The 144179-nt window shown below is 35.5% G+C and overlaps 1 pseudogene; it reads left to right on the top strand.

Annotated features, from left to right (window-relative positions):
• The first annotated feature begins 91236 nt into the window (after nucleotides 1-91236).
• On the top strand, nucleotides 91237-143660 carry LOC110196437 (transcription initiation factor TFIID subunit 7-like; annotated as a pseudogene).
• The last annotated feature ends 519 nt before the right edge of the window (nucleotides 143661-144179 follow it).

The raw sequence follows: 144179 nt of genomic DNA, 5'->3' as shown, positions 1-144179 counted from the left end.
TCCATTCGCCATGTCCATCCTGTCCTTGAATTTCAAGGAACACTCTTAGCATGAGGGGAGGGTAATATCACAGTCAGAAATATGATATCACACCTCTTAGAAAGTGATAAATGACAGTTTGTAATTGTTATATAGGCATATAGAGACTGACATTTGTATCCTGCTAAAACAGAAAACAGGTACACATCAGGAATCTAGTTTTAGCAGAGAAAATGGGTACTATTATGGAATTTCTCTGGATAGGACTATGATTATAACTCATTCAAAAACAAGAGATTGACTTATATGGAACATTTACTTTAAAAATGCAGGAGGAGAGAGTAGGAATCAAATGTCACCTTATCTTTGAGGAAATACATATATGGGGAAAAGTTGAGCAATAAAGGTAAAGCCTTGTCAAAATGAAATATTACTAATGAGGACCACAGAGAATCTGGGAATTTATATGGATTTTCTTTCCTGTTTCAATATAACTCATTATGGGATAGGGAACTCTCTGATGAGGAAAACTTTTCTAGTAATATAGGTGGGCTGCTAGGTGGCACATTGGATAGAGAGTGTCAGGCCTGGAGTCAGAAAGACCTGAGTTCAAATCCAGCCTCAGACACTTACAAGCTGTGTGACCCTGAGCATGTCATGTAATCCTGTTTGCCCCAGTTTCCTCATCTGTAAAATGAGTTGGAGATGGATGTGGCAAACCACTCCAGTATCTTTGTCAAGAAAACCCCAAAATGGGGTCACAGAGAGCTGGACGCAACTGAAAAATGATAATTTCTTTGAAATGAAAGATAATAGATTTAGAGGTATACGGGACTGAAGAGGCTATTTATTTCAATCTCTCTCCCCCTCACTTTCCTCATATGAGGAAACAGAAGCCCAGGGAAGTTAAGTGGCCTGCCTGAAGTCACACAAAAGGTAAGTAGCAGAGGTCCTTAAAGTGAGGTTAAGTGACTTGCCTAGGGTAATACAACCAGTCTACGTAACTATCACATGTGATCTATAATGGCTCATGAGGAAGGAAGGTTGAGAAGATTAGAGTTCTTTGACGTAAAAAGGAATTAAAAGGCTATGAAGAGTTTTTGAGATGTGGAAAAAATAATGCATGCGCAGAACAATATTTGTCATTGAGGTAGTTTAATATCACTGGCAAGATATAAATGTCAAGTAACAGAGCTAAAAATTTGAAAGAAGAAGCTCACTGTAAATGGATGTTGGCTTGTTCTCCCTTTCTTCCACCCCTCAGTTATAAATGACTTGTTTCTGGCCTGCGTTACACATTTATTTCAGCATCAGAATGCATCTTGTTCCAACATTTGTATGTGAGGTGGTATGAATAAAATATTAAATAAAAGACTTGTAAAAATTGTCCCGAGGGAATGATGGGATTAAATGATAAAAGGATAAAGAAATAATGTAGCCAGTTCTCTCCCTTCCTATTCTCCAAGGGATAGGAGAATCAGCTTCCATAAATTATGCTGGAAGAAGAGAGTAAGATTTATTCAGCAACATTGTGAGTATAAGGGAAAAGGTTCATTCTTTCATACCATGAAATTTTAGAATGCATGTATTCCCCAGGGTAAAGAGGAGAATTAAGTTAATTCATTCATTTTTTTTGTGTGTTCTAAAAGAAAGTTGAATTGTGGGATTTTGCAATTATGTTTAAACACACATTGGGGAATATTTTATAGGTGAGGCAGATCTGAACTTGTGAATTCATTCAGACTGGGAACTCCTATTATGGAAACTTTCTATGTAATTAAGGCATGTTATCTGTGATGTGTTTGTGTTCATCAAAAGTGTAGTAGTAATATTAAGAAAAATAATGAGTCTTCATTTGAATCAGAAATTAAAACCATCAAATTGTAAACCTGGGAGGGACTAGCACACTCATTTCCTAGAGCATAATAGATGTAAACCTGAATGAACTCTTTAAGGCCATTAATCTTGGCTATCTGTGTTTCAGGACAATCTCCTGATAGTTCAAGTTCAATATTGTAACAACATGAGACACTAGCAGAAGGATATTCAACAAAGATAAGCACTGAGTACACCTTGGGTTTATTCAGCAAAACAAAACTCCCTGATCTGAGTTACATGTCATAAACCAGCAAGCATCAGATTCCAACAGAAATTCCTTGTGGCTGTTTTGTACTCAGATGTCAAGGAAGTGATGGCAACAGCTTCAATCCCCTGAGACTATCAAGTCTCGAGAATGATCTCAATAACTTTGAAAGAAAAAAAAAATTCCTAGCTTACATGGATTGCAAGACTTATCCTACCATACTACATGACTTGGTGATAAAGTACTTAAAGTGTCAGTGTAGCAATGTCAAACTTTTCACCAGCAGGCTACATACATGTGGCCCCCAATAGTCCTGAATGGGCCCAAACCAGATTAAAATATAATTGGGAAACATTTAATAAAATAAATAAAAATAAAATATGAAAAATTTTAATTTGTGGATTTCTGAAACAATATGAGATAAGAAGCACTATCTTTCTATTTGAATTTGACACAGCTGTTTTAGAGGATTTTCCAGAACTTAAATTTCTTTAGTGCTGTTGTTATTAAATTTTGAGTTCATATTCAAGAATCACTAAAATAGGAAACTGAAAATTAAAACAGATATAGGCAAACAAAGAAATGAACAGTATAAAAGATTCCTGAAACAGGGACAGAATCTAAGAGTCCCAGAAAGGTCAAGTCTCAGGTCTAAATGATCAGATCTTCGCAGTGGGTGATGCCAAATGTTTTCAATGCACACTAGTCCTCCAAATGTGAAATGGTGACCATAAGCGAGAGTAGAACTAGGAACATAAGGGCTATAGCAAACATAATGATACTTGCTGCAAATTAATGATTCTTATTATAGGTAAGAACTAAACACACTTATTTTTTTCTGACTGACCTTTTAGGACTTTCCCTCTCTGGATGCTTCATAGGGATACACAAAATATTCATCTCAAGAGTCAATTCTAAGGGCCAATCCTTTTTCATTCATGGGCTGTGATTAAACTCTCTTTTTTTTCCTTTTTTTTTTGAGGCATTTGGGGTTAAGTGACTTGCCCAGGGTCACACAGCTAGTAAGTGTCAAGTGTTTGGTCTGAGACCACATTTGAACTCAGGTACTCCTGACTTCAGGGCAGCCACCTAGCTGCCCCTAAACTCTCTCTAAATAAGTTGTGATATATTATTGTGATGGAATACTACTGGGCTATATGAAATGTTGAACTGGTTAATTTTAGAAAAAAAACACAGAAAGATGTGAGCATAGTAAGGGAAGTGCTATTCACCTCCAGAAAAAGAACTCATAATTAGATGTACACTATGGTGTTATATACACAAGCACACACACATATTTCTCTCTCTGTGTGTGTATGTGTGTATACAAATAAAAAGTGCACAGCAGAGAGAAAAAGAAAACTTAGAAGAAAGCATAGAAAAGCTGGGCATCTTTGAAAGCAATATATAGTATTTATTACATATGCTTTTTTAAAAATGTCTCAAATGGAAATTTATGGTTTTATAATTGAATCTTCTCTATATTCTGCTGTGTACTTGGAAATGTTCTTTTTGTTTTGTTTTTAAAATGAATAAAACTAATACAAATATGAAGGAACTAGAGCCATTTCCTGGGAGATTAATAATCCCTGAAAATAAGCAATTTTTTAAAAGAAGAAATTTGATCTATCAATAACCATCTGAAAAAAATAAAAGCTCCAAATCACTAAGATATACAGATGAAAATAGCTTTGAGTTTCTGTCTCATACCAATCAGATTGATACAGAGAACAAAAAAGGAAAATGGCAGTTGCTGAAGGCACTCTGGCAAAACAGGGACCTAAACATGTTATCGGTAGAGATGTGAATAGCTACAGCCATTCTAAAAATCAATTTGGAGCCATGGCTAAAAAATCAATAAACTGTGAAGCACTGATTCCACTTCTGGTCTGTAACTCAAAGAAATCAAAGAAAGAGGAAAGGGAACCATAATGCACAAAAATATTTTACCACCTTTTTCATTTTAGATAAATAAAAAGAAATTAATAGAGTCCTTATCAATTGGCTGAACAAATTATAGTAGAATATCATTGCTTTATTAGAAATGATGAGACAGTTTCAGGGAAAGCAGAGAAGACATGTATGAAATAAAAGTGAAGTGAGCAGAACCAGGATATGAATTTTGTAACAATAATCACTTCATGATGAAGAAAACTCTGAGTGTTAAAGATTCCTGAGCAATACATGGACTAACCCTAGTTTCAGAGGACTAATGATGAAGCATGTTATCCAGCTTTTGACAACCAATTGATTTGCTAAGTTGCAGACTGAGATGTACACGTTTGGAGATGGTGAACATGGGAATTTGTTTTGCTTGATTATACATTGATATTATATATTCTGTTTTCCTTTTTTTTCCTGATGAGGAGGGAAGGGGTTGTAAAATTGGGCAAGATGAGCATAGAGCTATAAAAAAGAGAAAGAAAAAGACATGGAGAAAAGACAGAGAGAAAAAGGAGAAAGAAAATGGGAGAGGAGAACAAAGGAAGGAAGGAAGGAAGGAAGGAAGGAAGGAAGGAAGGAAGGAAGGAAGGAAGGAAGGAAAGAAGGAAGGAAGAAGGGAGGGAGGGAGAAAGGAAGCAAAGAAAGGGAGAAAAAAAGAAAGAAAGAAAAAGGGAAGGAAGGAAGAAATAAGGGAGGAAGGAAGGAAGGAAACAAATATTTTAAATGCACAAAAGTAAACAGGAGGAAAGTCAAAAGAAAAACAGCTTTAATGTTATGTGTTCAATCTATTATATGCTTATAAGGAAAAGAAAGCTGTGTGTAATAGATGGTGTTTAATGAATAATTCTTTTTCTTCTGTCCTACTTGTTATGTGGAAGTGCTTATATGGTTGTGTACTTATTAAATTCAGGATGAAATTATGAAAAAATAACAAATGTAGATATAACTTCTTTTGTTTTCCTAGTTTTTGAGAACAATTGTTTCCCTTTAGTTCAATGGTTAAACATGGAATTTAATTGATCAATTACGTGGTTATGTCCTAGTTAAACATATCTCCTTGACGGTCCCCATTAAAAAAAAAAAGAAGGAAGAAGAAGAAGAAGCTCTTTCTTGCCCCTGTGCTTTTGTCCCTGTTGCCTGGAATGTTCTGCATTCTTATTCCAGGCTTTTGCAGTTCTCATGTCTATTCAAGAATTCCCTCCATGGCCAACTTCTATATGATCCCTGTCCCGATGTCCCCCAGGTGTTAGTTCCCTAGGGCCACCAAAGTTAGTTGGTATGTATTTGTATTGTACATTTTGCATCCTCTCCCCCTCTCCCCACTCCTCCCAAAAAAACAATAAAAAATATATTTTTTCAGAAGGCATAAACAGTTTCATTTTTACTTTTTCTCCTTAAAGGCAAGGGCTGTTTCATTCCCCTCTCCTCAGTACTTGGCAAAATGCCTCATACATGGAAGACACTTAATAAATGATTATTAAATTGAATGGAATCAAAATTTCTTAAATTCACTTCTAGTGAAAGGTCATTTTACATTCTATTTGGCAATATCCATCCTTTATTCAGGATGAATAAAGATAACAACAAAAGATTTATTGGATATGTTCTGCTCAATAGCAGGAAATTACATTATAAGCATTAAGGTCACTAACATGTTTACCTAATTATTCTACCTAATAAAGTAATTTTACCTCCTTTAAAGATTCTTCTATTGCTTATGAACATTCCATCATAACACATTCAAATAGGATTGCTTATGCCCTTGAGTAGATAAACACTATTTCGATGGAATGTTTCAGGCTAGTATTCCTTTAACTCTAAAATGCTTATCTCAGGAAATAGTTGATCAAAGGCTCAGTAGATTTACTGTTTCAAAGTAACACTTCAATGAGAGCAAACTGATATAGCTATTGATCGGATTTTCAAAAGCAAAACAAAAAACAAATCCCCTATTATTGCATTAATCATGAATATTAAAAATCCTCTAATAGGGTTAAAAATATAGACCCACAGAATAGCTAGAAATACTTGTGAAATTTAAAAGCAAAGTTCAAGATGAATGATGGACAAGAATTCAAATACATTGACCACTTTTTTTTCTTTCCAAAGGTTTTACATTTATCTGCCTCTAGAATAAGTACCTAAGTTGACATTATCTATTCTATGAATTGATTTTCAATTCATCTCTTTTTCCAGTCATCACCTTGCCCAGTTTGCCTCCAGGAAACTGTGTTCACAGAGAACATTAATTTATGAAATTTAATTATGTAACATTTAAAGGGATTGAACTGACTCACGTTTCACATATTTAGAACATGTTGATTACACCTTTTGTAGCTCTAAGTAAATATAATTAAATATGATTTTTTCAGACTGGATCATATAATAAAAATCAAGTAAAGGCTACTGATGATACAATACATAAAGCTGACATACTAGCACACTTGCAAGACACATGATCTGAATGAGAGCAGGACTTCTTTTAGTATAGTACTTAAAGTGAAAATACTTCATTGTCTTTCTGCATCCATGTTCTCAACTTTCACAGGTCCTCAGTCTCATCAAGTGTTGGGTCATTTTCCTTTGTTTTGCAATATTTATGGAGATGTCTGAACCCGTTTACTAGATCTGGAAGTCATATTTCACTCTTCTGTTATGCTTCTTCCTATAGATTTATCTTTTTTGTTGTTATTCTAGGTCTTTGCATTTTCTTTTTCCTGAAACATTTGGTAATTTTAGTATTATTTTCTCTTATTTTATCACTTTTTTTCTTACCCTGTCCCCTCCTGTTGTAGTTTCCTTGAGGGCTGGCTCTCAAAGACCCTCACTCTCTTCCCCACTGGTCAATTCCCAGTTCAGCAGTCTAGATCTCTGCCCAAAATGACTTGTCTGTGGTCAGAATTGACCCCAGCTGGATACTGTGCTGTTTTTATCAGACTTTCTAGAGTTCTGTGTAGACCTTCACCACACTGCACATATAGGAAGACTTGTCCCACTTCTCTGCTCCTCAGTTCTCTGCTCTTAGTTTTCAGAGGCTTTCAGAACTATTGGCTTTGCCACATGAAGTTCAGAGCTTCACAACACTTATGGTTCTGCTTGCAGCCCTAACAGGCTTTTGCTCCTGAAGGGCTGTGACTACACTGAATAGAGATGCCTAAGCAAAATTCTGCAGCCTGGGGTCCCTTCAGCCTGGAACTGGGGTCTCCATAGCACTGGAAAGGGGAAGAGGGGACTGAGGTGTAGAAATGAGTTTTAGTGTAAGCCTTTTTCACATCCTTGTGTCTAGTGCAGTCTTGCTACTGGTAGCAGGAAGGTGGAAGATGGGTGCTGAGTGAGCTTGGGGTCAATGAATAGGGTTCATGACCTCTATTTTTTACTTTAAAAAAAATCTGGTAGTCCTAGACCATGGAGAGAGCTGAAGTTAATTTATGTTTTGTCCATAATTTTTGTTTTAGAGAAGTTTGAGATGTTATGATGAGAGAAAATATCTAGTCCTCTAGCCTTAAAATTTGCTCACATGATCCTGAGAGTTACTCTAATGTTTTTGAATAATTTTGAAATTCAGTTTTGCTGGTAAGGTTCATCCAAATGGAACTGCATACAAAGGACAATTCCTCGGGGCCAATGGATACCATACTTGTGTCCTTGTTGGTATGTGTCTATTTTCACACATACAAAAAGAAGTCTGTGACATTTGTCTTTTTTCTTGTTAAGAACTGATGGACTGACCTAAGTTATGCCAAATTCTCTGTCTCCATATTCTCTGTGGTACAGAAAATTGTTAATTTCATAGAGATAGATAGATATAGATATATAGATATAGATATAGATACACATATATGTACATACATATATACATACATAAATGATTATATCTGTATTCATTTACTCAAAAAGAGGAAGTGATTATATGAAGGTTATTAAACAAGAGTCAACAACTACCACATATGAATTATCCAGCATAATCACAAGCGCCTGAGAAGCTGATGGAGAAGTCATAAATAAATCTTCATCTACTCATCACACCAGATGTTAATGAAACCTCATATATTAAACCTCTTATTTAATTCAATACAACAAGCATCTATTAAGTGTTTTCTACATGCTAGTCAATGTGTTGTTGAGTCTACAAAGAAAAAAAAGGAAAGTACCATACTTTAAGAAGCTTGTATTTTAAGGGAGGGAAAAAAAAGATGTAAGTAGACAATAAGTAAGTAGACCATATATAAGGGGCAGCTAGGTAGCACAGTGGATAGAATGGTGGGTCTGATCTCCAACACTTACATCTGTTTGACCCTAGGCAAGTCACTTAGCCCTGTTTGCTTCAGTTTCCTCATCAATATAATGAGCTGGAGAAGAAAATGGCAAACCAATCTAGTCTCTTTTCCAAGAAAACCCAATATGGGGTCATGAAGAGTCAGACATGATTGAAAGAAGCCTGAAAGGGCATTATAAGCATTGATATTCAAAGGCAGAACCTTATGGTGTAGTTGAAAGACAGCTGACCTGAGAGTCACCACAATTTGAGTTCAAATTCCACCTTTGTCACAAATGGGCTGTGTAATCCTGAAAATGTCATGTGAGAATCAAATCAGATAACATATATAATATATTTTGTTAAACTTCAAAAATGATGTCAGTATTAATGATTATTATTACCTAACCTCTAAATACTCAAATGAATTTTTCTAAGACTGTCAGTTGCTGAGAAATAACCAATACGAATTGGTAGAGGGAATCTCCTCTTTAGGAGATTCTACCCAGGTGCAAAGGTCTGTCAAGATATGACAGGAAGATTTTACTTCTGGGAGCCAAGATGGTGGAGTGCAAGCAGTGACTAGCTTGAGCTCTCCCTCAAACCCCTCCAAATACCTATAAAAAATGGCTGTAAACAAATTCTGAAGCAGCAGAACCCACAAAAAGACAGAGTGAAACAAATTTCCAGCCCAAAACAACCTGGATGGTTGAACAGAAAGGTATATCTCACCATGCTGGAAGAAGAGTACAGTTTGGAATGGGCACACAGGCCACAGCAAACCTGGAACGGGTCTCAGAGGAGTGAACAGCAGGCAGCTGTGGTGCTTTCCAGACTTCTCAACTCGCAAACACCAAAGACAATGTAGAAGGTCGGTGGGAACAGTCTGATTTTGGGGTGAGAGGGAAGCTAGATCCCAGCCCCAGTTCCCGAGGACAGCCCCAAGGTGGCACCTGTCTCCTGAGCTTTCAGCCCACAGATTGATGGGGAATCGAGTGGCTGATCAGAGGGGTATTGCAGGGATCTCTTTGCCAGTGCTAAACCAGGAATCTCTTGTTTAACCCATGCTTGGATCTGGGTCACGGTTCTGGGTGGAGATCCTGGGGCAAGGAGGAGCGCTATAATGGTGGAGCTTGTAATGGCGGTGAACAAGAAATCCTCCACATAGTTCCAAGACTCAGAAAAGTACTTGTGGGTGGCTCATAGACCAGAGCACAGGCCAGTAAAGGAGTAAACACCTCAACTCTTATCATACCACCTTGGAAGAACTAAAAATTTGCAGGTCCCTAGAAGTATCTCTGAAAACAGCTGTACAAACTCCTGAAGCTTGGGACAGTACATTCCCCACATTGGAAGCAGATTTCTACCTTAATAAAGAGTTTAAAACTCAAGTAACTGGCTGGGATTATGAGCAAACCTCTCAAGAAGTGTCCGGCCATATAATCTTTTTTTGGTAACAAAGAAGATCAAAACATACAACCAGAAGAAGACAACAAAGTCAAAGTTCCTACATCCAAAGCCTCCAAGAAAAATATGAATCAGTCCCAGGTCTTGGAAGAGCTCAAAAAGGATTTTCAGAAGCAAGTAAGAGAAGTAGAAGAAAAACTGGGAAGAGAAATGAGAGTGATGCAAGAAAATCATGAAAAACAAGTCAACAGCTTGCTAAAGGAGACCAAAAAAATACTGAAGAAAATAACACCTTAAAAAATAGCCTAACCCAAATGGCAAAAGAGGTTCAAAAAGCCAATGAGGAGAAGAATGCTCTAAAAAGCAAAATTGGCCAAATGGAAAAGGAAGTCCAAAAGCTTACTGAAGAAAATACTTCCTTAAAAATTAGAATAGAGCAATTGGAAGCTAGTGACTTTATGAGAAATCAAGACACTGTAAAACAAATCCAAAAGAATGAAAAATTAGAAAACAATGTGAAATATCTCATTGGAAAGACAACTGACCTAGAAAATTGATCCTGGAGAGATAATTTAAAAATTATTGGACTATCTGAAAGCCATGATCAAAAAAAGAGCCTAGACATCATCTTTCAAGAAATTATCAAGGAAAACTGCCCTGATATATTTAGAACTAGAGGGCAAAATAGAAATTGAAAGAATCCACAGATCTCCTCCTGAAAGAGATCCCCAAAGGAAAACTCCTAGGAATATTGTAGCCAAATTCCAGAGTTCCCAGGTCAAGGAGAAAATATTACAAGCAGCCAGAAAGAAACAATTCAAGTATTGTGGAAACACAATCAGGATAACACAAGATTTAGCAGCTTCTACATTAAGTGACCACAGGGCATGGAATATAATATTCCAGGGGCAAAGGAGATAGGATTACAACCAAGAATCACCTACCCAGCAAAACTAAGTATAATCCTTCAGGGGAAAAAAATGGTCATTCAGTGAAATAGAGGACTTTCAAGCATTCTTGATGAAAAGACCAGAACTGAATAGAAAATTTGACTTTCAAATACAAGACTCAAGTGGAACATGAAGAGGTAAACAGGGAAGAGAAATAATAAGAGACTAAGGTTGAACTGTTTACATTCCTTCATAGAAAGATGATATTTATCCATGAGACCTTTTCAGTATTAGGGTAGTTGGAGGGAAAAATTATATGTATGTAGAGATAGATAGATAGATAGATAGATGAAGATAGATAGATGATAGATAGATAGATAGATAGATAGATAGATAGATAGATAGATAGATGGCACAGGGTGAGTTGAAGATGAAGGGGTCATATCTGCAGAATAAAATTAAGGGATAAGAGAGGATTATACTGGTAGAAGGAGAAAGAGAGACATAGAATGAGGTAAATTATCTCACCAAAAATAGAAAAGAAAAGCCTCTTACAGCAGAGGGGAAGCAGGGGAAGGTGAAAGGGAGTAAGTGAATGCTATTCTCATATAATTTGGCTTAAGGAGGAAATAACATACACCCTCAGTTGGGTATGGAAAGCTGTCTTACCCTACAGGAAAATAGAGGGATAAGGGGACAAGAGAGCAGGGGAATGATAGAGAGTAGGGCAGATTGAGAAAGGGGGTAATCAGAAGGAAACATTTCTGAGGAAGGACAGGGTCAAAAGAAAGAATAGAATAAATGGGGGAGCAGAATAGGATTAATGGAAATATAGTTCGTTTTTCTCAACATGACTATTACAGAAGTGTTTTGCATAACTGCACATGTATAAGCTATATTGAGTTGCTTGTCTTTTCAGAGAGGGTGAGTGGGGATCCAGGAAAACCCAAGGGAATAGGGGTCATGAAAAGCAGTATTTTATGGTCATCCCAAGAGATCAGGGACTCTTCTTTGATAAGAACCAGAGTATAAACCAGGAGAGGAGTGATCACAAGCAGGGCAGGGAGCAATCTCAGTCAATCCAGAGTGAAAACACATAGGGGCAGTATGATTTCCATCCCCAAGGAAACAGGGAACTTGAGGAACTGTTTAGTCCAACCACCCAGAGAAATTCAGTGATTTGTCAAAGAACACAGAGGTACTAAGTGAGAAACACAGAATTTAAGCGCAAGTACTTTGATTCCTGTTCCTGTATTCTTTCCATTAGGTCGTCCTGCATGTATTGTTCTTCCTGTCAGTGTTCTATAGAGTGTAAATACTCTATTTCCCTAGTAATACTATATAGAGTGTAAATACTCTATTCCCCTAGTAAAATACAATTTCTTTAGAGTCAAGTGTTGGGTTTTCAGAAGTATTTTGTATCCCTAGAACCTATTAAAATGTTTTGCATGAGATTTGGCAACTGCTTGGATATATGGGGTAAGACAGAGTGAAGCGTAAAGAAACTTGAATGATTGGGAAGATTAGTAGCACTGTCTCATTTTCTTGCTGTGTTTGAGGGTCTATTATTTAATATTGTTATAGGGGCTTAAAGATATGCCTAAATGTGCATATTAATGATGAAATGGTTAAGAAATGAACATGCTAGAGTTCTGCTTCTGGGAGCCAAGATGGCGGAGTGAAAAGGTAGTCGCTCTCACTCTCCCCTATCAACCTCTGAAAACCCAGAAAATATCAGCCCAGAAAAAAAAAAAAAACCTGCAACAACTGAACTAGAAGAAAGACAAGGAGCAGCAGTGCAGTAGATCAGCAAATGGGTCTCCCACTGCCTCAGCAAAAACAAGGGGCCCCAGGTAGAGAAGTACCCTGTGGCATTCATCTGAAAGGAGGTGAAGAAAACAACCTAAAGGCTTCCTAAAGCCCGGACCTTGCTGATTCCAACCCAACACCAGGTGAGCTGTAGGAGCCCTGAAGCCCCCAATTGTGAAGAGATCCTGAAGCCCAGGTTGTACAGCAGGCAAGCATCAACACCTGGACCTCCCAGTGCCTCAGTGAAGGTGGGAGGGGGGTGGGGGGGAACCGGTGGAAACCAGCTCAGAAAACCACCAGGAGTCTCGGCAATCCACCACAAAGAAATCTCCCCATGCATTAGCAGAAATGAGGGAGACAACACTGTAGGGGGCCCCAGGCAGATAAATATCTTGCAGCAGCCATCCAAAAGGAGCTGAAGAAAGTTAAAGGAAAGGAAAAGCAGGCAACCTAGAATTGCCTGAAAGTTCCAGCCTTGCTGATTCCAGCCCAACACAAGGTAAGCTGCCAGAAACCTACAGCCTCCAATTCCCAGCATAAGAGGAACCAGAAAGCAAAGCCAGTGACCAAGACCTAGGCTCCCAACACAAGAAACTTGGGTCACTACCCTCTGTGCCCCAGCAGGAGAGCTCAATTTCTTTAAAGGCCAGGGAATAAAGAAACACCATGAGTAAATAGAAACTTACCATAGATTCATATTATGAGAAGAGTGAAGATCAAGACAGAAATTCTGAAGAGGACAACATTGTCAACAAACCCACATCTGCAACAACAAAAGGGAATATGAACTGGTCTGAAGCCCAAAAAGCCTTCTTAGAAGAGCTCAAGAAGGATTTTAATAGTCAAATGAGAGAGGTAGAAGAGTCCTTCAAAAATACAATTGGCCAATTGGAAAAAAAAATACACTGAAGAAAACAAGTCCCTAAAAAACACAATTGGCCAATTGAAGAAGGAAGTACAAAAACTAACAGAAGAGTACACTGAAGAAAACAAGTCCCTAAAAAACACAATTGGCCAGTTGAAGAAGGAAGTACAAAAACTAACAGAAGAAAACAATCTGTTAAAAACTAGAATTGGACAAATGGAAACTAATGTCTCTATGAGAGAAAGAATCAGTCAAACAGAAACAAAAAAATGAAAAAATACATGAAAATGTAAAATACCTCATCAGTAAAACAACCGACCTGGAAAATCGACTCAGGAGAGACAATTTAAAAATTATTGGACTACCTGAAAATCATGATGAAAAAAAGAGCCTGGACAGTATCTTTCAGGAAATCATAAAGGAAAACTGCCCAGAAGTCCTAGAACCAGAAGGGAAAATAACCATAGAAAGAATCCACCGATCACCACCTGAAAGAGATCCCAAATTGACAATGCCAAGAATATAATAGCAAAATTCCAAAATTACCAGATGAAAGAGAAGGTGCTGCAAGCAGCCAGAAAGAAAGAATTTAAATATCATGGAACCACAGTCAGGATTACACAGGACCTTGCAGCTTCTACATTAAAAGACCGCAGGGCATGGAACATGATATTCCATAAGGCAAAGGAGCTTGGAATGCAGCCAAGGATCAATTACCCAGCAAAAATGAGCATCATTTTTCAAGGGAGGAGGTGGATATTCAACAAATAGGAGACTTCCAAACTTTCCTGATAAAAAGACCAGAGCTCAACAAAAAATTTGATCTTCAAGTACAGGACTCAGGAAGGACTTAAAAAGGTAAATGGGACAGAAGGATACAATATGTTGTTAATAAGGGGGGGCTGTTTAAACCCCTACAAGGGAATATGAGACTTGCAACCCTTGAGAACTGTATTGTTATTACACCTTGTTAAAGGAGTATACATAAAGAGGGTGGATATTAGTTGACTTTGATGTAATGATAAAAAAAAAATCTAATCAAGTGGGTTAAATGGATCCAAATAAGTGGATCAATCTGATCTTAGAAAAGTACTGAGAAAGGAGGAGGCAGACAAGGGTAAATTACATTACAGGAAAAGACACAAAATCCTATTACAGCAGAGGGAAAGAAGGGGGGCATTGTTTGAACCTTACTCTCATCAGATTTGGCTCAAGAAGGGCATAATATAATCAGTTAGGTATAGAAATCTAACTTGCCCTATAGGCAGTAGGAGGGAAAAGGGGAAAGAAAAGGGAGGGGGGAAAGAAAGGGGGGGAAGAAGGAAAGGAAGAAGCAGTAAGAGTAAAGGGGGAAGAGAAGGGAAAGGGATAATAAAAGGGGAAGGGACTGAAGGAGGCGGTGGTCAAAAGCAAAACACTAGTGAAGGGGAGAAAGGAAAAAGGAGAAAGAAAAGCATAAATGGGGGAAAAGGATGGAGAAAAAGACACAGATAGTAATCATAACTGTGAATGTGAATGGGATGAACTCTCCCATAAAACGGAAATGGATTGCAGAATGGATTAAAAACCATAATCCTACAATATGTTGTTTACAGGAAACACATTTGAAAAAGAGTGACACATACAGGGTAAAGGTAAAAGGCTGGAGCAGAATATATTATGCGTCAGCTGAAGTAAAAAAGCAGGGGTAGCAATCCTGATCTCAGACAAAGCAAAAGCAAAAATAGATCTAATCAAAAGAGATAAGGAAGGAAACTACATCCTGCTAAAAGGCACCATAGACAATGAAGTAATATCATTACTAAAATATATGCACCAAATGGTATAGCATCCAAATTCTTACAGGAGAAGTTCAGGGAGTTACAGGAAGAAATAGACAGCAAAACTATACTAGTGGGGGACCTGAACCTCCCCCTCTTGGCACTAGATAAGTCTAACCACAAAATAAACAAGAAAGAAGTTAAGGAGGTGAATAGAACATTAGAAAAGTTAGGTATGATAGACCTCTGGAGAAAACTGAATGGGGATAGAAAGGAATATACTTTTTTCTCGGCAGTACATGGCACATACACAAAAATTGACCATGTACTAGGGCATAAAAACCTCACAATCCAATGCAGAAAGGCAGAAATATTAAATGCATCCTTTTCAGATCATGATGCAATAAAAATTATATGTAATAAAGGGCCATGGAAAGATAGACTAAAAAATAATTGGAAACTAAATAATCTAATCCTAAAAAATGATTGGGTCAAACAACAAATCATAGAAACAATCAATAATTTCATTCAAGAGAATGACAATAATGAGACAACATACCAAAACCTATGGGATGCAGCGAAAGCAGTTCTTAGGGGAAGTTTTATATCTCTAAATGCTTACATAAATAAAATAGAAAAAGAGGAGATTAATGAATTGGGCATACAACTAAAAAAATAGAAAAAGAACAAATTAAAAATCCTCAACTAAACACCAAATTAGAAATATTGAAAACCAAAGGAAAAATTAATAAAATTGAAATTAAGAAAAATTGAACTAATAAATAAAACTAAGAGCTGGTTTTATGAAAAAAACAATAAAATAGATAAGCCTTTGGTTAATTTAATTAAAAAAAAGAAAGAAGAAAACCAAATTACTAGTATCAAGAATGAAAAGGGCGAAGCTACCACCAAGGAAGAGGAAATTAAAACAATAATTAGGAATTATTTTGCCCAACTATATGCCAACAAATTTGACAATCTTAGTGAAATGGATACATATTTACAAAAATATAAATTGCCCAGATTAACCGAAGAGGAAGTAAAATACTTAAATAACCCCATCTCAGAAAAAGAAATTGAACAAGCCATTGATGAACTCCCTAGGAAAAAATCTCCAGGGCCAGATGGATTTACATGTGAATTCTATCAAACATTTAAAGAACAATTAATTCCAATACTATATAGACTATTTGGGAAAATAGGTGAAGAAGGAGTCTTACCAAATTCTTTTTATGATACAAATATGGTGTTGATACCTAAACCAGGAAGAGTCAAAATAGAGAAAGAAAATTATAGACCAATTTCTCTAATGAATATAGATGCAAAAATTTTAAACAAAATATAGCAAGTAGATTGCAGCAACTTATCACAAGAATAATACACTATGACCAGGTAGGATTTATACCAGGAATGCAGGGTTGGTTCAATATTAGGAAAACTATCAGCATCATTGAGCATATCAACAACAAAACCAACAGAAACCACATGATCATCTCAATAGATGCAGAAAAAGCTTTTGATAAAATACAACACCCATTCCTATTAAAAAACTAGAAAGCATAGGTATAAATGGAGTTTTCCTTAAAATAATAAATAGCATATGTCTAAAACCTTCAGCAAGCATTAATGTAATGGGGACAGGCTAGAAGCATTTCCAATAAGATCGGGGTGAAACAAGGATGTCCATTATCACCACTGTTATTCAATATTGTACTGGAAACCTTAGCTTTAGCAATAAGAGAAGAAAAAGAAATTGAAGGCATTAGAATAGGCAAAGAAGAAAAAAGCTATCACTCTTTGCAGATGACATGATGATATACTTAGAGAATCCTAGAGAATCAAGTAAAAAACTACTTGAAATAATAAACAACTTTAGCAAAGTTGCAGGCTATAAAATAAACCCACATAAATCATCAGCATTTCTATATATTACCAACAAAGCCCAACAGCAAGAGATAGAAAGAGAAATCCCATTTAAACTTACTGTAGACATTATAAAATATTTAGGAGTCTACCTCCTGAAACAAACCCAGGAACTCTATGAACACAATTACAAAACACTTTTCACACAAATAAAATCAGATCTAAATAATTGGAAAAACATCAGTTGCTCATGGGTAGGCCAGCTAATATAATAAAAATGACAATCCTACCTAAGCTAATTTACTTATTCAGTGCCATACCAATCAAACTACCAAAAAATTATTTTATAGAGTTAGAAAAAATAATAACAAGATTCATTTGGAAAAACAAAAGGTCCAGAATATCAAAGGAACTAATGAAAAGAAATGCAGGGGAAGGTGGCCTAGCAATTCCAGATCTTAAATTGTATTATAAAGCAGCAATCATCAAAACTGCTTGGTACTGGCTAAGAAATAGGGAGGTGGATCAGTGGAATAGGTTAAATATGCAAGACACAGTAGTCAATGACTATAGTAATCTATTATTTGATAAACCCAAAGACCCCAGCTTCTGGGATAAGAACCCACTCTTTGAAAAAAACTGCTGGGAAAACTGGAAAAGAGTATGGCAGAAACTAGGCATAGACCCAAATCTCACACCATATACCAAAATAAAGTCAAAATGGGTTCAGACTTAGATATAAAGGCTGATACCATAAGTAAACTGGGAGAACAAGGAATAGTTTACCTATCAGATCTATGGAGAACAGAAGAATTCATGACCAAACAGGAGATAGAGAACATTATGAAAAGCAAAATGGATAATTTTGATTACATTAAATTGAAAAGTTTTTGCACAAACAAAGCCAATGCAACTAAGATTAGAAGGAAGGTAGAAAATTGGGAAAGAATTTTTACAACCAGTCTCTCTGATAAAGGCCTCATTTCTAAAATATATAGAGAATTAAGACAAATTTATAAGAACACAAGCCATTCCCCAATTGATAAATGGTCAAAGGATATGAACAGACAGTTCTCAGATGAAGAAATTAAAGCCATCTATAGTCATATGAAAAAATGCTCTAAATCGTTATTGATTAGAGAAATGCAAATCAAAACAACTCTGAGGTACCACATCACACCTATCAGATTGGCCAACATGACAAAACAGGAAAATGATAAATGTTGGAGAAGATGTGGGAAAATTGGAACACTAATACATTGTTGGTGGAGTTGTGAAATGATCCAACCATTTTGGAGAACAATTTGGAACTATGCCCAAAGGGCTACAAAAATGTGCATACCCTTTGATCCAGCAATAGCACTTCTAGGGCTATATCCCAAAGAGATCAAACAAATGGGAAAAGGACCCACATGTACAAAAATATTCATAGCAGCTCTTTTTGTGGTGGCAAAGAATTGGAAATTGAGAGGATGCCCATCAATTGGGGAATGGCTGAGCAAGTTGTGGTATATGAATGTAATGGAATTCTATTATGCTATAAGAAATGATGAACAGGCTGACTTCAGAAAAGCCTGTGAAGACTTATATGATCTGATGCTGAGTGAAGTGAGCAGAACCAAGAGGACTTTGTACACAATAGCAGCCACATTATGCAGTGACTAAGAATGTTAAACTGAACCCTTCTCAGCATTATGAGGATCTAAGACATTTCCAGAGGCCTCGGGATGGAAAATCCTGTCCACATCCACAGAAAGAACTATGGAAATCTAATCGCTATCACTTATTTTTACCTCCTGTTGAATTTTGTTTCACCTTTCTGATGGTTCCTCCTATTGGTTTTAATTTTTACTTACAACTTCACTAATGTGAAAATATGTTTAATGGGTATGTAAATGTAAAGCCTATGTCAGATTGTGCGCCATCTTGGGGAAGGTGGGGGGGAGAAAAAGGGAGAAAACTTTTCAACTCAAAAGCATATGGAAAAAAAAAATTTTTAAATTAAATGTGAGCTGCTAATGCTAAAAAAAAAAAAAGAAATCAACATATTAAGCAGGTTCTATACCTTCTCTTGTCTTTCTGAGCTTGGGATTACAACACTATTTTTGTGGCTTTATTTCTGAGGGGTGAAGAATGAGAGTGCCATAAGGGTTTGGATACTGTGTTGAAGAAATGAGAGCATGCCATTGCAGAGCTCTCTAGAGAGAACAGAAGTATGCATCATTTGCTGAGTTTTCTGAGGCCACTCTGAGAGGATAACTTCTTTAAACAGCAGGAAGGTGGTCCTTTAGGTCAAGCTTCATAGTGTCATGATTTGGAAATTACCTTAGTATTCTACGACAGGATTATTTTTGCATCATCCATCTTTGACTTCTGGGATATGCAAATTACAGATTAAACAAAGGAATTAACAATATTCTGCTTGTTTGGAGGAGATGCATTATTTATTTTCTGTTTTAATGTTATTTCTTTAGACCTGGATTTTTTTTTTCAAGACTCCTGACATAGGAACTTCTTTTCTCTCCTTATCCCTCCTACTTCAGTCTGGCCAGAGTTTGTTTCATTAGACTGGATTCATTCTCAGGATGAATATGTCACATTATATTTTGTATCACAAAATAAAACATCAAATTGTGGTATGCTAATGAATCTCATATGGTTCTTGAGTATATTAGCATGCTAGCCAGCTATAATGAATGAATGTAAGATCACAGAGGACACAAAACATTTTCCAAGCTCTTTCAGTTCTCTCTGAAAGAATGTAAACCACATAAGTAAGAAAGTGGATGGAATGATGTAAGCCATTACTACCAACCCCCAACAAATCTGAGACCAAGTGCTAAGGGGAACTCAGTAACAACAATGTCATTATAAGGATTCTGATTTAATAGTATACTGGATAGTTATATATTAATATGCAACTCATCAATCTCTGTTTGTCAGCAGTTAGACTCTTTACTCTAAGTTTTACTGAGTTTATTGACAAGAAAACAGTAAGTAATTAACAATAAAGATGTAACACTTAGCCCCATCACAAATCATAGTTTTATTGTTATTCATGCTTTTTTACATAAGCATTTGAAGGGTATACATCATAAATTTTTATGATGTACAAGAAGAAAAGTGGGTAATATTCCAAATAGATAATAACTTTACAAATTGTATGGAAATGAATGGCAAATGTGCTACTGCAGCTTTCTTTTAGATACACACAGCAATAGCATTCATCATTTAGAGGCATTCTTATTCAAATACTTATATATTCTGAAATCTTCCTCAGTGTACAGTTTTCATGGCCTTTTTTAGTAATTTTATACATATTTATGTACATGGGAACACAAATGAATCATCTCTCTAGAGACTGCTTAAATCTCCCCACTGTATTTTCCTGGAAAAGAAAGAAAGAAAGAAAAAGAAGGAAGGAAGGAAGGAAAGAAAGAAGGAAGGAAGGAAGGAAGGAAGGAAGGAAGAGAGAGAGAGAGAGAGAGAGGAGAGAGAGAGAGAGAGAGAGAGAAGGAAAGAAAGAGAGAAAGAAAGAGAGAAAGAGAGAAAGAAAGAAAGAAAGAAAGAAAGAAAGAAAGAAAGAAAGAAAGAAAGAAAGAAAGAAAGAAAGAAAGAAAGAAAATTACATGGGGGAGAGGATTAACTTAGGTCACTGGATGAGCTTAATGGAATCCAAGAAGTGTCTTCCTTCACTGTTAGTTGTTGGGCTCAACGTTATGGATTTCTTTCCTAAAAGCTCAAAAGAGAGGGTGACAAAAAGTATCATAGCAATGTCAGGGTGATTTTCTCACCAGCAACCTTAGGAGTCATTGACCTCTTTAAAGATTTATTCAGGGGCAGCTAGGTGGCACAGTGGATAGAGCACCAGCCCTGGAGTCAGAAGGACCTGAGTTCAAATCCAGCCTCAGACACATAATGCTTCCTAGCTGTGTGACTCTGGGCAAGTCACTTAATCCCAATTGACTCACTAAAAAAATAATGATAAAGATGTATCCATTTCTCTCTAATGTCACAGAAAACTTTCAGGGTATAAGAGGATGTTTTGGCTGTTTCTATTGAAAACCAAATCTCTTTAGGACAAAAACACATCACCAATGGCAAAGTCAAACACCATGCCCAGATGTCCACTGAAATATTTATACTGCCCAGATAGATACCATCAGAATACTGTATTCACTTTCAAAGCTCCTGGATTTCTGAACATGGCACAACACTAACCCTATCACTCTCTGCATTTCTGTGCTAATCTGTTTTGCATATTATCATCATCCATAACTCTCAATGTCCACCATGTCCACCACTGTTGGTATAACCTCTGGAATAGGTTAATTTAGATGAAACTCCCAACAGCTTCTTGTTACATTTGATATAGTATAGGAACCAACAGTGTGATGCAACCAACTACTATCCTAGACTTTATTCTTGCTCACACAGAGCAAGTTGTTAATGAAACAGAAATTATAGGAACCTTATTGGATGTGGCAGCAAGTGGGGAAGATGAGAAAAGTGAACATTGCAATTTGCAATGTGTGATACAAAAGAAAAGGAGAGCCAAGCATGGCCTGACATATTGACTAGATTTGTGGAGGGCATCTACCAAAAGATCAGAGTAAGAATAGCTAGAATACTGGGAAGCTTTCAAAAATGAAGTCCTGAAGTCACACAAATGAAACAATATGATGAAGAAAATGAGGTGTGCAAAGAAAATGATGCAGATACATAAGAAATGCATTAAACCCTTTAAATGTTTTGTTGTTTGTTTTTAATATAATATGCAAAGAGCATAGGAGAATAATAGAAACAAATGGATACAAAACCATCCATTCTATAGCATGGTATTAGTAGTGCTAATTGAAATGGGGTCGAAAAAGCAAAACAAGTTCAATTTTTAAAGTCTGCCCTTAAGATATATTGAAGCATAAATGGATCCAAGAGAGGATAAGACCACTACATGGAGTGGAAGAAGGCCATAGAGAATGGAAAAAAGTCAGAATCTTTTAACTCTACTTTTCTATTTTCAATGCTAAGTAGAATACCTGGAAACATAAAACATAATGATAAAACAATAACAATTAAAAGCTAATGGAAAGTTGAGAGATAAATAAGGTACATAAGAAAATACTTACTTCTCCTTGAACTCCAGTCATCAGACCCAAATCAACTATTTCTCAGGGAAATTAAACAAATAGCCGATGTGATTGGTAAACTACTGTTAATTATCACTGAAAAAAACAAGGAGAATGAAAGAGATAACTCAGGACTAGAAAAAAGTAAGCATTGACTATATATATACACATGCACACATACACACACACATATATGTATGTATATATATGCATGTTTATGTAATACATTTATATGTGTATGCACACATACATAAGAGTCGAGTTTATAAAATATTGGCCAGTGAATTGAATTAGATTCTTGGATAGGTTATAAAATATATTGTCAAAAATAAGTGAGTAGATACATAGAAAAGAAAATGATGATCATAAAAAGCAAAAATAATTTCTTTATAAATAGATCATTCGTTAAGAATAGACCTGTTACCCCCTTTTTTGATGGGGACACTACACTAGTTTATTAGAGCAATGTTATGTGTAGAGTTTACACAAATACATTTCATATATATGTATGTACACACACAAACACACACATATATAATATATAAAATTGTAAGGGTTTTTTTTATTGTACTTTATACCTTGGTCTCTTTCCAATATAACCCTCTCTCACTCCCCATGAAACTTTCCCTTTAATTAAGGAAAAAACCAAACAGGTGGTTGTGCCTGATAGCATATGCAACATTCCATAACCAGAGTTCTACATTTTTCTATGTAGATAAGTGACTGTTTGATCTGTTTATTGGAGAGAAAATTGAACATTATATTTAAGTGGAATTCAGATGATATTCAACAGTGTTTTCAATTATTACAATTACTATGCACTGTATTCACCGAGTTTAGATTTTAGTAAGACATTTGACAAAGTCTTTGTTGTGGTATCCTAACAGAAAATATGGAAAGATGATTACCAGAATATAGTACAAGTAGGTGACTGTGTAACTTGTTGAATGGCTGGACACAAAGAGTAGTACATACATAATTTCAACTTGGAAAAATATTATAGGAAATTTATATGTGTGTATTTATAGATATGTGTCCATGTACACATGCATATAAATAGATACATATACAAATATGTCTATATACTTATATGTATACAATCACTTGAAGTAGTTTAGTTTCAAAAAGCAGAACCAAGAAAATATGTGCATACATATTTCTTTCTTCCAAGTTTATATAATGTGTGTGTGTATGTGTGTACCCCATTTTTTGTCAATGACCTGAAAAAAAGAACAGCTGCAATGCTCATCAGATTTGCAGATGACAGCCACCTAAGAAGAACAGCCCACACAATGCATGTCAGAGGCTGGATTTTAAAAGTTTGTGGCAGATTGAAACACTAGATCAAATTCAATAAACTGAAATTGAATGAGGATAAATGCAGTCACAGATAATTTTATGTCTGGAAAAATCCAGTCCAATGTCTACTCAAATAAAATCTTCTCTAAAAGTTACCCAAATCATCCTGAAAAAGCAAATTTCACATTTTGGACAGGTCCAGCTTTAGTAAGTTTTTCCTTACCTTAAGCTTAAATATGTTTCTTTATAATGTCCACACATTCCCTGTCTTCTCCCCCTCATCCATCACTTTCTTCACTACCACAGTCAAGAACCTTCTACAGGGCTTCCAATCAAGACTTATTACTCTTCTCCAAATTAGCCTCTGACTGATCCTAAAGAACGAAACATACTTCAAATACCACTTGCACTATTAAAAATGCTTGCCTACTCAGGACATCTGAGATGCTCTTTCCTTCAACACAATTTGTAGACAATTATAAAATCAATTATTCCACATAAAATCCTTTTATTTTTGGTAAATTTGATTTTCATCCCTGATAACAATAATATACAGGAAATAAGCTGCTCACCACCATGGTATCCTTCAACCTTGGTTGTGAGCTCCATATATACATGTATAGATACAGATATAGATGTAGATATTATATATACAATTACATATATATATATATATATATATGTGTGTGTGTGTGTGTGTGTATATACACATATATATGTGTGTGTATGTATATATATATATATATATATATATATATATATACATATACATATAAATGCTGAATAGGCTATAAGGCACAACTCAATAAGTATCAGTTTCTACTGGATGGATATTGGTTCTGACTAATACGAGGAAGTAGGAGAACTAATGAAGAAGTACCTAAAATATAAAATAAATAGCTTATATTACATAAAATATGAAAGTGGGACATCTAGGGCACAGTCAACTTGGTGAAGTTGGAGAAAGCACTCAGGTAAGGACTGTTCCAGCAATTCTTGTGAACCTACCTAAAATAATGCATAAAACTGATTTCTACAGTGGCAGAGCCAACAAAAGGTCAGAGTGAGACATTACCCCCAACTGAAGACAACTCAGGAGGTCAGAAAGAGAGATCTGTGATATGGAGTGGAAGCTGGCCCAAAGTCAATGTAGATAAAACATCCGTGGTGGGACTAAGTACTGGTGATGGAAGTAGCAGCAACTTTGGAAGCTCTCAAGCCAGGCATAATAAGGGGACTTGTCAACTGTCAGAAAGAGATTATTGGGGCCCACTGTATACAGAAACATAGTTGTTTGGCAAATGCATTGCCTATAGCCACTTGTGGGTCAGAGTTCAAGAGCAAAGAACACTTTCAGACAAGGAGTGGAAGCCCTAAGGGGCAATATTAGTTTTGGTCACAAGGGATCAGAGACCCTGAGGAGCAGTATTCAATGCAAGGCCAAAGGATTAGGGGCCCTTCCTGGGTAGGGACCAGAGTGCAGATCAGGGAAACAGTGACCATACCTCTCCTTAGATCACACCCACTTGAAAGCAACAAAAACTTCCGAACTCCCAGATTTAGCTCTAAAAACAGCAATGCAAAAATGTCTAAAGCTTAAGACAATACTTTCCCACCCCAACATAAGCAACAGAGACCAGTATTATTTTTTATTTAGTTTTGGTTTTTTTTCAATTACAAGTAACAATAATTTTAACATTCTTTTTATTTTAAATTTTGAGTTCCAAATTTTCTCTCTTTATTCCTCACTCTCCTTGAGAGGGCAAGCAATTTGATATTGATTATACATGTGCAGTCATGTAAAGCATATTTCTGTATAAGCCATGTTGAAAAAGAAATGTACACAAAAGAGATAAGATAAAATTTAAAATGTATGCTTTGATCTACAATCGGATTCCATCAGTTCCTATCTGTATGTGGATCGTATTTTACTCATAAATGCTTTGGAATTGTTTTACATCATTCTAGGGCTAAGAATAGCTAAGTGATTCACAGTTGATTATAATACAATATTGCTGTTAATGTATAAAATATTCTCCTAGTCCTACTCATTTCACTTTGTATCAGATCATAAAACCTTCCGAAGTTTTTCTGAGACCATCCGGCTCATCATTTCTCATAGCGCAATAGTGTTCCATCATAATCATATGTCACAATTTGCTCAGGCATTCATCATTTGTTGGGAATCACCTCAATTGCCAATAATTTGCCACCACAAAAAGAGCTACTATAAATACAAGCACTCTTTTCATGCTACAATGCAATGAGAATTACATACAATAAAGGACTTTGCAAGCATAGAAAAAAAATTAATTGGAAACTAAATAAAATAATCCCAAGGAATGAGTGTCAAAGAACAAATCATAGAAATAGTAAATATTTTCATTAAAAATAATGATGCTAATTAGACAACATATCAGATTTTGAGGTATGAAGCCAAAACATCACTCAGGGGGAAAATATCTTTTAAAGTACAGATCAATAAAAAAATTTCTCTTTTATTGCCAATCAAGGAATTTGGCATGAAACTAAAAAAAAAGAAATTGGAAAATTATCAAATAAAAATTCCCAATTAAACACCAAAATGGAAATCTAGAAAACAAGAGATGTTAATAAAAATTGAACACAAGAAAACTATTGAACAAATAAGTAAACAGAGGAGATGATTTTCTGAAAAAAAAACACAATAAAATAGATAAACCATCAGTAAATTTGATTACCAAAGAGAAATTGGAAAACTAGATCACTAGTATCAAAAATAAAAAGGGTTAATGTATCACCAATAAATCTAAAATTAAAGGAATCATTAGGAATTATTTAGCCCAATTATATTTCAGTTAATCTGAAAACCTAAGTGAAATAAATAATTAATTAAAAAATAAACTGTTGGATAGAGCACCAGCCCAGAAGTCAGGAGGACCTGAGTTCAAATCCAGGCTCAGACCAAACATTTGACACTTACTAGCTGTGTGACCCTGGGCAAGTCACTTAATCCTAATTGCCTAAAAATAAATAAATAAATAAACTGAACAAATTAATGAAAGAGAAAATATATATTTAAATAACCCTGTATTAGAAAAAGAAAATAAACAGGCTATCAATGAGTTTTAAAAGAAAAAAATCACTTGGACCAGATTAATTTATGAATGAATTCTACTAAAAATTTACAGAACAATTAATTTCATTACCATATAATATATTGGGGGGGATAGAAAAAGGAGTCCTATAAAATTCTTTTTATAATACAATTATTGTTTTCATACCAAAACCAGGGAGATCAAAAACAGAAAATAATACTATATAAGAATTTCTTTAATAAATATAGATGCAATTCAAAAAAAATTAAAATACTAACAAGGAGATTACAGTAATATATCAGAAATTTCACACGTTATTACCAGGTCATACTCATAACGGGAATGCAGGGCTCCTTCAATATTTGGAAAACTATAAGTGTATTTCATGATATCAATAACAAAAAAAACCAGAAACCATATGATTATATTCTTATCAACATATGATTATGTTATTATCAACAGATGGAGAAAAGGCTTTTTTGACAAAATGCAATATCCATTCCTATTAAAAACACTAGAAAGCACAGGAATCACTGGAGCTTTATTTAAAATGGTAAGTAGTATTTATGTAAAACTATGAGTAAACATTATCTGTAATAGAGGTAAATCTGAATCCTTCCCAGTAAGATCAGAGGTGAAGCAAGGATGTCAATTGTCGCCATTATTATTTAATATTGTATTAGAAATTCTAGCTTTGGTAATAAGAAAAAAAATGAAAGAATAAAAATATGCAATAAGGAAACAAAACTATCATTCTCTACAGATGATGATATGATGGCATACTTAAAGTATTCTAGAGAATCAACTAAAATTGTATTAAATAATGAATAATTTCAGCAAAGTAGAGGTTTTGGACTTGTAACTGGGACTAGACTCTATAAAAAACTGAACTATTGCATGAATCTAATAAGCCACCTTCCTCAGACACTGAAGAGCATATTGGTGTTTAGGGAATTACACCTCCCACATGTTGGTAGAATAAGGTTGCATATTTATGATTATATTTTTGGAAATAAATATCTGTTTATAAAAGGTAATCAGACTGATAGTGGGTAAATGGAATTGGAGGGGGTGATCTAGTGGACCTTTCTATACTCTGAGGAATGCCATCTGTGGGGGCTTAAGTTATTGGCAAAGAGACTAGAGAAAACAAGACAAATCCAGAACTCCCTTAAGAAAATAAGAAAACCCTGAGGTTGTATTAAAATCTAACCTACCTGACCTTCCAGGCAGTGAGAGCCATAGTAGTCAGTTATATTTGTATATGTGCTCCCTTAAAGTATTGCTTCCCTCTAGTACTCTTCACATCTTGAAGAGTTCAACAGAATGCTCAAGGAGGCCATTAGCTATAGACTAGAAATATTTATAATGTTCTGGACTTTGAAGCAATTAGTATAATGTCTTCTGAAAAGAGAAACCAGCTTGGGACCATACTATTTATAGAAAAGTCTTCTCTAACTTATATTCAGTTCTGATCATCCTTCATTACACTATTGATCAATTCTCAGGAGCATGTAGATGCCTTGGTTATCTGCCTTGTTTGTAATGATGCAAAGGGTCAAAAAACCTTATCATTGATATCAAGTTATTTTTGCTTAATTGTATAAAATAAATTGTGAAAATGGACATGAATATTGGTATAAATGTCCCATGATTAATTTATGTGTCTCATTAAAAGTATAAACTGCCTTAATCGTACTTGCTCTATTAAATCAAAATAAGTTAATTCTTTTCAAATCTACTGTATAAGTTTATCCACTTTAGTTAATCTAAAGAATTATTTCAATCTGTGGAAAATAAGAAAAGGGAAATGCTGAAATGTTCTTGGATTTATAGGTTTGTTTAATTATAGAATATAATTTTGTACTTCACCTTCCAAGAAAGGAATCAATATGACCTTACCTTTCATTACCAATGACCATGAATATGAATTGCCTTTGGGATTTTAGGAATCATTGATAGGACTAATTAGATTTCACTTCAAGGACCAGCTTTATGCATCCATTATTTCATCCCATAAACATCTGCTTCATTATTTTTCCATTATGCAATGGATACCTCTTTATACCCTGGTAAAGAAAATAGACCATTTTCTAGTTCATCCTACAAAATCCCAAACAGTGTCAATAATTTTCCTCTGACTTCTTAACTGGAGGCTTTAAATTTCAATAAAGCATTCTCTTCAGTTTAGAAACTCATGGAGAGTTTCCAGCCATTAATTCCCAAGCTATATTTTATTGGATCACTATGATAGTGTCCTCACTATGTAGGTTCATTGGAAAAATTAAGTGAAGAATCAGGTCTGAAAATATTTCTTTTCATTCATCCTTAAGGATGTCAAATTATTGCTATCAATCTATCCATTTTTATTTACCTCTTTGTCATAATATTATGGTATTTTGAGACCATGGTGCAGTTTTGAGGAAATATGTAACATCAATGTTTCAGGCATATGTAATTAAACTAATGAATCTATTATAGCAAAGCATCTAAATCTACCAAAGTAAGCATAAACTATAGTGTAGGAGGCACAATTTTCTATTTTGACAAAAACACAATTTTTACTTCTTCATATGTAACAAATTACAGTCACTGGAGTGTTATCTACATGGGAATAGTGAAATAAAAATTTAGGAAATTATAAGTAATTCAGTTTTTTTTAATGCTTAAAATATCCATATAAGCCAGGCAAAAGTGAGGGTTATGTATATTTGAAACAAGCTGCTTTTATTCCTTACTTTATTTTGGGTTAAATATGTTTGTTGTTGTATATTTGACAAACACAAAATATAAATATTATATATAGAGCAAATAAAAAATAATTATATGATATCATAAATCTACTAAATATAATTTGCATTTTAAAAGCACAATAAGAAAATCAGCATGGTAGTTTCACAGTTTTATGCTTGTCTGTGTCTTCCTTCCGAACCTCTTTCTAGTTTCTTCGTAAGTTTAAAAAATAATGTTATGATGATATTCTTTTTTTAAATTTTCTGTTCTTTTTGTCTCAACTAGTTCCCTTCCCTTTTCCAAATGGTTTTTAGAAGTAAAAGTAAATAGAATAAAATGTGTTCTTTGAAACTAAAGGATAATCAAGTGAAATATATCCACATACGGCTATTATTTTTTTTTAAATGTACAACTCAATGCGTTTTGATACATAACTTGGGTTATATGTCTTCTGGAGTAGGGCATTGAATTAAATAGAGTTCTTAAGTCTTCCAAATCTTTTTTCTTGTCAGGAGTCAAGATGAAGGAGAAAACAGTAAATGGCTATCACTCTTCCACCGTAAATAAAAAACAGAAAATAACACCCGAGGAAAAATCCTGGAACAGCTGAGCTAGCAGAAAGACAGGGTGGAACAGTCTTTGAGCCAAGGAAACTTGTAGGATCCTCAAAAAAGGTCTGTTTCACTAAGGTAAAAGGGGAGCGCACATTATAGCACAGAAAGCGTCCCAGCAACAAGGTCCACCTCAGCACACCAGAGGGAGATCCTGAACCCCAGGATGGTGGAACAGGCAAACACAAACACCAGGACTCCAGCTCAGCTTTAGGTAAGCTGCCAGACCCCTACAGCCTCCAGTTGACAGCAACTGAGTCCCTAATACACAAAGGTACTGACCAGGTCCCTGGCCCCCAAACCAAGGAGCTTGGGACAGTGTCTCTTGTGCCCCAGAAGCAGAGCTCAACTTTAAGAACCAAGAAATATGCAAATAATATGAGTAAAAAGTGAAAAACAGGGGAAGCTAGGTGGTGCAGTGGATAGAGCACTGGCCCTGAAGTCAGGGGCACCTGAGCTCAAATCTGGCCTTAGACCAAACACTTGACACTTACTAGCTGTATGACCCTGGGCAAGTCACTTAACCCCAATTGCCCAAAATAAAATAAAATTTAAAAAAAGTGAAAAACAGCAAATACGAGCAAAAAAGCAAAAAAAACACTGACCATAGACAGTTTCTATGGGGACAAAGAACAAAACACAAACTCAGAAAAGAACATTGTCAATGCACCTACATCTGAAATCCCAAAGGGGGCTATGAAGTGGTCTCAAGCCCAAAAAGCCTCCTTGGAAGAGCTCAAGAAGTATTTTAAAGGTAAAATAAAAGAGGTAGAAGATAAATTGGGAAAATAAATGAGAGGTATGTTCATGGTTTTGAAAAGGAAAGGACAAAAATTGACTGAAGAAAACAATTCCTTCAAAAACATAGTTGGTCTAGCCACATTGTGCGATGACTAATATTGACAAACTTAACCCTTCCCAGCAACACAAGGATCTAAGAAATCTCCAGAGGCCTCATAATGGAAAATGCTATCCACATCCAAAGAAAGAACTATGAAAGTGAAAATGTGTTTAATAGGAATATATATGTTTAGCCTATATCAGATTGTGTGTCATTTTAGGGAGAGTGGTGGGGACCAAGGGGGAGAAAAATGTTAAACTCAAAAGCATATGGAAGTGATTATTGATAAATCAAAATAAATTAATAAAATAAAAAAGAAGAAAAAAATAGTTAGCCAAAGCCAAATGGAAAAGAAGGTATAAAAGTTAACTGAAGAAAACAATTCCTTGAAAAATTAGAATTGGGCAAGTGGAAGCTAATGAGTCATTAAGACATTAAGAATCACTCAAACAAAATGAAAAGAATGAAAAAACAGAAGAAAATGTGAAATACCTTATTGGAAAAACAACTGACCTAGAAAATAGATTCAGGAGAGACATTTTGAGAATTATTGGTCTACCTGAAAGCCATAATCTGAAAAAGAGCCTGGATAGCATCTTTCAAGAAATTATCAAGGAAAACTGCCCTGATATTCTAGAACCAGAGAGCAAAATAGTCATAGAAAGAATCCCACTGATCACCTCCTGAAAGAGATCACAAAATGAAAACTCCAAGGAATATTGTAGCCAAATTCCAGAGTTTCTAGGTTGAGGATAAAATACTGCAAGGAAATAGAGAGAACTAATTTTAAAATTTTAGAACTCAAAATCTTATAAAAGTAAATGTTGAAAACTATAAACAAACAAATAAATAAACAAACATTTTTCTTTGCCATGCTGCAGTTACTATATGAAGTGTTTTCCTGGTTCTACTAATCTTATTCTGCATCAGTTCATATAATTCTTACCAGGATTCCCTGAATCAATCTCTTTGTTTCTTCCTACTTTGTCCAGGGTATAGACAGACAGAGAGGCAGACAGAGAGACAGACAGACAGACAGACAGACAGACAGACAGATAGATAGATAGATAGATAGATAGATAGATAGATAGATAGATAGATGGATAGATAGATAGATATACCACAAAGACTGGCACATAGTGACACTTAATTTATGCTTGGTATCATGTCTTTATTGGCCTAATCTCCAATATTTTGTACATAAAAATGAAAGATTTGGACTATATCAATTTTAAATTATCTTTCCAATTCAAAAACTTTGATGCTAATACTGAAGTCAGGAGAATTGGTGGACAGTATCTCTCACCTAATTCATAAAATGGCAATTATTGAAAGCTAATATTTTCTACAACATTCCAATCCCAAATTTGGATCAATGGTAATGGAGAATTTTAGTTTTGCTATCTACTATAGAGAAATTTGGACAATATTTACACAATACCACCATTCTTAAATTTAAATTTCAGTCAATAATGGGAATACTTCCTTAATGTTGATTTTGGGGTCCATGTTGCCAAAACATTTATGTGGTTGACTTGATTTTTGCAAGGTTATTTGGCATAAAATATGAAATTTAGTTACTGATTTTATCCAGCATCATTTTTAAGGGACAGAAAATAAATCTAGAGAAATTTCCCTTGTTATTGTTGTTCAATCATTCAGTTGTGTCCAACACTTCATGACCCTATGGACCATAGCACTCCAGACCCATCCATCCTCCACTATCTCCTAAAGTCTATAGCTACTTGTAGTTGTCCTGTACCCTTTACCTGTTGGACACCTTCTGACCTAAGGGGTTAATCTTCCAATGTTTTATCTATTACATTTTAATATCTTCCATGGAGTTTTCTTGGCAAAGATACTGGAATACATACATTGCACCAGGTGATACAAAATAATAAACAGAAGAAAATATAATACTTCCTGTCCTGAAGGAGCTTACATTCTAATAGGAGGAAGGGAGAGATTTGCACAGCATGTATAGCCAGGCTTGGCCAAGGATAAATTAGTTAATCTCTCATTGTCCAGTCAACTATCTTCCAAGAGTTATTTAAGTTTTAGATGATTTCTTTTTCTATTTTCCTGGTGGGAGTCTCCACATTCAGAGTGTAGAAAATTGAACTCATTAAACTATAGGTTCCCACAAAAACAAAACTAAACAGAACAAAAATTAAGAGAAACAAAAGAATGTGTAAGGCACATATAAGATACTTAATAAATTATTTGAACAGAATTGAATTGAATATAAGTTGCTTCCAAAGTTGTCAAATGCTGAAAAATCAGGGTTTTTTTTACATTCCACAAAGATATATATATATATATATATATATATATATATATATATATATACATATATATATATATATATATATATATATATATATATATACATATATATATATGTATATATATATGTATATATATATATATGCATATACATATAGATAGATAGATAGATAGATAGATAGATAGACATATATATATATATATGTATATATATATATGCATATACAGATAGATAGATAGATAGATAGATAGATAGATAGATAGATAGATATTATATATATACATACATATATATGTGTATATATGTATGTATATATATAATATCTATCTATCTATCTGTCTATCTATCTATCTATCTATCTGTATATGCATGTATATATATATATATATGCATATACAGATAGATAGATAGATAGATAGATAGACAGATAGATAGATATTATATATATACATACATATATATGTGTATATATGTATGTATATATATAATATATGTGTGTGTGTGTGTGTGTGTGTGTGTGTGTGTGTGTAAATTCTTGATCTGTGAGACCTCAAGAAATCCATTCTCTGTGATCACTTCATGGTTTCACCCAAAAATAATTGGCTTTCATGATATTTTTTGTTCTGTTTTAATAGTAATTTTGAACACTTGGGTTTTTTGCTGATTTTTTGAATTGAAGCTTAACCTACATCAGAGCACTTTAAAATTTTATTGTTCATGCCATGGATAATTTCTTTTGTACTCTTAGAGACTCATAGAGTTTTATACTCTTCACCTGAGGGAGTCACTTCTTATATGAAAACAAAACAAAAACACTACCAAAAATCAACAACTTTTTTTTCAAAGTCACATCTCACCAAATAAATTGCTCTGGTCACCTGCTGAATAGCTATACAATCTAAATGAAAGGCTCAAGCTGACCCTTATATAATTGTCTATTTTCAATGCCATCTGTCTAATTGCTAGGTAATATGCCATTATGTATGTGGGAGCAGGTTTCTTATACATTATTACTCAAAATTGAATACCATGTATTCTGGAGGGATCCTAGATAATTCTTTTCTACTACATTCTAGAAATGTATTAAGAAAATGAAAACTCATGGTTTCATAATATTTTGAGGGGGGATAAGGTTCAATGGTGAGGAGGAGATAGATTTAGTAGGGCTTCTCATGTTAATCAGAGGATTTGTTCCTGAAGGTGATAGGGAGCCAATGGAGTTTATTGAGTGGAGTGTGTTTGTGTGTGTGTGTGTGTGTGTGTGTGTGTGTGTGTGTGTGTGTGTGTGTGTGTGTGTGTGAGGGGGGGGAGAGAGAGAGAGATTTATGCTTTAAGATATGGAAACTAAGTGTAGAATGGACTGGAATGGGGAGACATTGGTGGCAGACAGACCAAATAGCAAGCTAATGTCCTAGTCTAAATGCAAGGTGATAAGGGCCTCTACCAGGGTGTTTGCAATGTAAGTGGAGAGATGGCAACATAGGTGAGAGTTATCATGAAGATAAAATGAACAGAATTTGGTAACAAAATAGCTATGGGAGTGAGAAAGAGTGAGGAGTCAAAGATGACATGTAGCTTGCAAGAAGGTGACTGGGAGGATTGTGGTATCCTCAACAGTAATCAGGTGTGGTGGGTTTGAGGGGAAATGATGAGTTTAGTTTTAAGCATATTAAGTTTAAGATTTCCCAAGTCATTCAGTTTGAGATGTTCACTAACCTGTTGGGTATGAGATTGAAAGTGGGCAGAGTGCTTAGTGCTGGATTCTTACCTAGCTTTTAATTACTGAATGGGTGTTGTCTCAGAAAAACTGAGACATGGGATAGACCTTAGCTTAAAAAGGCCAAGGTCTCCCACTGAATTTGAGGCCATTGTCTGCAGTTCTGACCTATGTCTTGCCACTGAACTCTGATGACTCCAGAGGAGGGAGTGAGGCTGATAACTTTGCACACCTCTGCCTCCCTTAAATCCAATTCATTTGTAAGTCAAGACATCTCCCTCATGATGTCATTGGTACTCTTTGAAAATAAAAAAGCAAACAACAATAAGGGCTGTATAAGTAGATTTGGGAGTCATAAACATAGAGATGATAATTGAATCCATAGTTATGCAACCATGACTGGACTACAGATCCAGAAAAGAAGATTGAAAAGTGGTTAGATACCTAGGAACAGAGTCAAGAAGGAATAGTGTTATGAAAACCTAGAGAGAAGGAAATATCAAGGAAAAGGTGATATGTCAAATGCTGCAGAAAAGTCAAGAAGGTTGAAGATTGAGAAAAAGCCATTGTATTTGTCAGTTAAGAGATTGTTAGTAACTTTGGAGAGAACAGTTTCAGTTCAATGAAGGAGGTCAGAGGACAGACTGTGGAGAATTAAGAGAGAAGAAAGGAAATGGAGGTACCTACTGTAGTATAGACAGTGCCTGCTCACTGTTCAGCCACAAAAGGAAAGAGGAATATTGGATAATAGCTGGTGGGGATGGATGCAACAAGTTGATCACTGTGTTCATCACTCTCTCCTCCTTGATACTTTCTTCTCTCTAGGATTCTGGTACAACACTCTTTCCTGGTTCTCCTATCTGACCATTCCTTCACTGCATCTTTTGCTAGATCTTTTTCTAGATCATGCCCTCTAACTGTACATGTCACTCATGTGTCTATCATGGACCCTCTACTCTCCTCCATCTATACTACCTCACTTGGTGATCTAAATCAGCTTTCACAGAGTTAATTACCATCTGTCTATATGTTGACCATTCTCAAATCTACATATACTGCCTGCATTTCTCTGTTGACTTCCAATCTCACATTTCCAACTACCTTTTAAACATCTAAAACTGAATGTTCTGTGAACTTCTTAAACTCAATATGTTTAATATGGAACACATTATCTTTCCCCCTAATTGCCCCTTCCAACACACACACACACACACACACACACACACACACACACACACACACACAAACCCCACATCTTTCTTATTACTATATTACCATTGAGGGCATCACTATCATCTCAGTCTCTTAGGCTTGAAATCTAGGAGTCATTCTTGACTCCTCACTATCTCTCAACCCCCATAACAATCTGTTGCCAAAATCTGTTAATTTTACTTCCATAATATCTATTAAATACACCCCCTTCGCTTCTCTGACAGCTACCACTCTAGTATAAGCTCTCATAACCTCACACATGGATAACTGCCATAGAATGCTTGTGGATCTGCCTGCCTTAAGTCTCTCCCCAGTATAATCCATCCCCCAATCAGCCACTAAAAAGATTTTCCCAAAATTAAGATCGGATAAGGTGACCTCTGAACCCCAAGAGGCAATAAACTCCAATTTCTCTCTATCATTTATAAGAACACATACCAAATCTTCCATTTGGCAAACCAGAATTCCCTTGCAGAAGGATATTCATCATTCTCCCCCATTCCCCCCACCCCACAAATAGTTGGGCGAGTACAATACTGAAGAAAGAGGCCAGGAACTTCATGGTGATTATGGGTTATTTATAATAGGGACAGAATGATGGATCCCTGCCAAGAATTTAATAATCTTCAGTGTGGGGTGGTAGCCAGATAATTCAGTGGATCCCCACAAAGACCCTCCAAAGCCTGTGGTAATTATAGAAAAATCAAAGGGAAGAGGAATGATAAAGCATCATTACATATGTCATCACAATTTTGCTAATGTTTTGATTTACTGCTTATTACTGGGCTTCAGTCCAGAAACCTTGGCATCCAGGACAATGCTATTGGGTAGATATCCAGACATACAAGGTCTTATACTGGTCAGTGTGGCTTTGTTATGGCTTTCACCCATCAGGACCCCACATTCCTCCCCTGAAAGCTGCCCACACATTCTTTCCAAAAGGTACTTGGGGCAACTCTGTAGTGGGATTTTTAGAGTCTTTTTTGTGTATAGCCAGAAGGGAAGGTCCCATTTCTAAGGATAAACCACAAAAGCAATACAAATACAGAGAGGAAAACAACATGACCAATAAGAAAAATACCTCTATTGTTACCATTTGTGGGAGGTGAAGGAAAAATCAATAACAGCTCAATTTCTGAACTTAACTTACTATAGGCCAGCTGAGTTTCTGAACTAGGTTGAGAGACAAATAAACATGGCTAGAGCAATTTTACAACATACTGGGGTAGTAGAGAATAGAATTAATTACAAAATGGGATTACAATAATTTGATTTCCTCAATTTCCCTTTTCAAGCAGAGACTTGCCATAATTTTCTTGACAAGGACAATGAGTTTGACCAATCACAGCATAAAGCATAGGAAGAATATTCAAATCCATGGACTAATTTTAGAGGAGAAGTTTATATGACCTCAAGATAACTGAGTAAACTCAGTATTCAGATATAGTGAAGCAAACAAAACCAATAACGAAAATAAGTAGTAAAATAATGACCATCAACCCACTCCCAATGTCCATTTAATCAGAAAAATTCATCTTGGAATTCAGATGTCCCATGTAGTTGTCTGGTCTCTGGAACATATTCTTAGGGCAATCTGGAAATGTCTTGAGCTCAGGGGCAATTCTACAGTATAATTGTTTTTTTTTTCCTAGTTCCAAGTAACTTGTAGAGACTCCTCAAATGTTCCTGCTAAAATCTCTTATGAAACAGAACTCAATACAAGTTGGCGACAGTCTCGCAAAATTTTCTTCTCCAATAAGAAGTTCATGTTGTGAAAACCACTTAAAGTTCTAATGTTATTAACAGTAGAGCTATAAGAGAGACAATCAAGCTAGGAACCCATAGTTTACTTGAAACTTCAGAAGATTTAAGTCTTTACATGTCCCATTAGAATCATTTACATTTGACATGTAGGCTTGGTCTGATCTTGTTCATTTCTCAAAGTTTTCTACTCGGATTCTAATTCCTTCAGTTGGATCAGATGCTATTGAGGATTCAATCCTATACATGAAAGCATAAGTAAAAACACTCTTACAAGTAGAGGCTTTCCAGCCTTAGGTTTAATGGTTATAAAAATGAATTTACTTGTAAGAGGCTGACTTTACTCTAATTATAAAAAAATACTTGGGAAGATACTTAAATAATCAATTCCAAAACAGTGAGTATCAAATAAATTGTTGATGAAAAAACATGTTTGTACCACAGGACAAGCAATATAAACAGATTTTATTTCTACATTGGTAGTAAATATAAATAAGATTGACTTTTCCATTAATGTAACACACAATATTTCATAAGTTACATCCCTCTAAGTAACTGACTACACTAAAATTCTCTTCCCCAAACCAAACTGAAGATTTTTCTGATTTAGTTTTAAATAATTGATAGAATAACATCTAGGTCCTACAAACAGTCAAATCAATACCCAATTATTTTTACATAGTTTTGAAACATTTAAGGACCTTATTTCATACAGGAGCATACACATATACATCCATGTGTGTACATATATGTGTGTGTGTGAGTGTGTGTGTGTACACATGCAAATATACATAACTTACATATGTATTTGAATATATACATACTGGTATATATGTAGTGTGTGTATACACATCTATATGTATAGATGTCATATGAATACAGATATAGATGTAAATATAGATGACTAGGCTAGATAGTTGTTTACTAAGTTGTTTAGGATACAGAATTACTACACATTCAGATTGAAAATAGCAAGATCTCACATACTTGTATCATGATCGTGTCTTCTATTGAGCACATGCTCAGATTATAAAAATTTGCTACAAAAGGAAAAAGTATGAAAATGATTATACCAGCTTAAATTGGTCCTTAATGACTCAATACATATACAAGTGGATAATGTATCCTTAACTCTCTTTGATTTCAGGTAAGAGTCAAAGTTGATAACTAACCATGCAGTAACAATTCCACCTCAGCCAAACTCAGAAATAGCCAAGTGGAAAACATTGCTTTCAAAAGGAACACAAAGGGGAAACTGAGCCAGAATGATCCTACTTTAGGCTCGGCCAAAGGTCATCCTCTCAGCTTTCTCCCAGATAGATACCTCCATATGTGACAGATTAGGGTCACATTCCCTCTGAGTATCTTTTGGCATTTCTCTCAAATGGTGGATTACTGACTAAATGATCCATCAGAGAGCTATAACTGAATTCAAACCTCAAAACAAAATCAGTTACAGTCCCAAAGTTTTTTACACCAAATGACAAGTTTTAACAATCACAGCTTAGGGCTAGATAGAGTTATTTTTTTCCTCTCATGGAGTTACAATGAGCAATAAAATTTGTTTACAATGGTGGCAGAATGATGGATCTGTGCCAAGAGTTTAATAATCTTCAGTCTGGAGCAGCAGCCCTGCAAAGAAATCCCAAAAGCTCTGTGGTAATTATAAAATCAAACAAAGGGAGGAGGAGCAATAGAAAGTTATTACATATGTCACTGCAGTTTGCCTAATGTTTTCATTTACTGCTTAGTACTGGGATTGAGTCCAGAAACCCAGGTATCAAGGCCAATGTTATCATATAGATGTCCTAACACAAAAGGTCTTATACTGGTCAGTGTGACCTTGTTATGGCGTTTACCAATTGGGTCCCTACACATATGTACCTTATGTACCTAGTACCCTTCTATGTTTTCAGTCTTCTTACACCTTGTTGTTTTTGTATAGCAATGTCCGAGGTTTTCTTGGCAAATATACTGGAATGGTTTGCCATTTCCTTCTGTAATGGATTAAAGCAAACAGAAGTTCAGTGACTTACTCAGGGTCAAGCTAGTAGGTATCTGAGGTTGGATTTGAATTCAGGTGTTTCTGACTCCAGTCCCATCACTTTGGCTGCCTCTTCTTACACCTCACTGTCCCACAATCACTCTTCTATTTATTGACACTAGCTTCCCGGATGTTTCACAAACAAGACACTCCTCTCAGTTCTGGTCATTTTCTTTTTTTTTTAATTAATTTATTTTAAACTTAAACACTAAATCTTAAACACATAATAAGAAAAAAGAAACACTTTATAAACAAATATTAAAACTTAAATACAAAATAAGGAAAAAAATTGCCATGTGCACAGCAAAATGTAGGAGAGGATTCAAAATATACAGCAATACATTTCCATTTCAAGAAAGCCTATATAATAAATACTACACATTGTGTTCAGAGCTGTCCATCTTTTCTTTGCTTTCATGTAAGATTTCTTTTGGTCTCTGCTTTGAACTTAACTGCCCTTTCCCCTACTTTCTCCCCCTCCACCAAAAAGTCTACAATTTAGCATAGACACACACACACACACACACACGCGTACACACACACACTGACACATACATGTACACATATATAAATACACATGTACACCTACATATGTTTATATATACATATCTACATAAACACATAGAGATCTGTAATCACATTTGTACAATATATGTATATATAAATACACATATATATTCATATACATCTATGTAAGATCATACTATACTTGTTTGTCCTCTGTTTCTCTGAGAGTGGATTACATCTTCCTTGATAAATCCAAGTCTTTCCATATTTTTCTAAGTCCATCAACTTATCATTTCCTACACCACAGCAGTATTCCAACTGTCTAGTTATTTTAAATACTCCATAACAATATTGATTAATATGGCTCACATATCATGTAGTTTTCTTATTTTTTTCTCTTTTGATTAAATCTGTTTCAGCTTTAACTTTGTCTGATATCATGATTAATACCTTCGTTTTTTTTCCTTAGAAATTCTACTCCCCTTCTTTATTCCATATTTGTGTGTATCTCTTATTTACTGACTCCTCTACTTTACTTCTGCCTGCTATTTTGCCCTCCATAACCTATTTAACCTAGTCCCAAAGATCCCTCCCTTATCCTCTCCCCCCTCCCCTTTCCCCTTACCCTCTTGTTTCTAACTGAATTTAGACTTGTATAGCCCTCCAAATACATGTTATTCCCTCTTTATCCATTTTCTGTTAATCTAGACACCTTTCTATACCCTTCCTTATCCTATTTCCTTGCCTTCTTATTTCTTTATAAATTTAGAATATTTTTATTCCCTTCTAAATGTATTATTGTTCTGTCTTTAACCTAGATATGATTTCAGTTCCCTCTAAAAATTCCTCCCTTATACTTCCCCCCTCCTTATCTCTGGGCATTATCCCTGGCATTTCCCCCATACCTGGAATGTTCTCCCTTCTTCAATCCAACTATTGACCTACTGAGCTTCCTTTAAGTCTCAACTGAAATCCTGCCTTCAACAGAAATCCTTCCCTATTCTTTTTAATTCCTACTCTTTTCTCTCTGTTAATTATTTCCTATATCCTGTATGCAGTTTGCCTTATATTCATTTCCATTTTATCTCCCCCTTTTGATTTTAAGCTTTATGAGGACAGGAGCTATCTTTTTGCTTGTATTTGTATCTACCACACACAGCACAGTGATTGTCAAAGTAAGCTTAACTAAGCTCTTTATAATTGACTGTTGATAACTCATTTTTATATCACTTTATTTGTCAACATATACATCCCCTCTTACTCCCTCCTAATACCATCCCTCAAACACCGAAAAACAGACAAAAGAAAGAAAGTGGGGGAAATCCAGTTCAGGAAAACTAACCAACTTATTAATTAAGTTCAATATAGTATTTTCAATATAGTACATGCAGTGTTTGTTTCTCATCCTTATCTCTCATTTTGGTCCAGGATTGGTCATTACAGTTCCGTATCATTTTGTTCTTCTTTCAGTTCATGTTGCTGTAGCCATTTGGGTACTTTATTTTACTGGTTTACTTTGCATTGGTTCCTATAAAAGTTTCCTTGCCTCTCTGTGTTCTTCATGTTCATTTCTTATAATACAGTAAAATTCCATTACATTCTTATAACCACAGTGTATTTTACTTCTAACACAATTTATTTGCCATTTAATTTGTTTCCAGTTATTTGATACTACAAAAAGTGTTTTTATGAATATTTTGATGCGTATTAGACCTTTCTATATCCTTCTTGGTGAATATGCCCAGTAGTAGGATCTCTGGATCAAAGGTTTTAGATATTTCAGTATCTATCTTAGCATAATTACCAGTTACTTTCTTGAACCAATTTATACCTCCATAACAGTTAATTTTTTTCTTATCTTTTCACCACTTTCCAATTTTAATTGTTCTCATTTTTTTTTTAACATTTTGGGGAACCAGTTTACAGAATTGTTTTGATATTCGTCTTGTTCATGGCTGTTAATCATTGAAAATAATCCTTTTGGGAACTACATTTTCATATCCTTTAACTTCTGATTGCAGTAAAGACATTTAAAGTAATTATTTATAATTTGGGTTCTTCTGTAAAGGAACATCTGTATAGGTGCTACAGTGAGTAGAGCTCTTGGTAGGCCTGGAGTTAGGAAGACTTGAGTTCAAATCTAGCCTCAATTGCTTAACTAGTCGTTTGACACTGAGCAATTCATTTAACCTGTGTTTGCCTCAGTTTCTTTATTTATGAAATGGGGATAATAATAGCACCTATCCTTCAAGAGTAGGTTGTGAAGATCAAATCAGATAATTGTAAAACACTCAGCACAATAACTAGTGCACGGTAAGCACTATATGAACTTTAGATATTATTATTACTATTATTATTATTGTGTTGGTGGTGGTGGTGGTGGTGGTGGTGGTGGTGGTGATTTTGTTTCTTTTTGCATCTCCAGGGCTTAGCACAGTGCCTGGCACATAGCAAGCTCATAATAAATATTGGCTAATTGATTGATTGATTGATTAAGTGAGGGATTTTTGAGGATGGGGCAGACACAGACACGCTGATAGACAGTAAGAGGCAGTCAGTATGTGGGCGAGGGATTGAAGACAAGTGAAAGAATGGGAATAGGGCAGGGGTAGGGCGCAATCTGCTGGAGAAGCTAGGATGGAATGGGATCACTTGTCTACATAGAGGGGTTTGCCCTGGCAATAGGAAGAGGTGAAGGAGGAAATTATGGCACAAGGCATCTTGATGTCCTGAGTTGAGCAAGAAGAGATGAGGAAGCTTTTTTCAATTAGCCTCATTATTTTCATTAAAATAAGGAGCAAGGTTCTCACTGTGAGGTTCCTGTTTCCAGCCAAATATAATTCAGTGCTGATAGTACTTCACAACTTTGATATGACAGCAAACTCATGGATAATGGTCCTCCCTCACTCCTATGATAGTGAGGAGAGCAAAGTACTGTGTCATTTAAAGAAGAGATAGTGTTCAGCTTATTCCCTTCCTTTGACTCATTACGGAACATTATTTTAGTTATTTTGCCAATAAGCATTTTATATATTTTGTATTTTTGGCCTTTCTTATTGTATCTAGAAAATAGATTCCATACCTGATTTACATTGTACATTGAATACCTTTCAACTTCCCCTTCCACTCTTTGGAAAGACCATGAGGATGAGCCACAATCTAAGTTGTAAATAATTTTCTCCAGGGCACGAGGTTAATGAGCCAAATGGTGTGAGAAAAAGGAGTCTACTCCTCTAATTAAAGGTGGTGTGCTCCAAAACTGAACCTCATCCAGACCATATGTATTGGACAGAGCAGAGAGGCACTTTAGCAGAAAAGAGAGTGAATACAATACCCTGGGCCTTTAGTCCCAGCTGTGATTTTTAAAACATTTTAAAATGGTATTATTCTTTCTATGTTTAAGTTTTATAGGCTACTTAACAGGTGTATGAAATTATTGATTTTTTAAAATTAAAGTGTTTTAGAGGTAAGTATACCTTAATTGTCTGCAGACATCTCCAAGAGAATGGCAGAAGACAGGGATGATTATTTTGTATCTTGTTAGGGGAAAACAGTTGTTTAAATTCTCATTTTCATAATCTGTGTATATGAACATGTATATGCATACATACATGCACATGTGTATATACATGCACATTCATTTATACACACATGTGTTGAAATACGTATATGTATACATGTGTGCAAACATCTATATACACATGCAAATGAACACTTTTTTTATGTGTAGCCTAGGTTTCTAGCCTGGGGACTTTAGATCTAAATCCTCTTTAGAGAAAAACCTTGGGAAATAGTCACCAGTCTCCCCTAAAAAGAAATTCCCCAAACTCTCTAGAGAGGCAAGCAGGAAACCACTCACATGTTGGGGAGTGGGGTGGCTTTCTCCTACAAATCTGCCTTCCAAAATCTGCTCTTTCTCTCTCTGGATTTCTCAAAAAAAGATATTGAACCATAAAGGAATCAAGAAGCTCTCTCTTCTCTTGTCTTCTTGTGCTAACTGCCCCTCATGTAGGCACACAGTCTTCAGTAACCATTGTCTTCCCCAAAGAGGAGGACCTATGCAACTGAACCAGGCTTGAATCTTTAGCAATATATGTAAGATCAACAGTACTCAATCTAAGCTATGCTACATTTTTACAGGGGTTGAGGTGACAGAGTTTATCTCTGTTTATATATGAAGAAAGGACACCCTTATCCATAAAAGGATACTAGGACATTTGTTATGGTGTTAATCTCTTTCAGCTCTATTAGTGAATAGTAACAAATGAAATGAAATATATTTATATCTATGATTATATTGATATTAATATCTATATCTATATTTACACACTTGCATGTTTAGTAGCAATAATTTAACATGAGTGACAGTAGCAAATTTAAGATGAGTGAATAAACTAAGATTTCACTAATAAATTAATTATACTTCCACTGGTAAAACTCAGGTTTCTTAGATGATTAATTGGTCTAACCCCACTCACACACACAAAGGAGAAACTACGGCTCAGGTAGTATGGTGAAGCAGACAGAGCTTTGTCATACAACGTATATGACCTTAGCCAAGACATTTCACCTCTTTAGGCCTCAGTCCTCTCTCATCTGTATAAGAGGTTGGACTCACTGGCCTCTGAAGGCTCTTCTAGTGGCATATCTATGATTCTATCATCCATGACCCTCAAGGTTACTTCCAACTTGAGATTTATGATCCTACAACTTGACCAAGGACCAGGTCCTCTGGCTCAAAGACAGTTCATATTACATGACACCATAATGACTTTCTATTGAGTATCCTATCCATTAGACAATTGGGGCTTAAATTGATTTTGTAGCCTAATTATGCAAGAGGTTTCTCCAACACTACAGGCTATCCTTCTGACTTTATGGACATTGTACAACATGACACAAAAGCCTTCCCTCCCTGGAAGTTCACTTCACGTCTAAACTTCTCAGACTGGAAGTATACCCTACTCCTATGGCCTCTTCATCCCCAGATCTCCATTTTAAGGAATGTTCTCAAGCCAGCCATGCTTTTGCTTCTCCCTGGTCTCTACTCCTTATTCTCTAGACTTCTTTACCTTTCCTTCACATAAGTACTTTTTCTAAGCAACTTGAATGCACAACCTTCTTTCTGTTTTTATTTCTATTCCTAGTGCTTTGCACAGTACCTGGCACATAAAATTTACTTAATAAATATTTGTTACTCATTGACTTGACCCTATGACTGGGGCCTGGCATCTCAGCTACAAAACTAAAAAAATAAATAAATAAAAGATGAAGGAGGAATTATTAGTCATTTGCCAAAAATAAATAAATAAACTGATGACTAGAGGCAACTTAATCAATATATACTGAGATTACTTTCTCCCTAGTGACACCTAGCTAATCTATCATACCTCCCCCTTTTCTGCTTTTATTTCTGCTTTATTTCTTCCCATTTCATGGGAAAAGGTATAAACATTTTGGAAATGTGACCTACTACCTTCCCTTATACTTTTTTCACTCCTTTCAGATAAGCAAGTCTGAAATTCTTAACAACAAGATCTTGAAGTCTCAGAATCTCCTCATGCCCCAGGAAGTCTATGAAATCCTATTAAGAGAAACACATTTAAGCACAGTTTGTGTATGTGATTTGGGTAGTATAACATTTAAAAATTGGTGAGGGAAATACAAGATTGTGAGTAAACCATTATTTCTTTCAAAATTGTTGCAAATTGTAATATTTAAATTTAGTTTTTGTTGACTAATGCCTATGTTTAGATGTTTTAGTAAATAAATACGATATGAGAAGAAATTCATCTGTCTCTGAAGAACTTAGACAGAGCTTCATGTGAAAGTAAGAGAATGCCTCATTTCTGACCTTGTGAAGAAGGCACTTCCTGACTACCTAACTGGTAACTAGCAGTTTTTCAGAATTTCAAGAAAAATATCTGAGAGGAATTGAAAGTCTCAGGTTTCAAAGAAACAAACAAATTTATGAAATGACAATGCATATTTCCTGCTTGGAGCAGGCTAAAATCTGTTTTGTAGCCATCACTATCATCAATCTTCTTGCAAATGTGAACTGGGTGCTAAAGAGAAAATAAAGTAAAGGAATGGTTCCAGATCATAATATCATCAGACCTAGAAACTCAAGTAATTCAAACTGCATGCTATGAAGATGAAAGATTAAACATGGAAAAAGTACTGAACTGTAAATCAGAAAATAAACTGAGTTATATTTTTCCATTAAACAGCAATATTTCTTTGGCAAAGAAAATACTACAACTACTACTCCATCTCTCTCTCTCTCTCTCTCTCTCTCTCTCTCTCTCTCTCTCTCTCTCTCTCCATATATATGTATGTATGTGTATGTATGTAAAAATATGTGAATATGTGTATTATATATGTATATATACTATATATGTGTATATATACATATATGTATATATACATATATGTATATGTGTGTGTGTGTGTGTGTGTATATACACACACACAGATACAGAGAGAGAGAGAGAGAGAGAGAGAGAGAGAGAGAGAGAGAGAGAGAGAATTAGCTGGATCAATCTTATGGAATAATAGATTCAGAGCTAGAAAGGACCTTAGAAACCATCTAGCCTAACATCTTCACGTGCATATGACACAAATTTCAATACAAGGTCTTTTAGGTCTCTCCTCATTCTCAAATTCTATGAATTGATTATTCCCGAGGTAGTGTGATTAATATCTGACTTTCATATAACCCTTAAGGGGCTGCAAAATTTTTCATATATAATCTCATTTGGACCTCAAAATAACCTCAGGATGTACATACCATAGTCATTATTTTATAGATTTTTTTAAAAATGAGCATCATAGAGTTTAAATGACTTGCCCATGATCTCTTGCCTAGGTTGTATTAGAAGTGGGTTTTGAACCTAAATTTGCTTAATCTCAAATATAGTTCTTGAACCATTATGTAATATTGCCTTTCATGTAAAGTGTAACATATAACTGGGAGATATAGTTCAAACAGAGAATTGTAACTGATTGTCTATACCTTGTGGGACAAGAAGAGATTTTGCAGGCCCAGCATCAAGACTGGCATCAAAATATTGAATACAGGAGATGGGTGAATGGTGCCATCAATAATAGAAATGAAGCCTGAAGGTTTGCCACAAGTGCCCTATTTGTCAGATATTTATTGATGATTTAGATAATCACAGAATCTCAAAGTTAAAAGGTCATGTAGTCAAAATAATAATTAAACTAGAATGCCATTTGTAATATGTGAAACTCATGGTCATTCAGTCTCTGCTTAAAGCTTCTGAGAATAATTTGAAAAGAAAATCATCTTCAACCCACTAGCTTTTTTGGTCACCTTCCAATTTGTTTATATCCTTCTTAAAATGTAACACAAAGAATCAAATACAATACTATAGTTCTGTTCTGACTAGTGTGGAGTACATCATAATCTTCATCTTCTCTGTTTTAAACACTATATGTCACTTAATATAATCTTAGATTATGTTAGCTTTTTTCACAGTCAAGTCTCACTGTTGACGTATACTGTTTGCTGCTCACTAAAAATCCCCTTATTGACGACTTCTGGAAGCCAAGATAGCAGGGTAAGAATTAAGTCACTCTCACCCTCCCTTGTTGACCTCTGAAAGCCCAGAAACTATCACCTCAGGAAAAGCCCTGAAATAGCTGAACCAGCAGAAAGATGAGGTACAATAGTCTTGTAGCCCAAGAAGCTTGGGGGATTAAAGGGAAAAGTCCCTCTTACTCTGGGGGAGGGAGAGCAGTACAAGATGGGAAGTATCCCGGCAAGTCACACCTCAGCAATTCAGGGGAGATCCTGAACCTCAGGGTGGTAGAGCAGGCAAGCACCAATATCAGGAACCCCTGAATGCCTCAGCATAGGCAGGGTAACCAATAAACATCAGCTCAGAAAACGACCATGTGCACCAGTGTTCTCCAGCAGCCAAACCTCCCAGTTCTTCAGCACAACTCCAGGCTGGCAGAGATACTCCAGCAGCTAAACATATGAGTGCTTTAAAGAAGCCCAGGTGAACAAGTGTCCCCCAGGAGCCAGACTCCCAACCCCAACCCTGAGAGCTCCAGTGCTGCTGACCCCAGCTCAGCACCAGGAAAGTTGCCAGACCCCTGCAGCCTCCAGGTGCCAGCACCAACACACAAAGCCAATGAATGGGTCCTGGGCTCATAGCACAAGAAGCTTGGGTCAGTGCCTCTTGCACTCCAGTAGGAGAGCTGAACTTTGAAAGCCAGGCAAACACCATGAGCAGAAAGCAGAAATTTACAGTGAATATAAATTTTTATTATGGGGACAGGAAATATCAAGGCACAAATTCAGAAGAGGAAACATTATCAATATACCCACATGTGAAACCTCAACCCAAAAAGTGCTCTTGGAAGAGCTCAACAATGATTTCAAAAGTCAAATAAGAGATGCAGAAGAAAAATAGGGAAAGGAAATGAGAGGTATGCAAGAGAGAGTCAATAGCTTGGAAAAAGAAGGATAAAAAAATTGACTGTAGAAAAGTCCTTAAAAATACAATTGGCCAAATTGTGGGAAGAGGGTGGAGTACCATGAAGAAATCAACTTCTTAAAAAATAAAACAGGCCAAATGGAGAAGGAGGCATAAAAACTCACTGAAGAGACAAACTCCTCAAAAAGTAAAACGGGCCAAATGGAATAGGAGCACAAAATCTAACAGAAAGAAACAATTTATTAAAAATTAGAATTGGACAAATGGAAGTTAATGACTTCATGAGATATCAAGAATCAGTCAAACAAAAATAAAAGAATGAAAAAAATAGAAGAAAATGTAAAATACATAAATGGTAATACAACAGACTTTGAAAATATATCCAGGAGACACAATTTAAAAATTGTTGGTCTGCCTGAAAACCATGAGGAAGAAAAAGAGCCTGAACATCACCTTTCAGGAAATCATCAAGGAAAATTGCCCTGAGGTCCCAGAACCAGAAGGTAAAATAGTCATTAAAATGACCCATCACCTCCTGAAAAAGATCTGAAACTGAAAATACCAAGGAATATATTAGCCAAATTCCAAAAATTACCAGTTCAAAGAGAAAATACTGGAAGTAGCCAGAAAGAAACAATTTAAATATCATGGAACTAAAGTCAAGATTACATAGGACCTTGCAGCATCTACATTAAAACATCAGAGGGTGTGGAATAGGATATTCCATAAGGCAAAGGAGCTTGTATTACAACCAAAGATCAAGTCTTCAGTAAAACTGAGCATAATCTTTCAGGGGAGGAGATGAATATTCAACAAAATTGAGGACTTCCAAACTTTCCTGATGAAAAGACCAGAGCTCAACAGAAAACCTTATCTTCAAATACAAAACTTGAGAGAGACATAAAAAGGTAAACAGGAAAGATAAAAAGCATGTTAACCCAAAGACCCCAGCTTCTGGGATAAGAACTCACTATTTGACAAAAACTGATGGGAAAACTGGAAAAGAATATGGCAGAAACTAGGCATAGATCAAAATCTCACACCATGTACCAAAATAAAACAAAATGGTTTTATGTTTTAGATATAAAGGCTGATACTATAAGCAAACTGGGAGAGCAAGGAATAGTTTACCTGTCAGATTTTTGGAGAACAGGAGAATTCATGACCAAACAAGAGATAGAGAACATTATGAAAAGCAAAAGAGATAACTTTGATTACATTAAATTGAAAAGTTTTCACACAAACAAAGCCAACTGAGATTAGAAGGAAGGTAAAAAATTGGGAAAGAATTTTTACAACCAGTCTCTCTGATAAGGACCTCATTTCTAAATATATAGAAAATTGAGTCAAATTTATAAGAACACAAGCCATTCCCCAATTGATAAATGGTCAAAGGATATGAACAGACAGTCCTCAGATGAAAAAATTAAAGTCCTCTAAAGTCACATGAAAAAATACTCTAAATCTCTATTGATTAGAGAAATGCAAATCTAAACAACTCTGAGGTACCACATCACACCTATCAGATTGGCCAACATGACAAAACAAGAAAATGATAAATGTTGGAGAAGATGTGGGAAAATTGGAACACCAATGCATTGTTGGTGGAGTTGTGAAATGATCCAACCATTTTGGATAGCACTTTGAGACTATGCCCAAAGGACTATAAAAATGTGCATACCCTTTGATCCAGCAATAGCATTTCTAGGGCTATATCCCAGAAAGATCATACAAATGGGAAAAGGACCTACATGTACAAGAATATTTATAGCAGCTCTTTTTGTGAAGGCAAAGAGTTAGAAATTGAGAGGATGCCCATCAATTGGGAAATGGCTGAACAAGTTGATTGTATGAATGCAATGGAATGTAATGAAGGTGTATGAATGTAATGGAATACTATTGTGCTATAAGAAATCATGAACAGGTAGACATCAGAAACACCTGGAAAGACTGGCATGGATGGAAGCTGAGTAAAATGATCAGAACCAGGAGAACACTTTGTGCTATAACTAACATTGATAGACTTAACTCTTCTCAGCAATACAAGGATCTAAGACATCTCCAAAAGCCATATAATGGAAAATGCTATCCATATCCAAAGAAAGAACTATGGCAGACTTCGGCTTCCGGGAGCCAAGATGGCGGAGTAAAAAGGTAGTCACTATCACTCTCCGCTATCAGCCGCAGAAAACCCCAGAAAATATCACCCCAGAAAAACCTTGGAACAACTGAACTAGAAGAAAGACAGGGAGCAGCAGTGTAGCAGCCTCAGCAAAAATAAGGGATGCAGCACTACAAAGGGCCCCAGCTGGATAAGCACCCTGCAGCATTCATCTGAAAGGAGCTGAGGAAAGCAACTTAAAGTCTTCTTAAAGTCCCAGCCTTCCCGATTCCAACCCAACAGTAGGTAAGCTGTCAGAAACCTACGCCTCCAACTGTCAACCAGGAAGAGATCCTAAAGCCCCGGTGGCAGAGCAGGCAAACACCAGACATAGACCTCCCAGTGTCTCAGTGAGCATGGTGGAACTGGTGGAAACCAGCTCAGAAAACCACCAGGTGCCTCAGCACTCTATCACAAAGAAATCTTCCAGTGCATTAGGAGAAACAAGGGAGGCACCACTGTAAGGGGCCCCAGACAGACAAACACTCTGCAGCAGCCATCTAAAAGGAGCAGAAGAAAGCTAAAGGAAAGGAAAAGCAGGCAACCTAGAATTGCCTGAAAGTTTCAGCCTTGCTGATTCCAGCCCAACATGAGGTAAGCTGCCAGAATCCTACAGCCTCCAATTTCCAACATAACAGGCCCCAGCACACAAAGTCAGTGACCAAGACCTAGGCTCCCAACACAAGAAGCTTGGGTCAGTGCCCTCTGTTCCCCAGCAGGAGAGCTCAATCTCTTTAAAGGCCAGGGAATAAAGGAACACCATGAGTAAAAAGAAATGTACCTTAGATTCATATTATGAGAAGAGAGAAGATCAAGACAGAAATTCTGAAGAGGACAACATTGTCAACAAACCCACATCTGCAATGTCAAAAGGGAATATGAAGTGATCTGAAGCCCAAAAAGCCTTCTTAGAAGAGCTCAAGGAGGGTTTTAACAGTCTAATGAGAGGGGTAGAGGAGTCCTTAAAAAAATATAATTGGCCAATTGGAAAGAAAGTGCACTGAAGAAAACAAGTCCCTAAAAAGCACAATTGGCCAGCTGAAGAAGGAAGTACAAAAACTAACAGAAGAAAAAAATTTGTTAAAAACTAGAATTGGACAAATGGAAACTAACTACTCTACGAGAGAGCAAGAATCAGTTAAACAGAAACAAAAAAAGAAAAAAATAGATGAAAATATAAAATACATCATTGGTAAAACAACCAACCTTGAAAATTGATCCAGGACAGACAATTTAAAAATTATTGGACTACCTGAAAATCACGAAGAAAAAAAGAGCCTGAGCAATATCTTTCAGGAAATCATAAAGGAAAACTGCCCTGAAGTCCTAGGACCAGAAGGGAAAATAACCATAGAAAGAATCCACCACTTCCCACCTGAAAGAGATCCCAAATTGAAAATACCAAGGAATATACTAGGAAAATTCCAAAATTACCACATGAGAGAGGAGGTGCTGCAAGCAGCCAGAAAGAAACAATTTAAATATCATGGAACCACAGTAAGGATTACACAGGACCTTGCAGCTTCTACATTAAAAGACTGCAGGGCATGGAACATGATATTCCATAAGGCAAAGGAGCTTGGATTGCAGCCAAGGATCAACTACCCAGCAAAAATGAGCATGATTTTTCAAGGGAGGAGATGGATATTCAATGAAATAGGGGACTTCCAAACTTCCTGATAAAAAGACCAGAGCTCAACAAAAAATTTGATCTTCAAGTACAGATCAAGAAGACATAAAAGGTAAATGGGACAGAAAGATACAATATGTTGTTAATAAGGGCTGTTTACATCCCTACAAGGGAAGATGACACTTGCAACTCTTGAGAACTGTATTGTTATTACACCATGTTAAAGGAGTATACATAAAGAGGGTGGATATTAGTTGACTTTGATGTAATGATAAAAAAAATCTAATCAAGTGGGTTAAATGGATCCAAATAAGTAGATTGATCTGATCTTACAAAATGTACTGAGAAAGGAGGAGCAGACAAGGGTAAATTACATTACAGGAAAAGACACAAAATCCTATTACAGCAGAGGGAAAGAAGGGAGGGGGTGAGCATTGTTTGAACCTTACTCTCATCAGATTTGGCTCAAGAAGGGAATAGCATAATCAGCTAGGTTTAGAAATCTAACTTGCCCTATATTCAGGAGGAGGGAAAAGGGGAAAGAAAAGGGAGGAGCCATAAAAGGGAAGGAAGAAGCAGTAAAGGTAAAGGGGAAGAAAAGGGAAAGAGATAATAGAAGGGAGGAGGGACTGAAGGAGGCAGTGGTCAAAAGCAAAACACTAGTGAGAGGGGAAAGGAGAAAGGAGAAAGAAAAGCATAAATGGGGGAAAAGGATGGAGAAAAAGACACAGATAGTAATCATAACTGTGAATGTGAATGGGATGAACTCTCCCATAAAACAGGAAATGGATAGCAGAATGGTTTAAAAACCATAATCCTACAGTATGTTTCTTACAGGATTAACATTTGAAAGAGAGTGACATATACAGGGTAAAGGTAAAAGGCTGGAGCAGAATATATTGTGCTATAGCCAAAGTAAAAAAATCAAGGGTAGCAATCCTGATCTCAGACAAAGCAAAAGCAAAAATAGATCTAATCAAAAGAGATAAGGAAGGAAACTACATCCTGCTAAAAGGCACCACAGACAATGAAGTAATATCATTACTAAATATATATGCACCAAATGGTATAGCATCCAAATTCTTAGAGGAGAAGTTCAGGGAGTTACAGGAAGACATAGACAGCAAAACTATACTGGTGGGGGACCTCAATATCCCCCACTCTGTACTAGATAAATCGAACCATAAAATAAACAAGAAAGAAGTTAAGGAGGTGAAGAACATTAGAAAAGTTAGGTATGATAGACCTCTGGAGAAAACTGAATGGGGATAGAAAGGAATATACTTTTTTCTCAGCAATTCGTGACACATACATAAAATTTTACCATGTACTAGGGCATAAAAACCTCGTGATCCAATGCAGAAAGGCAGAAATATTAAATGCATGATGCAATAAAAATTATGTGTAATAAAGGGCCGTGGAAAGATAGATGAAAAACTAATTGGAAATTAAATAATTTAATCCTAACAAATGATTGGGTCAAACAAGAAATCATAGAAACAATCAATAATTTCATTCAGGAGAATGACAATAATGAGACAACATACTGAAACTTATGGGATGAAGAGAAAGCAGTTCATAGAGGAAATTTTATGCCTCTAAATGCTTACATCAATAAAATAGAAAAAGAGGAGATCAATGAATTTGGCATGCAACTAAAAAAAACTAGAAAAAGAACAAATTAAAAATCCTCAACTAAACACTGAATTAGAAATATTGAAAACCAAAGGAAAAATTAAAAATTGAAATTAAGAAAACTATTGAACTAATAATAAAACTAAGAGCTGGTTTTATGGGGAAAAAAACAATAAAATAGATAAGCCTTTGGTTAATTTAATTTAAAAAAAAGAAAGAAGAAAACCAAATTACTAGTATCAAGAATGAAAAGGGTGAAGCTACCACCAAGGAAGAGGAAATTAAAACAAAAATTAGGAATTATTTTGTCCAATTATATGCCAACAAATTTGACAATCTTAGTGAAATGGATACATATTTACAAAAATGTTAATTGCCCAGATTAACAGAAGAGGAAGTAAATATTTAAATAACCTCATCTCAGAAAAAGAAATTGAGCAAGGCATTGATGAACTCCCTAGGAAAAAATCTCTAGGGACAGATGGGTTTATATGAGAATTCTGTCAAACATTTAAAGAACAATTAATTCCAATACTATGTAGACTATTTGGGAAAACAGGTGAAGAAGGAGTCTTACCAAATCCTTTTTATGATACAAATATAGTTCTGATACTTAAACCAGGAAAAGTCAAAACAGAGAAAGAAAATTATAGACCAATTTCTCTAAAAAAACATAGGTGCAAAAACATAGGTATAAATGGAGTCTTCCTTAAAATAATAAAAAGCACCTCTCTAAAACCTTCAGCAAGCATTATATGTAATGGAGACAACCTAGAAGCACTTCCAGTAAGATTGCAGGTGAAACAAGAATGTACATCATCGCCACTGTTATTCAATATTGTACTGGAAACATTAGCTTTAGCGATAAGAGAAGAAAAAGAAGTTGAAAGTATTAGAATAGGCAAAGAAGAAACAGAGCTATCGCTTTCTGCAGATGACATGATGATATACTTAGAGAATCTTAGAGAATCTAGTAAAAAGCTACTTGAAATAATAAACAAATTTAGCAAAGTTGCAGGCTATAAAATAAACCCACATAAATCATCAGCATTCTATATATTACCAACAAAGCCCAACAGCAAGAGATAGAAAGAGAAATCCCATTTAAACTTACTGTAGACATTATAAAATATTTTGGAGCCTACCTCCCAAAACAAACCCAGGAACTCTATGAACACAATTACAAAACATTTTTCACACAAATAAAATCAGATCTAAATAATTGGAAACACATCAGTTGCTCATGGGTAGGCCAAGCTAATACAATAGAAATGAAAATTTTACCTAAGCTAATTTACTTTTTCAGTGCCATACCAATGAAACTACCAAAAAATTACTTTATAGAGTGAGAAAAAAATAATAACAAGATTCATTTGGAAGAACAAAAGTCCAAAATATCAAAGAACAAATAAAAAGAAATGCAGGGGAAGGTGGCCTAGCAATTCCAGATCTTAAATTGTACTATAAAGCAGCAATCATCAAAACTGCTTGGCACTGGCTAAGGAATAGGGAGGTGGATCAGTGGAATAGGTTAAATATGCAAGACATAGTAGTCAATGACTACCTATTTTTTGATAAAAACCAAATACCCAGTTTCTGGGATAAGAACCCACTCTTTAAAAAAAAAAAACTGCTGGGAAAACTGGAAAAGAGTATGGCAGAAACTAGGCATAGACCCAAATCTCACACCATATACCAAAACAAATTCAATATGGGTTTATGACTTAGATATAAAGGCTGATGCTATAAGTAACTGGGGAGAACAAGCAATACTTTACCTATCAGATCTATGGAGAACAGAAGAATTTGTGACCCAACAGGAGATAGAGAATATTATGAAAAGCAAAATGGATAATTCTGATTACATTAAATTGAAAAGCTTTTGCACAAACAAAACCAATGCAACTAAGAATAGAAGGAAGGTAGAAAATTGAGAAAGAATATTTATAACCAGTCTCTCTGATAATGGCCTCATTTCTAAAATATGTAGAGAATTAAGACAAAATTTATAAGAATACAAGCCACTCCCCAATTGATAAATGGTCAAAGAACATGAACAGACAGTTCTTAGATAAAGAAATTAAAGCCATCAATAGTTATATGAAAAAATGCTCTAAATCATTATTGATTACAGAAATGCAAATCAAAAAAACTCTGAGGTACCACATCACACCTATCAGATTAGCCAACATGACAAAATAGGAAAACGATAAATGTTGGAGAAGATGTGGGAAAATTGGAACACTAATGCATTGTTGGTGGAGTTGTGAAATGATCCAACCATTTTGGAGAACAATTTGGAACTATGCCCAAAGGGCTACAAAAATGTGCATACCCTTTGATCCAGCAATAGCACTTCTAGGGCTATATCCCAAAGAGATCATACAAATGGGAAAAGGACCCACATGTACAAATATATTCATAGCAGCTCTTTTTGTGGTGGCAAAGAATTGGGAATTGAGAGGATGCCCATCAATTGGGGAATGGCTGAGCAAGTTTTGGCATATGAATGTAATGAAATACTATCATGCTATAAGCAATAATGAACAGGCTGACTTTAGAAAAACCTGGAAAGACTTGTGTGGTCTGATTCTGAGTGAAGTGAGCAGAACCAAGAGTACTTTGTACACATGTTGTGCGAGGACTAATATTGACAAACTTAACCCTTCTCAGCATTACAAGGTTCTAAGACACCTCCAAAGGCCTTGTGATGGAAAATGGTATCCACATCCGAAGAAAGAACTATGGAAGTTGAATTGCTATCATTTTTTTCTCTTCTGTTGAGTTTTGTTTCCTCTTTCTGATGGTTCCTCCTATTGATTTTCATTGTTACTTAGAACTTCAGTAATATGAAAATATGTTTAATAGGAATGTAAATGTACAGCCTACATCACATTGTGAGCCATCTTGGGGACACTGGTGAGGAGGAAGGGGGAGAAAAATTTTAGACTCAAAAGCATATGGAATTGATTGTTGATAAATCAAAACAAATTAATAAAATTTTTTTAAAAATTAAGAAAGAACTATGGAGTTTGAATGCAGACTGAAGGATACTATTTGGTATTTTTTTTCTTCTGTTGTGTTTTGTTTCCTCTTTCTGGTGGTTCCTCCTATTGGTTCTAATTCTTACTTACAACATCACTAATGTGAAAATATGTTTAACAGGAAAATATATGTATAGCCTATATCAGATTGCATGCTGTCTTGGGGAGGGTGAGAAAATTAAAAACTCAAAACTTATGGAAGTGATTGTTGAGAATTTGAAATAAATTAATTAAAAATTAAAGAAAAAAAAAGATTCTCCAAATTAAATTTAAGTCAAGGCAAAACATTGTGAAGGTCAGGTGCAAAGAGCTTTTTTCAATGCTTCCATTTAAGAAGGGGGCCCAGGCCAGCCATCTCTTTATTTCCCATGTGGCCGTAGCACTTTGGGCTTCTCCATAATGCCCTCATGTTGGATACTTTCCTTCCCCACTTTCAGACACCCTTTGTGTGTTTTCTCCTCTCATTAGATTGGAAGTTCCTTAATTGCAGCTAATGTCTTTCCTTTTGGTATCTGTAGCCCCAGAACTCAGCACAGAGCCTTTTACACAGAATGTACTATGTAAAATGTTTATTGACTAATTGGTGTATTCTCTTCACTTCTAAATGGCCCAGGTATCTTTAAGAATATAAGTTGAAGAAAAGTTGGAAATTTGCTTTGGTAAAGGAAGTTCCTCCTTAACCAAATCCATACACCAATAATATTACGTCTGTGTAAAACAAAACAAAACAAAACAAAAAAATATTTTGTCCAGGCAGAGCCAAGGTGGCAGACTAAAAGCAGTGACTTGCTTGAGCTCTCCCCCAAACCCCTCCAAATACCTGTAAAAAATGGCTCTAAACAAATTCTAAAGCAGCAGAACCCAAAAAAAGACAGAGTGAAACAAATTTCCAGCCCAAGACAATGTGGATGGTTTATTAGAAATGTCTATCATGCTGAGTAGGGAGAGGAATGAAGTTCAGTTTGGGTGTGCAGGCAAAACAGACCTCAGCAAATCTGGAGCAGCTCTTAGATGACTGAGTCACAGGCAGCTGTGACAGTTTCCAGACTTTTGAATCTACAAATGCCAAAGACAACTTAAAAGGTCAGTAAGAAAAGTCCATGACCAAGGTTAGAGAGAAACTCTTTCCCAGCCCCAGTCACCTTGTGTGGCTCTGGGGTGGTGGCTGCTTCCTGAGCTTCTGGTCCACAGACTGAGGGGGAATTGAGTGGCTGATTAGAGGGATATTGAAGGGATCTCTTTGTTGATGCAGGATCCTCTTGCTTTGCCCATTCTTGGATCTGGGTCACAGTTCTGAATGGTAGTCCAGAGGCAAGGAGGAGTGCTGGCATAGTAAAGCTTGTGTAGTGGTGATAGCAGTGAAATCCTTCTCATACTTCCAAGGCAGAAAAGAGTGCTTATGCTCACTCATAAACCAGAGCACAGGATAGGAAAGGAGTAAACACCTCGTCCCTTATCATAACACCTTGGAAGAACTGAAAATTTACAGGTCACTAGATGTATCTCTGAAAGCAGCTGCACAAAACCCTCCAAAGCTTGGGACAGTACATTCTTCACATGGGAAGCAGACCCCTATCTTAATAAAGAGTTTAATACTGAAATAATTGGCTGGGATCATGAGCAAATAGCACAAACCAATGTCAGATCAAAGAATCTTTCTTTAGTGACAAAGAAGATCAAAACATACAACCAGAAGAAGACAACAAAGTCAAAGCTCCTACATACAAAGCCTCCAAGAAAAATATGAATCAGTCCCAGGCCATGGAAGAGCTCAAAAAGGATTTTGAGAAGCAAGTAAGAGAAGTAGAGGAAAAACTGGAAAGAGAAATGAGAGTGATGCAAGAAAATCATGAAAAACAAGTCAACAGCTTGCTAAAAGAGACCCAAAAAAATATTGAAGAAAATAACACCTTAAAAATAGCCTAACCCAAATGGCAAAAGAGTTCCAAAAACCCAATGAGAAGAAAAATGACTTAAAAAGCAAAATTGGCCAAATGGAAAAGGAAGCCCAAAAGCTTACTGAAGAAAATACTTCCTTAAAAATTAGAATGGAGCGATTAGAAGCTAGTGATTGTATGAGAAATTAAGACACTATAAAACAAATCCAAAAGAATGAAAACTAGAAAACAATGTGAAATATCTCATTGGAAGAACAACTGACTTGGAAAATAAATCCAGGAGAGAGAATTTTAAAATTATTGGACTATCTGAAAGCCGTGATCACAAAAAGAGCCTAGCCATCATCTTTCAAGAAATTATCAAGGAAAATTGTGCTGATATTTTCAAACCAGAGGGCAAAATAGAAATTGAAAGAATCCACCGATCACCTCCTAAAAGAGATGCCCAAAGGAAAACTCCTAGGAATATTGTAGCCAAATTCCAGAGTTCCCTGGTCAAGGAGCAAATATTGCAAGCAACCAGAAAGAAACAATTCAAGTATTGTGGAAACACAATCAGGATAACACAAGATTCAGCAGCTTCTACATTAAGGGACTGCAGGGCTTGGAACATAATATTCCAGAAGGTAAAGGAGATAGGTTACAACCAAGAATCACCTACCCAGCAAAACTGAGCATAATCTTCAGGGGGAAAAAATGGACATTCAGTGAAATAGAGAACTTTCAAGCATTCTTGATGAAAAGACCAGAACTGCATAGAAAATTTGACTTTCAAATATAAGACTCAAATGAAACTTGAAGAGGTTAACAGGAAAGAGAAATCATAAGAGACTTATTAAGGTTGAACTGTTTACATTCCTGCATGGAAAAATATTTGTAACTCATGAGATCTTTGTCATATTAGGGTAGTTGGAGGGAAAAATTATATGTATGTAGATAGATAGATAGATAGATAGATAGATAGATAGATAGGTAGGTAGATAGATAGAGGGCACAGGATGAGTTGAAGATGAAGAGGTGATATCTAAAAATAAAATTAAGGGGTAAGAGAGGATTACACCGGGAGAAGGAGAAAGGGAGAAGTAGAATAGGGTAAATTATCTTACATGAAACAGACAAGAAAAGGCTTTCACAGCGCAGGGGAAATGGGGGAAGGTGAGAGGGAATGAGTGAATCTTATTCTCATCAGATATGGCTTACATAGAGAATAACATACACACTCAATTGGGTATGGAAATTTATCTTACCCTACAAGAAAGTAGGGGAGAAGGAGTTAAAAAGGGGTGATAGAAGGGAAGGCACATTGGTATAAATTTCTTTATTTTTAGTTTTCAACATTTACTTCCACACGATTTTGAGTTCCAAATTTTCTCCCCATCTCACCCCTCCCCCCACCCCAAGATGGCATGCATTCTGAATACCCCTTCCCCTAGTCTGCCGTCTCTTCTATCTCTACCCCTCTTCTCTTATCCCCCTTTTATTTTCCTATAGGGCAGGATAGACTTCTGAACCCCATTTCCTGTATTTCTTATTTCCCAGTCCCATGTGAAAACATTTTTTTAAACATGTGTTTTTAAAACTTTGAGTTCCAAATTTTCTCCCTTCCTCCCTCCCCACCCACCCTCATTGAAAAGGCAAGAGAAGACATGTTGTAAAAAACTAACTCTATTTCACTTAATCCTATCCTGCCCCTCATTTATTCTATTCTTTCTTTTGACCCTGTCCCTCCTCAGAAGTATTTGCTTCTGATTACCCCCTTTCCCAATCTGCCCTCCTCTCTATCATCCCCCTGCTCTCTTTCCCCTTCTCCCCCTGTTTTCCTGTATGGTAAGACAGATTTCCATACCCAATTGAATGTGTATGTTATTCCATCCTTAAGCCAAATCTGATGAGAATTAGATTCACTCATTCCCTCTCACCTTCCCCTATTTCCCCTCTACTTTAAGAACCTTTTCTTTTTTGTTTTTTTGTGAGATAATTTACCCCATTGTACCTCTCTCTTCTTCTCCTAGTATAATCCTCTCTCATCCCTTAATTTTATTCTCCAGATATGACCCCTTAAACTTCAACTCACCTTGTGCCCTGTATCTATCTATCTATCTATCTATCTATCTATCTATCTATCTATCTATCTATCTATCTGTACATACATATAATTTTTTCCCTCCAACTACCCTAGTACTGACAAAAGGCTCATGAGTTATGAATATCATCTTTCCATGCAGAAATGTAAAGAGTTCAACCTTAATAAGTCTCTTATGATTGGGAAGGCAGATTGGGAGTGTAATCAGAAGCAAACACTTCTCAGGAGGGACAGGGTGAAAGGGGGGAATAGAATGAAGTGCGGTGGGATAGTATTAAGGGAAATGTAGTTCATTTTTCACAACATGACTACCGTGGAAGTGTTTTACATGACTACACATATATAACCAGTATTGAGTTGTTTGGCTTCTCAATGAGGGAGAAAGGGAGAAAATTTTTGGAACCCAAAGTTTTAAAGACAAATGTTAAAAAAAATTGTTTTCGCAGGCAATTGGGAAATAAGATATGCAGGCAATTGGGTATAGAAATCTATCCTGCTCTACAGGGAAATTGAAGGGGAAGGGGATAAGACAAGGTGGGGAGAGATAGAAGGAAGGGTAGATTAGGGGAAGTGGTATTAAGAATGCATGCTATCTTGGAGTGGGGGGAAGGATGAGATAGGGAGAAAATTTGGAACTCAGAATCTTGTGGAAGTGAATGTTGGAAACTAACAATAAATAATTTAATACAAAAAAAGTTATGAATAAAGGCAAACTGTTTACATCCCTACAAGGGGAGATGTCATTTGTAACTCTTGAGAACTATATTGTTATTACACCATTTAAAAGGGGTGTACATAGACAGAGGGGGTGGGTATATTTTGACTTTAATGTGATAATAGAAAATCTAATTAAGTGGTGAAAACGTATTGTACTTGTAGAAGAGGAAAGGAGGAGGCAGACAAGGGTAAATAACAACACATGAAAAGGGACAAAAACCTATTACAATAGAATGAAAGAAGGGAGGGAGATGAGCATTATTTGGATCTTACTCTCATCAGATTTGGCTCAAGGAGGGAATACCATACTCAGGTACAGAATTCTTGCTTACCCTGTAGAAAGTGGGAGGGGAAAGGCAAAAGAAAAGGGAGGGGGTAGATAGAAGGGAAAGAAGAGGTAGTAAGAGGGAAGGGGAGGAAAGAAGGCACTGATAGGAGGAAAGGCAGACTGAGAGAGGTGGTGGTCAAAAACAAAACTCTAGTGAAAAGAAAGAGAGAAAGGAGAGAGAAAAACATAAATGAGGGGGGTAGGATGGAGAGAAAGACACAGATAATAATCATAGCTGTGAATGTGAATGGGATTAATTCTCCCATAAAGCAGAAGCTGATAGCAGATGGGTTAAGAACCATTATCTTACAATACATTGTTTAAATATCTAGAAAAAGTTGTACAAATTGGCTAAGTGAAATGAGCAGAACCGGGAGAACAAGGTGCATGGTAATACCCACATTGTGTGATGACTGACTTTGATATACTTAGCTCTTCTCAGCAATGCAAGGATCTTAGTCAACTCTAAACAACTCATGATGGAAAATGTTATCCACATCCAGAGGAAGAACTTCGGAGTCTGAATGCAGATAGTAACATACTATTTGCTCTCCTTTTCTTTTGTTCTTTTGTTCTTTTTCTTTTTTCTTGTGGTTCTTCCCGTTAGTTCTAATTCTTCCTTACATCATGACTAATGTGAAAATACGTTTAATATTAATGTATAAGTAGAGACTATATCAGATTGCAAGTCATCTTGAGGAGGGGGGAGGAGGAGAGGGAGAAAATTTAAAAATCAAAATCTTATGGAAGTGAATGTTGAAAGCTAAAATAAATAAATTAATTATAATTTAAACATCTTATCTTTTTCCCCACAAAACCTTCTATCAAGCCATCTCTCCTCCATCTTGTAACTGTTGAATTGATTTTCTCAATCTAAATGAAAATAAATTGCAAACTTGATGAAGGCAGTAGTATGGAATTGAAAGGGATAGCTAATGTTTTACTCATGTTGTATGACTTTTTTCTGGATATTAAAACTGGTCTCTGCTTCTGGGGCACAGAGGCCACCGACCCAGGATTCTTGTGCTGGGGGCTAGGGGTCTAGTTACTGGTTTTGTGTACTGGGGCCTCATATATTGGCAGCTGGAGCCTGTACGCATCTGGTAGTTTACCTGGTGCTGAGCTGCAACTGTTGGTGGTGGTGGTTGTAAGCCTGGTGTTGGTGTTTCCCTGCTCCACCACCATAGGCTGAGGATCTCCTGCTGGTTTGCTGAAGTGGGGCTTGCCGCTGGCTTGCAGGTTCACCTGCCATCCTGTACTTGTCCCCTTCAGCCATAGCAAGAGGGACCTTTCATGTTAATCCCCCTAGCCTCCACAGCTAAAAGACTGCAGTATCTCTTCTTTCTACTGCCCCTACTATTCCAGGATTTTTCTCTCAGTTTTTCAAGGTCAATAAGGGAGAGATTTACTACTTACTCTGCCATCTTGGCTCCCAGACACCAAAATAGGTAACTTTCAAATATCCTGATAGCTCCAGGAGCAGCTGCTGCTGCTGATGATGATTCAGTCATTCCCGCTGCCTGCTCCTGATTTGCTGGGGTTGAGGCCAGACCACGCTCCTCTCTCACCCAGATCTGACAGACCTTTCCTACTGAAATTTTAAGTTGTCTTTGACATTTGTGGGTTGAGAAACCTTGAAACCACTGCTGCTACCAGTGATTCAATCCCCCGGGGGTCGCTGGGACTGTGTCTGTGCTAGACTGTTCTCCTCTCTCAGCCAAGTGTAACAAACCTTTCTTATTGACCTTCTAGATTGTCTTGGATTGGAAATCTGTCTCATTCCGTCTCTTTGTGGGTTCTGCCATTCTAGGATTTGTTCACTCATTTTTTTTAAAGTTTGCAGGGGTCTGAGAGAGAGCTCAGGTGTGCCCCTGCTTTCACTTTGCCATCTTGGCTCCACCACCACCACCACCACCCCCTCCATAGCTAATATTTTAAAAGACAGAATTAATATAAAAGACCTAGGTCAGGCTAGAATAAGAAGGTCCGATTCAACAAAATGAAATTTAATAGAGATAAACTAAAAGTCTCACAAATTTAGGATTCACAAGATATAGCTAGACATCAATACATTTGAAAATCTTATGGTTTTAGTGAACTGCATATATGCTTAATAATATTTAAAATTGTGACATGCCTGCCAAAAAAGTTGAATGTTATATTAAATTGCAACCACCACTGCTTAATGAGTAGAATATACAAAGTGTTTCATTTTACTTCTCTGGACAGACATCTCTAATATATTTCTAGATGTTACCAGTTAAGATAGTCATTGACAAGCCGAAGTACATCTAGAATGAGTCCTTGGAATAGGAAGGCTCTCTCTAGCTGCAAGAGCCCACTTCTACCTCAAATTACTCTATATTAGTTTACATGTTTTATTACCCAATATAATGTCATTTTCTCAAGCAGACAGTTTTTGTTTTGTTTTGTTTTTGTTTGTTTTTTAGTCCTTGAATCCTCACTGAGGAGTATCATACCTTGCACAGGACAGATATACAATGAATGTTTGCTGAATTGAGCCATTGAATTGAAATCAAACCACACAAAAACAAAATGAAGTAAAATAAGAATTTGTGAATAAACAGGTTTTTACTCATCATAAGGCAAAACTCCATTAAAAAAAACTATCTGAAAGAGAAATGGGCTACTTCTGGAAAAAAAAATAATTACCCAGTCACTGAAAGTTTCCAAACAATAGCTGGGTGGGCCACTTGGTGGGGGTGTTATAAACTCATTTCACAAGACTGAGTAAAATGACCCCTAAGATGCCTTACAATTCTGATATTCTTCTATAATTGTATTATACTGAAGGTTTTCTTTCAATTTTATGATTCATTCATTGCTAACTGATAGAGTGGAAGAATAAGGATTATGTTTACACTCTCAATGCCAGAACTGATAAAATGCATTCCAATGAAAACATCAGTCAGAATGATCAGCAGTTTTTGTTTTGTTTTGCTTTTGAGAGTATAGGCTGTCATTAAGAAGATGATTTCCCACAAGAAGAAAATTTAAAAGTTTTAAAAGTCAGGTAGAAGATTTTATATATCCCTATGATAGCTCAATGGCCTAGAATATAAAAGGATAGTGAAGATATTGATTCTTTTTTTTTAATATCTTTTGCTTAGGCAATGATTGATGTATTTCTTTTTAAAGAAGTAATGTCTCTACAATTTATGGCAACGTACTGATTCTTGCAGTGATTCTTTACGAGTTCCTATTGTTACTCTTCAAGGATAATTTTACTTTAAAAAAGATTGGAAAGAGAGGCATAATCTCTAAGGGGTTATGCAGTGACAACAACTTATAGGATACCTGTTATCTTCTGAAAGTTTAGCACCTAATATTTTCTAGGGAGTATTACAAAGAAATTACTCCATCTCAAAATTTAAATAATAATGACAAGGTAGGGATTTATCCACAAAATTGCTCAGTATTTATATCATCATCATAAACTGAATGAGGTGCTGCTTAAGTCATTTACATCAAACCATGCCTCTCACTTTCCCAGCACTAACATGTGTAGAATCAGAAATTCACACATTTAGAGCTGGAAGGGACCTCAAAGTTTGTGTAAGACGATCTAGTCTTTGTAGATGTGACCCATATTATTGATTATGACTTGAAATAAACTTTTATTAGGATTATTCTGATTGGCCACTGAAGGAAGAACTACAAAAATGATTGCAAGTTGAATGCAGAAAAAAAAAAAGGCTTCAAAAGTGGAATGGGCTACTTTGGGAACTAATAGGAGCTTTCTCATTAGAGATCTTTAGATGAAAGTAGAAGGGGCATTTTTACAGGTGCCCTAGTGAGGTCTCTTTCAGAGGGTACGGAATGAGAAACATGATCACTGAAGTCCTTTCTAAGTCAGATATTCTTTAATTCTGTGATTCTGCAATATAGCTAATATTACATTTGCTACTATTCTTGGCATCTGAGAGGATATTTAGCAGCCTACTAACCTTCATGATGTTGTTGTTATTCTGTCATTTTCAGTTGTTTCTGACTCTTTCTAACCTTTTGGGGGGGTTGCTTGGCAAGATACTGGAGTGGTTTACTGTTCCCTTCTCCAGCTCACTTTACAGATGAAGAAACTGAGACAAGTAGGGTTAATTAACTTGCTCAGTCACACAGCTAGGATGTGTCTGAGGCCAAATTTGAACTCAAGTCTTCCTGACTCCAGGCCTGGCACCCTACCCAGTATGCTAGATGCCCACAAACCTGTGGAGAGTGGTGCACAAAACTTCCCTTTAAATGCAGTTTAGCAAAAAGTCAGGCGAGCAAGAGATACGAGAGAAGTCCTCAGAGAAGTTCCCTTTTCATTGAAGTAAGCTCCTTAGTTCTGACATGAGAACCATTCTGCCATTCAGTTTATAGAATCACTAATGCCACATGCTAGACAGATCCTCTTCGCTCCATTTCAGGATCTATTCCCCTTTTATTTGAAGTATTTATGATATTTGAGGAATATAAAATAACCCTCTAGCCCCAATCATGACTTCTCTATTCTGTGTCTCCTCAAGACATCCCAAAGAATCAGGCTGGTTAATTTGATGGGGTTTTTTTGGTTTTTTTTCTCTTTTACATATTTTATTAATTATTACATATATACACACAAACTATCAACTTACATAGCTCTAGTCCTTAGAGGTATGAACTACTCTATGTGATTTTTTAAAAAAAATTCAACATTTATTAATTTACTTATTTTTAGTTTTCAACATTCACCTCCACAAGATTTTGAATTCCAAATTTTCTCCTTATCTTGCCCCTCCCCCCACCCCAAGATGGCATGAATGCCCCTTCCTCTAATCTGCCCTCCCTTCTATCACCTCTCCCTTCTCTTATTCTCTTCTGTTTCAATTTTCCTGTAGGGCAGGAGAGATTTCTGTACCCCATTGCCTGTATATCTTATTTCCCCAGTTACATGTGTAAACAATTTTTAACATTCGTTTTTAAAACTTTTGATTCTAAATTTTCTTCCTTCCTCCCTCTCCACCCACCATCATTGAGAAGGCAAGCAACTCAATACAAGTTGTACATGTGTAGTCATGCAAAACACTTCCATAGTTAGTCACGCTGTGGAAAACTAACTATATTTTCTCTTCATCTTATCCCACCCCCCCATTTATTCTAGTCTCTCTTTTGACTCTGTCCCTCCTCAGAAATGTGTGCTTCTGATTACCTCCTACCACAATCTGCCCTCTCCTCTATCATTTCCCTGCTCTCTTAAATCCTTCCCCCCTATTGCCCTGTAGGGTAAGATAGATGTCTATACTCAATTTAGTATGTATGGTATTCTCTCCTTAAGCCAAATCCAATGAGAATAAGATTCATGCATTCCCTCTCACTATTCCCCACTTCCCCTTCATTGTAAAAGCTTTTCCTTGTCTGTTTTATGTGAGATAATTTGCCCCATTCTACCTCTCCCTTTATTCTTCTCCTAGTGTAATACTCTCTCACCACTTAATCTTATTTTTAGATATCACCCCTTCATCTTCAATTCACCCTGTGCTTTCTATCTAGCTAGCTAGCTAGCTAGCTAGGTATCTATTTTTTCCCTCCAACTCCCCTAATACTGATGAAAGTCTCATGAGTTACAAATATCATCTTTCCATGTATGAATGTAAGCAGTTCAACTTTAATAAGTCACTTATGATTTCTTTTTCCTGTTTACTTTTTTATGTTTCTCTTGACTCTTGTATTTGAAAGTCAAATTTTCTATGCCGCTCTTGTCTTTTCATCAAGACAGCGTGAAAGTCCTCTATTTCACTGAAGGTCAATTTTTCCCCTGAAAAATTTTGCTGGATAGATGATTATTGGTTGTAATCCTATCTCCTTTGACCTCCAGAATATTATGTTCCAAGCCCTGCAGTCCCTTAATGTAGAAGCTGCTAAATCTTGTGTTATCCTGATTGTTTCCACAATACTTGAATTGTTTCTTTCTGGCTGCTTTGAATTTGGCTATAATGTTTTGGGGAGTTTTCCATTGGGAATCTCAGAAAGTGACAGGATTAGAAACCAGTTCTTCATCACCTTAGGTAAATTAGTCTTTCCATTTCTATTTTACCCTCTGGTTCTGGAATGTCAGGGCAGTTTTCCTTGATAATTTCTTGAAAGATGTGGTCTCGGGCTCTTTTTTTGTCTTTCTTTTAAAAAAAAAAGTTTTAATTGATGTATTTTTTTCTTTTTTTTAATTAATTTATTTTGACTTATCAACAATCACTTCCATAAGCTTTTGAGTTTTAAGTTTTTCTCTCCCTCCTTCCCCACCTCCCTCCCCAAGATGGCACATAATCTGATATAAGCTATACATGTTCATTCCTATTAGACATATTTTCACATTAGAGGTGTTGTAAGTAAGAATTAGAACCAATAGGAAGAACCACCTAAAAGAGGAAATAAAACACAACAGAAGAAAAAAAATAGCAAATAGTATGCTTCCATCTGCATTCAAACTCTATAGTTCTTTCTTTGGATGTGGAAAGCATTTTCCATCATGAGACCTTTAGAGATGTCTTAGATCTTTGTATTGCTGAGAAGGGTTAAGTCTATCAATATTAGTACCTAACTAATTATGTTATTCCCTTCTAGAGCTAAATCTGATGACAGTAAGAATCAAACAATTATCATCTCCCTCCCTTCTTTCCCTCTGCTGTAATAGGTTTTTGTGCCTTTTCCTGTAATGCAATTTACCTTTGTCTGCCTCCCCCTTTCCTTTTCTCTCAGTACATTTTCTTAGTTAGATCAGATTAATCTACTTACTTGGATCCAGTTAACCCACTTGATTAGATTTTTTAAAAATTATTACATCCAAGTCAACTTATATCCACCCCTTTTATGTGGTGTAAATAATATACTCACCCCCTTTCACATGGTGCAATAACAGAACAGTTATCAAGAGTTACAAGTGTCATCTTCCCTTGTAGGGATGTAAACAGTTTGCCCTTATTAAGAAGATGTTTCTTTCAGTCCTGTTTACCTTTTTATGTCTCTATTGAGTCTTCTATTTGCAGATCAAATTTTCTGTTGAGCTGTTTTCTTTTATCAGGAAGGTTTGAAAGTCCCCTATTTTGTTGAATATCTATCTCCTGCCCTGAAAGATCATGGTCATTTTCATTGGTTAGTTAATCCTTGGTTGTTATCCAAGCTCCCTTGTCTTATGGAATATCATATTCCATGACTTATGTTCTTTTAATATATAAACTGCAATGTCCTGGCTTTGATAATGGCTTTCAGGTGGTCCAATAATTTTTAAATTATCTTTCCTGGACCTATTTTCTGGGTCAGTTGTTTTTTTCAATGAGATATTTTACATTGTCTTCTAGTTTTTCATTCTTTTGGTTTTGTTTTACAAAGTCTTAATTTCTCATGAAGTCATTAGTTTCCATTTGCTCCATTCTAATTTCTAAGGAAGCATTTTCCTCAGTAAGCTTTTGGATTTCCTTTTCCATTTGGCCAGTTTTGCTTTTTAAGACATTCTTATCCTCATTGGCTTTTTGGACCTCTTTTGCCATTTAATTTAAGCTATTTTAAGGTATTATTTTCTTCAGTATTTTTTTTGGCTCCGCTTTAGCAAGTTGTTGACTTGTTTTTCATGATCTTCTTGCATGACTCTCATTTCTCTTCCCACTTTTTCATTCCTTTACTTGCTTCTCAAAATCCTTTTTGAGCTCTTCCATGGCCTGAGACCAATTCATATTTTTCTTGGAGGCTTTGGATGTAAGAGCTTTGACTTTGTTGTCCTCTTCTGGCTGTATGTTTTGATCTTCTTTGTCACTAAAGAAAGATTCTTTGATCTGACATTGTTTGTGCTATTTGCTCATGATCCCAGCCAATTACTTCAGTATTAAACTCTTTATTAAAATAGGGGTCTTCTTCCAGTGTGAAGAATGTAATGTCCCAAGCTGAGGGGGGGAGCATTTTGTGCAGCTGCTTTCAGAGATACTTCTAGGGATTTTCCATTTTTTGAAAGTGCTACAATCAAGGGTGAGGTGTTTATTTCTTTCTTAGCCTGTGCTCTGGTCTATGAGTGACCATAAGCACTATTTTCTGCCTTGGAAGTGTGAGAACAATTCCTTCTCCACTACCAATACAAGCTCCTCTAGGCCAGCATTCCTCCTTGACCCAGAACTGCCACCTAGCGCTGGGACCCAGATCCAAGCATGGATAAAGTCAGAGAATCCTTCCTCAACACCAGCAAAGAGATCCCTGAAATCCCAATTCCCCCTCTGCCTGTGGGCATAGAGCTCTGGAAGCAGCTGCCTCACCAGGGTTCCACCAGTACTGGGTCCAGACTAAGCTGCTCTTTCACTGTGGGCAGACAGACTTTTCCTACTGACATTCTAAGTTGTCTTCAGTGCTTGTAGATTGAGAAGTCTGGAAATTGCCACAGCTCCCTGTGATTCAATACCCTGAGGACTACTTCAGGTTCACTGAGGCTTAATTTTTGCCTCTGCAGCCTGTGTGGCTCACATTGAACTGTGCTCCTCTGCCAGCTGGTGCAAAAGACCTTTCCTGCCAACCTTCTAGGTTAGCAGTTTTCTTTATATAAGTTAGAAATGAGGCCTTTATCAGAGAGACTGGTTGTAAAAATTCTTTTCAAATTTTCTATCTTCCTTCTAATCTTAGTTGCATTGGCTTTGTTTGTGCAAAAACTTTTCAATTTAATGTAATCAAAGTTATCCATTCTGTATTTCACAAATGTTCTCTATCTCCTGTTTGGTCATGAATTCTTCTGTTCCGCATAAATCTGATAGGTAAATTTCCTTACTCTCCAAGTTTGCTTACAGTATCAGCCTTTATATCTAAATAATGAACCCATTTTGACTTTATTTTGGCATATGGTGTGAGATTTTGGTCTATGCCTAGTTCCTGCCATGTTCTTTTCCCAGTTTCCCTGCAGTTTTTGTCAAATAGTGAGTACTTATGCCAGAAGTCTTTGAGTTTATCAAACAGCAGATTACTACAGTCTTGACTGCTGTGTCTTGCATACCTAACTGATTCCACTACTCCACCACGTTATTTCTTAGGCAGTACCAAGTAGGTTTGATTATTGCTGCTATATAATGCAATTCAAGATCTGCAATGGCTAGGCCGCCTTCCCCTGCATTTCTTTTCATTAGTTCCCTTGATGTTCTGGACCTTTTGTTATTCCAAATGAATCTTCTTATTATTTTTCCTGTCTCTATAAAATAATTTTTGTAGTTTGATTGGTACGGCACTGAATAAGTAAATTAGTTTAGGTAGAATTGTCATTTTTATTATATTAACTCGGCCTACCCATGAGCAACTGACACTTTTCCAGTTGTTTAGATCTGACTTTATTTGTGCAAAAAGTGTTTTGTAATGGTGTTCATATAATTCCTGGGTTTATTTTGGTAGGTAGATTCCTAAATATTTTATAATGTCTACAGTAACTTTAAATGGAATTTCTCTATCACTTGCTGTTGGTCTCTGCTGGTAATATATAGAAATGTTGATGGTTTATGTGGGTTTATTTTATAGCTTGCAGCTTTCCCAAAGTTGCTTATTATTTCAAGTAGTTTTTTACTTGTAAATCCAATAGTGTTTTAAACTTTTTCTATTTATTGTGTGATATTGTAAATGTTTTTTTCTCAGATACTCAGTTTCTTCATTGGTAAAGTTAGAAAAAATTTTTGTTTTATCTCTTTCATCATATAATTAATTATATGTATGTATAAGTATTTCAGTAATATTGTGCTTACTAAATTGAAGTCATTATCGATATTATTTAGTCTAATTTCTTCATCTTGGGAAAATATTTTATTTACCTTGAATCTAAAAGTTAGTTCTGTAATATATAAATCAAAAGCTATTGCTCAGCTGAGAAGTGGTCAAAGAATATATTTGAATTCTTATGTTGCATTGATTGTATGTTTGTTGATTCTGTTAAAATTATTATTCTTTCTTTCCTTTTTTTTGTTATAACATATGCCTTTCTATAGGATGCAAGTGAGTAGTAATACAGAACTAAAGTATAAATGAGATAAAAAAATCATTAATAAAATATATTTTAAAAATAAGTTGCCTCTATATAACTAAGCCATTTTAACTGGACCATGTCCATCATTATTGCGTCTCTTCTGAAGTTTTGTTTTTAACACAAGGTGCAATGATTTTTGCTCTTATTAATCATTTGTTCTCTCTTAATCAGGGTCCCCTGAGATTGTTCTTTTTGCCTGAGGACTTGTTTAGGCAGAAAGGCTCACCTTTCTTTCAAGATTCTAAAAGTGAGATTTTGTTTAAAAAAAGAAAAGCAATCATTTCAAATAATAGCACGAGGATGAAGCAGAGACAGGGACTGAAAACATGGATATTGAGCTTTTGGTCAGTGGAAACCAGAAGTATAAAATGAAATTAGGCACATAGACCCATCTAGAAATAAATGTTTGAAATCAGCTATAATTTTCTCAGTGTTCATCCAATACCACAAAGAATCCATTTTCTCTTTTATTTGCTTATTGACTATAACAAAGTTAAATTAGTTATTTTTTTACAAATAGTTATTCATAATGAAGAACTTTGATTATAGAGAATAAAGCAACAAATCATATCAAGGAGCTAGTGTTTCATGACTTATGTGAAAAGAGCCATCAAATAAAGGATTGAGTAAAGAATAGTCAGTAAGGGATATCCAGGTACCAATTCTATAAGTACCCAATGTTAGCAATTTGTAGTACACTTATTTCAATAAGTCTGTGATCTGCTATTTTGTCAATATGATAACTCACCAAGGAAGATCACAATCTGTTTATAACTCAGTAGTCCTGAAGCTCAGAGACATTGTTGCTTTCTTGCAGTTTCTCAGCTATCATCAGTGACAGGATTAGAAACCAGTTCTTCATCACCTTAAGTAAATCAAGCCCTCTATCCATCACAGGACATTGATTTTATTGATAAATAAATATTCAATAGTATACCAAAAAAAGAGAATGAAGAATCCATTCATTGTAGAAAATCAAAGGTTAATGTGATGAAAGGTGGGTGGAAAGTATTAAATACTGACAAAGGGAGAAGAGAGAGAATAAACAAATGGAGGAATAACACAAAGTAAGAAAATTAGCTATCTCATATACCAAGGCATTCAATATGACCTGTTACAAACATTGCTCTCTGTTTCTCAAGAGGAAATTAAAAAGAGCTACTTTAGAGGCATAAAGCGAATCCTTAGAACTAGAGTCAGGAAAAGCTAAGTTGAATCTTGCCTCATAGACTTCCTAACTGTGTGCCACTGGGGAAGTCACTTAATCTTTCTAGGCCTCAGTTTCCTCATTTATAAAATGGAGATAATAATAGATAATGCCTTTCAGGACTACTATGAGGTTCAAAAGAGATAGTATATATGTAAAGCAATTTGCAAAGCTAAAATTAATGCAAACTAAATGTTAACTTTTATTTTAAGGAATGTAACCACACACACACACACACACACACACACACACACACAGAGATTTTATATATATATATTCTCTCCCCTAGACCTGCATAGTTGAGGCTTTATAGATCCATTTAGTCAGGTACACAAGTGAAATCTCACCCCCCACACCCCATTCTTTGCTAAGGAATTGGAGATGGGGTGGACACAGCAGCTATAATTTCTCATAACTGAAAGAAAATGGAGCTCAGTACTTATGTTTCCAGCAAATATGGATTTACTTTTAATGTACATATATAATCCTTACATATTTTTCTTGATTTTTTTAAGGGGGGAATAAAGAAGGAGGAGGTTTATGTTCCTGTACTTGACCTGAAGTCCCATTACTAATTAGAAACTGCTTCAGATTATGCTCAATAATAATTATTTCTAGTTCATCATGACATGACCCATTCATACTGTTATTGGAGGCAATAACTTCCACCATCATCCTATAGCCAACATTCATCACTAATGATATCCATTTTCTTCATAGCCATTGATTTAGGGAGTTCAAGAAACAAATGCCTATATAATCATTTATGTTTGGGGAGCAAAAATATTAAGGGAATGAATATTGCAGTCCATATATGTGATCATAGCAATGTAAGAATTTCTCAGTTATAATCTCCTTTCACCAAAGTAGATCAGCTCCTTTGCTGTAACTTATAGGCTTAGAAGGTTACCTGATTGTACTAAGAGGTTCCATAACAAGGTCCACAGGTATTTATGTCAGAAACAGGACTTGAACTCACATCTTCCTGACTCCAAGACAAATTCTCAGTCAAATAAGTTAAGATGTGTAAAGTATTAGCAAACCTTAAAGCACTATGAAATAGCTGGTGTTATTATTATTATTAAATATAATTATACATCATAGTAGCATCTAGCAATATTGCAATATGATATAATATAATAATAATATTATATAACAATAATATTATTATCAATATAATTATATTATTATTAACCATTTTGCCATGCTGTCTCTCAAGGGAATAGAATGATAATACTATTTCTCCTTCTATTCTTATTCTTATTATTAGTTCCTTGAATGCAGGGATTATGTCCCTGCACATAGTAGGTGCTCAATACATACCCAAAGACACTCAGTTCCTGTGAATTTGCCAGTATAGGATATTCTTGCTGCGTCTTCTCTGTACCAGGGTGTGACACTTTGACTGAATCCAAACTTCACAGAAAAAAAAAATTCCCTTAATAAAAAGTTTTCTTCTGTAAAACTTGGACTTATTCAAAAAGCTACACCTGAGGACCTGGAAGGCCACATGTGGCCTCAGGTCTATAAATTCCCCATCCCTGCTCTATACCAAAGCATACTGAGAATCATTCCATAGCTTAATAGACAAATCCTAGAGAGTTTGTAGAGATACATAGTTAAAATATTTCTTCATGGTAATACATACAATAATTGTGAAATGCAGAACTGGAACCCAGGCTTTTCTGCCTCCATGTCTAGCACTCTTTCTCATTATACCACACTTTCACAATACATACTTAATACATGCCTACTCTTTAATCAACCGTTATTAAATTGAACCAGATCAAACCAACATCACCTAAATCCATTCCCCACTCAGCAATCAAAGTAATTTTTCTAAAGTGTAAGTTTGACCATGTCACATGTTTACTCAGTAAATTCGAATGGCTATCAGCTTTAGGATGAAATGTAAAATCTTGTTTGGTATTCAAAACCTTTTATAACTTTGCTCCCACCTCCCTTCCAGTCTTCATATACCTTCTACTCCCCAAGGACTCTGTGTTGCAATGAACCTGGCTGTTCCATGAACAAGACAGTCCCATCTTCCAAATCCACAAAATTTCATTGTCTGGCCCCCATGTCTAGAATGCTCTCTTTTCTCTTCCACTACCTGGCTTTCTGGCTTGCTTAATGTCCCAATAAAAAAAAAAATATTATCTTCCACAGGAATTTTTTCCCAATTCCTTTTTATGCTGCCTTTAGAGAGAATCCAATAGATAAAAAGTGATATTTCCCTTTGGAGAACCTCCACATACTATTTTTCTAATACCAGAGATACAGAGGTATGTGCTGATGCACTGTATGATCTTAATCAAGAGATTTGAGGATATAACAGCTTCTGCTGTAACCTTGGGTACTGTGCTCATCAGGTCATCTGAGTAATCACCCTCTATGTGGGTATTTGCATTTTGTTCAGCTAAAGGTGGGGAAGAACCAAGAACTTAATTTCCTGGGGTTTATGAGTCCTATTTCTCTAAAAATGAAATTAGGAAGACTGAATGAGGGTCATGGTCTGGGGTATTTTGGCATAATTATGCATATTTTTCAACTACTTTGATCCAATACCTTTTAAAATAATGACATTGGTAAGGTAATTCATCAAAATAAAATATGAGGAGATAGTCTAGGAATGGCTAAGTAGGTGGAGTCCACAGAGCCGAGAACTTTGCTGGAGGTTTAACCAGCTTCCTGGAGAGGAACAAGTTATTTGGAGTGATTTGTCTAAAACTCAGAACGGTCTGGGGTTTAAAATTCCAACTCTTCTACATGTGCACTTTTCTGGGTTTCAGTTAATTCAGCTGTAATATGAAGGGTTACTTAACTAGACGACATCTAATGCATCTTCCAGTTCTAAATCTCTGATTCTATAGCACTGATTCTGAGGTGCCAGTGTTGATGGCAGTGGAATATTCAAGCAGTCTTATAAGGCTATTGTGACAACAATCACAGTGAAGATTAAATTTCCAGGTAGCTATTTGGATTTTGACAAGATCAGGTGTGGAACATATTGGTAAAAAAAAAGGCAAAATTATACTTTATCATTCAAAGCCGTAACATTTGGTACCATAGTTGTATGAGTATACATAAATCAAAGTCAAAGAACCAACATTTTAGGGAAATGTTAATTCTTTCCATTGCCTCAGGCTAGTTTTCATTTGGGCAAAAGGGAGAGAGGTGGTTTATTGCAGCAGTAGAAAAACCAAATTTCTGAACGTTCGTTTCAACATTTTTTGATTTGCTGTATGAAACACCGAGTGAATACAAATGCATTCCCTTTAATATATGGAGGATTAAAATGCAAAAACCTACCTTTCACAGAGTTGTAATGTAAATCATATGAACCATAAGCCTTGCCGTGCAGGGTCATACTTTTTGTTCATTTAAACAAACACTTATTTTGACAATAATAACAAATCATAATTATATAGAATCCGCTGTTACAACAGTCCTTATATGTTGATGGTATGAGTATTATCTACACTATACAGATGTACAAACTTGGAAAATTTGAGTATTTTGACAGGCATCCCCAGTAAGCAAGTATCAGAGTTGGGACAGTTATCAATATCTCATGATTTGAAAAGAAGCTCTCTATTCACTTACACTAATGCCAAAGGATTTGTTATTATAGTAATATTCATCCTTCTTGATATCCACAAATCCTTAGAGATATAGTCTTCATACTTTCAATCAGCTCTTCAATAGAACATGACAAACTTTAACAAAAACTTGTGACAAATCACTAATAATAAAACAAATCAAAAATCAAACCACAAAAGCAAATCAAAATAAATCTCACATTTCACTTAACTCTCAGTATCTTACTGAAACCACAAAATTGGAAACAGTCTATTTTGGGGGAAATGTGGGGGAATGGACATATTGTTAGTGAGGCTCTGAACTTGTCTAAATATAATAGAAAATATATTTGAAATGATATTTATTAGAATTCATGAAAGTACTCATATTAATTCATCCAGCTAGTCAGATATCATACTGCAAGAAAACTAAATATAATAAGATCTCATATACATTAAAATAGTTATAGGATAGAAAATAGTCCTCATAATTTGAGAAAAATGGCTAAACAAATTGTGATACATTAATATAAAGGAATATATCCCAATAAAAACAAATTTGAATAATTCAGAGAAACAAAGGACAACTTATATGAACTGATACAGAATGAAATAAATAGAACAAAGCAATCTAATGGTAATCATGTAAATTTTTTTAAAAACCAAATTGTTTTGGTATTAATATCTACCAACTCTGAAATTGACATCACTTGAATCCTACAGAAAAATTAAGAAAACGAAGCCTCCCTTGCTTCACTGAAGAAGTGGGAACAATGGATGGGGAGTATTGTGGATACAGTCAGAAAATGGCAATGGGTTGCTTCTTCCCTCATGTTTTCCTTTTTTAAAAATTATTTTATTAATTTATTTTGATTTATCAGCAATCACTTCCATATGCTTTTGAGTTTAAAATTTTTCTCCCCTTCCTCTCCACAACTCTCCCCAAGATGGTGCACAATCTGATATAGACTATACATTTACATTCCTATTTAACATATTTTAACATTAGTGAAGTTATAAGTAAAAATTAAAACCAATAGGAGGAACCATCAGAAATAGGAAACAAAAGTCAAAAGAAGAGAAAAAAATGTTAGTGATTCAACTTCCATAGTTCTTTCTTTGGTGTGCATAGCATTTTCCATCGCTAGACCTTTGGAGATGTCTTAGATCCTTGTATTGCTGAGAAGAGTTAAATTTTTCAACATTAGTCATCACACAACATGGCTGTTATTGTGTACAATGTTCTCTTGGTTCTGCTCACTTCACTCAGCACCAGAACATACAAGTCTTTCCAGGTTTTTCTGAAGTCAGCCTGTTCATCATTTCTTATAGCACAATGCTATTTCATTACATTCATATACCAAAACTGGCTCAGCCATTCCCCAGTTGATGGGCATCCTCTCAATTTCCAATTCTTTGCCAACTCAGAAAGAGCTGCTATGAATATTTTTGTACATGTGTGTCCTTTTCCCATTTCTATTATCTCTTTGGGACATAGCCCTAGAAGGGCTAGGTCAAAGGGTATGCACATTTTTATAGCCCTTTGGGCATAGTTCCAAATTGTTTTCCAAAATGGTTGGATCATTTCACAACTCCACCAACAATGCATTAGTGTTCCAATTTTCCCACATCTTCTCCAACATTTATCATTTTCCTGTTTTGTCATACTGGCCAATCTGATAGGTGTGATGTGGTATCTCAGAGTTGTTTCAATTAGCATTTCTCTAATCAATAATGATTTAGATTATTTTTTCATATGACTATTGATGGCTTTAATTTCTTCATCTGAGAACTGTCTGTTCATATCCTTTGACCATTTATCAATTGGGGAATGGCTTGTGTTCTTATAAATTTGTCTTAATTCTCTATATGTTTTAGAAATGAGGTTCTTATCAGAGAGACTGGTTGTAAAGATTCTTTCCCAATTTTCTACCTTCCTTCTAATCTTAGTTGCATTGGCTTTGTTTGTGGAAAAACTTTTCAATTTAATGGAATCAAAACTATCCGTTTTACTCTTCATAATTTTCTCTGTCTCCTGTTTGGTCATGAATTCTTCTGTTCTCCATAGATCTGATAGGTAAACTATTCCTTGCTCTCCCAGTTTGCTTATAGTATCAGCCTATATATCTAAATCATGAACTCATTTTGATTTTATTTTGGTATATGTTGTGAGGTTTGGGTCTATGCCTATTTTCTGCCACACTCTTTTCCAGGTTTCCCAGCATTTTTTTTCAAAGAGTGAGTTCTTATCCCAGAAACTGGGGTCTTTGGGTTTATCAAATAATAGATTACTATAGTCACTGACTACTGTGTCTTGCATATTTAACCTATTCCACTGATCCACCACTCTATTTCTTAGCCAGTGCCAAGCAGTTTTGATGATTGCTGCTTTGCAATACAATTTAAGATCTGAAATTGCTAGGCTACCTTCCCCTGCATTTCTTTTCTTTAGTTCCTTTGATATTTTGGACCTTTTGTTTTCCAAATGAAACTTGTTATTATTTTTTCTAACTCTACAAAATAATTTTTTGGTAGTTGAATTGTTTGGGCCTGGAAAAGTTAATTAGGCTTGGTAAGATTGTCATTTTTATTATATTAGCTTGGCCTACCCATGAGCAACTGATGTTTTTCCAATTATTTAGATCTGAGTTTATCTGTGCAAGAAGTGTTTTGTAATTGTGTTCATAGAGTTCCTGGGTTTGTTTCAGGAGGTAAGCTCCTAAATATTTTATAATGTCTACATTAGGTTTAAATGGGATTTCTCTTTCTATCTCTTGCTGTTGGGCTTTGTTGGTAATATAGAAATGTTGATGATTTATGTGGGTTTATTTTATAGCCTGCAACTTTGCTAAAGTTGTTTATTATTTCAAGTAGTTTTTTACTTGATTCTCTAGGATTCTCTAAGTATATCATCATGTCATCTGCAAAGAGTGATAGCTTTGTTTCTTCTTTGCCTATTCTAATGCCTTCAATTTCTTTTTCTTCTCTTATTGCTAAAGCTAAGTTTCCAGTACAATATTGAATAACAGTGGTGATAATGGACATCCTTGTTTCACCCCCGATCTTATTGGAAATGCTTCTAGCCTGTCCCCATTACATATAATGCTTGCTGAAGGTTTTAGATAGATGCTATTTATTATTTTAAGGAAGACTCCATTTATACCTATGCTTTCTAGTGTTTTTAATAGGAATGGGTGTTGTATTTTGTCAAAAGCTTTTTCTGCATCTATTGAGATGATCATGTGGTTTCTGTTGGTTTTGGTGTTGATATGCTCAATTGCTGATAGTTTTCCTAATATTGAACCAACCCTGCATTCCTGGTATAAATCCTACCTGGTCATAGTGTATTATTCTTGTGATAAGTTGCTGCAATCTATTTGCTAGTATTTTGTTTAAAATTTTTGCATCTATATTCATTAGAGAAATTGGTCTATAATTTTCTTTCTCTATTTTGACTCTTCCTGGTTTAGGTATCAACACCATATTTGTATCATAAAAAGAATTTGGTAAGACTCCTTCTTCACCTATTTTCCCAAATAGTCTATATAGTATTGGAATTAATTGTTCTTTAAATGTTTGATAGAATTGCATGTAAATCCATCTGGCCCTGGAGATTTTTTCCTAGGGAGTTCATCAATGGCTTGTTCAATTTCTTTTTCTGAGATGGGGTTATTTAAGTATTTTACTTCCTCTTCGTTAATCTGGGCAATTTATATTTTGTAAATATGTATCCATTTCACTAAGATTGTCAAATTTGTTGGCATATAGTTGGGCAAAATAATTCCTAATTATTGTTTTAATTTCCTCTTCCTTGGTGGTAGCTTCACCCTTTTCATTCTTGATACTAGTAATTTGCTTTTCTTCTTTTTTTTAATTAAATTAACCAAAGGTTTATCTATTTTATTGGTTTTTTCATAAAACCAGCTCTTAGTTTTATTTATTAGTTCAATAGTTTTCTTAATTTCAATTTTATTAATTTTTCCTTTGGTTTTCAATATTTCTAATTTGTGTTTAGTTGAGGATTTTTTTTTTCTTTTTCTAGTTTTTTTAGTTGTATGCCCAATTCATTAATCTCCTCTTTTTTATTTTATTTATGTAAGCATTTAGAGATATAAAACTTCCCCTAAGAACTGCTTTCGCTGCATCCCATAAGTTTTGGTATGTTGTCTCATTATTGTCATTCTCTTGAATGAAATTATTGATTGTTTCTATGATTTGTTGTTTGACCCAATCATTTTTTAGGATTAGATTATTTAGTTTCCAATTATTTTTTAGTCTATCTTTCCATGGCCCTTTATTACATATAATTTTTATTGCATCATGATCTGAAAAGGATGCATTTAATATTTCTGCCTTTCTGCATTGGATTGTGAGGTTTTTATGCCCTAGTACATGGTCAATTTTTGTGTATGTGCCATGTACTGAGAAAAAAGTATATTCCTTTCTATCCCCATTCAGTTTTCTCCAGAGGTCTATCATACCTAACTTTTCTAATGTTCTATTCACCTCCTTAACTTCTTTCTTTTTATTTTGTGGTTAGATTTATCTAGTGAGAGGGGAGGTTCAGGTCCCCACTAGTATAGTTTTGCTGTCTATTTCTTCCTGTAACTCCCTGAACTTCTCTCTAAGAATTTGGATGCTATATTTGGTGCATATATGTTTAGTAATGATATTACTTCATTGTCTATGGTGCCTTTTAGCAGGATGTAGTTTCCTTCCTTATCTCTTTTGATTAGATCTATTTTTGCTTTTGCTTTGTCTGAGATCAGGATGCTTTTTTTTACTTCAGCTGAAGCATAATATATTCTGCTCCAGCCTTTTACCTTTACCCTGTATGTGTCACTCTTTTTCAAATGTGTTTCCTGTAAACAACATATTGTAGGATTATGGTTTTTAATCCATTCTGCAATCTTTCTTTTATGGGAGAGTTCATCCCATTCACATTCACAGTTATGATTACTATCTGTGTCTTTTTCTCCATCCTTTTCCCCCTTTATGCTTTTCTTTCTCCTTTTTCCTTTCCCCCCACTTAGTGTTTTGCTTTTGACCACTGCCTCCTTCAGTCCCTCCTCCCTTTATTATCCCTTTCCCTTTTCTTCCCCTTTACTTACTGCTTCTTCCCTCCCTTCTTCCCCCTCCCTTTTCTTTCCCCTTTTCCCTCCTGCCTATAGGGCAAGTTAGATTTCTATACCTAACTGATTATGTTATGCCCTTCTTGAGCCAAATCTGATGAGAGTAAGGTTCAAACAATGCTCACCCCCTCCCTTCTTTCCCTCTGCTGTAATAGGATTTTGTGTCTTTTCCTGTAATGTAATTTACCCTTGTCTGCCTCCTCCTTTCTCAGTACATTTTCTAAGATCAGATTGATCCACTTATTTGGATCCATTTAACCCACTTGATTAGATTTTTTTTTATCATTACATCAAAGTCAACTAATATCCACCCCTTTATGTATACTCCTTTAACATGGTGTAATAACAATACAGTTCTCAAGTTGCAAGTGTCATATTCCCTTGTAGGGTAAACAGCCCCCTTATTAACAACATATTGTATCTTTCTGTCCCATTTACCTTTTTGTCTTCTTGAGTCTGTACTTGAAGATCAAATTTTTTGTTGAGCTCTGGTCTTTTTATCAGGAAAGTTTGGAAGTCTCCTATTTCATTGAATATCCATCTCCTCCCTTGAAAAATGATGCTCATTTTTGCTGGGTAATTGATCCTTGGCTGCATTCCAAGCTCCTTTGCCTTATGGAATATCATGTTCCATGCCCTGTGGTCTTTTAATGTAGAAGCTGCAAGGTCCTGTGTAATCCTGACTGTGGTTCCATGATATTTAAATTGTTTCTTTCTGGCTGCTTGCAGCACCTTCTCTTTCATCTGGTAATTTTGGAATTTTGCTATTATATTCCTTGGCATTGTCAATTTGGGATCTCTTTCAGGTGGTGATGGTATTCTTTCTATGGTTATTTTCCTTCTGGTTCTAGGACTTCAGGGCAGTTTTCCTTTATGATTTCCTGAAAGATACTGTCCAGGCTCTTTTTTTCATCATGATTTTCAGGTAGTCCAATAATTTTTAAATTGTCTCTCCTGAATCATTTTCCAGGTCGTTGTTTTAGATGAGGTATTTTATTTTTCATCTATTTTTTCATTTTTTTGTTTCTGTTTGACTGATTCTTGCTCTCTCATAGAGACATTAGTTTCCATTTGTCCAATTCTAGTTTTTAACAGATTGTTTTCTTCTGTTAGTTTTTGTACTTCCTTCTTCAATTGGCCAATTGTGTTTTTAGGGACTTGTTTTCTTCAGTGTATTTTTTTCCAATTGGCCAATTGTATTTTTGAAGGACTCTTCTACCTCTCTCATTTGACTTTAAAATCCTTCTTGAGCTCTTCTAAGAAGGCTTTTTGGGCTTCAGACCAGTTCATATTCCCTTTTGTGTTGCAGATGTGGGTTTGTTGACAATGTTGTCCTCTTCAGAATTTCTGTCTTGATCTTCACTCTTCTCATAATATGAATCTATGGTACGTTTCTTTTTACTCATGGTGTTTCTTTATTCCCTGGCCTTTAAAGAGATTGAGCTCTCCTGCTGGGGAACAGAGGGCTGACCCAAGCTTCTTGTGTTGGGAGCCTAGGTCTTGGTCACTGGCTTTGTGTGCTGGGGCCTCTTATGTTGGCAATTGGAGGCTGTAGGTTCTGGCAGCTTACCTCTGTTGGGCTGGAATCAGCAAGGCTGGAACTTTCAGGCAATTCTAGGTTGCCTGCTTTTCCTTTCCTTTAGCTTTCTTCAGCTCCTTTTAGATGGGTGCTGCAGGGGTTTATCTGCCTGGGGCCCCTGCAGTGTTGCTCCCTCTTTCTGCTAATGCACTGGGAGATTCCTTTGTGGTAGAGTGCCGAGGCACCTGGTGGTTTTCTGAGCTGGTTTCCACCAGGTTCCCCCCCTCACTGAGGCACTGGAGGTCCAGGTGTTGGTGTTTGCCTGCTCTACCACCTGGGCTTCAGGATTTCTTCACAGTTGGAGGCTGCAGGGTCTGACAGCTTACCTGGTGTTGGGTTGGAATCAACAAGGCTGGGTTTAGGAAGACTCTAGGTGCTTTCTTCAGCTCCTTTCAGTTGAATGCTGCAGGGTGCTTATCCAGATGGGACCCTTTGTAGTGCTACTTCCCTTATTTTTGCTGAGGCACTGGGAGACCCATTTGCTGGGCTGCTACACTGCTGTTCCCTGTCTTTCTTCCAGTTCAGCTGTTCCAGGTTTTTTTTTTCAGTGTTGATATTTTCTGGGTTGTCAGAGGTTGATTGGGGAGGGTGATAGCAACTACCTTTTTACTCTGCAGTCTTGGCTCCCAGAAGTGGAACTTCTTCCCTCTTGTTTTTACTCATCCTCTTCCTTCTCCTAAGAAGGGCTGGGAACAGGATTATATTCAGAAAGGAATATGATGTACAAATAAAAAAAGTTTTGAATCAAAATATATTTCCTTAATAGCATATTAAGATTCTAGCATCCTTGAAGCTATTAATATTTTATTTCTGTACCAACCTTTAGTAACATACGTTCTCCATATCTGCAATCCACTGTAAAATAATTATTCCTATTACATGAAGGATCTATGATTTCTTGAGTTTAGGGAGCTCTCTAGAAGGGAATTCCTATCAGCCACAAAGACCATAACTTATGTTTGACTTTGATGGATCCTAGGAAATTCCTTTAAGCATATAGAGGTTAAATCACTTGACTTGTTTAGAATCACCTAGTAAATGTCAGAGGTAGGATTTGAATTATATCTTCCTGTGGCATTCTGCATACTTTATTACACTGACACAATGTATATTTTAAACGTACATTTACACGTGCATTTAAATTTACAGTAGTTATTCTAATTTGTAGAACAGGATTTAATGCTTAATCCACATTTTGTTTTCATATGTGTAGCTGCATGATTAACTGAGGCCATATTGTCAAGAGGAATGTGGGCAAACATGATTGGACTCATCTTCTGAGTTTTCTTTAAGCTCTGGGATTCTGTGTTTATATGGATCATTTTTCTATAATAGGAAGCTGAATAACCACTGCATGTTGACTAGGACCTCATGGGAACCCACATTTAGAGATAGAAAGAGCCCTCTAAGTCTTGTAGTGCAATCCCTTCATATTCAGTTGAGGAAATTGAATTAAGAGACTTGTCCAAGTACTCAGAGATATTTAGTAGAATAGCTAAGATTTGATTGCAGGTTTTCTGACTCCTAATTTCCCTGCTTTTGCCTCTGTCACTGAATTGTTGCATCTCCTCCAATTTTGTGGAGGAAATTGAAACCATGGAATGTGATCTTCTTTGTTGGCTTCTCTTCCCTGTCCCTGAATCTTTGCTGTATTTTTCTCTTTGATATTCCTTATTCTCACTAAAATTAATTAATTAACCCTTTTAAATGTATACTTACTTAAACTCTTCTACTTCCTGCTTCCATAGCCTGTAAACCTCTATGTCGTGCAGCCTGGCTTGTGTTTCTAACACCTCTAAGGACATTGGTCTGGAAGTTAATTAAACAGTCTTTTGTTTAGTCCATAGCTTAATTTAACTTGAGAAGTGTTTTGCACTGTTATCCAGTCCCTCATGCTATTGTATTTGTTTTTTTCTGATGTTCTGGTTCTCCAGATTCCTGCACAATCACTCCTTCTTGATCTGGGGCTGAGCCCTCCTGATTAATGAATAAGTAAACATAAATTCACATAGAATTTTTTGTGGGCCGTAGGCAAACCAGACCACATTCCACATCCTATCAAAATATCTAACCTGGTCACTTTTTTGCCATTCCCCACTAAATCAACATCATCATTTTTTGCCTTATCCCCTTGGGAACCACGATCAAATAAAAACCAAAATTATTTCTGGAGAATATATCAAATAAATCTTCAATGACTATTCTCACTATTTCTATGACTTTCAAAACCAAAACTCTTCTCTGGTCACTATACCCATTTCCCCCAATAAGAATATAAGTTTCTAGAAGGTGGTGACTATTTTACTTTTGCATTTGTAACCTCAGTAGTGGGCACACTTGTTTGTTTGTTTGTTTTTCCACAGAGAGTAAGCATTTAATAAATGTTTCAATTCATTCTACCTACTTCTTATTTTCTCTTTGCCTCTCATCTTCTGTGTTCCTGATCATCTTAATTAAATGATTTAATTCTTGTGGTTTGTATTCTGAATAATTCCTTTTGCTAAACACAGAAAGAACTTGGTCAGGTGAACAGATAAACTCTATCTTCACCCTTTTGTTCTTTTCCTTCTTCACTAATTCTCTCTGTACATTCACTGTTATGGCTTCAATGACCATTTCAGTACCAGCAATTTCCAACCATAGCCCACACCTCTCACCCATGCTAAAGTACTAAAGTCCTAACTACCTACAGGATATCTTATGCTGTTGTTACCTCAAATTCAACGTGTCTAATAGTAAACCTGTTGCTTTCTATTCAAATTGTTTCCTCTTCCCAAACTAAATTTTTGTAGGAAGAAGTACCTATGGACAAGCCATAAAGAATTTTAATGGCTAGAGTAGAAGAAATTAGTAAACCCATTAGTCAATCAATAAGCATTTTAGTAGGCCTCCAGGAATTGAAAAAGTACATTCAGGTGCATTTGAGGAAGGCACCTACTTTTATTTCCTTTCAAAATTGTGGGCAATTTTATTCATTCCTGCTGGTGAAGTATGACACAGATTAGCATTTTAGCTGATGAGGTGATCCCTAAGGGTTTTTTGTTTGTTTGTTTGTTTTTAGCAAAACATACACTTTTCTTTTTTTTTCTTTTTATATTTAGTATTTTATTTTCCACTAGTTACATGTAAAACCAATTTTTAACATTTGTTTTTAAAACTTTGAGTTCCAAATTCTCTCCCTTCCTCGCTTCCCACCCCACCCTCACTGAGAAAGCAAGCAATTCGATATAGGTTATAGACGTGAAGCATGCAAAACATATCCATAATAATCATGTTGTGAAAGAAAACACAGACAAGAAAAAAATCCAAACAAATAAAGTTTTGAAAGTATGCTTTAATTTGTGTTCAGACACCATCAGTTCTTTCTCTGCGCATAGATAGCATTTTTCCTCATAAGTCTTTCACCATTGCCTTGTATTGTTATATTGCTGAAAATAGCTAAGTCATTCACAGCTGATCATCTTACAATATTGCTGTTACTTTGTACACAGTGCATTTCACTTTGTATCAGCCCATGCAAGTCTTTCCAGGTTTTTCTGAGAGCACACTGGTCATCATTTCTTATAGTACAATAGTATTCCATCATAATCACATATCACATCTTATTCAGCCATTCCCTAATTGGTGGGCATGCCCTCAACTTCTAATTCTTTGTCCCTGGAAAAGAGATGCTATAAATATTTTTGTACATATTAGTTCCCTTCCATTTTTTATCTCTTTTGGGATACAGACCTAGTCCTGGTATTGCTAGGTCAAAGGGAATGCATGGTTTTATAGGCCTTTGGGTATAGTTCCAAATTGCTCTACAGAATGGTTAAAATAATTCACAACTCCATCAACAATGCATTAATGTCTCATTTTTCCCACATCCCCTCCCATATTTGTCATTTACCTTTTCTGTCCTAGTACTCTATCTAATAGGTATGAGGTAGTATCTCAGAATTGTTTTAATTTCCATTTCTGCAATCAATAGTGACTTAGAGTATTTTTTCATATGATTATAGATAGCTTTGATTACTTCATCTGAAAACTAATCATATCTTTTGATAATTTATCAGTTGGAGAATTGCTTTTATTTTTATAAATTTGACTCAGTTCCCTATATGTTTGAGAAATGAGGCCTTTATCAGAGAAACTTGCTTCCATTTTTTTTCATAGTTACCATTGTTAACTATATTTCTTTCCACCCTCATCCCCCTACTTATTTAGTCTACTCCCTCCCTCTCTCTCTTTGTCTGTCTCTTTCTTTCTTCTTTCACTCAGTCCCTCTTCAAAGCGTTTTGCTTCTGACTACCCCGCCCTAATCTGCCCTCCATTGCATCATCCCCCTCTTCCATTATCCTTTTCCTCTCCAACTCTCCTGTAGGGTAAGATAGATTTCTATACTCAACTGAGTATGTATGTTATTCCCCCTTTGAGCCAATTCTAATGAGATTAAGTTACACTCACTCCCTCTAACCTTCCCGCCCCATTCCCTCTACTGTAAAAGCTTTTTCTTGCCTCTTTTATGTAAAATAATTTATCCCATTCTACCTCTCCCTTTTTCTTTCTCCCAGTTCATTCCTCTCTCACCCCTTAATTTTATTTTTAGATATCCCTTTATATTCGACTTACACCTGTGCTGCCCCTCTGTATATAACACACACACATACATACATACATACATACACACACACACACACACACACACACACACACACACACACACACACTCCTAGTAAAGAGAAAGGTCTTATGAGGTACAAATATAATCTTTCTGTGTAGGAATATAAACAATTTAGCCTTATTAAGACCCTCATTATTTCCCTTTCCTATTTGTCTTTATACATTTCTCTTGAGTTTTATATTTGAAAGTCAAATTTTCTATTCAGCTCTGGTCTTTTCATTGAGAATGTTCTAAACCCCTCCTTCTCATTCAGTGTTTATTTTCCCCTTGAAGTATTATAATCAGTTTTGCTGAGTAGGTGATTCTAAGTTGTAATCCTAGTTCCTTTGCTCTCTGTAATATCATATTCCAAGTCCTCTGATCCTTTAATGGAGAAGCTGCTGAATCTTGGTTTATCCCTCCCTTAGGAAGATTGCATTAGTCTACAACAGAATCCTTCTAGATCAGTTTCTCCATTTTGTTACTTTGAAAAGGAATGTTTCTCACCTGGCTATTCCTGAGTCTGGCTATAAGGTGGATTAGTAACTGTATGGTTGGTTGCCAAACTATGACTCTTACCTGAAGTCAAATAAAGCTATGGATGTTTTATCCTGTTACATACGTCCCCTTAGGCTTAAACTTGAAAAACCAATTTGATGTTGGTATAACTGTGTTCCTACTTTTTTCCTTTTATGGAAAATTTCTAGAATCAAAGTAAGTAGTCAGTAAAAGACATAAGCTTAATGCAAGTATGTGAGATCTTGCTGTTTTCAATATGAATGTGTAGTCATTCCATATTCTAAACAACTAGGTAAATTAGTACTCGAGTTTGTCATCTGCCTGCCTGCATAGTCACATGAAAGATTGAATTCCTGGAATAGAACATTCTTTCAGAATAAAATGGGAATAATTAGGCAAAGATAAAATCAGGTCCTTAAATGCTTCAAAATGATGTAAGAATATTTGGTATTGCTACAACTGATTGAAGAACCTAGCTGTTATTCAATTAATTAATGAAACTAAATCAGAGACATCTTCAGTTTGGTTTGGGGAAGAGAATTTCAGTGCAATCAAATTTCTTAGAGGGAGGTAACTTACAGAATATTTTGTGTTACATTACTGGAAAAGTCAATTTCATTCAAGTGTATATTTAATGTGGAAATCACACCTGTTTATACTGTGTGTCCAGTGGTACAAATATATTCTTTTTATAAACAACTTACTGATATGCATTGCTTTGGAATTAATTATTCAAGCATCTTCACAAGGCTTTTATTATAATTAAGGTCACCTTCTTATAAGTAAATTCATTTGTATAACTATTGAACCTGGGGGTATAAAACTTCTCATATGCAAGAGTACAGTTACATATATTTTCATATATAGGATTGAATCCCCAAAAGCATTTGATCCTCCTTAAGAAATTGGAATCAGAATGAAAACTTTAGAAAAAGTAAAAAGATCAGATAATCCTGTATTTCAAATGTAAATGATTCTAATGGGGCTCTTGGTTTCTTTCTGTTTTTCCCCATTCTGGCACCACTTCTAATTATTTTGTTGCTTCTTATATTTGAGCTCTGAATATTGAATTTGCTTGTCAGCTTTGTGTTTTCCAGCCTCGAAGCCACTCACCTACAGTTGGTAGTGAACGATGGATAACAGCCCATGCCTGGCCCCTATCCCTTGGATGTTGCCTACATTCAATTCCAGTCAAGCCCCTCCACACCCTCCCCCTCCCCCCCAGGACCTAATATAGAAAGAACAATTCTATGTCCCTTTTTAGCCTGAAATAGTTACAGAAGATGAGACCTCTGTCCCTTTTTCCCAAATTAATGTGGGTCCCCATTACTAGATAGGAAAAATGGTGATTAACAGGAGCCCCTCTGCCCTAAGCAAATGAATGGACCAATGAAACGATGATGTGTCTGAGCAGGATATGCACAGAACTCTGAGCTAGTGCCCCTGCCCTACATATCCCTGATTATGTCATATCCCTGCCCACATGGCAGATTTCCTCTGTAAAAGTCCCTAATTTCTCCTGGCTGGCGGCTGTCTCCCTAAGGAGAACAGCCTGCTCTATGTTTATCCTGAATAAATGCCCTTGCTTGGTTTGGAGACCCTCTGAGTCTGAGTTCTTTCAATATGGCATCATAACACACGCCTTGCGCCTCATCAGTATGATCTAAGCAGAGATGTTTACTACTTTCCTGGCCTGTGCTGTGGTCTGTGACTGAACACAAGCCCTCTTTTTTTGCCATGAGGAGGGTCCTCCCTCCACTGTGGCTACAAGCTCTACTATGTTAATATGCTCCTTCTTGCCCTGGGACTGCCACCCAGGACTGCAACCCGGATCCAAGTATGGGCAAAGCAGAGTCCTGCCTCAGTGCTAACAAAAAAACAAAAAAAAACCACCCTTAATATCATTGCTGCCAGTGATTCAGTCACTACAAGGCCTGCTCCTGGTTTCCTGGGGGCCTGGTCTAAACTGGCATAACCTTTGCTGGCCTGTGTTCATCTCTCACCCTGGTGAAACAGACCTTTCTTGCTGACTTTCCAAGTTTTCTGGGGCTAGAAATTTGTTTCATTACATCTTTTTGTGGGTTCTGCTGCTCTGTAATTTATTTAGAATCATTTTTAAAGGTATTTAGAAGGGTTTGGTGAGGAACTCAGCCTAATCCCTGCTTTTGCTCTGCCAACTTATTTCCACATCATAGGACACAGATTTCAATATCTGAAAGCTAAATATGAAAGTGTGAAATTGAAAAATAAAGTTACAATGGGGCTAATATGTGTACCAGAGTATTTCCCCCTCTCCACCAACAGGAGTTAGTTTTATGTAAAACATGATGAAGGTTACTCTAGGGAATTATTTGTCTCTGCCTCCCATGATTTAGTTTTCTGGTCACCTAAAGGCACAAAAAGAACTATCTATATGGATTCCAGGAGTCTACAATTTGATATATGTCCCATACCAAATGACTCACTATATATATTGCCTTGATGAATTTCCATAAAGAGCTGAGGGAAGTTGAGTCTACCAGAGATGAAGGTAAGTGTTATCATACTCTTTCCGATATTTTTTCTATGTTATAGCTAAGTAAATTCCCTTTGTTAAGTGTTCAATCACTCACAAATACCTCATTTCATCCCATTGTTGAAGCTGAACTAGCAGGATGCCAATATCATGCCCACATCTAACATTTGGTATAATCCTCTCAATAGAGCAGGAAGCAAGCTCTTTCTGATGCAATGAAATTGGCTCAGTCAGTGCTAGGAGAGACTGACAAGAAAGGTATAGAGAGAATTACTCCACCATCCTTTGGCTAGTTTTGAGCATCTTGCAGAAGTTGGATTGATAGCATAATCATACTAACAATATACTGGCTCAGAGTGTTCAGCCACTAGAGACATCTCTCGGCTCTTAAGGATCATGTAATGAAAACCAAAGGGCAAATAACGTAGCTGGTGATTGACTATATAAAGGGAGCCTTCCTCATGGGTCTTGGGAACAACAGGTCACAGCCAGCAACCCACAGACCTGTGGATAGATAACCCAGAGGATGTGCTGCATACCCTGAATTCAGAACTATAAGACAGAATAATCAAAGCAGCAGTAAAGAAGAGGCTTGGGAACTCCCACCATTAGTAAGAGAATCCAGACCTCATTGACAATCTGCAAGGGAGGGGGGTCAAGTTCCTGAAGAAAATAGGTTTGATACAATTGGTTTTATGGAGCCATTCTATATGTAATCACAGTCTATGTCAAGCCTGCCTGGAGGGCAATAATATCTCACGTTCAGGGTAAAGACACACTCCAATGGCATTAAAAATTAACTATAAGTCTACTTTGCCATGTAACATGTGTGGACATCAATCAGATTGTAGAAGTACAAAGGCAAGTTCTGATAACCTGGGGAAGATTGGAGACAGTATATTGAAATCCTTCCTAGTAGGAAGTAAACTGCTCCTGACTAATATTAATCACAGGAATGGGGGTGTGGCTAGGGTTGAACATTGGCAAGATTACTCCATGCCACTCATCCTGGTTCTGGGCTACCTGATTGGTCACATTTATGAGGCTGGGAGCAGTATTAATGGTGGACATGACTACATTGTTCACCTCCCAGTATTTTACTGTAAGCTTTCAATAGTCAATCACTATCTTTATGCAACTTACCAGGTAGTTTTTTAAGTGGAGTTTGTAAAATAAAATACTCTGGCCTACTTTACTTCCATCACTAAAAATGAAATGTCTTTCAGTCAGTCAATAAACATGCATTAAGTATTTCTTATGTTTTAGGTACTGGGGATACAAAGAAAGACAAAAGACAACTCTTGCTCTCAAGGAGTTCACAGTTTAAATGTAAACAACTATGTATAGCAAACTATATACAGGTAAAATAGAAATAATTAACAAATGAAAGGTACTAGAATTAAGGGGCATCAAGAAAGGCTTCTTGTAGAAGTGAGATATTGGTATTGTTGTTGTTCATAGTTTTCAAAGAGGACCAATGACATCATAGGGTAATGATGTCTTGCACATGAATTGGATTTAAGTGAGGCAGAATTTCACTAAGTCGTCATCATCCTCCCTCACTTGTCCAAAGTTATCAGATGCTTGCATACAGTGTGGATGGAGATATCCATTACCAGAAGAACCAGTTGCCATTACTGATATGAAAACAAGTAAAAAAAAAAGATAAGGACAGTGAGAGGAAATTCATTTGGAACCATCATATCACTCTGCCACTACAAAATGTCAAAAAGATGGTCTGCAAGAAGTATATTGAATCACCATATGTGAAAAAAAGTAGGGAGATCTGTAAGTACAGATGCAGAAACTGTCCCTGCCCAATGGAAAGTGATTGCAGAAAGTGAAACAAAGTCAACAGCCAGGTTTCTGTAGAAGGCCTAGATATTGCCTCTAAGTGAATGAGTAGCCATGAGCAAGTCCATGGCTCCTCAGAACATGATGAACTTTGAGAGATATTACATTAACAGTGGTAGTGAAGAGGAGGATGAGACAGATGCTCATAATGATAAAAATATAAATATTATTGACATTGAAGAAGAGATAGAGAGGCAACTAATAAGATAAACTTAATGAAGCTGATCAATGGAAACAAGAAAATGAGCAAACAATTGAAATTGCCATGGGAATTTAGAAGCAGATTATTAAAATGAAAGGTAAACTTCAAAAGACAAAAAGGAGAGCAAAATGGTAGGAACACTTCATTATCAAAGTAGAAAATAAGGGCACTCAATACTTACCTTCAGGCTGTACTGGAAGAGTTCAAACAGCATTTAGGGTTAGAGTTAGGGTTAGGGTTAGGGTTAGGGTTAGGGTTAGGGTTAGGGTTACTGGAGAAATAAGGGGCCCTTGTCTGTAAATGCACTTTTGTCCTCACAGTGCCAACTGGCTTACATTCCATTCTTTGAACTGAGGACACTATTAAGATTATTCATATAGAAATTTTACTATTTATATTTCACAGTTTTTCTGTGGCTTAGTTTGAATTCATCCCATTTCACTCTCTATAGCACCTTTTATTTTACTATAATCTTATTCACTAATAAGGAGATGTATGAGAGAAGACTGAGTGTAGAAGAGTTTGGGGATTAGTGGACTAAATACTTTAGCCTGTAATAATTCCCACATTTATTCCAGGGCTTTCCTTCTCAATAAAACTTATATTACTATTGCTTTCTGGTAAGAAGCAACTCAGCTACAAAGAGATTTGAATATAGATGCTATCAATCTTGTTTTGCATGCACTTTAGTTTCTCAGCTGTTCTAGATAACTCCCTTACATGTAGAACAGCTACTTATACATACACGCACACGCACGCACACACACATACACATACACACACATACACACACACTGTTTAGTCATTTTTTAGTCATGCTCAAATCTTCATGACCCCTTTGGGATTTTCTTGGCAAAGATACAGGAGTGATTTGCCATTTCCCTCTTCAACTCATTTTACAAAGGAGGAAACTGAAGGAAATACGATTAGGTGACTCGTTCAGGTAGATAATTGCCACAGTAAATGAAAGTGATTAATACGTAGTCAAAAAAAAAGATTAATCGTGATGTTAGGAAGAGGGGATTGTTTACAGGGAAAAATGATGAATTCAGTTTAGAACATGTTGAGCTTGAGATTTTTATCCAGTTTGACATCCAGTTTGAAGCATTCAAAACACAGTTGAAGATGAGAGATTGGAGGTCATCAGTGAGATTAGAGATAGATAGTAAATTTGAGAATAATCAGTATAGAAATAATCACTGAATCTATGGTAGCTAACAATATCTAAAAGAGGTTTCTCTTTCTGAGGGCACTGAAATATATGCAGTGCATGGATGGCATAATGTTGGTATTGCCAAATGAGGTCACAGTGGTTGAAATAATGGATCAAATGGGTTTTGACCTATAGACACACAGCAAGTGAGAAATTAACCCCAAGGAAATACTGAATCCAAATGCTCCATAGAATTCTTTGGGAATAAAATGAATGGGAAGAATCTAGATGATTCTATAACAGAATAAGCTAATGCTTCTGGCTTCCCCACAATTCTAGAGGTTTATTGGACTTTTTCTGTTCTGAAGAATCCACATTCCTCAGGGGTCTTCTGATGGCACCCATTTGCCAAATGATGCACAAATCTCTCTCACAGAAGTTAGGCCCAAAACAGGCAACAATTTTGGAAAACCATATTATGTGTGTGTGTGTATGTGTATGTGTGTGTATGTAATTTATCTTTATATACACACATACAAATATATAAATAATATATATGTATATGCATACACACACATATATGTACATGTCTGTGTATGTGTGTGTGTGTGTGTGTGTGTGTGTGTGTGTGTGTGTGTGTGTGTGTGTGTGTGTGTGTGTGTGTGTATGTGTGTATTATCTGGTAGTCTCTCCCTTCCCCTGGGCCCTTATGACATGTGGGGCTCAAGTTTTTAGGGATCTTTTTCTACAAAGATCAGGTAGAGTGAGGACTTTGGAAGACACTTGGAGGTGGCCATTAGGTTTCTGAAGCCAAAACATTCCTGAAACAGCCATTCAGTCTATGATTTTTGAAAAGTCTTTACTTTTCCACTAATGGGATTTACTTGCTACCGAACAAATAACATGAAGTAATATTATCAGTCTCCACCCAAAATTGCCTGTTATGAGCTGGTTGTTGCAAGACAGACCCTTAATCATGATGCATTAAAGATTAATCCTGCTTAGCCATTGCAGGTATTATTGACCTTCACAGAGTGCAACTCTACTACAGACTGCAATCTCCAACCTAAGTTCCAACATTCTGACTCCTCCATTACCACAGTGGTCCCCCATTTATAAAAAGCTGGATGTTTGGGAAAATCATTTTGTCTATACAAAATTGGAATTCAGAAGTCATAAATTTAGTAACAGGAGATATTCCTGGCAAGTTCTAACAGTTGGCTGAATTGTAGACTGCACAGATGGTGTGGGAGAGGATCCTAAGGGGTAGAGAAGATAAGATCTTTAGCTACACTAATTCTTGATTAGTGGCTACATATTTTGTCAGAAGGGTTTGGAACTTGAACACAGAAACGAACTATCAAAGGCTGTCCTCTTTGGGGTCAGAATCAATGGAAGAACTTTGCTAATACCTCTCATTACAAAAACTTTTTTTTTGGATTATTTCAGTGCCCATTAGATACATTATACACCTTCAGATGAAATTAATAAGAGTATTGATGACCTCACAAAAGCAGCAGAGGCAGGGAAGTAGGTCTATCATGAAATGGGATGTGATTCCCTAGTAGTTAGCACAGAGCCTGACACGTAGTATTAATGTATAAATATTTCTAGACGTATATGACTGACACATGAAAGAATAACAGAAGGGACAAAATGAAACTTGGTTCCAAAACACATGTGGAATTGGATGCTAAGGGATTAAAGCTTAGAGTCATAAGGAAGTCATTGTTGAGAAAGTGAGGTTTATAATAGGCAAGATTCTGGTTTTTAAGACCTCAGTAATATGAAAAAAAAATTAAGACAAGCAAGTAAAAGGAAGTGGAGAGAGTGAAAATTGTGTGTCTCTGACTTTGAAAGTGCTGTTTCCCAACTCAAATTGTACTGGAGGCAAGCAAAATTTCTAGATTCTTTACCATAAACTAGTCTGATTTCTGAAATATGTGGACAGTAATTGCCAGGGCCCCATAGGAGCAGAATCTAGAGCCAGGATCAAGAACCTGGAAGAAAATGAGGGCCTGAGCCCTGAAAAAGCAGGGCAAAGGGAGGAAAGGTTATCTTTCGGGTTGTAAATGTTACCAAAAAAGGACTGGTAGTTTAAGTTAGCAGACTGGCAATTAGAAAACACTGCTACAGAAGATATAGATAAACCTAATGTTATCTGTATCATTATTGTTCCTAATTTTACAAATATATATTTTTCCCTGATTGCATGTTAAAACTTTTTTTACTTTTTTTTTAGTTTTGAAGCCAATCTGATAGGTGTGAGGTGGTACCCCAGTTTTTTTATTTGTATTTCTCTAATCCATCTGTATCTTTATTACTGTATCTAATCTGTCTGTAAATTTATTACAAATTTTCTTGTGAGAAGAGAGCTGAAACCAATACAGTGCTGAGTAAGAATGAGATACTAGTTACAATTAAAGAGTGGAATTTGCTGGAATTGGAAGGTAAATGGGTTTGTATTAAAAAGGAAAAAATTGGTTAAGACCAATTGAGGGTTGGGATTTGGTCATCTACATTAGGCAAAGGGAATAAAAAAAAAGTGATGTAATAAATAGAATACCAAGAAAGTGGAGACTGCAACAGATATTATACTGAAAGGAAGCATTATTTGACCAACCAGTGCTTCAGAACCAAGTAACAAAGTTGAATCCCATTGAAATTTCAGAACTAGAAATTGTTTTCACCAACCACTCCATATTACCTCAGAATCATAAAGCCAAAAGGAATATAAGGAAATAATTTATTCAGTAATTAATCTTTGAGTAACAAACAACTGTACTTAAATATAACCATCTACATAGAAGGCTGGTCTACAACTTTGCTATGTAATTTATAAGCCCTATAAACCCATTAGACATTTTCATCATGTACAGTCAATCTATGCCTTTTCTTTTGTAGTTGAAGATTGAGTAGCAGATTTATTACTACTTCTTTCTCATTTTAACAATGCTGATGGCTGCAACCAAAAAGAGAAAATTAGATTGTTCAGGTCTTATTTGTTATTTAAAGACTTCGTATTGGTTGCAAAGAGGAAATGTAAAAAAGAAATGATATAAAAGATGTCTTCAGAGATGAATGAGTGGGAAAAGATGATAGTCTGATCTTGTAGCAAGAGTGAGGAGTAGCTGATGAGCATGTCAAGTTTTCCAGTGGCATCTGGAAAATTTCAGACAATGTAGATAAAAGCCCACAAGCACATTCATAGTCCTGATGGTATAGTGGAAAGAATTCTGAACTTAGAATGAGTCTGTTCAATGCTTATCAACCAGATGTCCAAAAATGCACTACTCAAGTTTTTTCAAGTTTAATCTGTATTCTTAACATTTTTTTCTTTATTTTTGTGACTCTAGATAAGCAAGAAAACAATAAATCACTACTAACTAAATATTTATCAAGTGCCAGGCACTGTACTAAGTGCTTGGAATTCAAATACAAGTTAATAATAATAATAATAATAAATAACAACAACAACAACAACAACTAAGACAGTCCTTACCTTGATTTTTACCATTTGATAATTTCCAAGGTGTAATTTTTTTTTATCTTTTTAATTTATTTTGATTTATCAACTATCACTTCCATATGCTTTTGAGTTTAAAATTTTCTCCCCCTTCCTCCCCACCATCCTCCCCAAGACGGCGCACAATCTGATATAGGCTACACACTTACATTCCTATTAAACATATTTTCACCTTAGTAAAGTTGTAAGTAAAAATTAAAACCAATAGGAGGAACCATCAGAAAGAGGAAACGAAACTCAACAGAAAAAAAAAAAGATAGTGATTCAACTTTCACAGTTATGATTACTATCTGTGTCTTTTTCTCCATCCTTTTTCCCCCTGTTTATGCTTTTCTTTCTCCTTTCTTCTTTTCTGTCCTCACTAGTATTTTGCTCTTGACCACTGCCTCTTTCAGTCTCTCCTCCCTTCTATTATCCCTTTCCTTTTCTTCCCTTTGCCCTTACTGCTTCTTCCTCCCTTCTCTTCCCCCTCCCTTTTCTTTCCCCTTCCCTCCACTGCCATAGGGCAAGTTAGATTTCTATAAGCAACTGACTGTGTTATTCCCTTATTGATCCAAATCTGATAAGAGTAAGGTTCAAACAATGCTCACCCCCTCCCTTCTTTCCCTTGGCTGCAAAAGGATTTTCTGTCTTTTCCTGCAATGTAATTTACCCTTGTCTGCTTCCTCCTTTCTCAGTACATTTTCTAAGATCAGACTAATCCACTTACTTGGATCCATTTAACCCACTTGATTAGATTTTTTTTTATCATTACATCAAAGTCAACTAATATCCACCCCCTTTATGTATACTCCTTTAACATGGTGTAACAACAATACAGTTCTCAAGAGTTATAAGTGTCATCTTCCCTTGTACGGATGTAAAAAGTTGGCCCTTATTAACTATATATTGTATCTTTCTGTCCCATTTACCTTTTTATGTCTTTCTTGAATCTTGTACTTGAAGATCAAATTTTTTGTTGAGCTCTGGTTTTTTATGAGGAAGGTTTGGAAGTCCCCAATTTCATGGAATATCCATCTCCTCCCTTGAAAAATTATGCTCATCAAGGTAGTTGATCCTTGGCTGCAATCTGAGCTCCTTTGCCTTATGGAATATCATGTTCCACATCCTGCAGTCTTTTAATGTATTAGCTGCAAGTTCCTGTGTAATCCTGACTGTGGTTCCATGATATTTAAATTGTTACTTTCTGGCTGCTTGCAGCATTTTCTTTTTCATCTGGTAATTTTGGAATTTTGCTGTTATATTCCTTGACATTTGTCAATTTGGAATCTCTTTCAGGTGAGGAGTGGTGGATTCTTTCTATGGTTATTTTACGTTCTGGTTCTGAGGACTTCAGGGCAGTTTTCCTTCATGATTTCATGAAAGATATTGTCCAGGCTCTTTTTTTCATCATAATTTTCAGGTAGTCCAATGAGTTTTAAATTACATCTCCTGAATAGATTTTCCAGGTCGCTTGTTTTACCAATGCGGTATTTTATGTTTTCATCTATTTTTTCATTTTTTTGTTTCTGTTTGACTGATTCTTGCTCTCTCATAGAGTCATTAGTTTCCATTTGTCCAATTCTAGTTTTTAACAGATTGTTTTCTTCTGTTAGTTTTTGTACTTCCTTCTTCAATTGGCCAATTGTATTTTTAAGGGATTTGTTTTCTTCAGTGTACTTTTTTTCCATTTTTCCAATTTTGTTTTTTAAGGACTCTTCTACCTCTCTCATTATACTTTACAATCCTTGAACTCTTTTAATAAGGCTTTTTGGGCTTCAGACCAGTTCATATTCCCTTTTGATGTTGTAGACATGGGTTTGTTGACAATGTTGTCTTCTTCAGAATTTCTGTCTTGATCTTCACTCTTCTCATAATATGAATCTATAGTATGTTTCTCATGGTTTCTGTATTCCCTGGCCTTTAAAGAGATTGAGCTCTCCTGCTGGGGAACAGAGGGCACTGACCCAACCTTCTTGTGTTGGGAGCCTAGGTCTTGGTCACTGGCTTTGTGTGCTGGGGCCTCTTATTTTGGCAATTGGAAACTGTAGGGTTTTGGCAGCTTACCTCATGTTGAGGTGGAATCAGCAAGGCTGGAACTGTCAGGCAATTCTAGGCTGCCTGATTTTCCTTTCCTTTAGCTTTCTTTATCTCCTTTTAGATGGGTGCTGCAGGGTGTTTATCTGCCTAGGGTCCCTTGCAATGCTGCCTCCCTCCTTTCTGCTAATGCACTGGGAGATTCCTTAGTGGTATAGTGCCAAGGCACCTGGTGGTTTTCTGAGCTGGTTTCCACCAGTTCCCCTCACCCTCACTGAGGCACTGGGAGGTCCATGTGTTGGTGTTTGCCTGCACTACCACCTGGGCTTCAGGATCTCTTCCTGGTTGACAGTTGGAGGCTGTATGGTTCTAACAGCTTACCTGGTGTTGGATTGGAATCAGCAAGGCTGGGACTTTAGGAAGACTCTAGATTGCTTTCTTCAGCTCCTTTCAGATAAATGCTGCATGGTGCTTATCCATCTGGGACCCTTTGTAGTGCTGCTTCCCTTATTTTTGCTGAGCACCTGTTTTCTGGGCTGTTGCACTGCTGTTCCTTGTCTTTCTTCTAGTTAAGCTTTTCCAGGGGCTTTTTTTTTCTGTGGTGACATTTTCTGGGTTTTCAGAGGTTGATTGGGGAGGGTGAGAGCAACTACCTTTTTACCCCTCCAAGTTGGCTCCCAAGGTATAATTTTTGACACTGAAATTATGAAAATAGGACCTTGCAAGAAAGTTTAATCTGGCTCCAGCACATACCTGGAATCAAATGACTTGGCTTTAATCTGGCCTCTGTTCTTGTCTATGTTTGTGACCTTGGACCAATCACTTAACTCCTGTGGGCCTCAGATTTCTTGTCTTAGATAACTTCTATGGTTTCTTCCAACTCTATATGTGTATGACCCTACAATCCTATAGAGGTTGTGTGGGAGGATATGAATAAGTGTCACATAAGGTAGGAAAATACTGAACTGCATTATTAAAGATGGTATCTATATTAGTGAGATTAAAGGTCCAAGTATATAACTTATTATGGAAAAAAAACCTTAAATATATGTCAATGCTATTTAACAAAGTCTTCACATTTCTTGGAAGTAAAAAGGTTTTTCTAGCAAGGAAAAGTTTGAGAACATTGAAATCATCAAGCAGTTTTCAAATGTATTTTAGCCTTGACCTTTTCCTCCTTTTTAATTCTGGGCCCAGCTTATATAGAAGCCCACTAGCAGAAACCAAGTTCTGGCAGGTTCTATCAAGCTGAAATACATTTACATAAAGAAACAAAAAGGGCAATAAAAATAAAATGGGTCAGCTGTAGCATATTTACAATTATGATTCACTTGTTATAAGAAGTATAAAATTCATCATCAAAAGCAGTTATAAGCAGAAAGTGATTGTGCTGCTCAAATAGTGAGATTTAGAGACAAACTAGATACTTTACTGGGTCATGGAATGCAGTGTGTTGTTTAGACTAGTTAATATGCCTTGTTATTCAGTTTATTTTCAAGTGCAGATAATTATAGATATAACATTTTTTTTAAATAATCACTTTATATTGAAGCTTTTAAATAATCATGGATTTCAATGTTATGGCCTTGTAGCATTCCAGCTGAGATATAATTAATATCATGTAATGGGCATAGACATCATAGACATCATAGACAAGATGAAGAGCCATGGACCAGATCATACAATGATATGAATTCAGAATTCATTGAATGACCAGACCTAAGAATTAGCCATTAGTGCATAAATGACAACTTGGGAGAAGGGCTCTGATGAATAGCTTCAAGAATTTGTCTTTGGGCCCTGTGTTGTCCAGCATTAATCATTATCATCATCATGGATGGTATAATTTTCTATGTATAGATTCTAGGAAGCTAAGATGTTTTAAATACTTTAGATCTTATTTGAAGAGAGATTTTAAAGTGTCATTTTGTCCTAATGAGTCAAAGTGCATTGAAAAAATATTTAAAAAAACAGAATCTTACATTTTTAACAAGTCTCAGTAAGTTTCATAACTGTGAAGATATGTGTTACAGATATACGGTGCATAAAATCATTAGGAATTTCTTCCCCAGCCACTCTTCCCAACTCCTTTTTAAGTCTCATTGTTGCTCCTTCATAATATTACATTAGGTATTGAGGTGTTAGGAAAAATGTGGTAGATTCCACTATATTACTATTGTAGACCAATTAGCAAATCTATTGTCCTTCTTCCATTTCAGTTCAAAGATGGTCTCAGGATGATCTGGCTTAATTGAATCTCATACAAAGTTTTCCTGAGGCTCATTTTCCCCTGGTTTATAATGAAAAACTATTATAAACATTTTCTTCTTTAACAAATTTCCAAGTGAGCTTGTACTTTAAATTTTATTTGGCTTTGGGTGCCATAGCCCTTTGTTATGGAATAAGTAAATGATTGCTAATTAAGGTGTTTGTTTTGTTTGTTTGTTTGCTTTGTTTTGTTTTAGTAAACCAGTTGTGGCAAATGTTTTCTCTACTAATATGGTGATAGAATCTATGTCTTATCTTTTGTTCATTTTCCAATCTAGATCAACATATTTATTAAGTTGAATTAGAAGTCCTGGTTAGTATAAATGGAATCTTCTTATATTTATCCTTTCTTTAATTTTGGTATTTACTCGGACTCAGTTCTAACCAATCTGTGATCTGACTACTCCTAAGTAATTGATTATGAAGTAATATCATAAGTATTAGGTTACTATTACAGTCAACTTCATTTATTTTGATGTTTTGAGCACTTCTTAAGATTAGCATATCCTCGGGCAGCTAGGTAGAGCAGTAGATAGAGCACTGACCCTGGATTCAGGAGCACCTGAGTTCAGATTCAGCCTCAGACACATAACACTTAATAGCTGTGTGACCTTGGGCAAGTCACTTAACCCCATTGCCTAGCCTAAAAAAAAGCAAAAAAAGAAAAAGAATTAGTATATCCTTATTATTTTTAAAGCATTAATCAATAGACTTTTATGCAATTTGTAAGTAGCTAGCATCTTTTGTGTTTTTCCTTGAATCACATTTACCTTTTGTTGTACTGTTCTTCCTTCTGTGCACATTCGCATTAAATTCAACACACAACTGTGTATCTGGGTGTCTTTTGCATTCCAATTGTCTTTGCCTTCTGAGCAAATGTTATTGTGTAAGCTACAATTGCAGTCATAGTGTTCCAGGTCATTTAGAAAGGCAACATGCTTAAATGAAACATTTCTTCTTGCATTTGCCTTTCTGATGGGGATTCCTTTTCCTCACAATCTAAATCAGTTAGCCTGAAACTTCTTCATACCTCTTTGTCTCATTTATATAAAGCACTTCTATGTGTGTGTAATTTGCCTCCTTCATTATGATGACATTGGTCATTAGATCAATATCCCACATTAAGGGTTCCAGCAGCTAAATTAACATTCATAGACAATTTAAGAATTCTGTGATTCTGATACCCTTGGTTCCCTTTCCCTATATGCAGGACAAGCTCTAGCAGGTTCCACCTAATGAAAAGATTAAAATTATGGGCCTGGTAACAGACTGTGTCTGTTGTTCATGGACCAGACCAGCTACATATAGAGAAAGGCTATTTCCAGAGTATTATCTAACAAGTAATTAAGTTTCACAGGTGTAATGATCCATGAAACAGGCCAAAAGATGCTATATCTTAGTTCGAGCCAATATATGGAAAAAGAGAAGATTCAATTCTCTAATTGCTATTTAACTATTAAAAATCATCTGATATTTTTAAACTAAGATATACAAGGAAAAATCATGAAGATACATAGGTACAATAAAGAAACTTTTAAACGACAAAAACATCTAAATACAGTTTTATGTAAAGAGCAAAATAAACAACAGGGGTATGCAATCTACCTCTTGCATTGGTTCTTTGTTGCCACTATGACCTCCAATTCCTCTATTTTACAGTGCTTTGGCAGACTCTTATCCTGCCCCGACTATGTTCTCCTCTCTTCCCTATCTTGATTCCTTGGTGAATCATTTCAACTCTTCATTATCCTCTACAATTAAATTGCTTGCATCATGAACCATGTTTTGCAAAAATACAAAACAAAATAAAAAAACTTTTAATTAGTTCCAAAACCTGCCACCTTTGATTCTATCCTGCCAAACTGAGCTGGAGGAAATCACAGAACCATTCTGATTGGGTCCACTACAAAGTTATGCAACCTCATATCGACTGGATCTTCACTACAGTAAGATAATCCTTTTATACTATTCCAATAAATTTTCTCTCCCACTTAGCACAGTGGTTATTTAAAATCTTTTCATTTTCCTCAAGCCTCCAATGGAGACAGATGAGAGGCAGCATGTTCCAGGCTAGTTAAACCACTGCCACTAAGTTGACCACCATCTCTTCTCAGATTCTGATGGACACAGCTTAGAACCCTGAACCCTAGAGCTATTAGATTAGTAAATCATCTAGCTCAGTGAGCACATCCTGAGGAAACAACACTTGTGGAGATGCAACTGATTTTCTAGAGGTTAAAGTAATTTATTGAAGACTCAGAAAAATAAGTTTTCCACACCAAAGTCCTTAACACTGTCAAATGGTTCAATATAAGAAAATGATACAACTTTATTTAAAAAAAAACATTAAAGAAGTACTAGGAAGGCAGAGCCAAGGTGTACAGATGAGAAACACTCATCCAAGCACCTCAAATTCCTTTCCAAGCTACTCTAAAATAATGACTCAAATTGCATTCTGGAGCAGCAGAATCAACAAAAGTTCAGGAACAGTGTTTTTCTAGCCCAAGGTAATTTAGAAGGTTGCAATAAAGATCTATCTCATGTTGTGGTGGTTAGGATTGGATTCCAGCATAGAGTGTGTAGTTCAAACTACATGTTGGGGGTAGCATCAGGCCTAGGAGGCAGTTTTGGGGATAGCAGCAACTTCAGGAGCTCTCAGCCCATGCATGATGGTAGGGTCAGACAACTGGTCAGAAGGAAATTGTAAGGGACTCTTTACTGGCACTAGTTTCAAGACTCAGTTGCATTGCATATACACAATTATTGTACTCAGTCTGAGGACTAAAAGGAGTGATAGCATTTATGGCTTGAAAGAGAGCAGGCGACCTAGTAGTAGTTCCAGGGCAGAGGAAAGTGTTTATGGTCACTCAAGGGGCAAGTATGGAACCTGATCTCAATTCTAATACAGAGGGAAGCACTAGAAATTGTGGCTGCAAAAGAGCAGGAAATCTGGTCACAGCACCAGGGCCAGGAGGAGTGCTAGCACTGATATCTGCATGAAACAAGGTATCTTTCTGAATAAACACCACAGGAAAGGATGGGAGAAAAGTGACCACACATCTCCTTAGATCATACCACCTTGGAAGCACTCAAAACTTAGAGACCCCCAGAGCTAGCTCTGAAAAGAATAGCAAGAAATTCCCAAAGCTATGTCATAGAAGCAAAGCCTAACTTTAACATAAAGTTAAAAGTAAAAAAAAAAAACTTGAAAATGATCAAAGATAGAAGAACAAGAACAAGAACAAGAAGAATAAGAGCAAGAACAAGAAGAACAAGAAGAAGCTTCTGTGGAGACAAGGAAGATCAAGACACAAACTCAAAAGAAGACAAGATTAAAACAGCTAGATGCACAGCTTCAAAGCAAAATGTGAAATTAGACACAAGCACAACAAGAATCCCTGGCAGAATTCACTACCAATTAAGATAAAGTTAAAGCAATTCTTAGAAGCTATTCTTGTAATTATATGCCAATAAATCTGACAATCTAAATGAAATTGGTGAATATTGACAAAAATATAATTTGCCCGAACTAACAAAAGAGGAAACTAAATACTTAAATCTATCTTAGAAAATGAATTTGAAAAAGCCATCAAAGAGTTTCCTAAGAAAAGAATCCCCAGGACCAGATGAATTCACAAGTGAATTTTGCCAAAAATTTAAAGATTAACTTTTTCTAATAATAGATAAAATATTTAGGAAAAAGTGGCTAAAGAAGGTGTTCCGTCAAATGCCTTTTAAAACAGAAATACGGTGCTGATACCTCAACCAGGAAGGGGCAAAACATAGAAAGAAAACTATAGACCAATTTACCCCATGAATATTGATGCATTTTTAAATAAAATACTAGCAAAGAGATTACAGAAATATATCATAAAGATCATACACTATGGCCAAATGGGATCTACCCCAGCACTGGTTCAATATCTGGAAAACTATCAGCACGATTAGCCAAATAATAACTAAAACAACAAAAATCATATGATTAGCCCCAAGATGCAGAAAAATCTTTTTGAAAATATATAACACTCCTTCCTGTTAAAAAAAAACAGTGCTAGAAAGTATAGAAAAAAATTGGATTTCCTAAGACTAAGATCTACTTAAAGCCATAAACAAACATCATGTATAAAGAGGATAAGCTAGAAGCTTTTCCAATAAGATCAATGGCGAGTCAAGGATGCCCATCATCACCACTATTTTTCGATACTACTCTAGAGATGCTAGGGATAGCAATAAGAGAAGAAAAATAAATTGAAGAAATTAGAATAGAGGATGAGGAACCAAAACTAACCCTATTTGCAGATGATATGATGATGTAACTTGAAACTCCTAAAAATTCAAGTAAAAAAAAACTAGTTAAAATAATTACCAACTTGGGCAAAGTTGCAGTATATAAAATAAACCCAAATAAATTATTAGCATCTCTTTATATTACCCACAAAGTCCACAGGAAAAGATAGAAAGACAACTTGCATTTAAAACAATTGTAGAAAATATAAAATAATTTGTAGTTTACCTGCCAAAATAAACCACAAAACCATAGCAACACAACTACAAAACACTACATACAAATAAAAACAGAGCTGAACAATTGGAGAAATATTAATTGCTTGTAGGTAAGTTGAGCCAATACAATAAAAGTAATCATTCTACCTAAATTAATTTACTTTTTCATTAGTATATGTGCGTGTATGTGTCTATGTTTTAGAGCTAGAAAAATAATAAAATTCATCTGGAGGAATGCAAGGAAGATGACAGCAGTACTAGAGCACAAACTCTATTACACAGCAGTAATCATCAAAACTATTGGGTACTGGCTAAGAAATAGAGTGATGGATCAATGGAATACACAGAAGTAAAGCACTCTAGTGTATGACAAACCCAAAGATTCAAGCCTGTGGTTTAGGAACTCACATATGACCACAAAAAAGTTATTAAAATTGGAAATCAGTTAGGCAGAAAGTGGGTATACACCAACTACTCATACCGTATACAGGGATAAGGTCAAAATGGGTACATGATTTAGACATAAAGGGTGATATCACAATCAAATTAGAGGAGCTTGGAATATTTTACCGGTAAGATTTATGGATAAGGGAAGAATTTATAACCAAGCAAGTGATAGAGAATATTATGGGATAGAAATGGATAATTTTGATTACACAAAGTTTTAAAACATTGCACAAAAAAAAGTCATCGGAACTCAAAATGTTGAAAAAAAAAGTTTAAATGTTTGTTTACATATAATTGAAAAAATGAAATGAGAAATGTAAAAAATTTTAAAAAGAAGAAACATTAATATGTTTTATTCACTGTATCCTAGGATTGTGAGACCTTTCCATTTTATCACACATTTAAGAAAAAAAACAAGAGGGAGAAATAGAACATATGTGTGGTATATGTGTGTATGTGTATATACATATATATACATAAATATATGTATGTCTGTGATATATATAGACATATACACATATAGATATAGGATATAGATATAGATATAGATATAGATATAGACATAGACATAGACATAGATATAGATATAGATATAGATATAGATATAGATATAGATATAGATATAGATATAGATATAGATATAGATATAGATATAGATATAGATATAGAGATAGAGATAGAGATAGATATAGAGATATAGATATGTATAGAGAGAGAAACAGAGAGAGAACCAGAGGCAAGTAGCTGAGGTTTCTTTTCCTATGTAAGTGTACTGCCTTTGGCTTCCCAAAGGATGTTCCCCTTCAATTTCATGAGGTACATATATAAAGAGTCCTCAACTAGCATTCCAATTAATTAAAGGTATAAATATTTTTGTGAATGATGAAGGTGAATGCCTGTTGATAATAATAATGCCAAAAAATAACAAATGACGTATCATGCTTTAAAGTTTGCAATTTATTTTCAAGTAAACGTTATCTCATTTGATCCTTATAATATTCCTATATAACAGCCTCAGATAGCTAATAGAAATGTTCAACAATAGCAAAAATAACAATAACAATAAACAAAGACACAAGGAGACAAAAAAGCAGACATAGCAATTTTGGAATAACTGAACAAAGTGTGGTACATTCATGTAAAATAATGTAATTAACAAAATGAATCAACAAATATGAGGAATTCTGAGAAACCTGAGAAGAGAAAATGAAAGTGAAGCAAGTAGAACCAAGAGAATAATATACATGACTACAGTGATATAAATGAAAACAGCATAATAAAGAGCCAAACTGTGATTATTTTTAATGACTATTATTCACTCTGGAGGAGGGAAAAAGAAGAAAGAGAAAATTAACTTTCTTCTAAATAGAGATAAGGGGGATAATGCCTATGAATGTTGCTTATCTGAGGTCATTACATCAGCTAATTTATTTTGAGTATTTTTCATGTTGTGAAGGAGGGTTCAAAATTGGAAAGTATGTCAAGAAACAACTGTGATCTAAAAAATCAAATAGTATTGTTAAAGACTAAAATAGAAAGGAAGGAAAAGGAAGAGAATGGAAAGGAAGAGAAGGTAAATGCCCATAGAATAATGAATCTGGTGGTCATTTCACAAGTTATTTAAAAAAAACACTATCTATAGTCTTAACTGGAAAATTTCCATTGTGCTGTTTAATGGATATGGTGAGAGAGTTAACTTTTTGTTCTTGAAAGCAGTCAGTCCCACTTGAGACTTTAGACAATGTAAGTTATGAATTTGTGTTGATATTATGATAAAATAAAGATGTAGTCACTTAAGTTGGCCAAAATAGATTATTTTAGAAAATTAGTCTTTTTTATAATATTTATTCTCATATTGGATATTGGCATCAAGTGCAATTCTACTTGTTCAAAGAAAACATGTATAAAAATCTTTCATGAGTTCCTTTTTTAATATTGCATACAATGAAATTAACAACTCATGATAAATTAACTGGCTTAAAGGGCAACAACATTTGATGGACTTTTACACTGAGAGAGAACAATAATGAAAGAATCACTGGGCACGATATCCTCAGCTTTGTTCAAAGAACATTAGTATTAAGATTCTCAGTGGAGAGGAAATAACACTCAAAAACTATACCTTCTCAAAATATTCTAAATATTAAGTAAATTCAAAGGTAAGTGTTTAAAAAGATCATATTATTCAGAACTCCAATTAAGTTATTTCATTTAAAAGTGGAAAAGGAACTTTTGATCACCTACTTTCAATTTACAGATTATTCTAACAAGGGGATAAAACAGCATGGCTTTGGGAACAAAAATGAAACTTAAAATTTAAAAATCTTGTAATGAGTCATTTTCTGTCTATGAAAATATAATCAATTTTATATTCCTTATGGTATTAAAGGATTGTTACCATCAGCCAGTAGTTTCTAATTGTTTTCTAAAAGAAAATATTCATTGTACAAAGGTATGAGGCTTTTGTGTGTTCTATAAGTCTTTGGCTTCTTTTATTTCTCATTTCTGATCCATAATTTCCAACTTTTTTCCGTGCTTACTTTTGCAATGAAGTCACTCTAAATCAAATTATATTCTAATTTAATAAAGAAGGTAGGACCTTTTTCCTTAAATTCTTTTAAGTTTTCATCTTTGTGATAGTTCATAAGCTGCAAATATTTTCATAGTAACCTTTTTTCAAATGTTTATCATGAATAATGCAATAAAAATGACAAAGTATTATTATTTGTTATTCATTTTTCCCTAATTTCACATATTTCTTTCCTTGTACCTACCATCACCATTAGATTGTGAATTTCTTGTGGTCAGGACTGTCTTTTGCCGTTTTTTGTATCCCTAACAGCACAGTGACTGGCATATAGTAGATATTTAACAGGTATTTATTGACTGACTCATTGAAAATAGATGAAGAAACTGACTAGATTTTATTTTCTGTAAATACATAACCAGCTAACAAGTACCGTTATATATTCCAAATGGTATGTGAGGTAGATATTTAAACTCAACATGTCCAAAACTGAACTCAAAAACTCTCCCCCTTTTTAAATTTCCCTATTCCTGTTGACACCACTATCCTAGTTAGTCAGCTCACAACTCAGGTGTCATTCTCAATTCTTCATTCTTTCTCTCCTTTCATATCCAATTTGTTACCAAAGCCTGTCATTTTTGTCTTTGTAACATTTTTTGCACACATCTCCTTTTCTCCTCCAACACTGTTGCCATCCTTGCACAGGTACTTATAATCATATTCCTACACTATTGCAATAGCAGGATGTTAGTCTACCTGCCTCAAAACTCTCCACTCCAGTCTACATCCCGCTCAATTATCAGTGACCTTAAAGTGCCGGTCTGATCACATCATACCCCAACTCAATAAAATTCCATGGCTCAATATCACATTCAGAACAAAATAGAAAGTTTGCCTTCAAAGCCCATGATGGCCTTCTTCCACTTACATTTATGGTCTTCTTACATCTTATACTCCAACTTGTACTTTACAATACAGTGACACTGGTCTCCTTTGTGTTCCTCAAAGATAACTGAATTTTCCAGCTCTGGTATTTTCTCTGGCTTTCTCCAAAGCATGAAATTTTCTCCCTTTTCATCTCTGCCTCCTGACTTCCTTATTTTTCTTCAAGTCCCAACTAAACCTCACCTTCTACAAGGAGCCTTTTTCAAAGGCTCTTAATTCTAATATCTTCCCTCTGTTAATCATTTCCAATTTATCTGGTTTATAGTTTGCTTGTACATGTTTGTTTACTTGTCTCCTCCCACTAGATTGTGAACTCCTTGAGGAAAGGAACTGTCTTTTACCTTTCTGTGTTTCCCCAACACTTAGCACAGTGCCAAGAAACCTGGCATACAGTAGTCATTTAACACTTATGAACTGATTTGGCAAAAATGCTAAAATAGATATTTTAATTCTAGGTCTCAACTACCAGTCAAACATAATTCTCCATGTGTTTTTCTGTTCAAAGTTGTATTATTTTTTCTTGCTTAAATAATGTCTTGTTCATTGAAAATAATTCAAATAAAAATGATTATAGTTCTGTTTCTACTTCCACTTTTTATATAATCTTCTTCTGCTTACTATGATACTCTTTCCACTCCTCTTCTTTACTTATTTCAGATATCAAGAAGTCTCATCTACTTTTTACCTAATTAGTGAAAGTCCATTCATATTTCTAATAAAAACATATAATTCATTTATACCTTAGTGTGAAGTTGAGTCAATGTGTGATTATAATTCCTAAGCCTTACTTAGAATTGTGGGATGAAAGACTTTATTTTGTATTTAAAAGGATAAGGACCATTAGGGGAGAAAACAGGCATATATTAGGGAATCAGGGGGAGTTTCCCAAATGTTTTTTGAAATCTCATCGCGTAGTTGGGTTTTGCTTTAGGTATTTGAAAAGTTAGGCTTGTTCTCCATCATGATTTTTTTACTGAGAATCATTTTTTATATGTGACAAAAGTATTACTTTTAATGTGCTGCCTTCTGCCTTACTAGGTTTTCTTCCTTCCTTAGTAAAAACTATTCTCATATTCCATCATCACTGTAAAAACTTTCTATTTATATCTCTCCACTCCTGTAGAGAAGTAGATGATGGTGACATTAAGATAATGATGATGATGATATTATTAATAACTAGCATTGACATAATGCTTTAAGATTCAAACCACTTAACAAAGGTTAAATCATTTGTCCCTCACAACAACACTGGTAGGTAGGTAGGTAAGTGCTATTATTGGCCCCATATTAAAGATGAGGAAACTGAGGTAGACAGCTTAAGCAAAGCATCCAGTTAGTAATTATCTGTGACTGCATTTGAATTCAGGTTTTTCTGAATCTAGGCCCAGCATCCTATCTACTATGTCATATAATTTATTCTCTCTATAGCCCAAAGTGTTTTTTCCTCTTGTTAGGATTTTTAGATTCTGATTCTCCTTTGAAGAGAATCATAGAACTGAATGCCACCTTAGGTATTTCAGATTGCTCACATAAATAAGTAAAAGCACAATAAAAGTAAACCGATTTTCCCAAAGATACCATGCTGATACTGATGTTTACAGATAGCTTTTCTATAGTGCTTTAAGGTTTACATAATATCTTATATCCAAATTCTATTTTATCTGTACAACTCTGCAAAGTAGGCACTGCAGGTATTATTATTATTACATACATTTTTTTTTATGAGGAGGCTGAGGTTAAGAGATGTTAAATGACTTTTCCATGATCATGTCACTAGAAAAGTGTTAAAGGAAAACTTCAGTATTTCATGCCTTTGAGAAAGCACACTTTTTCTAATTTGAATTAAACAAAATGGGATCATCAGATTCTATAATATTGATAATTCAAGGAATAAGACCAAAATTTTTCATGTGGACTTTTGTTTTGCCCTAATTTCACCTACATACCAGCCAAAGAGGACCTTCTTGCCCTAGCATTCACATAACTTTTGTATTTCAGAGGGAGAAGGACTGGGGCCAGGTAGTGACTGTAAAATTGGTTTTAGTAACACAATAATGGATACACAACATATTACACAGAATTTCCTAAGCCTGAATCACACAGTAATTTGCATCTTAAATCAAACAAAATGATAGCTCCAAAAATTAGGCATTGGTCATTCTGCTGGTATAGTGGCTTATAACCTTTACTATGGACTAAAAGAATAATAGCCTTACTCTGTCAAGTATAGGCTTTATTGTCACTGCATCCCACTTGCATAGGATAGGAAATAGCTCAAAGAGTTGAAGACTAGCAGTTGGTAGCAGAGAGTAGTATAGCAACCATTAAACCAGTGGAGATGCTCAATAAAGAAAACATAAGAAAAATAGAGATATACAGTTTCATAGACAGCAGAAAGATGATGGTGCCAAAGAATATAAGGAGGGCTGAAATGTAAGAGATATGAGCAACTTACAACTTCACTGTGTATATAATCTCAATGCATGTGCTGTAACTACAAGTTCTTTGTATGTACCCCTAACAAATCACGAGTAATACAATACAAAAATGAGCAGGTGTTATTTCTACTTTATAGATTGAGAAACTGTACCTCAGAAATGAAATGTTGTGATCAGTAAATTCTATAGCTCAGATTTAAATCTAGGTTGTGTATAAGCAGCACAGCCCCTGCATGTGTGTCTTGAATGTGTCATAACTATCTCCTTGCAGTATGCATCCTCTATCTGTGTATTCTTCACCATTTATGTTTTGGTAACCTATGTGTTCATGGAGAGATCTTTTTGTGTCACTTCCATTTTAGCATTGTTTAATAAAATATCTTTTATTTTGGACTAATGTGTGATCTGGCTAGTTAAGAAAATAAACACATCAATGGGGTCCCATGGGATATGATTTTGAGTAGGTGCTGACCTAAAGAGTGTTTTGAACTTAAGGTAACTTTCTGAGCCCCATTGTGAGGAAGGGGTTAAGTATTAGATAAGAATTAACTAAGTGTAAACTTTCTCCCCCTCCCCCACTATAGCAACTGAGTCATAGAACCACAAATTTTAGATAGTACTTAGATAGTAGATAGGGTATCAAAGTTTTCAAATCTAATTCTTTGCTCTTCAGAAAGGGAACTAGATTAGATTATTCTCATTTTAGAGCTGGACATGAAGAAGCAGAATGAATGGTACTTAGCTTTATCTCCATAGTTTATATTCAGAATATTAAAAAAAAAGAAAAGAAAGTAAAGAAAAATGAAATAAACAAAGCTTTGCCTAGATACAGTCCAAGATGAAAGGCTATAGTCACATGACATTTACTGAATGAATGGAATTCAAGTAAAATTGCATACATTATAATATAATAGTGTTTTATGTGGACTGCATAATAATTTAATCCATGGTAAACAACAGATATTATATATATATATATGCATATATATATACATATATATGTATATGTATATATGTATGTGTATATATGTGTGTGTATACATATATATGTATGTATGTATATTGTATATATACATACATATATATATTTTTTTATATATGCATGTGTATATATATATTCATGATTTGATAGTCACAGCCAGCTGAGCACACAGCTTCAATAAAGGTATGCTGAAGGAAAGTTGCCTAAAGTCTTCAATTAAGGGAAAAAAATTCAGAAACTTTAGGTCTTTCTGGAAGAATAGAAAACTGCTTTGCAATTAGGCAATCCACTGGGAGAAATCAATCAATCTAATCCCATTTGTAAATAACAAAAGGAGCTGTGATAGCAATTTATCATCAGTCAGAACTGAGGAAATATACTGAGAGAGGAAACCAGGGAGATTAAAAAGAGAACTAAATGTGGTTTGGCAAACCTGAACCCAAATTAAACTTTGTAAGCTTTAGAGATAGCTCTACAAATTCTCTGGTCTGCTCACCTTTAGCTTCTGCTTTTTAAGAAAAACTAAGAGTCTTTGAAGATACTTTGGAATTAGCTAATGTTCCTAAGGCCGATTTAATTGTGTAAATCTTTTCATATCACTTTAATATAGTAAATACTTGAAGAAATGTCAAAAATATAGGGAACAAAGGAAAAAGAGTAGTGTGTATTGATATGTGTATGTGTATGAATGTTTAATGCATATTTGTATTCATATAGATACAGGTATGCATGTTAATTTGATGCTTTGAAAAAAATGTATTTCCCATAGGAAAAACTTTAAAATATATGCATGGTTTATCAAGGAGCTAGCTCTTGGGACATAGGCAAAACCAGATAGAAAACGTAACAGATACCATATTTACCAGAAACTGATTTTGCTACATTATAAAAAGAAAGGGAATTTAAAAAATATAGTATCCTAGGGAAAACATTTTATGTTTACTCATATTATCTCTGTAAATTGTTATTTCCTAAAAGATTATATAACCATACTAAACTGAATAAGCCGTATTGTCCAAGATCCTAGACTTTTAAGGGAGTTACATAACTCTCTTGAATTCTCCTTTCTGAGAGGGAAGGAAATGAAAAAGTTCTTCTATGTAAATGCAGTTTATCTGGATCAAAGCAAATGAGATGAAATTTAATAGAGATAAACACAAAATCTTACCCTTGGATTTAAAGAATCATTCTCCAAAATACAAGATGGGATAGGTATGGCTAGACATTAGCTTTAGAATTAGGATTTTTATAGGAAATGGCAAAACAAAACAAAACTTTGAGGTTTATGTGGTAATAGTACGATGCCTGTTAACACTTATGTAATTTTAGGGCTTCTCTGAGTATCACATTATTCAGAATATATCCATATCTAGAAGACAAAATTCATTTCTGGTTGTCACATTCCATGAAAGATATTGGGAAGCAGTTGAACATGTAGAATAGGGTGACCAGAAGAGTTAAGGACCTTAATATCATGCATGCTATATAAGGACTACCTGAAGCAACTGCAAATGTTTAACCTCATTATATGAGTAGGGTGTTGGAGGAGACACACACACACACACACACACACACACACATATACACACGTATATATGTGTGTGTGTGTGTGTGTGTGTATGTATGTATGTATGTATATATGTGTTTTCATATACATATATTATAAGCAGTTCAAGTACTTGGAACATTCAACTATAAGCTAAAAGAGTAGTAGCATTTGAATAGCAGGACTCTAATATAGATGAGATAAAATTAGGCGTACTCAGCTTGGACCCAGAGGATGGAATTAGGAGAAATGTGTAGAAGTTGTAGAGAGGCAAATTTAGAGTTAATTCAAGGGAAAAAAATCTTAAAAATTACAGCGATTCAGTATTGCACAGTAGGATGCCTTGAGTGGTAGTGTGCTCCTTCTTACTACATGTAAGCTGGATGACCATCTGTGGGAATGTTGTGAATGATATTCTTATAGAGGTATGAGTTAGACTCAAAGGCCTTTAAGGGCACTTGAGCTTTAATTTTCTCCTCTTTAAAATAAGAAGGCTTAGACAAGGTGGCCTCAAAAGATGTAACCCTTTTGTGTGTTTGAGGGGGAGGCAAAAACTGACATGTACTCCTAAGTAGTAGTATCCAAAAAAAGGCAAACCACTGTCTAGGCCAAGTTAAACAACACTTGATATTTTAGTGATGAGATATTTAATAGGCCACGCACTGATAAACATTAAATGTTAAGATGATCAGGCTCCCATCACCCATTTCTACCCTGTTAAATGTGCAACATGATAGACCAATTTGGGGTTCTTTTGATAAAACTAAAATTATGCTCAACGATATTCATTCGTTCTTCATTTAAGAAAAAAAACTTTCTCCTCATAAATAAGACAAATACGTGCTCAGCCCATGACCTATATGGTGTAGTAAAAAGAGTCTTGGATTTGCAGTATGAAAGTGACATTAGAATCTTGGGTTTTCTATTTATTGCCTCTATGACCTTAGATAGGTCACTTAACCCTCCTATGACCCATTTTCCTCATTAATATAAAGGGAGCATTAGACTAGATGACTGCTAAGCACATACACTCAAACTCTCACTTTTAAGATCCTGAGATTCCTTCTAGATTTAAATATTATGATTGTATTATTACTCCAAGTATCTACGGAATATCTCAAATTTTATGTCCTATAGACAGAAATCTTATAACCAGCTTGTTCAAAATTGAATTCATTCTTGTCCTCCTTCCACCACTCAAATCTTCCTCCTCTTCATAATTTTACTTTTACTTTTAAAGGTACTTCCATCCACCCAATATCCTAGGCTCACAAAATAATTGTCATTCTTGATTCCTCACTCTATCTCACTCCCCATATCTAATCTTTTGCCAAGGCCTGTTGATTTTATTTTCATAACATCTCATGTGTAAACTCCTTTCTTCCCTCTGACATTACTGGACTACCACAACAGGTTAGTCACTGGCTATCCCTCATTCCTTATTCCTCATCATTTCTGCCTCTCGACTTTCCTGACTCCCTTCAAATATTGCTGAAAAGTCCAGTACTTCCTATATCTTTGCCAACCCCCCTTAATGATAGTGCCCTTCCTTTGACATTGTCTTAAATTTATCCTGAATGTATGTTATTTATTCATAATTGATTACATGTTATCTACCCCATTGTATTCTAAGGTCCTTGAGGTCAGGATATGTATACATTTTTTTGTCTTTCATTGCACATCAGTGTTTAGCAAAATGCCTGGAAGCTATTGGGTGCTTTATAAATGCTAGTTAATTTAACAATCACCAGCAGCATCGCCTTAAAAAAAAGTAGCAGACAATAATTGCCAAGAAAATGGTCATGCAGTTACTTGGCATATAACTTACTTAAGCTAGATTATCCTGAAAGTATTTCTTTATGAAAATGGAATGAAAAAAACAAAATTATGTAAAATGGAAGACATATATTGTTGATCCCATAATGACAATTTTTTATCAGCAATTATCTGAACTCTCCTTTCAAAATCTGATTTGCTGTATAAGGAAGTAGAAATGACTCTTTAAGAGATGAAATCAGAGGGGGCAGATGAACCTGATCAAATGCATGGAAAAGAAACTACACTAAATAATTTTAAAGACACTAAAACATCAATTTTCAAGACATCTCACAGGGAAGATTCCAAAGGAACAGAAAAGGTCGCAGGTAGTATTTTAGTTAACCAAAGGCAGGTATGGAGGAAACTGAGAATATACAGCCAACCATAGATCCATATGTCTACTTTCTCATCTCTGTTGATTATGTATGAAATTGGTCTTCACTGAGGGTATTCTTGATAAAAATATGCACACTTTCATGAATGATTTGGCTACAGAAGACTATGTTACTAGACACACAACTGATTGAGGGATGCATAGATTTGACTTTGTTATTCTTCATTTTAGACAGTTAGATATAGATATATGAACAAACATACACATACATATATTACACATATAATACATATACACAGAAAAATATGTGTATGTACGTATGTGTATATGTACGTATTGACATATGTTCTTTTTAAATGTAAAGTTCTATTTCAGGTAAATTAGGTAGACTATCTCTAGTTGGTCTACTGGAAAATGCAGACATAGATACTATGTGGATCTGTTACAAACATCACTGAATAAAGGAATACCTTTATCTGATTGTTAAACCAGATCATGAGTTCTATTGAAGTGCTAAAGCATTTACCTTAGTATAACAAAAATCCAGCTTTAAGGATTCTTCCCAAACAAGTTGTTTCCCACAAATGCATTTAAATAAAACAAGATTCTATGACCTCTGTGACCAAGAAAGTAGTTTTATTTATTAATGTGATCAATCTTAAGTGAGGCATAAAATGGGAAATAAGAGGCTGGTATGAAGTATTTACTGGTTTTGTCCATGATGCTCTAAACAAAATCCAAGCAAAAGTATTCTTTTCCAATAACAAGGTTCTCCAAATGTTCCTGTTTTCAGATGGTATCAAATGAAGAGCTTCGAGTTCTGGATCCTAAACACTTAGACTAATTCTCTAAGAGTATATGTTTTAAAGAATATTAATATGAACTGGTAAAGTAAATTTCTCACTGAGAGAAACCTATAACAATGTACTGAGAGAGAAAGACACAGAGAGAGAGAGAGAGGAAGAGAGAGAGAGAGAGAGAGAGAGAAGAGATAAAGAGGAAGATTAGATAGATAGATAGATAGATAGATAGATAGATAGATGGATAGATGATAGAAAGAAGACAGAGAAAGATGATAAAGGGAAAGATGATAGATAGATGATAGGAAGACAGCTAGATGAATGACAGATAATAGATAAATGATAGATGGACAGGTAGATAGATAGCTTATCATTATTTCCCTTATGAAAATGTCTCAAAAAATGATGTCTGAATGCCTATTAAATTCCATAAGCTTCAATAGATTTTTTTTTCTGTTTTGTATTTCATTGAGTTGAGCTACATTTCCCAATTTAGTCTTCATTAAGTAGCTAGCTAGATAGTACCCCTTGTACTCCAGCAGTGGAGCTCAACTTTAAAACACACATATATTTGTTGTTCAATGGCTTTCAGTCATGTCCAAATCTTTTTGATACCATTTGGGGATTTATTAGCAAGGATACTGTAGTGGTGTGTTATTTCCCTCTCCAGCTTATTTTACAGATGATGTGATTAAAGCAAATAGGGTTAAATGACTTGTTCAAGATCACAGAGCTAGTAAATGTCTGAAGCTGCATTTGAACTTAGGAAGATGAGTCTTCCTCCAGGCACTACACTCTATCAATTGTGCCACTAGCTGATATATATTGTATGTTTGTGTGTGTATGCATGTGTATATGTATATTATACACACACACACACACACACACACATATACATTTACACATGTATGTATGTGATATATGTATATACATATGTACATATACCTATATGTATATATTTATATATCTTTATCATTTATATTAAAATCTATTTCCTTGGTTTAGGAAGATTTCTATAAAAAAAAAATTGGTCAGAACCTTTTTGGAAATTCAAACCCTTAGAGGGTTGCCTAGGGCATTGAGAGCTCATTAGTCTAGGGTAACATTAACAGTTTATGTCAGAAATTACTACATTCAATGGAAGTAATAGTGGGATCCATCTCTGTTGGTGTTGCTTTCCTGGAAAATAACAGTCAGGGATTGGATTAATATCAGAGTCAGTGATCTGGAGTGGATGGGTGGGTCTGTGGCTCATAAGGCTCTTATGAATTGGACCCCTATTTGGCTACCTTTACTTTTGCTGATTTTGTTCATCTATTATTTGTTCTTCTGTCATTTTTAAGTCATGTATGACTTTTTATGACTCCATTTGAGATGTTCTTGGCAAAGATACCAGAGTGGTTTGCCATTTCCTTCTGCAGCTCACTTTACAGGTGAGGAAACTGAGGCAAGCAAGGTTAAATGACTTTCCCAATGTCACATAGCAAGAAAGTGTCTGAAGTGAGATTTAAACTCATGAAGATGAGTCCTCCTCATTCCAGGCATGGTGCTTTACTAACTGTACCACCCAAATTATCCAACTCATGCTAACTCCTATCTCTCTCTGATTCCCATTCATGATGGCATGTGTACATGAAGGTCCATATCTTCTCAGCAGCCTAGTCTGCAAGTCAAAAGAAAGACTTATTGGTGGAGCCAAGATGGGAGAGAAACCAGGACGTTGCCTGACCTCTCCCAGTTTCCATCACAAACAACATTAAAACAAGCCTTTAAACTTATTCTAGAGTGACAGAACCTACAAAAAGACAGAATCAAACAATGTTCCACCTAAAGATAAATTAGAAAAACTTTAGGAAATGTCTGTCTCACTTTAGTGAAAGGAGAGCACAGGCCAGCACAGACTGTGTCTGGGCAAGCCAGTGGGAGGCTCTTAGCCACAGCACAGATCAACAATTGAGACCCCTCAGTCCTAGCTGAGCAGGCCAGTGGCACAGCAGATCAGATGTGAGGCCTCCACTTATAGCCCAGAAAGCAAGTTGCCAGCCCCCAAAACCAGGCAACAACAGGCACAACTAGGCAGGGCCATTGTACACAGTGAGCAAGCCATCAGCACTTGAAACCCCAACACACAAAGCCAGTGACCAGGTCCCTGCCCACCAGCACAAGAAGCTTGGGACAGTATCCCTCATGCCCCAGAAGGAAATCTCAACTTTAGAAGCCACAAAATTGGCCAAAGAATGAGCAACAAGCAAAAACAAATATTGAACACAGAAAGTTACTTTGGTGATAGGGAAGATCAAAATAGAAACTCAGAAGAAGATAATATTGTTAATATACCTACATGCAAGAACTCAAAGGAGAATATGAATTGGTCTGGAGCCCAAAAAATTTACTTGGAAGAGCTCAAAAAAAATTGTAAAAGTCAAAAAGAGATTTAGAAGAAAAATTGGGGGAAAATGAGAAGCATTTAAGAGAGAATCAACAGATTGAAAAATAGGACAAAAAAATGATTGAAGAAAACAATTCCTTAAAAAAAATCAAATGATGACCAAATGGGAAAAAATCTACTGGAAAAAAAAAACACAACTCCTTAAAATGTAGAAATGGCTACGTGGAAAAGGAGATACAAAAATTAACTGAAGAAAATAATTCCTTAAAAATTTGAATTGGGCAAGTGGAAGCTAATGACTTTATGAGACATCAAGAATCAGTCAAAATCAAAATAATGAAAAAATATATGAAAATGTAAAATACCTCATTGGGGGGAAAACTGACCTGAAAAATAGATCCAGGAAAGGTAATTTAAGAATTAGTGGACTACCTGAAAGCCATGATGAAAAAAAAAGAGCCTGAAACATCATCTTTTAAGAAATTATCAAGTAAAATTTTCCTGATATCCTAGAACCAGAGGGGTAAAATTGCTATTGAAAGTATCCACTAATTACCTCCTCAGATCCAAAAATGAAAACTCCAAGGAATATTGTAGGAAAATTTCAGAATTATCAGGTCAAGAAGAAAATATTATAAGCAGCTAGAAAGAAACAATTCAAATACGTGGGGTCACAGCCAAGATTACACAGGACTTAGCAGCTTCTACATTAAAGATTGGAGAGCTTGGAATATGACATTCTGGAAGACAAAGGAACTTGGGATACAATCAAGAATCAACTACCCAGTAAAATTGAGCATAATATTACTGGGGAAAAGATGGGCATTCAATGAAATAGTGAACTTTCAATCATTCCTTATGAAAAGACCAGAGGTAAGCAGAAAATTTGATCTTCATATAGAAAAAAGATAAGTAAACAGGAAAGAAAACAACAACAACAAAAACAACTCTATTACTCAATAAGATGAAACTGTGCATCCCTACAGAAGAAGATGACACTTGTAACTCTTTATAACCGTAGTTTTATTAGAGCAGTTAGAAGGGGTAAACATGGACAGAGTGTTGGCTTGATCTGATGATATTAAAAAGAAGTAATTAAGGGGTGAAGAAAAAGGATTGTACTAGGAGAAGAGGAAAGGGAGAGAAATAATACAGTAAAATACATCATGTGAAGAGGCACAAACGACTTATTACAGCAGAGAAAAAGAAGAGAGGTGTGAGCATTGTTTAAACATTACTGTCGCCAGATTTGGCTCAAAGAGGTTCATACACATTCATTTGGGTATAAAAACCCATCTTGTTCTATAGTGAAGGAGGACAAAGGGGAAAGAAAAGGAAAGGGGAGGATAGAGAGAGGGCAGAAGGGAGGGTAGAAGTAGTAGGGAAAAGGTGAAACAAAAGGGAGGGGGGCTGACAGAAGGAAGGTCAGATTGAGGGAGCAATGGCCAGAAGCAGAAGACTGGTGAGGATGGAAAGGATAAAAGTAAAGAGGAAATTATAAGTCCGGTGAGAGGAAAAGGATGGAGAGAAAGACACAGAAATCATAACTGTGAATCTGAATGGGATGAACTCTCCCACAGAACAGAAGTGGGTAGCAGAGTGAATTAAAACCATAATCCTACAATATGCTGTTTACAAGAAACACATTTGAAGCCAGATATACACAGAGAGTAAAGATAAAAGACTGGAGCAGTTCTTAGTGGAAATGTCATCTCTCTAAATGCTCATGTGAATAAAATCAAGACAGAGGAGAAGAATGAACAGGTTATACAACTAAAAAAGATAGAAAAAGAACAAATTTAAAATCCCCAATTAAATACCAAAATAAAAATTCTGAAAATCAAAGGAAAGATTAATAAAATTGAAATTAAGAAAACTATTGAACTAATAAATAAAACTAAAAGCTGGTTTTATAAAAAAAAATAGAGTCATTTATCACTAGAAAAAGGCAATATGACAGATGGGATTTATACCAGGAATGCAGAGTTGGTTCAATAATAGGAAAACTGTTAGCATAATTGACCACATCAATAACAAAACTAACAGAATTTATATGATTCTTTCAATAGATGTAGAAAAGGCATTTGACAAAATACAGCACCTATGCCTATTAGAAACACTAGATAATATAGTAACGAAGGGAGTTTTCTTTAAAACTATAAGTAGCATCTATCTAAAAAGAGGTATGCATCTCTTTGAGCCAAATCTGATGACAGTAATGTTCAAACAATGCTCACCCCTCCCTTTTTTTCTCTACTGTAATAAGTCTTTTTTGCCTCTACATATGATGTATTTTACCCTATTGTTTCTCCCCCTTTCCTCTTCTCCTAGTACAATTCTTTTTTTTCACCCCTTAATTATTTTTTTAATATCATCAGAGAGCATTGTATGCAATGGGTATAAGCTAGAAGCTTTCCCAATAAGATCAGAGGTGAAACAAGGTTTTCCAATATCACCACTTTTATTCAATATTGTATTAGAAATATTAGCTTTAGCTATAAGGAAAGAAAAAGAAATTGAAGGGATTACAACAGGCAATGAGGAAACAAAGCTATCACTCTTTGCAAAAGATGTGATGGTGTACTTAGAGATTCATGTAAAAAACTACTTGAAATAATTAACAACTTTAGTAAAGTTGTAGGATATAAGATAATCCCACAGAAACCATCAGCATTTCTATATATAACTAACAAAGCCAAGCAGCAAGATATTGAAAGAGAAATTCCATTTAAAATAATTGTAGACAATATAAAATATTTGGGATTCTACCTGCAAGACCAACCCAGGAATTATATGAACACAATTACAAAACACTGTTTACACAAATAAAGTCAGATCTAATTAATTGGAAAAATATCAGTTATTCATGGGTAGGCCAAGCTAATAAAGTAAAACATGACAATTCTCCCTAAATTAATTACCAAAAATATTTTATAGAGCTAGAAAAAAATAACAAAAATTCATCTGGAAGAACAAACGGTCAAGAATATGAAGAGAATTAATAAAAAAAAAAATAGAGAAAGGTGGCCTAGCTGTACCAGTTCTAAAATTATATTCTAAAGCAGCAATCATCAAAACTATTTGGTACTGGCTAAGAAATAGAGTGGTGGATCAGTGCAATAGGTTAGGTACACAAGACATAGTAGTCAATAAGTATAGAAATACATTGTTTGGTAAACCCAAAGACTCTAGCATTTAAGATAAAAACTCACTATTTGACAAAAACTGTTGGAAAAACCAGACAATACTATGAAAGAAACTAGGCATAAACCAACATCTTATACCACATACCAAGATAAGCTAAAAGTCGGTTCATGATTTAGACCTAAAGGGTGATAGCATAAGCAAATTAGGAGATCAAGAAAGAGTTTACCTGTCATATGTATGGACAATGAAAGAATTCATGACAAAATGAGAGACAGAGAACATTATGAAATGCAAATGCATAATTTTGATTACATTAAATTAAGAGGTTTTTGCACAAACAAAACAATGCAACCAATATTAGAAGGAAAGAAGAAAGCTGGGAAACATTTTTTTTGTTACTGCCAGCATCTCTGACAAAGGCCTCAATTCAATAACATGTATGTAATATACATATATATACATATACAGATATATGAATGAGTCAAATCCATAAGAATATAAACTATTGTCCAATTGATAAATGATCAAAGGATATGAATAAGCAGTTTTCAGATGAAGAAATTAAAGCAACTATCCATATTCATAAGAAAAGATGCTTTTTCTCAATAGATGCAAAAAAATTTTGACAAAATACAACAGCCATTCCTACTAAAAACACTACAGAGCATAGGAATAAATGGAGTCTTCCTTAAAATAATAAGTAGTATCTACATAAATCATTCAGCAGGCCTAATATGTAATGAAGACAAGCTAGAAGCACTTCCAATAAGATCAGGAGTGAAACAAGGATGCCCATTATCACCACTGTTGTTCAGTATCACACTGGAAATGTTAGCTTTAGCAATAAGAGAAGAAAAAGAAACTGAAGGTATTACAATAGGCAAAAAAGAAACAAAGCTATCACTCTTCGCAGATGATAGGATGATATACTTAGAGAATCCTAAAGAATCATGTAAAAAAACTACTTGAAGTAACAAACAACTTTTAGCAAAGTTGCAGGCTATAAAATAAACCCACGTAAATCATCACCATTTCCATACATTACCAACAAAGCCCAACAGCAAGAGATACAAAGAGAAATTCCATTTAAAGTTACTGTGGACAAAACAAACCCAGTAATTATATGAACATGAAATTACAAAACACTTTTCACACAAATAAAGTCAGATCTAAATAAATGGAAAAACATCAGTTGCTCATGGGTAGGCGGAGCTTATATAATAAAAGTGACAATTCTACCTAAGCTAATTTACTTATTCAGTGCCATACCAATCAAACTACCAAAATTATTTTATAGAGCTAGAAAAATATAAGAAGATTAATTTGGAATAGCAAAAGGTCCAGAATATCAAGGGAACTAGTGAAAAGAAATGCAGGGGAAGGTGGCCTAGCCATTCCAGGTCTTAAATTGTATTATATAGAAGTAATCATCAAAACTTCTTGGTACTGGCTAAGAAAGAGAGTGGTGGATCAGTGGAATAGATTAGGTATAAGACACAATAGTCAATGACAATAATAATCTACTATTTGATAAACCCAAAGACCCCAGTTTCTGGGATAGAACTTGCTATTTCACAAAAACTTCTAGGAAAACCATAAAAGAGTATGGCAGAAACTAGGCATAGGCCAAAATCTCATACAATACACCAAAATAAAGTCAAAATGAGTTCATGATTTAGATATAAAGGCTGATACTACAAGCAAACTAGGAGAGCAAGGAATAGTTTACCTATCAGATTTATGGAGAACAGAAGAATTCATGACCAAACAGGAGACAGAGAACATTATGAAATGCAAAATGGATAATTTTGATTACATCAAATTGAAAAGTTTTTGCACAAGCAAAGCCAATGCAAGCAAGATTAGAAGGAAAGTAGAAAATTGGGAAAGAATTTTTACAACCAGTCTCTCTGACAAGGGCCTCATTTCTAAAGTACATAGAAAATTAAGTCAAATTTATAAGAATACAAGTCATTCACCAATTGATAAATGGTCAAAGGATATAAGTAAACAGTTTTCATATGAAGAAATTTAAGCCATCTATACATATGAAAAAAAAGTTCTAAATCACTATTGATTAGAGAAATTCAAATCAAAACAACTCTGAGGTACCACATCACACCTATCAGACAGGCCAACATGACAAAACAGGAAAATGATAAATGCTGGAGAAGATGTGGGCAAGTTGGAACATAAATGCATTGTTGGTAGAGTTGTGAAATGATCCAACTATTTTGGAGAACAACTTGGGACTATGTCCAAAGGGCTATGAGATTGTGCATACTATTTGATCCATTAATATCACTTCTAGATCTGTATCCCAAAGAGATCATAAAAAAGGGAAAAGAAACCACATGTTTAGAAACATTTATAGCAGCTCTTTTTGTGGTGGACAAAAATTGGAAACTGAGGGAATGCTCATCAGTTGATTAAGTTGTGGTATACGAAACTAAAGGAATACTATTGTGCTATAACAAATGATGATCAGTAGGATTTCAGAAAAACCTGGAAAGAACTGATGCTGAATGAAGTGAGCAGAATCAGGAGAACATTTTATACAGTAATAGCAACATTATGCAATGATCAACTTTGATAGACTTAGCTCTTCCCAGCAATGAAATGATCTAAGACAATTCCAAAAGATTCATGATGGAAAATAGTATCCACATCCAGAGAAAGAACTATGGAGTCTTAATCCAAATGGAAGCATAATATTATTTTTTTTTCTTTCTTGGGTTTTTCCTTTTTATTCTTATTCTTCTTTCACAATTTCTTGACTAATGTGGAAGTATGTTCAATATGATTGTACATGTATAGCCCATATCAGATTGCTTGCAGTCTTTTGGAGGGGGGAGATGGGAGAGAGGGAGAGAGGGAGAAAAATTTGGAACTCCAAATCTTATAAAAGTGAATGTTGAAATGGAAAATTAAGACTATAAGAACCTTTCCTATAGTTCTCCTGCTGGGACATCCCTGCAGTGGAATGTTTCTACCTTTTAGTCTTTTTTTTTTTTTGTGAGGCAATTGGGGTTTAGTGAGTTGCCCAGAGTCACACAGCTAGGAAGTATTATGTGCCTGCAACTGGATTTGAACTCAGGTTCTCTTGACTCCAGGGCCTCTGTTCTACCCACTGCATCACCTAGCTGCCCCCTGTACCCTTTGATCTTGATTAAAGATGCCTTATTCAAAAAAATGGAGAAGAAAGACTTAATTATGTCTTCTAACTGAACCCAGGTTTCTCTTTACTACTCCATACTTTTTTTTAATAATGTTAATGATGACAACAGTTGTACTATCTACGTCTTAGGGTTATATAAGGGAGTTTCTTTGTAAACCATTAATTGCTATGTTACATGAGCAATACATTGTAATCAATATTAAAATAAATACAATAATACAACCCATACATTTTCAATTATACATTGACCCAAGATGCTATTGTTCAGTCATCTTAGTCATGCCCAGCTCTTCATGACTCCATTTTTCTTTTTCTTGGAAGACATACTGGAGTCATTTCCTTCATCATCTCATTTGACACTTGAGGAAACTGAGGCAAAAAGCATTACATGATTTGCCCAGGGTCACACAGGTAATGTCTGAGGCCAAATTTGAACTCAGGACCTACTGACTCCTGGCTTGGTGCTGTATTCACTGTACCACCAGCTGCCACCCATGTTACCCCATCTAATAGTTTGAAGTAAAAGATATTCTTTTCTTCTCTCTCTTTAAAAAAAGTCATTGAAAAGCATCAGAGAATTTGAGAGCCAGAGATTTCAGAGAAGCTGAGGAAAAGCAAACAGCTGGCAAATAAACGTGATGTAGAATCACAAGATGATAAATACACATTCTCACCAACTTGGCAGTCCAAGGTAAGGAAACTTTTAGTTAGCACCTGGGTGGTGGAGTTGCAATAGCTCACTGATCGATCCCTGGGGCTATTCGAAATACTATAAAATAACAGTCCAAGGCAGCTTTAAGAAAGAAATAGAAACAACTGCTGCTGAAGTCAAAAGAAAATAATGTTATCCATATGGCATTTGGCAACCACTGCCAATAAAAGGGGGGTACATGGTAAATATTATTTTCTCCATTTTGAGGATTGATTATACTAAGATTTTAGTAAACATGCATTGTTTATTCTGAAAAAAAAAAGAAAATATAGTCCTTATCTTTTCCCACATGAAGACTAGAAAATATGGCCTTTAAATGTCATATCTGAAAGATATTCCTATAATCCAAAACACAAAACTTGAAACTTTTAAACAAAGAGAAAAATAAGGCTAAATTGCAAATTAATTCAGTATATGAACTTGGAAGGGAACAGCAAAAATAATTCAGTGATTTAAAAACAATGATTTTTTAAAGGAAATTCAATTAAATCAGCATCTCAAAACTACAAGTAAAATGGTCACCCTAAAATCAGTAGAAGGGCAGTTTGTTTGTATCAGGGGTTCCCAACAAACTTATTTGACCTACCACCCCCTTATAAAAAAAATGTTACTCAGTGTCCACTTGGAAATCTTTAGCCCTTCAACTTTTTTTGAAAATTTGTGTCATTTCAAAAAACTATGTTTTAAATGAAGCATCTTAAATTTAATAATTTATTGTAAATTTTTGAGTTTTTTCCTGCATTGAAATTTTAATGACACAATATTGTTTCAAATAACTTTCTAGTATTATATTGTAAAAAAGTCATTACAGACACATATTCCTGCTGATGCATACTCGACTTCCTGACGATGCATGACATGCTCACCTGTCAACACTTGTTTGTTAAGACCTGTTGGCTGACTTGACCATTGAGTGGTTATAACTTGAATTTTGTGTGTTTCTTTGGAAAAATAATGTAATCACTATGATTTTAACTGTGTTACACAACAGATGAAACATGTTCAAACAGTTTTTCAAAATTTTCTTCTCTTCTTTTCTTTCCTTATGTTCCACCCCACCCCTTATTTTTATCTAATGCCCCACAACTGCACCTGAGGCTACTACTATTCCACTGAATGATTGTAGTGTCCACCAGTGGGCAGTACTGCTCACTTTGGGAACCTCTGGAATTTTGGATGAAATTCTCAGCTTTGGTTACACTCAATGACTTAAATTTTTCTCTGGAGATCCCATTTTGGGAAGACAAACTTTGTGTCCTGAAAGGAAAATGTATTCTTTAGAATAATTTAATCCCTTGTTATTTTCCCAATAAGTAAGCAAATATTAGAATATATTTAACAGAGAACAAGTACTTCTAGCAAATGAGAGGTTGTAGGAATTTCCAAAAATATTTCTATCACACAAAAACCAAAATCTTAAGACTAAAATTCAACAAAAAAAAAATTGTAGTAAGATATTGGAAATTCACGTAAAATATAGATAAAGATAAATAACAAAGCACTAAATTATCAACAAACACACACTACCAAAGTCACAAACTGCTATTTCTCTACATTCTAGAACTGAAAGTCTCAAGAACACTTATGCCTCTGCTTTCCATGTTGGTTTATCAGCCTAACATTGTAAGCTAGTCAATAGTAAAGATGTTTCAATACTGTCTACTTGACATCGAGGCTTAGAAGCTTGGAAGGTACTATGTATGACAACAGTGGAATCCTGCAGAGATATTTGTTGCTTTCTCTAAGGAATATGTGTGTGCATGTCTATCTATACATAAATATGCATATATGTGCATAAATATACACATATGCATATACGTATGGACACATGCATATACATACATACCTATACATACACACACGCATATGTGCCCACTATTTGGGCAATTAGAATGATTCTACTTTGAAGGAAGATATGGGAGCTAGTCAATTTTGTAGGGATGATGTAAAGAAAATTGGATAGGTAAGAAAGAGAGATCCCCTAAGAAGAAGGGGGAAGGAAGAGGAAGAATAGGGAAAACTATCTTACATAAAAGTTGTATAAGGAAGAGTTTTTATAATGAAAGGGGAAAGAATGGGGCACACAATGCTGGAACTTCACTATCAACTAAATTGGCTCAAAGAGGGAAAACACACATACACAATGGGTAATAAAAATATATATTATCCAGTAGGGGAGTGGGAAGGAATGTGACAAAAGAAGGTGGGCAGGGAGGGAGATAAAAGGGAAGGTAGACAAAAGATGTCAGTGATCAGAAGCAAAACAGACTTTTGAGGAGGGACATGATAAAAAGAGAGGGTATAAACAGGAGAAAATAGGATTGAGGGAAATATTAGTACAGTGAACATGAATGGGTTGAACTCACTCATAAAATGGAAATGCAAAGTGGATTAGAAACCAAAATCCTACACTATATTGTTAACACAAATACATTTGAACCAGAGAGACACATAGAGTTATCATGAGAGGCTGGAGCAGAATGTATTATGTTTCAGCTAAAGTTAAAGAAAGGGGTAGTAATTATGTTATAAAAGTAAAGCAGAAATAGACCTAAATGAAAGGGGTAAGTGGAGAAACTACATCTTGCTAAAAGGAACCATAATGAAATCATATAGCTTACAGATAGATGGAGAGATAGAAAATATAGATAGAGATGTAGATATAGATATAGATAGATATAAATATAGATATCTATATGTATTTATTTCTAGCTCCTGGCTCTATCTATTTGTCTACCTATATCTATATATACCAAATGGCATAACATCTAAATTCTTAATGGAAAAGTTAAATGAATTACAGGAGTGAATAGACAGTAAAATTATACTAGTGGAAGAAATCATCTTCCCCTTCTGAGAGCTACATACATGTATATAACCCTGAAATAAACAAATAAAGAAGTCAAGGAGATAAATATAGTCTTAGAAAAGTCAGATATGAGAGATTTTTGGAGAAAACTGAGTGGGAATAGAAAGAATTATTCCTTTTTCTCAGCTGGTACCTTCATAAAAATTGACAATGGGCATAAAAACCTAACAACCCAATGTATAAAAGCAGAACTATTAAATGCATCTTTTCCAGACCATAATATAATAAAAATCCATATAATAAAGGGCTTTTAATGTGTGAATTAAAATTAGTTAAAAACTAAATAATTTAATCCTAAAGACTAGTGGATCAATGGACAAATCATAGATAAAATTAGTTATTTCCTTAAAGAGAACGACAATGATGAGACAATATTCCAAAATTTGTGGGGTGTAGCCAAAGCAATAGTTAAGTCAAATGTTATATCTCTTAATGCAAACATTAATTTGAAAAAAAAGAAAGAGTAGATCAATGAATTGGGCATGCAACCAAAATAACTAGAAAAAAATAAACTAAAAATCTCCAATGAAACACCAAATTGGGAATTCTGAAAGTCAAAAGAAAGTTTAATAAAATTGAAAGTAAAAAAAAAAAAAGACATTAAACTAATACAAATAGTTTTATGGGGAAAACAAAACAATAAAATTGACAAAAAATTGATTTTAAAAAGAATGATAAAATCAAATTATTAATATAAAAATGAAAATAGTGAATACACCACCAATGAAGATGAAATTAAAGCAAATTTTAGGAGTTATTTTGAACAATTATATGCCAGTAAAACTGACAATCTAAGTGAAATAGATTCCCAGATTAATAGAATACTGAAATAACCCTATCATAGAAAAAGTAATTAAACAAGGTTACTAAGGACAAAAAGAATTAGCTCCCATAGAAAAATTATCCAGAACCAGATGGATTTACAAGTGAATTCTATCAAACATTTAAGGAACATTCTATCCCAACACTATATGAAGTATTTGATATAATAGGTAAATAAGCAGTTCTACCAAATTCTTTTTATGACTCAAATATTATTTTGATACATAAACCAAGGAGAGCAAAAATGGAGAAAGAAAATTATAGATCAAATTTTTAATGGATATTGATGAAAAAATCTAAACACTAGCGAGGAGATTTCAGCAATAGTTTCATCTAGTTTCATCAACAAGATGATTGGGTAGGATTCATCTCAGTAATTTAGGACTAGTTCAATATTAGGAAAACTATCAGCATGATTGACCATATCAGTAACAAAAATAACAAAAATCATAGGATTATATCAACAGAAAGCGAAAAAGCTTTTCACAAAACACCACAGTCATTCATATTAAAAACACCAGAAATCTTAGTAATCAAAGGAGACTTTCTTAAAATTATAAACCGTATCTATCTATATCAGCATTTCTGTATCTAGCATATTACCATATCTACATTGTCTATATTAGCATTTCTATATACTCTACCAACAATCCTCACCAACAAGAAATAGAGAAATTTCTTTTAAAATAACTGTAGATGATATAAAATACTTGGGGGTCTATCTGCCAAGACAAACCCAGGAATTACATGAACACATTTACAAAATACTTTCACAGAAATAAGGACAGATATAAGGAATTGGAAAAATATTAATTGCTTATGGGTAGGCCTTGCAAATATAATATAAATAACAATTCTACCTAAGTTAAATTACTTGTTCAGTGCCCTACCAATCAAACTACCAAAGAACTAATTTATAGAGCTAGAAAAACCAGTAACAAATTTCATCTGGAAGAGCCAAAGGTCAAGAATGTCAATGTAATCAATGAAAAATACATACATACATATATATATATATATATATATATATATATATATATATATATATGCATGCATGCATACATATACACACACATTATATATGTGTGTATATATATATATATACACACATATATAATGTGTGGGTGTGGGTGTAAAGGAAAGAAGCCTAGAGATTCCAGATTTCAAACTTTATTACAAAGCAATAATCAGCAAAAACAATGTGCTACTGACACACAATAGATTAGGCACACAATACACATAGTAATCTGTTGTTTGATAAACCCAAAGACCCCAGCTTCTGGGACAAGGACTCACTATTTGACAAAAATTGCTGGGAAAAAATGTAAAGCAGTTTGGCAGAAGCGAGGTATAGATCATCATCTCATACTGTAAAAGCTAAGGCTAAAATGGAATAATTAGAAATAAAAGGTGATATTATTAATAAATTTGGAGAGCATGGAAATGTGTATCTGTCATATCTATGGATAAGGGAAAAGCTTATGAGCAAACAAGAGACAGAGGGGATTAGAGTAAGCAAATTATATGATATGATGGTTGAAAGATGAAATGACTGAGGAAAATTAAGATTCAGTCTTCTGAACGTAGTGATTTATAAAACAATGCATACCAAATACCTACCAAAGAAGGTCAAGACCTCCTCATCTTAGGCCTGGATCCTGAATACAGGAGGAGACAGAGTTTTATACATTAAAGAAAATCAAATAAGATCAATTGATTAAAAGGAAACAATAAAACATTAGGTAATCTGATTTCTGATTGGAGAAAATATTAGAGACTTTCTAAGTTGGGAAGGGAAAGTAAACAGGTACAGTTCTCTGAATTCAGAAAAAGAGATGTCTCTGCTAAGCATCTGTGAATGACAAAAGGAACATGGGAAAAAATATATGGGAAAGAATACGATCAGTTTGTGGTAAGTTTTCAGATAAGACATAGCAGTTGCTTGAGCTGCCCAATTGTGAGAAAACTCATTTCAACAACCTTTGGATATGATTGAGTTTCTGGTCCCCATAATGTAGGTCCTCTCTACATTTATTTATTCAACAAGGAATCCTATTTTGTAACACACACACATAATTAAGTAAAATCAAGAAATAATATGGTTGTCAAGGAACTGAGACCCCATAGACAGCTATAAACCAAATTCTTACATTCTTAAGGAAGACTTTCTGTCGGAGCAAAAATAAGCCATAGGCAGGTTGTCAGGATGAAGTTAGTCCGTTGTTTCTGGGACTCTGGTCCAATGAATTCACAGGTTCTAATTGAATACTTATGAGAACAGACTGCCATTAAAATCACTGTTGTGTCAGTGGCAGAAGAGCTAATTCTCTATAAGATTATACCTTTAGGCTTTATAAGCCAGGAGAATGACACTTTCATAAAAGCAAACCTGATTGTGAGTCTGCTTCGGTAAGCAGAGAAGTGAAAAGTGACCCTCATAGTCACAAAATCCTCATGTTTGGAAAACAGTTTTTGTGTGTGTGTTAAAAATCAATAAATGAAAAGTTTAGAAATTAAATCAATAATCTATTGAGAAATCAGAGAAGAAGCTGTATAAAACTTGCTAAATTAGATAAATGTGAATTTGCTATAAAGCAATAGCCACAAAATGTTTCTTTTGTGGTGTGGGGAGATGCTAGCCAATGGAGCATGCCCAGCATGCTCAGCCTACAACAATTCTAAGTAGAAGTATTGGGGATCCTGTCTCTAGAAAGGCGTGATATTGTAATGACATATTAATGGAATGGTTTTGCCTTGCTCTCTCTTAGTAGCAAGCACAAACCAACATTCTATAAGTACTTCCCATCTGTTAATCATATTCTGAAGAGACAGAATATTGATTATTGTTAAGTCTGAACCAAAGTTCATTCAAGACACATTTACCAATCAAAGCAAGTCTTTCTCTTATTTCCTCACTTGCTGTAGTGAGGAGATCAGGACAGCTCGTAGACACTGCATTGGGTAGAGGGGCTGTAGTGGTTAGTGGATGCCTCATGCCTTTGTCCCCTAGGACACCACTATGTTCATTCTCATTCATTCTCTTCCTTCTTGTCTCTCTTTCCCCCTCCTCTCTCTCCTTTGTGAGTGTGTGTGTGTGTGTGTGTGTGTGTGTGGTGTGTGTGTGTGTGTTTACCCTGGCTTCCATTGCTAGTCATGTGTTATTTCTCCCCAGTCTAGATTTTGTCAATGACACCAGCCTCCACTGATGGTGTTCCCCCGATTGCAATAGGGCATCTTGCACCCCATTTACATTTAACCACTTGTATTAAAATTGTATCTTATTCTGCTCTCCCTGACTGCCCCTCACCCCTTCTAGTGAGTGTAATACATTTATAAGTAGGCAGTAGAAAGTAGCAGTAGTAGAAAGTAACATTGCAAAGGGGAACCTAGTTTTCCTATACAAACCATCCCAAAAATCAAAGGAGCATAATTTACCAATTGCAACATATATTAACCAAAAATCACATGCTGGTAAAAATATGTGCTGAATCATGGGAAGCCATCTAGGAATTACTTTCAGGTATTTTTGGTTCTAAGATATGTAAATCTCAGATAGGTTCCAGATATCCACAGTGAGACCAGAAGAACATTAAATGTTACTGATAACTGAGATGATATGGATAAGTTTTGCCAACAACTTTGAGATGATTTCGATGTATTAATGAACTAACCCCAAGGTAGCATACATAAGAGTTAATGTGTTCCCCCAAAAAATAACTTTATAAAAATTAGACTACAAATTCCTGACCATAACCATTCTTGCATCTCTGTTTAGGTCCATGCTGCCCTGTGCTCCTAATTCTAATCTATGGTTTTGTGAATGTCACTATGTCCTTCTACTTCCCCATCCTCTTTCCCATGCTGTCTGCCTTCTTCCAAAACCCAATCTCCATCTCCATGCTGTCTGCCTCTGTATCTTTTTTTGCTGTTTGTCTCTATGCTTCTATATGCTCTTTGCTTCATTAAAGTGTGATTGCAGCCTCACTTTGCACTGGCATCCTAGTCTTTCTCAATTGAATACCCAAAGAGCTAGGCATGCCTGCCCAATTTCATAATTTCATAATTACCAATTTACCATTTAACAGTCAGATTAGATTTTATGAAGGAATGTTTACTTCAGAAGTATAATAACAAATACACAAATGTATTCTCCAGCAGTGGGACATAACCTCTCTACTAACTCATACTCTGTAATGAAGGAAATTAAGTTTACATTTATGTCAGCCCAAATTCTAAGTTCACATGCCCCTTGGTCTCAAGTCCTAGTCACCCTAGCTTGTCAGGGCTTCACTTAGTTGTGCATTCAGTATGCCATGCCTTTCCTCCACACAGACACCTAAAAACCTTACCATAGGTTGGTCATTATCAATGACAAGGACTGCCCCCTCCCCCTTCTAGTCTAAAACTGGGAAGAATGAATGAAACAAACAAACAAACAAAAAAACCTAAGACCATTTCTTAGTTCTACAGGTTCTGAAGGAGATTGGGGAAGGTACCCCTTCACCCCCTTGCCAGTTCAGTTCAAGGCACCCATGTCGTTGGTGAGCCTTTACCTTCACTGCAGTCAGAGAAAGGAAAAGAATCCAAGGGAAAGAGAGCACTGCAGTTAAAAAAAGAGCAAGTGACCCAGCTTGGTAGTTTTAAAGATGCAGCCTGTTTCAGGTATACAGGTGCCTCCATTCCTTCATGAAGCCTGCTTCAAAGCCTGGTTATGCCTGTTTTAGGTGAAATAATACTGATATGATAGGTATAAGCTTGCACACTTTGAAAGGCTGGGCAGAAATTCAGGCACTGGAGGCCTTGCAGAGAAATTTATCCACAATTCATGTAGTGGGGGAGATGTAGCCTTGTGGTGGGGATCTGACCCATCAGTTTAAGTATGGATTGTTTGAAGATCTTCAGAATTTATAAAGGGCTAGAGTAGGACCAGTAATGACACATATTAAAAAAAAGTAAATTATCAAATAACTGTAAAGAAAAGCAAATAAAGTGCAGGGACTCGGTAGCAGTCCCTCTGAAAATGTCAATCTACAAATCATAAAGGAGAATGAAAGTAAATGAGGCTAAAAAAAATCCAGAATTTATAAACATTGCATTTTTAGATATTAACATTTTTCCTGAAATTGGAGTACCATTGTAGAATTTATACAAACCTAATCATCTTCCTAATATCCTCTAAAAAATAAGTAAATCAAATTATTCTAGTCCCAAGATTTCTTACACAATTTGTGGTAAACTCATCTTTTCTTTATAGTAAATGAGGCAAAACTGACTAAGCATTTTATATTTAGAAATTAGAAACACTTAGCCTTTATTAAATTATAAATTGGAGTTTTTTTTTTTCATTTAAGGGGATCCCTTTTATGAGTACCTTTGCTGAGTATTGATGCTTCTTGGAAAATATTATCAGGTCTAAAATCATAGCATGCTAAAGCTGGAAAGATCTTCTGGAAGAGATCAAGACAAAACAACTCATTTAATAGGAGAGGAAACTGCAGCTTAGGCAGGTGGCTGGCCCAAAGTCACACAATGAATTTGTCAGAGTTAAATCTAAAACCAAGATTTTCTCTCTTCTATCTAAGGGGCCTTTTCTCTATATTCATAAGCTAAAGTATTATGTTTAAAATTTCCCACTGAAATCGTTTTAAGAGTGTGGTAAGTTGTATATCTTTTTCTAAGTGTCAAATAATAATCATCTTCAAGAAATTGTGGTTTTCCCAGACTGCGTTTAATAAGAAGAAAAATCTGTTTGTTATTATAGTTGCTATGGTGGAAAGGGAAAAAATCTAAAACTCAAAAATCTTTCTTTAGTGTAAAAGTAGTCTCAGAGTTACTGGGTGCATAGTTTATAAGTGAATCATCTTTCTGAGCTGTCTCCAAGGGCTTTTTCTTATTGAAATGCTTTGTCTTTCATAGGTGAGAAGGTTCAAATGCTAGCAATAACTTTATATGAGCTTTTACCGTTTTTCTCAGACAAATCAGAGAATCTACAATACTAATGACTAAGGAAGATGCTTTTTAATGTACTTAACCACTAAAATAAAGGTGTGATTTTGATGTAAGAATGCAGTGGATGATTCTCGAGAATCCAGTCTACCCACTCAAAATAGACTATTCAACATTAGTATTGGAATTATGTTTGGTCTGGATTAGAGGTACTTAATTGACTCTGGTGTGTAAGATCAATCAACAAGTTTATTAAGGCCTACTATGTAAAGGTACTGAGGATTCACATACAAAAACACAAAAAATTAAACAATCCCAGCTCTCAACGGGTTTACATTTTAATGGAAGAGATTAGAGATTAGTAATAACTTCTCTGCTTTCAGCACTTATTCTATTCTCTCTCTCTCTGTCTCTCTGTCTCTCTCTCCTAGTGCCTGAAGACTGGCTATATTACATTTTAATCCTTCCCCAGGGTACTCTGGTATCTTTAAGGGGCTGGGGGTGGTTCTACTCTCTACCATATTGGTTTAAACCCCTCAATTTTAGGAGGTTCCCAGTATCCTAGTTTAATTTAAACAATTAATAATCAGATGAAGAATATTTATTTCAACATAAATACAAGCATTCCCTCAATACCTAAGGGGCATAATTGTCCCCTGCACCACCTTGGTCTCTGAGGAGAGAAGGAGGATTAGATTCTCAGCCTAGCTTAGTTCCTACATAGTATCAGTACCACTGAGTTCCAAATACAAAACTCCCTTGGGCTTGTATCCTGGATTCTCAAGGATTCCTTGCTAGGCTAACAATAACATGTACCCTAGAATCCCGGCTTCATGTTTTGAGCTCTTGGGTCCAAGCACTCTATTTGCCTGAACCTAGAAATGAAAAGGACAATCAAAACAGATCCAAAACCTAAATCCATTTCTTAGGGCCAAAGGGCCTATGGGAAAAGCAGTCTTTTCCCCACTCAGCTAAGTTATGGTATACCTCCTGAAAGTGAACAAGACCTTCAACCCTGAATGCCACAGAAAGGAAGAGAGATTGTGCCTCTGTCAGGTAAATTTTAAGATGTAGCCAGCTCTGGCTATACAGCCAGTGAAAAGAGGCTGCTTCCATTCATGTGGTAGGGTAGCATAGAATTTCATCCCCCAAAAGCAGGTCCCTGGTGTCTTCCATGTAGGTACCTCCATTTTAGGTGACTAGGACATGCATCAAAGTCCTGGTAAACATATGTACGCATATATACATACACACGTATATACATATGTATATGTATACCTAAGATAGAGATATATAAGCATATATACACATGTGTGTGCATATACATATATGTATTTTGTGTATGTAATTGTATGCATATTTATTTATATATAAAAAGCATAATTATGAAGAGAATTAATAGAAAGGAAATGTAAGCTAATTAGGAAGGTGGAAATGTTCCTACCAGTTGAAGAAAATCAGGAGTGGATTCATATAGACCATGGAGCTTGAGCTATGTCTTAAAGAAAGAGAGAGATTCAATGAAATAGAAAGGAGAAAGAAGTGCTTTCCAGGTTGGGGGTGGGGGGGGAGGTGGGGTAAAGTTGGTAGAAAAGCATGAAGAATGGAAATAGAGTACTATGTTGAGAAAAAAGAAAGAAGAACAATTTGACTGCAAAGAGGATGAGAAGATAAGTAGAGGATAAGTTATATAGAGCTTTAAAAGCTAAAGAGGAGTTTATCTTTTATCTTTAAGACAATAGACAGTCACTAGATTTGATTAAATGGGATTGGTTGTGGCTCAGATGATCAGATCTGTAATTGGGGAAAATAATTAGAAGTGAGTGGGGAGAAGTAGAGTGGGGATGATCAATGAGGATTCTATTATGATAATCTAAGGGAGAGGGAATTAAGGCCTCTTTTACAGCAGGAGAGTGACTTTCTCAAGGTCATTCCTTCAGCAGTGGCAGAGCTTACATTCCAATAGGCTATATGATGATATACTGGTAATCTGCATTCTCACTGTAGTCCTTTATTCCCTCAATTAAAATATATGCACATGCAACCTTCTCCCCACACTTGGAAAGATGACTGTGTAGGTGATTCCTGTGTATGTAGAATAAAGTGGTATGATGTGAAAGATGTTGCACAAACAGAAACAACAAGATTTTGTAACTGATTGCCTATGTGTGGTAAGCAGGAATGAGAAGTTAAGGATAACATTGAAGTTATGAACCCAGAAGACTGATAGGAAGGAGGTACTTTTAATAAAAATAAGGAAGTTTGGGATAGGAATGGGTTTGGGCAGAAAAGACAATGAGTTCTGTTTTGAACATGTCACATTTGTATGTATCTAGGACAACCAGTTGGAAATACTGAATAAAAAGTGAGGTGATGAGATACTGAAACTCCAGGAAAAGAATGGAATTGGCCACAAAGTTAGGGAAGTCATCTGTACAGAGATGAAAATTAAATCCTCAGAAGTTGATGAGGTCACAGAGAGTACACGCATATGTAGAGAGAAAAGGGCCTAAGAGAGGGGTTTGGAGCAAACCCAAAGTTAGGGCTGATGATTTTAATTATAAACTAGTACAGAAAACTGAGAAGATGTGGTTGGATGGGTAGGAAGAGAACTAAGAGAGAGGGCTTAGTATTTAACTTAGGCACAAAAATTCCTAGCATCGGGTGGGAACAAATGGGAACAAATACAGTCAGCTACATACCAAATGGTAGAATTAATCTAATTATTACTAAGAATACTAACTGATTTTGATCCCAAAACAGAGCTTTAAATTTAAACCATTCTTGTTGGCTTGAATATTTTATTTCTTTGTTCATTTTGTTTTGCTTGGGGGCAAAAGTCGGCTACAGAACAAAGTAATATGCAAGTTGATCAAGTCAGTTACCCTCTGTTTGCCTCATTTTCCTCACCTGTAAAATACATGGGCACCTACTTCCCAGGGTTGTTGTGAGGATCAAATGAGATCATATTTGTAAAGTTGTTATTGTTAGGACCTGAAAGGAGATTAGATTGTGTTTATTTAAGACTTTTAAATTAAGAAACTACCCAGATTCTTTAAGAGTCTTCTGAATCTGGGATTCATATAACCCTCATCTCATGTCAGTCAATGGATGCTATTAGTCAGTCAATTAGCATTTATTAAAGCATTACTAGTGCTAGGCACTGTGATAAATTGTGGACTTTCCAAACATTCAATGTACCTATACAATACACAGTAAGTACATCTACATATTGTACTTCCAGTCTTTCTTTGGGTGGCCTGACTGCCAAATTTCCTTTCTTCTAGTCATTCCATTAATCGTCCCTGGGTGTCTAAAGAACCACCATAGCTATAATTCCATATAAGTGGAAACTAGTGTGGCCAATAAAAGGGTGTGTTTAACAGTTCAACAAATTGGCAACACCAAAAGCATGATCAAAGAAGCAAAAAAGTATTAATGAGCATCAGGTTCACAGGTGTTGGTGCAGATACAAGGCAGAGTTAATGACATTATGTATATATAAGATATATCACATATATCTCATATATTTAAAATTTAAAGTATATTATATAGGAGTATATAAAATAAGGTGTGATTCTAAGATGAAGTTAAAGAACATGTATGTCACCAATAAGGACAATGGTGATAGAAAATTTGGGTAAGATAAAGCTCAATTCACATATATGACATTCCCTTCACAATCTGGCAATCTCCTAATGGTTGTCTCCTCTTATTTCCCAGCACACTTTCTCTGTTACAACGAAATTTGGACTACGTTACCTTCGGAAAACACCCTCCTCTATGCCTCCATTTCTTTGCTTATACCCTCCAGGTCCTTGTGAGGTCAGAGTTTGGAGGTCTTGAAAGGAATCTTTCCAAATGTGGGGAGAAGGTTGCATGTGAATAAATTTTAGTTGAGGGAATAAGGACTACAGTGAGAATGCAGATTGCCAGTATGTCATCATATGGCCTATTGGAGTGTAACCTCTGCCTCTGCTAATGGAATGACCTTGAGAAAGTTACTCTCCTGCTCTAAAAATTTATTTGCATATTATGTCAAATATTGAATCTGCTGTAACATCTAGCATAGTTCTGGACACACAAAAAAACAATTCTTATGGAACAAATTGTGGTACTTGCGCTGTTTCCCTTACAGGGCAGTTAATGAAGAAAGTACTTTGTAAATGTTGAAATGCTATTGGACTGTAAGATATTCCTAATAAATGTTTATGTTTGAATTTACACTTTTCTCCTTTCCACTTGGGGCAGTCAGGTGCCACAGTAATCAGAGTGTTAGGCCTGAAATCAGGAAGACTCATCTTCATGAATTCAAATGTGGCCTCAGGTACTTACTAGCTATGTGACCCTGGGCAAATAACTTAAGCACTGTTTGCCTCAGTTACCTCATATGTAAAATGAGTTGGATAAGGAAAGGGCAAACCACTCCAGGATCTTGGCCAAGAAAATACCAAATGGGATCACAAAGAAACAGACACAACTGAAATATCTGAACAGCAACCTTCACATTTTTTGAGTCTTATCCCTTGGTTAAAACCCAAGTCAAACAACACCTCTTCTTTGAAGGTACTCATCTCCTTGATGAGCAATAATTTTTCCCCCTCAAATCTTAAACTGATCTTTTTTAACACTTCTGGTATACTTATTACTTATTATGTAATATTGGAAAGAACATGGGCTCTAGAGTCAGAAGACCCAAGTTCAAAATTTTCTTCCTATGTGACCATGGGTGAGTCACTTAACTTTCTTGGACTTCAAATTCGTCATCTGGAAAAGGTGGAGATTCGACCAGATGGTCTTTGAGGTCCCATCTAACTCTAGAGCTCTGACTCTTTATGATGATTCTATGATTTTGTCCCACCTGCAGACTGTTAGTTCTGAGTGGGAAGAGAATGAGCCTTCCCCAAACTTTGAATCTGCTATAACTTCTACCATAGCTCTGGATGCACTATAGGGTCTTAACAACAATAAAACAATGCTTACAGAACAAAGGGTGAACCAATAGATGAATAACAAATGATGTAATGATAAAATATACTACAATCTTTGAAAAGAAATACAAACACTTGGCCAATCTACTACCTTCTATTTTCACTCACTGCTTAACTTTTCCTACTAGATCTAATTAAAAAAAAAACCTCCCAGATGACAATCACCTTTTTTCTTAGGGTCAGAAGCCTTCTAGTGTTTAACTCTGGTTCACGGTCAGGGTCAGGCTTTGCACTTCCTCACTGACTTTCAGTGCTTTGAGCCCTCAGAGCAGCCTGTCATGAAAGCTTGCCCCTACAGACTGCTCTCTCTTCCCCTCCCCTACTTACACTTCAGCTGTCAAAATCTTTTAATTATCTAATTAGTCTGACTCTGGAGCAGATCAGTGTGTGCCGCCCTCTGAGTCCAGGGTTCTTGCTGTTTCTTGATGAGAACAGCTTTAGTTCCTCTGACCTGCTTTCTCCCTTGCTCTCTTTGTGGCAAATCTGAAAAGAGAAAGAAAACACAGGTTATCCTAAAACCTGTGATAGTCTTAAAGCATTCAGAAAAATTAAAGATTTCCTTGGCAACCAGGCTTCTACTTCCTTGCCTCCACCTCCTTTCCCATCTTTGGATCTTAGTGCTTCCAGAAAAGTTATTTTGAGTAGATTATGAAAGATCTTTCATTAACTAACCTAATCATTCCCAGCAGTTATCCTGAACCCACCTTCCTTCATCTCCTTACATGGCATATTCTTTTCCTATTCCCATTAATTAGTAATCTTTTACAAGAAAATAAAGTATTGCTTCTTCCTGTCTTATAAAAAATGTGGAGAAATAGAATGTTAGGGGAGTAGAGGTATAAATCCAGAGACTTTAGACTAATTGTTCCCTTTGTCCTCTGTACTCTCAGGAAAATTATGACATTTATGGTGGGCTATGGGTGCCTTCAGCTCTCCTCTCCTAACTCAGGGAAAGTTCTTCTCTACACAGGTGTTGGAGGAGAAGATATTTTACCAGCTAAGCTACCAGTCTATATGTAGGTCTTGGCACATCACCACAAATATGTGGGGACCCAGAACAGTTATTCTAGGTTCAACATTGACCATAGGCCCATGGGCACTCAATAACTGGTCCTAAGGTCCTTTGGGTGTGTTTATTTTTTTCTTCCAGTCAGACAGAGAATGGAATTAGTTCAAGGTAAAGATATTTAAGGACATTTATTAGCTGTGTGACCCTGGGAAAGTCACTTAACCCTGTTTGCTTCAGTTTCCTCATCTGTAAAATGATCCAGAGAAAGGAATAGTAAACCACTTTATCATTATTGTTGTTTTTATACCTTTGCCAAGAAAAAAATTGGGGTTATGAAAACTCAGACACAACTCAACAACAAAGATATTTAATAAAATTGTGTAGTAAGAATTTTTACAATTGAACATCCTTCCAGTAGCCTATATCAAACTCTTCCACAAAAACATACAGCTCTAGTGGGGAGAGTGAGCCTGAACATGGATCATAATGAGAAGTACATATGGGAGGGAAAGAAACCTTTGATGCTGCAG

The sequence above is a fragment of the Phascolarctos cinereus genome, unplaced genomic scaffold (assembly GCF_003287225.1).
Source record: "Phascolarctos cinereus isolate Bilbo 61053 unplaced genomic scaffold, phaCin_HiC Scaffold_9;HRSCAF=440, whole genome shotgun sequence".
Classification (NCBI taxonomy): domain Eukaryota; kingdom Metazoa; phylum Chordata; class Mammalia; order Diprotodontia; family Phascolarctidae; genus Phascolarctos; species Phascolarctos cinereus.
The sequence above is the reverse complement of the archived record's forward strand: the minus strand, read 5'-3'. Positions and strand labels throughout refer to the sequence as shown.